This window comes from Chiroxiphia lanceolata, chromosome 10 (genome assembly GCF_009829145.1).
Source record: "Chiroxiphia lanceolata isolate bChiLan1 chromosome 10, bChiLan1.pri, whole genome shotgun sequence".
NCBI lineage: Eukaryota > Metazoa > Chordata > Aves > Passeriformes > Pipridae > Chiroxiphia > Chiroxiphia lanceolata.
The window spans coordinates 15955003-16099181 of NC_045646.1; the positions used below are offsets into that span (position 1 = coordinate 15955003).

At 41.5% G+C, this 144179-nt stretch overlaps 1 protein-coding gene across 3 annotated transcripts; it reads left to right on the forward strand.

Annotated features, from left to right (window-relative positions):
- The first annotated feature begins 13098 nt into the window (after positions 1–13098).
- Positions 13099–97825, forward strand: PID1 (phosphotyrosine interaction domain containing 1). Of its 3 annotated transcripts, none has more exons than XM_032698456.1 (3): positions 13099–13173; positions 46129–46275; positions 95851–97825. In XM_032698456.1, the coding sequence occupies exons 1-3, from the start codon at positions 13144–13146 to the stop codon at positions 96325–96327; spliced, it is 654 nt and encodes a 217-aa protein (XP_032554347.1). In that variant the 5' UTR covers positions 13099–13143; the 3' UTR covers positions 96328–97825. The 3 variants fall into 3 exon arrangements, with proteins under 3 accessions (XP_032554347.1, XP_032554348.1, XP_032554349.1); XM_032698457.1 differs by lacking the exon at positions 13099–13173 and adding an exon at positions 23926–24012; XM_032698458.1 differs by lacking the exon at positions 13099–13173 and adding an exon at positions 41048–41198.
- Positions 97826–144179: the final 46354 nt, after the last annotated feature.

Genomic DNA, 144179 nt, shown 5'->3' on the forward strand with positions numbered 1-144179 from the left:
TTTACAAGAGAGATGTTGCAATGAGCAGCAGCCTTTCTGCATACATATCACACCTTGGTAGTGATTCTTGACCAGGCTATATTTCTCTCCATTGACTGACCTGAAAGATAAGTGAGGAGCTATTTTCCTGTCTGCTTGAAGCCTCTAGCTTCTGTAAATCATCCTGTGCTTCCTATGAATTGTACTTTGAAAATTACTTTGGTTCCTTCCAATTTATTTTATTGAACCCTGATGGCATGTTATGCGTGCACTATGCCTGAATCCATGCGCTCCTGAGATATTTGTGAAGCACTGCACTGCCTGCCAGATGGATCAGCCCTCAGACCAGGAGGCAACAAACCCATCCTCTCTTTTTATCCCAACTCTGAAGCTGCAAGAACAGGTTGGTTACTGTCTCCATAAGCCAGATCATGTCCTTCTGAGGATATACATGAATGCAGAAAAAGGACACTGGTAATTTCATACCCTTTTTCCAAACCATATGAGGTTTGTTCTATATAGGAAGCAAATATAGATGTATAGCATATACCACTTGCTGTTAATATACTACACATGGGATGTTCTAGTGGTTTTTTGTTGTTGTTGTTGCTTTTTTTTTTTTGGTGTTTTTTTGGTGTTGTTTTTTTTTTTTTTGTAAATCATCCAGATGCAGAAAGGGGTGATTGTTAGCCCCCAGCAATGGGCTAACAGCCTCCAGCTCCTCCTGCAGATGGGAACAAGTCTCTGAGCTTGTCATTAACCTCCAGTACTTTCCAAGTTTGGTTATTTTTTCATCCTCTTCCATCTGCAAATAGGAGAACATCCCTGAGCATGGCTAGACATGACATTCCTGAAGATGTATATTTTCTCCTTTGATAGCAGTAGACACCTGATGAGGAATAAACTCAACACTTCTGAATATTATCCTTTGTGGGGATGGCTGAGGGGAATTGAAGAGTCCCTCCCCACGTGTTGCCAGAGGGAACTTCTTTTCCCCTTCATGTGGCTAAATCCTTCTGTGTCCAAAATTTCTCTGAGATTCCCTTCTCATGTTGCCCACAACCACCCAGCTTTCACAGAGCAAACAGGCACATTGCATTGGATAGAGCTGCGACCCTTCCTTACAGCTGAGCAAATCCAGCCCGTCCTCCCTTTGGGTGCCTCCAATCTGGCTTCTGTGTGAGGTGTTTGCTGAGTGAGCAGCTTTGGGAACCCTTTTTTCTTTCCCTACTGCCACATTTCTGCAGTTCATGTGCTGCTCAGTATTGGCTGGGCTGAAATTGCTATTTGTGTGTTACTCTGCTCTTATTCCTGACCTTAGAGGGGATGCAGAAGTAAGAACTTCTGCTTCCTCCTTGATCATGGAGGGTAGATGAAAGCCAGATTAATTCAGCAAAGGGTTTAGTCTCCCATGCCGTTTCCTGCTATGAATAATCAAAAAAATTAGTATATTATCAAGAGCTAATGAGTTCATGTTCCAAACATAAGAAATGGGAGTGTCAGGGCAGTTCAGTGTATGTCCAAACCTCTTCAAACCTACTGAGAGAAATGTGCACTGGGTTGTGATTGTCAGGCACCTTTTATTTTATAAGAAAATATAAACAAAATTTTTGTTTAAAATATGTTTTCTCTCAGCATCCATCAGCCTTGTGGAATGCTCTCACGAGCAGTGGAGTAGTGAGAGAGGGGTGAGGCACACAGCTAATGCCAGATGAGAGACAGGGAGCTGATCTGCTGTATCTCCTCCTTGCGTGTTTGTCTTCCGTTCCCTGAGAGTTTGGCTGAGCATCTGCCAAAACATTGTAGTTGTGTGGGGTCAGGAGGGTTGGCATAAGGCAAATTTGACTCTGAGACACTTTTATGTGTACATTTTAAACATCTCATCAGGGAGATGGGACCAGCCAGAGTCTAACACCTAAGCAATCAGAAAACTGCTGCTCCCTGAAAATGCCGGAGACAGTTCCAAAGATGGGCAGACTGTGATGTGGTCTCAGCTCCCACCAGCTCTTTCTCAGGCTGATGTGCTGGTCACTGCAGAGGTGTCACTCAGAAGTTGTCTTTGTACTTCTTGACTCTTTCTGCTGTTTTCATTAGAGGTGATCCCTCTTATGTAACTTCTGTGTTGCAGAGTCCCTTTAGTGGACCCAGCATCTGAATCCTTTATATCCTTTTTCCCCCCTCATATTTTGGAAGAGCTCCAAATAGGTGAAGGTGATCCCTTCTGGAAGAACATGGGTCACCCGGTGCAAACAAACAAAACTTCAAAGGGGTTATGCCACAGCGTCATCTGGGCTCAGCTGGCTTCATTTCTTCTACAGTGCAAAATGTATAACAAATATGACCTCCATGGAAAAGTCAGATTTCTCTGTTATTATGAATTCCAGTTTCAAATCCTCCTTTTAAGAAGTTTATGATAAGATGCTTATTGTAAATAAGCTTCCCCTTTAGCAAAGAATAAATCATCAAATAGGCTTTGTTTGGTGAGATCTTTGGCAAAGGAATGTAAATAAATAAGCTAACTGAATAAACTTCTTTATCTGACGCTCAGAGCAGAAAAGGCAGCAAAGTTAATCATTTAGGAAAATAAGCTCATCTGCTGTGCTTTCTTCAATAACAGACCAGGAATAGTTTAAGGGAAAAAATCTGCTCTATATCATTGACCCTGGGCTCTTTGCTAGCATCCCACAGACCAGAAGAGATCATGTTTATTGCTCTGGAAGCAATGCTATCTTCTCAAGGAGTTGTCCTTCACTGTAAAATTTTGATTTATTTCTTTTCCTGTGGACTGGTCTACTTCCTGTCAGAGTAGCTCCTTGCAACAGAACAGAGGTCTCTTATGAAGCCAGCTGGGACTTCTCTTCCATCTCCTGGGAGTAGTATACACATGGACAATAATCTGAATCTGCAGTGTCTTAAACTTTGAATTCCATTCATGTTTCGATATGAGCAAGTTTGCATATGCCTATACATTGATGTCAGTCCAGCACCGCTCAAGGAAAGCAGAGTGTGACTGTTCTGATCTTCACTGCAGTTCTTTACTGGCTTATGTGGGTTTGAAGTAATGTGAAGTAAATCTGCCTGGAGTCTGAGCCTATAAACCAGATGCAGATTGCACAAGGTAACAAAAATACATGTAGCTTCTGTGGAAAGAGAAAATAGCCTAATGCAATTTATATTATTTTGGCATGTAGAAGCTGCAATAGCAATTAGTTTGTCAGCAGAATACTTTGTTCTCACCCTCAATAATAATGGTTGGTTATGTGATCATTGCTGTAATGTATCTCACCATCCTTTGCTTTATCCCTTTGCTCATGCAGTATCTTCTGCCTTGCCACTCTAGGACATCTTATGGAGAAACTTAACCATTGGCACCATAGCTGAAGACAAGCAGGAAAAACAGCTACAAATTGGTCAAGGGAGAGTTCCTGTGTGTGAAACTCTTTGGCCAGATAGAACAGGATGAACTTATGACACTCTCCTGACTCATCCATCTCTCTAAGTCTTTGATTAATTCAATCTCCTCCTCCCTTCTCATAAGTGCTTTGTTTGATGAAAGACTGCATCTGATATTGCACAGGACAGCAATATCACAGCATGGCATTGCTCCACCAGGACTGTAGTAAGATCATCAAGTCCACCTTTGACCGATCACCACCATATCAACTAGACATAATAGTCTTTTTGTGTCTTAAGCCATCAAGCCTATGAAACCAAGAAAGAGAACCTTTGTTCTTACTCCCTTTCACCTGCACACTTGACCACTGTAAGCTTCAAGAAAACACTTTGTTAATGAGTATGAGGACCATGAGGGCAATTTCATGCATGATAAATCTTCATTTACCCCAGCCACCTGCCGGAAGGTTGACTTTAACTTCTGGTTTGGAAAAAATAATGGCTCAAGTGTACAGTTTCTGTGCTGTCCTAGAAGCCAGCTTGTTTTCTCTACTGCATTGAGACAGAGAGAAAATGAAGGTTCCAATTATTATTCTTTCTCCCTGAGAACAGTGCAACACATGGATAGGTTACAGAGAGCAGAAATCAGTATTAGCTTGCTGAATACTGTGTTTGCAGATCCCAGGGTATGGCACTGATATTTGTTCTACAGAGCAGTCTGTGGTTGTTTGAGTTGTTATATTGCATCTGTCATGTGAAGAAGGCAACCAGGCAATAAGTGTCGTGATGCGAAATAGTTTATTTCAAGGATTTTGTACCTAAAATGTGCTGTCCATATTGTCTTATTTGTGGTCTGTACCTGACACCAGTTCCTCCTACTAATTAATTTAATTTGAACATTTATTTTAGTTGTTTTCACTTTGTATGGCATTTGCTAGAAAGGTCTGTCAAAATGAAACTGGCAAAATGTCATGTAAATAAGGATGGATCTGCTTTTGCATGTGCCTGTAATGCCATTCCACTTTCATCTTGCTGTGAATTTGAGCTTGAGATTGTTCTCCATATGATGACCAGTTATTTTTATCTCCAGTACTCAGCACACTGCCTTCCCTTTCCCTGTGCCCTGTGTTGTCTGTGTGTGATAAGGACAAAGATGGGATGAGATTTTTAGAGCACTGAGTTACATACAAAATTTATCAGTTTTTCTCTGCCTTTCACTTGTTTCATTTACATGGGGAGAATATTTTACAATTCCATGGAGATGCTTTAATCCCTGGTAGCTTTGAAAGGTTATTATATTTTAATACATGTGAGATTTATAATAAGGTAGTAAGCTAGCAATATTGACTGATGCGTCAGGTTTAAATCAAAAGTGTCTCACAGCTGTGAATTACTTAGTGATATATGTTGCTGAATTTTGGAAGATTTCATTTGGAATAGATTATTGAATGGCAAATATGGTGATGCTTTGATGACATTTTAAAGTTTCATGCAATAAACCAAAAAATTGCTGTAAAAAATAGTTAATACCATCTAATTTTCCTTCACTGTAGTGGACTACTGTCTGTAGAGAAAACCAAAATTCCCAACAAAACCATTGCCCTACCCTGGCATTAGGGCTGGCATGTTTTCTCAATTGTTTTTCGAGAAGCCCTGATTTTGCATAAGCAATATAGTCATCTTCTCTTTTCCCATCTGGCAGTACCTTTCAAGAAGGGCAGAAACTGTGGGCAGAGAAATAATATCAGACTTCAAATCAACAGTTAAATGTGCTCTTTATTCAAAAGCAAGTCAGCTTTGAGATTTCTGAGAATTCATTATCTCTCTCTTTTTCGTTTATGTGTTGTCTCTGATTTACACCCCTCTTCTTCAAACTTCAGTGTCAAGGGTGATTTATGAGTGCAATTTTCTGTGTAATATTCTGCAGCAATAGTTGGCAAATCCCTTCCCCAGTATAGGGATGTATTCTTTGTTACACACCAGAGGAGCACAACCCTTAAATTTCTTTAAAAACACAATGCTTTTTGAAAGAACAAATGCAAATCCTATCTCATAATAATTAATTTCATAATTACTCATAAATATGTTGCTTGCACAAAAACTGCTCTATGTGGCATTGGCATTTTATGTGAGAGACCCATCGAGGGTCCCTCTGACTGCCACAGGTCCAGCTATTTAACCATCTCTTGCTTGTGGCTTGAAATAAGCTCCTGCAGGGCTCTGAGCAAAGCATGTGAGTCCAGCTGCATTGCCGTGCTGGGGACTGCTCCGGGTTAAATTTAAGCATGAGCTTAATGAAGAACTTTTGAGCTTTGTTAACTTTCTGTTATGTATTTTTGCCTCTTCTAGGGTTGAAGACATTTTACATGTTTATAGAGTTGTAAGACTTCATAAAATCTTAGGTAAAATGTTGATGGCGTCAGCCTTATACCTTCAGTGAGGGCTCTCTGCATTCACTCTGGTTCCCAAAAACTTAGAAAAGACTCAGGTCCCACTAAATTATTGTACACAAGAGGGTGATTCTTGTGCATTTCTGGATGATTTGTAAATCTCTATTTACAACCTGCATAGGTATTTGGCAGAAAATCAGTTCACACCCACCCCACAGCAGATGTGTTAAAAATCTTGATAATTGGTGCAGGGCCCAGGTTGGGGACCAAGAAGGTGGCCCTTCCCAGCTGCCTGTCTGCCTTTTCTTAACTGGGACTCTGGTGAATTGGAGCATGTTTTCATCCCTGAACTCTGCTCTATTTTTTGTCTCACATTTTACAGTCAAGAACCACCGGAGAACAGAGAATATGTGTCTCTTGTCCTACAGTGGTTTTGGTTTTCTGCACCTTTATGTGCCTGGATGTACTCAACCATTATGATTTTATTGGTAGTAGTTGTTGGTTGTGAGGGGCAGTGACTACATTAAGCAAATGACACTGGTGCTGTTACACACTCTGCCAGGAACATCTCAGCAGTGTAATCCGAAAATTATCTGGTTTTAGCCCTCAAACAATGTTTGAATGCACAGCTGCTTCCAGGAGAATTTGGGTTGCTGTAGCAGTGGCTCTTTACCTTCCTGTGTGCAAGTGGGGGAAGGAGAAATATCTCCCAGATTGCCACATAGCTGACCATCCTCCTTAAGCTTATGAATAACTACTGGGTACGTGTCACTGAAATAGGAAGTGTGGCTTCTAGTAAACTTCCTATTTTAGTGGATCAACTTGAGTAGCTGAAAATTGTGAAATCTAGATGACAGATTGCCAAACCTCCTTCTTGCTGTAGTGATGCTCTGCAAACAAAAATTTTGATTGGAGACTGTAAAAAGTCTCTTTTCTTGGTAAATTTTCTTAATCTGCAGGAATACCCAGTGCATATAAAATTGCCCAAAGTGTTATTTTTCACTCAGCATTCTTCATTCCTTTTTATAATTTCATTCTCCTCAATGCTTACTCTAAAACCAGCTTCTCTGTATAGACATAATTCTTCTCTCGCTTATGTTGTTAAAAATCAGATGTAATTTAAATTAAATTCATTGAATCCCATCTGTGCGACTCAGAAAAGTGTCATGGGCAGGAGCTATGGAGATGCCATGGATTTAGCTTAGTGTAAAGCTGGTGTAAAGATTGTTGCAATCTCTGTACAAATTTGTGGAGGTACATATTTCTGTTTATCACAGACAAGTATTTAATAATCATCAGGAGTAATTGACAAATAAAGACAATACAGTCAAAGGTGTACAGGGCTGACAGGGGTCTTAACAGGTCTTGCTTCAAGTATTTCTGGGCCTAGGAGAGAAAGGTGTAAGCATCTGGCACATGTCAAAACGAGAATTTTATGCCAGCCTTCTTCTGCTGCTTACAAGATTAATTGGTGCATTAAGAGCTGGACTTGAGCTTCTTTGGTTATGTTAATGCAAGATTTGCTGTTAGAGGCTGCCTGGGAAATATCACTGTTCCTGCAAGGAGGTGTCTGGCCAGCAGCCGTGTCACTGGTGACACAGTGGGAGCACTCCCTGAACCTCGGGTTTTCCCTGTTCCTCATCCGTGCTGCCTCTCTACTCAAAATCCCGTTTCCTCCCTGTACCCTGGATTGCTCACCCTCACCTGGCACCACAACGGGAGACTGGTGACACTCAACATTTCTCCCCGTGCCCGCCCTGCCCTGTCCCTCCCCATGCCTCGTGCCCCTGTCTCTCCCGGGGGCTGGAGACCGGCTGCATCCCCTCCTCCTGCTCTTTCCAGGCTCTTTTTTCCTGCTTCTGTGGCCCAGATTCAGATGGCCTGAATTCCCCGCAGCCCAGTTCTTCCTGCCGGCTGGCGAGAGGCCGCCGGGGCGTGGAGCCAAGGGGCCGCCTTCGCCCGGGGAGCCGGTGCCGCCGCAGCCCCCGCAGCACGGCCGCTGCCAAAATCCACACATCCGTCCGTCCTTTCCTGGTGCTGGTTAGGAAAAAAGGGGCATGGTCGTTACTGCTCTGAGGGGGTTGGCATCTCCAAAAGACCGACTTTGTGTTTGCTGGGAGGCTGACGTGCCCGCTCCCCTCGCTCACCCGGGCTCCTGCCAGAGCGATGGAGGGGCTGCCTAGCAGAGGTGACGGGAATACTAAGAGTAAAACTTGCTTGCCCTTTTAGCATCATATATTTTGTCCTTCACAGAAGTGTTGCACCCCTTTAAATCCATGCAAGACCTCTGCAGTAACCTCCCTTCTGCTTTTACTGACCTAACGTGGCTTTAGTGCTTTATTTTTACTGTTGCTGTGAGCAGGACCAGTACAGTGCCATCACAAAGGAAGGAGAAGTGAGACCCAATATTTGCCTTTCTAAAGGTGAGGCCACCAGGTGACAAGAAAAAAGGGATATCACATAAATATGGCCAAAGAGGTTGCTACTTGTGCATTGCATGCTTTTATTTAGGCCAGCCACCTTCAAAATCCAAGTTACTTTTGGAAGAGGAAGAGAAGTAGCTGTCCTGGTACTCGGGGAAAGCGGTGGAGTAGTTATAGCTGAGGAGGGAATCAGAAACACAACCTCTTCTGGTGTTAAAGGTCATTAAAGAGACCTGGTCACTATGGGAACCTCAGCAAGAGCTTCTCAAGCAAATTGGAAATCAGGACTTCATTATCTCTGGCAAGCCCAGCCTGGATAAATGGGAAAATATGGTATATCTGAACCTGAATTATCCCGCTTGCCTGGGATACTTACTGCTGCCTCAATTTCACAAATCATTAACACCACATTGCTTCAGGTTATAGCATCTCCTGATGCCATTTTAAAACACCTGTGAAGGGGATGATGAGCCAGATGCACTGTGAGCAGAAGTGGCCTCAGCTGAACCACCTTTGGTGGAGCTGCACTCCTGTGTCTGCACAACAATCTCAATGCACCTACACAGTCAGAATGAAAATGATTACTTAAATAACATTAGGGATTATACGCTAAGCAAGTATGTAAATAAATTTCCCTTTCAAATTACCAAAACACAATACCGAAAAGAAATCAAGAACCTTTGGAGACAACATGGTCTGCATTTTGCCAGTATTTTAATGAAATCCCTACTGTTGAATTGCTGCTGCTTTGACAGTGACCATGCAGCTCCCAGGTGAAGAGCCAGATCTTTAGATGCTGCTGTACCTATCAAAGGGAGTATATCTGCCAGCAGCTGTAAATTTAAATTGCTTCTCAGCAGTCTCTGAACCCTGCAAATGACTGAGTCCCCTCAAAACCTAGGTTTCTGCTGTCAGCATTTGTAAACTGCCAATGCTCTGATGCTGTCCCTACCTACCCTTGCCTGCATCCCATGGCTGGATGTGGTACTGGAGACCCAGCCTGACTGTGTCCTTCCCAAGTAATGCCCACTCTGTGGCTCCCTGATACCAAGACTCCAAAGTGCACACCCTGCCATGGGAACTGGAAATCTCTAACTTGGGTATTGCCTCTGACATATTTATATGGCATAAATTTGAGATCATGCCATCCTATCCAGCTTTGTCATCTTCATGAGATGAAGTTCTGCATAAAAATATTGTTAACTTCAATTGTAAAAAATGTGATAGTTGTCAAAGAAAACAGCTTGAATTACTTGGATAGTATCTTTTGGGTTGTTTAGGCACTAAACATTTTTTCAGAAAGATATTGGAAAGCTCACACCTTGTGTCTGGTGTCCTTCATCTGTGCAAGGAAGATGCACTTGCTTTGGGTGATATGACAAAATGTTTAAGAATGACAAGAGTATTTAGAGTTTGGAAGTATGCTATTAATTACAGCACTTTACAGAACTAAATTTGTTAATTAGGCAAACTCTTACTCTACAAAAGCAAATCCAAGGTAAACTGAATTAATAATAATAACAATAAAAATGTGGTTAATGACTTCTGTATGCTTTTTAAACTTGCATAACCAAAAAGAGGATCTTGGAAACAGGACTTGTGAAGTCTGCAAAATATTTGGGGAAGCAGCATTTAAATAACTGACTGACTCTTCTAATCATGTTTCAGTGAGAAATAATAGTGCTCCTAAAGTTAGATGTAGCTTCTGAAGTGAAATAATTCATTGGGATCAGCAATTGGATAAGTTTAGTTAATTAAAAGGCAATGTTAGAGTTAAAAAAAAAGTTTATTTTTGTTTTCAAATGAAGAGCAGCTATGTTGCTATAAAGACCTTACATTAGGGGATGAGATAGTACAAAAGGAAGACAAATTCAACAGCTAAAAGTCATTAAAAGAGGCAAAATATCCTGGAGTCACTGGAAATGCTTCAAATTTACTATGTGAATGGAAGTGAAATTGGTCCTATTGCATCAAATATTCCCTTTTGAAATGCAAGATCTCCCCTGGCTCCACTATTTCTGTCCTATGAGCACTGGAGTGAAGGAGAGTGAGAGAAGTGGGACCAACCTGCATAATGTATTGCAGTCTTTGGAAAGAATTGTCTTATTATTAACTCATTCCGAGAAGAGAAACTCCACAATTTGGCCCAATAAAAGGAAAACTGGTAGGAAAAAACCCTCCGTATCTTCTTACAGGCACATTCTGGAACACAGTACATCCTGGAAATAGGATTTCACACTATTTATTTAAGCGAAAGCTAAAGATCTCTGACTGGCTTGCAGCAGGACTTACCTAATGCAGAACAGCTTAAATACCAAATAAAAAATGATGCTTGGATTAAAATATTAGAAAGTCTAGGTAAAAATTACCTCATCTTAGTGAGATTGTGACATGAAGTCACCCAAGTTTAATGGATCATTTCCTGTGCCGGGCTCTGGCTGGTGCCTGGCCACCCCAGCAGCACCCGGCATGGCTGGAAACTGAGTTTCCTGCTGAGGGCTCGTGGGGCATGTCCAAAATGGCAAAAGCAGCTGGATTTACTGAGGCAGCCCAAGTGATGCTCAAGTACACCTGGAGGCTAAACAAACACGAGCAGAATGACTCTGTAGCTTTCTTGTCCCCACAGTGCCACTCGCTGCCTTGGTGAAGGGTAAGGCTTGGGGAAGATGCTGGTGGGGCTCAGGGACTCACAGATTGCTTTTTAATCAGCCAGTTTGATTTCAGAAATTTGCAATTGAGCTGCTCCTCCCCATGTGTGAGCATATTCCTACCTTCCTCTCATACAACTGCAGCCTACAGCATTCATATTCTCTTGTTTTCATATCCTTTTGGAAATTGACTGGTTCTGCTTTTTTGTTCTCATAACATGCCACCCATTTTGCAGCAAATGCAGATTTCCGTCTTCAATTGTTTTAGTTAAAAGTCGTGTAAACTAAGAGAGAGGCAGCCTCCAGCCACAGGGTTGGTCTCCTCCTGCTAATTGCAGATCCTGAACTTCCTTTGTGTGCCCTGCTGCTGACAGCCTAGGTTGTGCCAGCTCCCAGCTGATTCAGGCAATGATGGCGAGTGGATTTACCCATAAGGGAAGGATCAATGAAACTGCTCCAGAGCTCCCTTGAGGAAGATCAAGACTTTTAGAAAATGCCCTCATGCAGGAGTGTAAGCCCCAGTTGGAAGAAATCAGAGGGTGACAGGGACACAGGGTGTGGAGGATTGGCTGGCAGGATGGGGACATATGGATGTAGCTGGAGCTATGGATGAACTGTTGGAGTATAGAACACAGCCTGACTAGGCAGTGAGAAAATCTGAGATAGCAAAGCTACAGCGTCTTTGTGCCTGCTACTTGGCTGGTAAACAGGAACAAAACAAAAGCAACTGAGAGCCACCTGTGTCAACATGGGAAGGGAGCGAGAGGTGGAATCAACATTTGAGCCAGAGCCAATGGTGAGCTCGGCTTTTGCAATATGCATGAGCTAATTATGGGGCATATATTAAGCTGTTAGCACTTATCAATAAACGAAGTTTGCTGATTCTCATATTGCGCGTCCCTCACTTCCCTCGTCGCAAAAACAGTGTTGGAAGAGCTCTGGTGAGCATCTCGGCCAAGAGCTGGTGTGGGGTTAGTGCTTGCCTTCCTGGAGAGAAGAGGGTGATGCATCAGTAAACGGAGCTGCAAGACTTGAATTGCTTTAATCAGGCCATCACTGCCAAGGGATGTGGAGTCTTTTCAGAAACAGTTTAAAAGTTCGTGTTCATTGGGGCCTCTCTGATCACATGCAGCCTCACCTGGATCCTGCAAAGTCTCTCAAGGGGTTGGTCCTTGAGAGAGACTCTGTGGCAGAGCTGCTCTGCCAAAGGTCATGGTTTCTCTGCAGGTGAACCTGATGTCTGTTTTTTTGAGAAGATTCCCTTTAGTATTGTTTTGCTTTGCTGTCTAAAACGCTGACAGTCAAAGGATACCACGTGTACCCGTGGGGCTTGTGCACCTACAGCAGGTTGAAGTCTGGCTTGCAGGCTGTGGGGTGTGGTGGTCAATGCTCGGGACAAGCAGGACACAGGCTCCTCTGGGTTTTTAACTAATCCTCCCTCATCCAAGCATGAGGTGCTGCCCAGGCAGCCCCAGGTCAGCAGGGAGGGCCAGGGACAGCTTTTGTGCCTGGGAAAAGTGTTCTTTGGTGCGGCTCAGGAACCTGCAGAGACTTTCACTTTGCTGTGGCATTTTCGTCTCCACAGGGAAGAGCAATGCCTGCACACCTCTGCACAGCGTTTGCGTGTCCTTGTAAGTGCCGGGGCACAGCTGGTTGTCCTGCTGGGGCTGTCGGTGCCCAACACTGCGAAACAGCTGAGTATGGCCTTGATGCTGCTGCGGGCCCCCCCGGAGGACCACCCCAGCACTGACAGGGCAGGGGGGTTCCTCACCCGGTCGGTGGCTCCCTGCACTCCACGCCCCTCCACTGCCACCAGCAGCCCGGCCATAGGCACGGGCACGGGCAGGACCTTACAGAGCCGGGCAGTGTCCTGTGTGCAGAACAGGAGGAGAAAGTTTTAGCTGTGATGAGAAAAGCTCGCCAGGGGAAGGTTCCCATCGGAGGGGGCCCCCGATCCTCCCAGGCGGCGCACAGCGAGTGCCCGCGGGGACGCCGGCGATGAGGCGGTGCGGGCAGCCGGGGGTAGGCGCCGTCGCCGTACCCGTCGCCGTCCCCGCAAGTGCCCCGGGATGCGGTGTCTCCCCGTCCCCGCAGGTCCCCCGAGATGCGGTGTCTCCCCGTCCCCGCAGGTCCCCCGGGATGCGGTGTCTCCCCGTTCCCGGGATGCCGTTCCCGGTCCCGGCGGGTCGGCGCGTGGCCCCCGCGCGCGGGCGGGGCGGGGCCGCGGGCGGGGCCGGGCGGGCGCGGGGGGCGCGCGCCCGCAGAGCCGCGCGCGGTGCCCGCTCGGCAGCGCCTCCCGCCGCCGGCACCATGTGGCAGCCGGCCACGGAGCGGCTGCAGGTACGCGCGGGGCCGCGGGCTCACCGGGGGCCGGGGGGGCATCGCCGCCGCGCCGGGAGTTTGTTGCAACTTCTTCCCCCGCCTGCTCGGAGGGCGGCTGTGCGGGGGACGCGGGACACACGCACACACATACAGGGTGCGGAGGGGACGCTGCTCCGGCGGCATCCCGGGTCCCGCTTGCCGCTGCCCGGCGGGGCTCCGGCGCTCCCGGCGGGGCTCCGGTGGCGGCTGCGGGCAGCGCGGCCCCGGCTGCGGGGGGCGGCGCGGCTCGGCGGGGCTTCGGCGGGGGACGCGCCGTTCGGGAGCTTCGCCCCTCGCCCCGCTCAGGTGAGCGGCGCCCCCGGCCCCGCTGTGCGGGAGGGTCCCTCGGAGCGGGGCGCGGGGCACAAAAAATCCCGCGGGAGTCCTTTGCCACCTCCACATCCACAGGTCCGGGTGTCTCGGGGTCACGGGCGTACCCCCGCGCCGCACCCTCCGGCAGCGGGTCGGGCTCCGCGGTGCCGGTGTTCGTGTGCGCTTCTGTGCATATTGCATAGTCCGGGGGAAATCCGAGAGAGGCAGGGAGCGAGGTGAAATAAAACTCACTTTGTGGTTCCACTGCGTCGGTTTCATGTAGTTTTCCAGAGCAAGTGTCCAGTGAGAGAGAACTGGACATTTTAATAAGAATCAATGGGCTTAGCAGATGACAAGAAAAGGTTATTACTACTTTTGCAATTCAAATTGAGAATTTTCTTTGATGTCATCAAGCCGAAAATTCAGGGGTTTGATTGGAGTTGATAGTAGAGCCAAGCTGAGAGATTCGTGAGCTTTAATCTGCACCAGCCAGTAATAGGAATAATTCCTGTTCTTACGAAGCCATACTTTTCTCTACAATAAGAAACTTGATTTTTAGTGGATAGAAATTATGTACCACGTCCGTAGTTGATGGATTCAAGGGTAAAACCATGTGAGCGTATTATTATTTACTTGTTTCCATGTGTTAGTTAGAAAGCTCTCTGTGCTAGACACAAGTGGCAAGATCACCTGTCTGAGGGAGTTAATCGTCTTGGGCAGGTTGTGGAGGTGGGAGTGTTCCCTGGGGAGATGCTGCTGCAGGGGGCAGACCTCAGGTGAGTGAAGGGAAGGAGAAAGGAAAAGCTGAGGTTAGTAGTGTTGTGTTGGTCTGGATTGTATTGTCCCCTTTGTAGAATTGGGAGGTGTTGAAATAACAAGAGACTATTATCACAGATATCTGATACTGCCTACAAGAGCATGCAAGGCTAAAGACAGCTAAATGCATGTGTTTTGCAGAGTAAGATTTTGAGTGTGACCTTGTTTAGCCTTGTCTGGCTGTATCCCATGCACCATTAGGGGTCTTGCCTTAGGGAGCGTGTAGGAATGGCTGTCTGCTGTGGGGAACCAGGCTGCCTGGAGAGGGGGTGCTCTCTGAGCCTCTCACCTGTTGCAGAACAACACAGGCCTGTACTAAGGGGAGCCTGTGCTCCTCCCTATTGCTGAAGAAGAGCCACAAACACCAAAGCTTTCAGCAGTGGCCACTAACTTTGTGCAACCTACTGTTGGTTTCCTCTAGCTGGAGGCTCCGGGCATCCTTAACCTCCCGAAATGCTGAGTGCCTGTAAATGCAGTTCTTGCCAACAGGAGTTTCTTGGGAAGTACATGAATTGCTGTAAGTGCTCTAAAAAAACAAACCGGGAGGGTCCAAAATTGCAGAATTAAATGATCCTTTGAACTTGTACCAACTCTGGAGAGATAGGGAAAGCCTTGGAGAAGTTGCAAGAATCCCATAACGGTTCCGTGTTCATGCAAAGGGTTAAATAACAACATAGTGAACGGTAGACAAAATGAGTGCAGTGAGAGGAAGGATTTCCTAGCTGTGAATAACTAGGATGAGATCCTGTATTCGAAAGCTGGATCCTAATCTATACGTGTGTGAGCCAGAGTTACATGGGCAATATCCCCAACCCCTCTGAATTTTTTATCTCCAAAAAAATGTTGAAGCCTGTTCCTTTCAAGTAGCCTGATCTTCCCTTTACATGTTGTGAGTCACCAGCCTGGCCAGAGCTGCTGGCAGTGCTCCTTGGCCCCCCAAGGAGATCTTGTACAAGGCATAAATGCATTTTTTTTCCCTTCTTTCTCCCCCTCAACATCTTAATTCAGTTTCAGGTGTCCCATATTTCTCTCTTGTCCCAGGCTCTCTGTCCTGGCACCTAGCTGCTATGAAACAAATGTTGGTGCCATGGGGGTGTTGAAGGGGGCCCTCTACTTGCCCCTGGCATTACAAGTGCTCACCCTGCCTGACAAGCAAGTGTTGGGAGAATGCCGGGCATGGGATTTTGGTTGCAGCAGGGTGGTGTTTGGTCACTGGGTAGAGTAGATGACGTCTTCTGGTCTCTATTAATATATTCTGGGATTATGGGTTATGCCAAGTCACTGCTGTAGGATATTTGGGGATGTATGATGGCAGATGCAGCCCTGTCTTTTATGTCAGGCTGATGTATGGATACAGAAAGTGTGGAGCTGGCGCTGCTTTGTTGATAGTCTAATGTGTGCGTGGTATGTGGCTTAATTTGGACCCACATGTATCTTGCGTTGATATCCAGCTGTGACGAAGTGCAGGTCTGTTGTTAGTCCGTGGTGTAGCTCTGTACTAAGTAAATGGCAAAGAAAATATTTTCATCTTTCAGAATATTTCTTTTGGCCTGGTTTAGTAAGGGAAAGTATGAACTGACTTTGGAAGTGGATGCCTGTTGGTACGGGTCAGTCCTGCACTCATTGCTGAGACAAGCTCTGTATGTTTAACTTAAATGGCAGCGAGCATCGCGGTGTGAAGGCTCCTGTTATGTTCTGACAAAGAGTGCAAGGGTCATCTATTCTCATGGGTCTCCTTTCCCAGTTCCACACAGTGTATGGCAAGACTGCACATTCCTGGTCTGTGGCCATTCATTAAAATCTGCTTTTGTTCCAAATGTGCTCAGTCCTGTCAAGTTTCATAGTTTGTGCTGAAATTTTTGGCGTTGACCAGATGGATACAATTCCAGTAGTGAGGTCAGCAGCAAAGCTCACGCATACACAATAGGAATGAAGTGTCATCAGCAGCTGGGCTGCAAAATGCAGTGAGCTGGGGCACGAGCTGGACTTGCCCCCACTGCTGTCATGGCCACTTGCTGCTGAAAGCTTCATAGGCTACTAAAATATGCCCCCCTTCCCAGGGCCTTGCTTTTTGGCTTTGCTGGAATAAGCTGTGATCACTTGTTTTTTAGTTTTTTGTTGTTGTTGTTGGTTGGTTGGTTAGTTTTTTTGGGTTTTGTTGTTGTTTTTGTTTTTTTTTCTCTCAGCGTGTTCTGTACTTCCCTCTTATCCCTCTGATGGAAGGTTTTCCTGTTATTCTGCTGCTTAATGAAGAAGCCCTGCTGTTTCTGGAAGATACGTTGAATTGAATTAAATGGATTAGAAGAGTAAGCTAGAAAAATGTAAATATCTGAGTTTCTGGAATTTTCTTGAAAATATAATACAGTGAAGCCTGCTTTTCACTTATAGCAACATTGAAATTTCGTCCATTTTCTCCAAAGTTAGTGGGACAGTCAGTTACAAGGGAAACCACACAGCTGGGATGTTACAGGAATAGACCAGAGGGATCAGCGAGTCTCTGGTGTGGTAAGAAGATTGTGATTTTGCAGGTAATACAGGATTAGCGTTATTCACACTTAATGTATGAGGTGATTTGGGACTGGTTTTGGGAGACTTTTTCCCTTGTAATTTCTGTGGTGGCATTCCTGTTTTGTGTTCGGTTAGACATGGGTGAATATACCAAACATGTGTGTGCCTTCTAGTCTTTAATTCAGGTATTTAAGGGTTGTTCTCCCTGCAGGGAATGCTGGGACTCCAGCCCGGGGCTCACAGTACCTTCCTGGTATGGTTTTCATTGCCGTGTTTGCAGCAGACCTTATCGATGGTTATAAGCAGCGTGCGCTGATTTGTGGCTTGATGCTTGCAGCAGCGGCACTTGTTGAAATGATGCTGAAAATATTCTGAAATCCTTCTTTAAAATGATTTCCAAATGTACCCTCTGTGCCTGGTTCAGCAGCCCTCGGCAGTGCAGCTGGGATTTTGGAGCTGTTGGCCTCATTGATGCTCCCGTGAGGACTCTGAAGTGATTTTTGAAACCAAACAAGGTCTTCACACAGTTTCGTGTACCTGCCTGAGAGATGGCTGCTATTGGCTTTGAAATCTACATTTTCCTGGAAGCTTGGTGCCAGACATTGTTTCTAGATAATAAATCCCAGTGGGTGCATAGTTTCTGAGGTCATGCTGTTTATAAGCCCTGTTTATAAGTTTCTCTGCTTCTCTTAACACATGTGGGTAATAGGGATTGCCATGTTCAAATACATTTTGCCCTGGAGCAGAGGTGCTGCCCAGCCTTGTGCTGCATTGCCAGGTGTCCCTGAGCTGAGCCAGGCCCACGAGCCCTCTTTTTAGAGAAGCTCCCACTTTTCTTCTGCAGGTGGTACAGGTGGTGGGCTCACGTGGGCGGGAGGTGAGCTAGAGAGGAACAGACAAGCGTGCTGTGTCACAGACCTTTGGGGCCGGATATGGTTTGGTGAACTGACTCCATACGGATGTGCAAATAGCCAAGTGTTCACAGTAGGACTTCAGTGGTTCTCTGTCTGCTCATCTGGAAATTGAATATTCTTATTGAAACCCACAGTTTTGGGCAAGGATTTAAAAATAGATGACTGTAGTGTATTCTCTAAATTTATTTCTTTTGTAAAGTAGAGTTCCACATCTCTTCTAATGTGCTGTGAAATACTATGCAGGAGAGCTGCGGGTGGGCAAGAGGAGATGGAGTGGGTGATGGAGGGCAGGAGACTTCAGGGCCTTTACTGGGGCAAGTTTGATTTCCTGAACCCTGAGGCTTACTTCTGCCATTGTGTAACTTGTGCAGCTCCTCTGAAGTCCATGAGAAATAAGTTTGTGTAAGGTTGCTTTACATAGTCTTTGAGTTGCTGATGTAATATACCTCCACATCATTAAGATATAGCAGTAAACACACGGTGTAGCTATTAATGGAAGTGAAAAAAGCGAGAGCACCAGTACTGGGGTGTTGCTCTCCTTCCAACTGACCTGTGGGCACTGCTCTCCAAGGCTTCATAAGCATATTGCTTGTTTTGCTGGGATTTGTTACTGTACCCTCTAACCTTGTGTCTTCGATCTACTGATACTTTTGGATTTTGGGATCATTGACTCTGTTGCTAAATTCATGTATATTACATGCATCTGCTACCACTAGTATACTCATCAGATGTCTTTCCCATATCAGGAATATTGGAAAGTTCTTTCACTAAAGAAAAGTCAGCTCAGACTTACGTATGTGTGATGGCTTTGAGGTGATCACAGCCACAGTAGTTTTATGACGTTTGCATGTGTTCAGATGTAGTGTGGCTTTAGGTGCTATTGGTGCTTTCAAAATCAGATCCTCATCCTTCTCGTTGTTCAGATGCATATGTGTGTTAAAAATGCAGCATACGGTCAGTTGAAACAATAGTTTTTCAATTTTTAAAAGCATATGGAAAACCTTTTTAAGCCAAACACAAGCAAGTTGTAAGCACTCAAACAGCTGTCTAGGCAGAAACCACTTCAAGACATGTATAGCAGCACTGATACTGCTACTGCACTCTGGTTTCATTAAATATTATGTCAGAAGGAAAAAGTGAAAAGTATTTGAAATTTGAGCCTGAGTCATGTGGGTGCAAATGTCTGAAGTCTTACAGCCCAGTGTTTTGGCACTATATAGCTTCAGGATATCTTTCAAGGCATCAGAGTTTTTGCACTAGTTTTCTGCTATGACTTTACAGCAGTCAGGAATCTTTAAAACAAAGCCCCATGATTCCAGCAGGCTCATCTGGCACCACTTAGCTTGGGCAGTTCCTTTTTTCTACGTTATTTATTCTTTGTAGAAAATGAATGGCTCTGCAAAAATGTTAATTTTGGGAAGCATTCTGTGACCAAAAGAAAATCAAAATCAGTGAGTGCCTTGTGGAAAGCCCCCTGGGAAATGATCTTCAGGGTTCGTTTATAGTGTACTACTAGTTTGTGTTTATGAGACTGCCAGCCCGTTTGATGACCAAGACAAAAAAATAAAGCAGTGATTTCCTTGAAGGAAGGCAAACTAAAGCATTCTGTCTAAGTAGTTCAGCATTTTAACTGCCTGTTTCATATTTTCTGCATCCCTGGTGTCAGCCAGCAGGACAGTCAGCAGTGGTGTGCCCTGAGCGTTACCGTTTCCTTCCGAGCATGGCTGTGTTCCCAGCAGACAGACCTCCGGCTGGGGATGGGAGGTGTGCTCTGTGCCGAGGTGTTGGGCTGGAATCCTCACCCAGACAGGAGCATGGTGGTGACTTTGTTCGTGACTAGCTCTCTGTGTAGGCAAGGTGAGAGTCTGGCCCAGAGACATGTAAATATGTAGCTGAAAGGTCCCTTTAAGCAATATTTAGTACTTACAATTTTTTTCCCCCACGCAGTGCTTTCATGTATGATAATTGAACTTATTGACACTTCAAATAGTAGCTGGAAAAGTTACAGGTGATAGTGTTAGTCTTCTGAGATGTTTTTCAATAAGTGCATCAGAACTCTTGAGACCAAAGATTTTAAATGTGGGTGATTGTAAAAGTGTCCTGACGAGACCTAATATTGGTGATTGGTTTTTCCTGCTGAAATACTGAAAATATGGCGTGGTAAGTATAAATCTTAGATGCATATTATCTTAAGGAAAAATAAAAAGTTTTGTATTGCTGCTATTTAATATTCTTTTAATGATGGTGCTTCAACAAAATTAGACACAGCCATAGCATGATTAAGTTAATCTCATTGCACTGACACTTACCTTAGCAGTTTGGGGATGACTTCTGGAGTGTTGATCTTTCTGAAGAACCTCCATACACGTTTTCATTGGGAACATTTAAATAAATGTTCCTCTCACAGCTTAATGGCTGATTTTGCTTCCATGCAATGTGAACTGCTACATTTCTAACCTGAGTTGCTGATGATGAGTTTTACTGACTGAGCCATGCTGGGAGCACAGTGCTGTTGGGTTTGGGATCTCTGTGCTGTAGCACCAGTGCAGTCAGTGTTCTTGCACCATACTCCTTTGTGGCACTGGGCCTGTGTTATGCCAAACAGTTTTCAAATGTCTCCTCATGTGAAAACATTTTCTCCAGATATATTTGATGGGAACTGCCAAGAACACTGAGAGCAGATAGAAAGTTAATTAAGTGTCCTGAAGCTCAGATTTGTGGCCACCTCTTTCTTCTCATTCCAGGTTCCCCTCTGTATTTCAGAGGTGGTTATTCCATATGTCTCATGGGAAGCTTTCAGAACGACCCTGGAATAAGTTTACAAGTGTTCAGAGTCTCCATTTAGGGCCAGGCTGTTCCAGAGAGTGTTTTACCTGGTAGACTGTGCTCTTCTGAAATCTCACCCACTCACTGAGTGCCTGTAGAGGAGAACTGATATTCAGTCTGGTCCCACTGGTGAAGTAGCTGCTCTGAAAATCTTGCAGTGGAGTCTGGTCCAAACTCCACTGGGATCAGTACCAACCTTGAGCCCGATGATTGTAGGGCAGGGCAGCAATCCCATCCTGGGCTGCTACAGGAGATCCACAGTGTTCGTATAGTCTCATTTAAAATGAGCAATTCTCCCTGCTATGGAGCTTCTTCTGGAGACTGACTGCTGGGTAGGAGGCAGGATAAGAGTTTAAGGTTTGCGGGGGATCAAGAGCATGGGACCTCCATGGTGATGGTGGCAACATCAAATACATCATCTGAGCCTGCAAGTTTCTAGCTCTCCATTCCTTCCCTGAGCCCAGGTGTTGGGAGACAGGAGGGATGGTTGGATGCAGCATTTCCTCTCTGAGTTGGCTGCAGGGGGAGGCTCTCCAGAGCAGGGACCAGCTTTTCCTGCTGTCAGGATTAATCTGTGCTTTCTGAGCTGATCACAGTGATACTGACCTGAAAATGGTATAGTTTGTTGGAGAGAGAAGTCACCCTGGCCTCCAGTCATTCTGGTTAAAAAACAGGCAAACAAAATTTCTGTTATTATTCATCAAAACTGTCCCATCCAAATTAACATGCTGCACTCGGTTTCTAGTGTCATGTTAAAGAATTTTGTCCTTTGTTTTCTATATTTCCTTCTGCTGGGGAGAGGAACATGAGAAGAGTTCTGTTATGGTGTACTGGTACTTCTGCTTTCAGCTTTGAACTGGAGAGCATAAAGACGAGCAGTAAAATTGTTAGGAAAAAAAATATGGGAGACTTCAAAAACAGGGAAAATCCTTTTTCCCCTTATTTGAGGCTATTTATTTAACAGAGTCTTTTACCCAATTTTAGCTTTTCCATATGGAATTTATTATATTTTTTCCATTTTTTGACCAGAAAAATACTTTTTGGAACTTCAGCAAACACCAAGCTGCAGCTCCCTGAGCTGCCTGGGTGTTGGGGCATAACGTGGACCTCTGCCCTGACTCACTGCACAGTGTGTCACCAGAAGACGGCAGTGAATTTCTTCCATATTTGAGAAAATTGTCAGCTTAAGCATTTTTCTCTTTTCCCTAGTCCATGGGAATTTTCTGTGCCTGACTATAAATTTGAATCAGAAAATGTAGAAGCTTGAATCCTGTCCCAGTGCTTTTAAGAAGGAGCCTGTGCAGTGCAGATCTGCACAGGCTTCAGTTTTCACAGCTGTGCTCTGTTGTTTGGATTAGAATTAGAAGGAAGGATATTTTGAAAATTTTACGTCGGTCCTCTTGATAGTGTGGCTGAAAGGGCCTATTGAGCCTGGTACTGCGTGTTTGAGAAAATCCTGATAGTAAAGACAACTTTGGTGCCTCCTGCTAAAATGAGCTGCTGGAGAGATGTGCAGTGCTGTTAAAGAGTGCTGGGTGCTTGTTTTTCTGGTAGGCAACGAAGAGCAAACCCGTCAGTGATTTCTGAGACGCTCAATGCTCAGTGATCCTCCAGTCAAGGACAAGGCACAGAGGCTGACTACACTCTGAGCTGGGGCCAGGTTCACCCTTCGTGAGCTGGGCTGCCCCTGGGAACTGTGGATTTGGGGCCCTGGCTTTTTTTTTGCCACCAGCAAACCTGCCTGTTGGAAGATGTAGTTGAGGTGATGGGGGAAGCAGAATCCTCTCTGCCCATTTATGTTCATGGAGCACCAGTGCTGAAGTCTGCAGAAGGGCTGTTACTTTCTATCAGGTTGGATAGTTCACTTTGATAAATGTGTGTTAAATCACTCAGGTTTAGGCATGCAGCCTTATCTCCATGCATAGGGATATGCCTTTGAATTCATTAACTTTTATCTTGCCGTTTGAGATGGCAATGTAACTTTTCTGTGGTGTATAAGGAATGTTAGGAAGCATTTGTTTGTGAGTGACTTTTGTTTTGATCTGGTGTTTAGACGCTCTGTAAATAGCCTAAAGCTTGTTATTGGGACATGTAACATTTTCAAAGGGCAATGTTTTAAGCTTGTAGCTCTAAAATACAGAGTTGGTATGGAAGGACAAGTTGCACAGTTTGAAAGGTTACAGGAGCAAACGTAGGTTCTCATGTTGCCTCTTCCCACAGATTACTATTGCAATATTCAGTTCTTTCTCTTTCTTGTAGCTTTGAGGTCGTGTGTGACTCCTTGTACCTGCCCTGCACAGTCCTGCAGCTACTGGCTCGGTAACAGGACACTGTGTTCCCAGGACTTACCCCACTGTGACAACTTGGGATTTCGTTTTCTCAACAGCTATCACACACAAAGTTCAGATCATTTCCTTGGGGCTGTCCAGTGAGAACTGGGACTGCCTGGTGTAGGAAATAGCCCTGTCAGAAATACCAGACTTGCTGCAGAGTCTGGTGAGGCAAAGAGCAGCCTTTCTGGGCATCGTGGACATCCTGGGACCAGTCTCTAAATGAATGAGACCACTGCCTTTCATAATCAAGGGTGATGATAAACCCTGGCACTTCAGAACAGTGTAAAATATTCACTGAAATTCTACCTAGTCACTGCTTAATTGTTCCTTTTGTGAAACCACTCTCCCCCATCCTGCTGACGTGTAAAATGCTGACAAGTTTCAGGCTGCAGAACTGATGGAGCTCATCTGCCCTAACTTTTGAAGAGATGTTGAACTGCAAGTGTGAGCTGAAATGAGGGATGGCCAGATCTTCACCTGTAAAGAGACAGCTGCAGCTTAGGGATTTCACCCTTGTGGCCAGACAAGCTCCCACTGGTTTTCTGAGCCTGGGACTGAACTCCAGCAGGTCAGAGCAGGGTCCAGCTCTGTGAGGCAGTGAGGTCTGTACAGGTGAAGGTATCTACAGGTGTTTACCAGAAAGACAGAATCTAAGGAGGCTTTGGACTAAGTTAAGTGTTTTGTAGTGGTGTAGAGCTTTTGGGGGTAGGAGGAGCAGGTCATCAGCTGGGGACCCGAGAGGTCCATGAGTAGTCAGGCATGTGGGTCTTGTTTTTGGTCCAAATTCAGATCTTGGGAACGTTGCTGTAAATCTAAGTGCCAATTCTAATGCTAGTGGAGTTACCATGTGTTTCTTTTACTCTGATTGAGTAAAGAAACTTCATGTGTTTTTAAGAGTCCAAATTTTACCTAATTTTTTTTCTTCTTTCTCCTTTTTTTCAATGGTAGATACATGAGACAGGATTTAATGTCTAAGAAAGCTGAACTAAACTTTTCTGTATGACTCTTTTTGGAAAGCGTGTGTTATTGAAGTCATTCTGGACTGGACTCTAATGCTGTTTGGATAAGGGGCTGCTCTGTATCCGACAGAGGAACGTCTGTGTCACGCAGTGAGTGCGCCGCCCGCTTGCTTTGGGGTGGGGGGAAAACCGCTTTACAGAGTATTTATGGAAGTGTTAATAAGCCTCCCAGTTGCTAGATTCCTCCCCTCCTTAAGGTGAAAAAGAGAGTATGGGTCCCTCACAGGAGGGTCGGTGTGGGGCCGTGGTGGCTGCCTGGCAATGTGCTCAGAGCATCACCAGCCCCGGTGCCCCACGGTGGCCGCAGCCGCCTCCTGGCGCAGCGTGCAGCCACCACACACCCTCAGGGCTTCAACAAATATTTTCAGTTTTCAGCTGAAAACCTTACTTCTTATGTGTGAATCCAGTCAGTTTCTGAGTCCTTTTCTTATTTTCATATTTTTTTGTGAATGCTTCATGTATTTGTTTCTTCAAAGGGTTTAAAATGCCCACTCTGCTTTTTGGTTTTTTTTTTCAGCATTTCTCAGGAACAGACAAGTGTTTCTTATCCAGCAGTCATCGTCACAGAGCTGAAGTTAGAAAGCAGTCTCTCTCATCCTGGGGAAAAAACCCCATTATTCCTAACATTTTGTTATTCTCAAATCCATACGTGTATGACAGGAAAGTGCAGTCATATTCTTCCTCATTTCCCCAAAATCCATCTGATGATTTTTAACTTTTAATTTTTATTTTTATTATTTTTACGCAGTTTTCTGGGAGGTTTTTAAATCTTGCCTGCACTGAGCTTTACGACTCGGTATAAATCTGCATAAAATCAGACTGGAACATTTGCTTTAAAATGACCTAGTCCTTACACTGCCATACCAGTGCCATATGTGACTTCCCATATTGATAGTAAGGAAATGTTGTATATTTGAGGAGTTCTAGTTAAGAAAGTCACTTTCAATAATTGCACTTGTGCTGCAGAGCCGTCAGGGCAGGGCCACTTTGGCTGTGCTACACAGTTTCCAGAAAAGTTAGTCTTTGTAGCATCCCAGTTAGTAGCTCTCCTCAGGCAGCAGTAGTTTTTTTTAAGACAGAGTTTTATTAAAGCCCTTTTATTGGGACTCTCTGCCTAAAGCAGCAGGTAAGGGCTCCCTTTACAATGCCAGCAGGCTTGACTGGCCAGGGAGGGATCACGGCTGTTGGGAGTGCTCTGAGGGAATTGGTGACTATTTTGCAACAGGGACAAACTGGCACAGCACAATTTGTCCATCTATTGGAGGTATGGAGGAGTGACTTTTAAGCATATCATCATGTCCTTAATGTGATTGGTTTTTCCACTCAGAAGAAGGTGATTGCAGTACTAGCAATACCAAGGTGACTGGATCCTGTACATTGACATTATCCTGGAGAACAGTGTGTGATGCTGCCTGCACCAGGGTAACACCACTTGCTTTGCCTGGGTGATTCACAATACTTGATGTTGTTGTTACACTCTTTGACCCTTCTAATCCTTCCTGACTATGGGTACAAACAGGGTACAGAGATGCTAAAGCCCAGATCTCCAGTGGAGCAGGGAGCTGAGCTGTCAGTGCACACCATCATGGAGAAATGGGATGTGATTTTGTGCTCTGTAAAATTCTTGTGTATGTGGTAGTTTGTACAGGTCCAGCCTTTGAACAAGGCTTTGGAAGAGAGTTTGGAGACAGGTGTCTGCCTGAGACTGCCATGACACTCAGTACCTGCCTTGGTCAATCTGACTGGGAGCTGGCAGGCTCCACAGTGAGAGTTTGTGCTGTAAATGCTGTGCAGTGACTTGCTGCTGGGGCTGCTTATCCCACGTGGTGTTTTCTGCACCGTGCGTACAGATCCAGAGCTTGCTTTAGGAAATACTTAATGCTGTTCTGCTTTGTACACCTGGAGGTCAAGAGGGAATGTGGTTTTTCTAACTAATCATCGTCTCTTGCCAGCTAATTGTAAGTAAAATAAAGCAAAGGGAAAGCATGTGGAGTCTGGCCAGCGCTTAGTAACGTCTGAACCAACTAGTCTAATGTGGTGTTATTTTTCTGACTTGATCTAACTGACCTTCTGTGGGAATTTGAAGTTTTATCCTGAAAATCTCAACTTTTACTGTGTAGTTCTTGTTCTTTATGCTTTCTTTAGATTTTTTGTTTGTTTGTTTTTCTTTTTCCTAGTGGGTCAATATAAGGAATTACTTTGAACAGTGGGTGTGAGATGGCTAAAAGAAAAACAGAAAGGTATTTGCTACCGGCACTTACGTTATAGATGCTCCATGGAAGTTAACAGTGAAGGGTCTAATGGGTAGGATGCTCACTTACAGGGGTCATATTCACAAAGATCTGGAATATATATCTTCATTCCTGGGCAGTATTTGGTGCTGGAGGGTTGTGTCCTTCTCCTTTGGACCTAAGACAGGATCAGCAGGACACTTTGGATGGTGGGGAGGCTGCCCACTCCCTGCTCTGCGAGTGAGCTGTTTCTTGGTTTTCTCCCTTGACTGCTTTGCCCTCTTCTCCCAGATCAGCCAGACCTAGGATGCTGTGTGTCTGTTTGCTGAGACACTGTATGGACAAAGGCTGAGCCCTCACCTGAGGAGCCGAAGAATTACAATGGGGAGCAAGATGATTTTGGTTTCAAATGTTTATGATTCAGTTAATATCTTGTTAATCCTGTGTTAACGCTTAACAGCATGTGGTTACTAGTATAAATATTTGTCCTTAGTATGTAGCTACAGATATGTGGTAGGATTAATGCTAAATTGTTAACAGTTTGTACCCAGTTTAAGTAAAATCAGTTTTTCAGACTGCTTTCCTTTTTTTTCTTTTTTTCTTTTTTAAATTTGGCAAGAGTATTCACAGATAGGGTTCAGATGGCCAGAGCCTCCAGAATCTCATTATCTTAATTGAAAAATGTCACCCCTTGACATATAATAAATGATTTAGTTAGTACATGATTTAGTCATCGGGGAGAAATGGAATTGACTGTTACAACCATCCTTCACTTCTAGATGCTAATGATAAACTACAGCCCACAGTTTTAAAAATTAATAGCTCTGGGTTTAGAACAATATTTTTGTATATTAGAACATCTCAATTCCATTATATTTGATAACATTTTATTCTGGAATACTTTCACTTATAAAAAACTGGAAGGTGCTCAAAGGACATCCTCTAATGTTTCTCTTCAACTTTTTACAGCCTCCAGATGTGTTACCAGTGCTCTGCCTCTTCTTTTTTAAGAAAATCACATTGTTTTGTTTCATTTGACCATTCCTTACTGGAGGAAATAAGTTGTTTAGACAATGTGTGGGGATTTAGCTGTGTAATGAACTACCACAGTAAACAAGTAATTAATTCTCATTGAAATGTAGACTGTGCTCTGTGCGTGGATTTTATGGCGTCTTCTGGAAAGGAAAATATTTTTCTGTCTAAAAAGCATTTCCTACCCAGTGACTAGCTGTAAAAGAAACAGCTTGAAAATGTTTCCTGGCCGAAGGAAAGGATCGGTACATCCCTTCAGTTTGCCTTTGTGGTTAACATCACTGTGTTTTTCTAGCCCTTCTTTTTCTCAGTTTTATGTACCTGGTGTTAATAAATATAGGTACAGAAATAACAGCCTATCTGAGCCAACTGATTTGATCTTTTCATTTGCTAATGCTGATGCTGGGGTTTTGCAAAGGATAATCTCAGGATTCAGGCTTGGCTTTGCTCCTGTTTGAAATCACTGTTAAAATACAACTTTGCTGCTGGATCAGGGGCCTGTGGATTGTGCCTTGTTTTTTTTTCCTTTTTCTTTTTAAAGAACTAGATCAGGGGGCAAAATACAGCATTACTGTATTGAAGGAGACAAGTGGTAGGTCAATGTGGCTGCTGGAGCCCCGTGCGTGGGGTGTGCTCTGCACGTGGTTGTGCAAATGCAAGCTGGAATTTACCGTGAGACGTGTTTCGGAGCACGGCCAGTGACAGATGGGTTTTGATAACCAGCTTTTGCCTTTAGAAACAAAAGTGTAGTGTTTATTTCGGCTTTTAAACCAGGTTAGTGAAGAGCTGTTAGCAGTACCAGGTGCTGTGCAGCTGTTGGTTTGCTGAGCTTGATGTTTTTGATGCTGTTACTGGTCGGCAAAGGAAAGTTGGGGTTGGAGATATTGGTATTTCCAGAAAATAGGCAAAGGTGGCAAATGTATGTCATCAGGATTTCTGCTCAGCCTCCCTGTTAATTCAGGTTTTTTGGTGCTGGCTTCTGGCTTTGCCTGTTGCAGTTCTCCATGGGTCAGCATAGTGGATTTGACACTGCGTGGGCAGAATTTCATTGGCATCAATCCCTCTTAGCAATCTGCCCTGCAAGCTTTCTGAGCTACCGTAACTCAGGAGGATGAAATTGTTCCAGATTGTGAGGACCCTGTTCCCTCTGAGTTTTTTAGTATTACTTAGCTGTTTCCATTCCTGCCATTTCCTGGCACCACTCAGCAAAGTTGTGTGGTGTGTGTTTCCGAACCAGGGGTGGTAGCTCTGCAGCATGGACGTTTCCTCGGGTGACCTGACACTAAGGTTTCAGTGTAATTTATTTGGCTGTTGTATCATACTGCAAATGACTGCTTAACTTGTCTGGTTTCCTTGCTGATTCCCAGCAGAGCTGTTTACCTTCTTGCAAATCACGCATCACTTTAGCCTGACCCCCGTAGTCTGGGATTTCTGCAGTGCCTCATTTTCTATAGACATGTTATTACATGTGATTTTCTGTCTTAAATTGTTGTTGTTACTTTTTTAAATTTGGCTTTTATCTGTTACTGTTGCAGACAACGTCTAAAAGTGTGATTGAGATGCTCAGAAAACCTGGAGTCAAATGAGAAGATTTCTAAATTTATTCATCCCTTGAACTCTTTCACCCGTGATGGTTTCCATCGCTAATGGATATGTTACAACTTCAGGAGACCAGGGGTGAAAGCAAGAGCTGTTAGGGATCGTGAGCTCTGTGATAGCAAAAGCCAGGTTAGAATACTCCAGTGTTTTTTTGGTAGCTGTGTTCTCTGGCAAAAATAGGTTTGAAATGTTTTCAAAGGCTTGGTACAGAGTAAGACCCATAAATAGATCCTGTAAACATGCTCTCCTGAGTTGCAGAACAGCCCTCAGTAGTCGAACCTAAAGACCACAAGCTATTCATGCTTGTATATGTTCATACATGAGTGTACTGCCATGAAATTGTCACAAAACTGGAACTAAGGCAGGCTAAAATGGAAAAGCCATGCCAATGGAAATAATAAAAAGAGGAGGCACGCTCCTCAAAAGTGCTGCAGTGTAATTGCTATGAAAGTCTACCTTTATTTACAATAACAAAGGTCTAATTTCTGCAAAACTTCAACCATATGCATATTTTTATGTCCTGTGAGCAGCCCCCGGTGCTCACAGGCCTTTGCTCTGTAAGTAAGGGACTGAGGCCTTGCTGAGTATTCAGCATTTCAATGCTCATGTATCTTTTCCGGAATTGAAAACATCTTTTATTCCCCAGGCTGAGCTGGCAGCCTGCACAGAAGGCAGTCTGCTTTATGTTTATCAATCCAGGGAGAAGTCCAGGCCTTGTGAGCGTATTTCTCATCTGCCAAGAGCATCAACAGAAACTTAACTATCTTCCACTCTCTTTTTTTTTTTTTTTAATTACTTAAATATGGCCATTCAGGGAGGCGTTTAATTCTTTAAATATGGCAAGCAAGGCATCAGTGAATTAAGGGTAGAGGTTTAATCTCACAAGATTTCCACAGCTCTGCTGGTGGCTGGCCATTGGTGATGGCTGGGTGCTGTGTGATGATGTGTGATCTGTCCTGGGAGGTGCTGTGGGAGCACCATCCCTTCTGTGGACCAGCCCTGAGCAGGGAATCCCATCTTGCCATGTCCTCCATGCCCCTCAGTACAGGGGGATGCTATCTTCATGACAGACCCTTTTGAGGATTTACGTGTGGACTGTGGTTTTTTTGGGACAGCCTGATTTAAACTATTGCCCTGTGTTGAATATATGGAGTATATTCAAAGGGAACAAGAAACCTGATCCTATTGTATTCATTAAGCTATTCCATTCATTTTAATTACTCTAATTTAAGTTGTGATATAGATATTTTGGGGCTTGGCTGAAATCCTCTGATCCAAGGCTGTAAATAAACCGCTGGCAGTGAAAGAAAGCTGAAGGGCTTTAGAAGGGTCTTTTCAGTGATTCTAGTGCCCTTGTGTGGAGGAATGGGGATGTGTAAAAGGTTTCCCAAGTAGCTGAGGAAATTATAAAAGCCTGTAATGGTGTGTTTTACCATCAGAGTTTCTTAGTTATTAGAGTTTTTTAGTTATTAGAGTTCTAGCAAGAAAATTTCTTGCATAAATTGTGGCAGCTCATTTCACTAACTGAACAACAGGTTTGTTACTGTATGAACTTGATAATTAGTTTGTAATCCGTGCATAGGCATTTCATCCTGGTGGTTTTCTTGCAGAGAATAATTTGCCTTTTATTTGTTCAGAGTGGTTTTTTTAGTGAAAACAGAACTCCCATTCATGATGGGCACAGCAAATGTAGTAAAACACTATCATAGCTGGGATTTGTTGTACGCTATGGATTTATGTCAAGAATGTTAATGATTTGTTTATGAATAAGTGAGCCTGTAGTATTGTGAAACAGTATCTGGCAGGGTTGCTGAATGGACATTTTGAGAGCAGAGGATTCTTGAATTGAGTAAGCTGTAAATATTTGTGTGTCTCAAACTAGTCATAAGTAAGCTTATGTATCTTAAACAGAAGTGTTTATTTAATGCCTTATCAACATCTACAGTGCTCATCTGGCATATATGTATGGGACACTTGATAACAAGCAAAGAGGTTGTTAAGTATTTTTTAAGGGCAATTAATCTCCTTCCAGTGGGCTTCAGTTTAAAAATAAGGTTTTCTTCCGGAAAACAACACAAATCCTTAAGCAGAGCAGTGAGATGTTTGCAGAGTCAGTGTGGATCAGGAAGGTACAGGTTTTGCAGTTTCTCACTTGGGTGTAGCACCTAGTTTAGCAAAGCCACTTGAGTTTCCTGATAAAGTTATCACGTGGCTGCCAATATGTTGTATGGTCCCAAACACACATCTTCCTAATTAGGGCTTGGGAAGGGTTTATGGCTTTATTCTGATCCCTATTTTCTTGGAAGAATACCTTCCAGTGGGTATGGGAGGTAATTCATTCCCATCTTACATGAGACCAAAGACCGATAGACATTCCTATATGTTGAGGAGTACTTGTGAGAATCAAAACACAGTCCCTCAAAAGAGTAATTTGGGGGCTAAATTGAACCTCATCCTAGGTAATTCCTTGCATTGCCTGTTGAAATTTGCATTGTGAAGGTGTCAGATCTAATCATTGGTCTGTCAAATCAACTAACCAACAACCGATGTCCAATAGCATAAACTGAGAGTTCTGTCACTGTCCTTAGTCAAAGTAATGTGTGACTTTTCATGCTAAAGTTTAAAAAAATTGATTGCAATATTTATCTTCTCTCCAATCATCCCTCCTGTACTGAGCTTTGTAGCTGGTTATATGGGTGCAAATGCTTAACCTGAAGAATGAGTTGTCTCTTGAGCAGGATTTGTGCATTTTTAAATGTCACTAAACTTCTTGAAAAACTGCAGGTAGAAGATGACACTGTAGCAAGAAGCTTTGCTCTGTGACTTCATGCACCATGGGCAGCTGAGCACAAAGAGGAGGGACTTCAGAGCTGGATTCAGAAGTGTCAAAGGCGGTTTGTGTTGTGCATCCAGGGTGCTGTGTGGAGCGTGACTAAACTCTGCCTGATAAATTATGGCATTTCTTGAAATAGTGCCTTGTACTTTTTAATGAGCTGGGCTATCAGCTCTGCATCAGTGGATGGTTAAAATGAAGCAAGAATTGCTTTAGCATTAAAACTGTGCCTGGAGGACTTTCCTGAGAAATTGCTTATGATTATTAAGTGAATATAATACAGTAAGACAACCTTGCTTTTTTTGCTGTGCTTTTTTTTCATCCTGAGTGCAGTTTTGGAAGTTAAAACATGTACAGATGGAAAGTAATGTTTAAATGGGAATGGCTTTGGAAGGTGTGCCGTGCTCTCTCCCTTTGAACGTGGATAGGGAAGAGAGGTAAGTCACAATTTATTGAGATACAACTTTTATAGAAGAGTTGAATTTCCTCTAAATATGGTTTGATTGTGTGCCAAACAGAAAAGAGGCTGAAGCCAGAGCACTTCATATGCTGAACTGGAGAAGAATATCTTCCAAACCGAATGGGCTAGGCCAAAATGAGCTCGTTCCTTCTGCTGTGCACGCACACTTGGAGCTAAATAAATAGAAAGATCCCCACCCTCTGTGACAACTGATGATGAAACAGCTGTGGGAGACAGTTGGGCCGGCTACTGCCCAACCCACTACAGGGCAGCAACACTCTGGGAGCGTTTTATGCAGCCTGGGGCAGGTGGCATAGGTTGCCATAGGTAGCTCTGCCAAGTTAACACTGAGAGTTACCCCTGTGTCCTGCGTACCTTATTTCTTCAATGGTGTGCATGTTCCTGCCACTGTTTTCACAATTACCTCCCGTTTCTTTCCCAGAATTGTCTCTGAGATGGTATTTCAGCAAATAAATAGCCCACAAGCTGCATGTTACTCCAACACAGCAGCACACGTTCTGGGAGGAAGGTAAAGAGGGAAACTCAGCAGAAGCTGATGAACTAATTTGTTCTCTAGATAGATGCTTGCACCCTTTTTCCACTCAGACACATACTGCACCATTAAACACTATTAAATATTGGCAGCTTCACACTAAACTGCATTTGTGATTTGTCTACTGCGTAATCAGAAAAGGCAATCCCAAATCTGCCTCAGGAATGGCTTTACTCTGCCAGGTTAGGAACATCAGTGATAACCACCAGAGCCTTTTAATTTCTGACTATAATGGTGATAAAACATGAAAGTGGAATTGCTCATGTCATAGAGCATGAGTTGGAACTAATCACCTTCCTACAGATGCTACAGGGAAAATGGATCATAGCACATAACCTTGTTTTGTGTGCTGGCTGAAGCTGTTTCCCTTTTAATCTATACCTTTATATATCTTTATATTGCAGTAATGGAGTACTGTGTGGAATATCATGGTTTTCAAATTATTTCTAACCTGTATTTCTACAAATTAATTCTTTTAAAAATTCTATGTTTAAGCAGATGCCCTTGTCATACATTTTTTCATCGTGTCAAAGTCAAAACCAGTGGTCATCCTGTGTGGATAACTACTGAATACACTCCCTTGGCTTGAATGAGAGAAAGTGTTGGTAGTTTGTGTTCCTGTTTCTGCAGGGAGTCACTGTAGCTCTTCAACCTCTGATTTTCTCTGCTGTGCTGTGGATGACACTGAGATGTACATGATACCCAACAGTGAAAGCAGAACTGAGAACACTTCAGTTATGGGGTTGTTGGATTGTACCCAGGAGGGAACTGGCTTTGTTGCATGATCAAAGGTCCCCTTTGCTCATCAGCTGCTGGGAATGGAGCAGACAGATGTTTATCTAGCCGATTGTCTTGTAAAACTGTAGAATTGGCTTGTGCAAATAGCTGTCCATGCAAAACTTGACTGTTGTTGTTTCAGAGGGTTTTCTAGTGTCATCTGAAAATCTGGTCCAGCCAGAGAACCTGGAATCCAAAACTGAAAAAAAAAAAAGTCAAACAAGGATACCTTCTACTCCTAAAGCCATCTAACACTAAAAATAGTATAGCTGGATTAAAGTTTGGTCTGTTGGAGGGGAGCTAGTAGTGATTAATTGATGTGGAGTTAGTCTCTTCTGAAAATCTGTGACTTCAGTTAACAACTTGCCCAAAACTTTCCACTTTTGAGGTTTTCTGTTTCAAGCTTCGCAACTGGACTGAAATGACATACTTTTTTTAAAATAAAAATATTTTTGTTGTGGTGGTCTCCCAAGTAACTTACCAACGGTACAAACATTTTTATAGGCTTTACTTTAAATAATGGTAATGCTTGGAAAGCAGGAAAACGGCCCTCTGTCATCTAGCTCAGAATTACCACTCAGCAAGAGAAATGCTCATTTTGAGTGTTCCTCTCTGACCACTCTCTGACTTCTCAAGTGGAGACCTAGAGGCACAACATTATTTTGTGCCCACGTGGAACATTTTGTGCTGAACATTCATGATTAGGGTGTAGGCAGAGCAGCGCAGGGGGCAGTTTTCAGGATCTCAGCAGCTGAAATGGAAGCTCTGGTGGAAGTGAGTGCTGGTGAAACAGAAGTCTGGTGAAGCTGTCATCCTGTTGTACCCTGTTTGCTGTGTTGCTTCACTGATGGATGCACTCCACTGTGGTTTCCTTCTGATGATGGTGCTCTTGCCAGGGTAGTTGCTCTTGATGATCTCAGCCATGGGTTGGTGTTCACTTTAATTGCTTTCTAAATCATCCTTGCTTTCCAAAGGTAAACAATAAATATCTGGAGCTAGAGAGTTACTGTTCCTAAAAGGATTTGTGGAAGAGACCAGGAAACTTGACAGATTCCCTTGAAAAGTCTTCTGTGGATTCGTCTTTGATTGCACAATTGGGGCTGACCCATACAGAAGTGGCATTGGAGACTCATATTGAATCCCTGTATGTATGCACCCATCAGCCTCATATTTACAGTTTGGTTACTACTATATCAGAAAATGTTCAGAATTGGGCTTTTTTTCTTTTGGCCAGATTACTGTCCTTGACATCACTTAGTATGGCTTGGAGATATTTTGAAAGAACTGTATGGCCATTATATATGCAAATACCTTAGATAAGCAGAGGTGAGAAACCATTGGCAGAGCTGCAGCATGAAGAATTTAGAGTATAAAAAAAAATGAATTATAAGATTGATGGCCTTTGTGCTTAGTGATCAGAATGCAAATAACAAGAGCTGCAAATCTGGGCAGGAAGGCATGCTATAAAAAGCATTATTGCAAGATTAAGCTGTGGAAGACACATTTTTTCATGGTAATCTACTGAATTTATTTTGACAATTATTTATTGGTGGTGGCGGTTATGAAAGTGGAATTTTTAGCAGTCTTGGTATAATTATAGAGGACTGAATTTGTAAAGCTGCTCAAACATTTTGTATCAGGGTTGAGTATTTTTTTCAGCCAAATACGTGCCTTTTTTTTATAAATGAAATATTTGTCTTGATACTTTTTTTCCCCCAGTGGAATGACTAATATGTATTCACAGGATTCAATACTTTAATATTTTATCAGAGGCCCCTGAATTCTTTCACTCCCTTCTCTTTCAGGGTAAATAATTTAGATTTCAGATGCATTAAGTTTGATAAAAGCCACCTTGTTAATGTCTCCTGTAGAATTACAGCTCTGTGTGCTTAGAGGGTTTCTGGAATAACTGCATCAGTAATGCTTCTAAGTTAAATTGAATGGGGCAAACGAAGAAGACAGTGGGGGAATGCTGGGCAGGCAGTTAATTTATTTTAATTTTGTTGGTTCTTTCACATCTGTTTAACTGGCTGCCTGACACAGGTACACAGGAGACCATAAATGTAATGGGTATTCAGAACACTTCCATCATGTTGTATTACAGGAATATATATTAGATCTGCAACTAGAGAAGCTCAGGGCTTTAACAGCCCATGTCCTTTTCCCTGGATCTTGATGTTCTGTATTATTTTTTTCTGCTAAGTCTGAAACATGTTAAAATATTACTTGCAATAATTGACAGGGTTTACATGAACAAACATTTATTAATAATAACCCCCCCAAACAACCCTCTCATCTACATTCCTTTTTCTTTTGCAACTTCATTTCTTGAAGCTGAGCCAAAACTTGAAGATACAGAATTGATTAGTTTTTTTTTTCAATGTAAAATTATTTGAGTTCTAAATTGGCTGAGAATAGATGGTGTTTGTGGTGGTCAGCAATCAATGGAGGAGGGAAGAAATTTGAGACTACTGAGAGTAAGGGTGTTCCTCTTTGTTGCTGTGTGGAATTCTTTATTCTCTAGCTTTTTTATGTGTGGAAACTTGTAATTGATTGCTGTGTTGAACAGTATTTGGAGCAGATTGGACAAAAGCAAGAGTATAATTACTGGAAACAGAGAAAGTAGCTTTCACAATGTAAAGATATTGAACAATGTTCCTTGTACAGGTGAGGTCTTCCTATTCTGCTGATCTTGCTGGAACAGAAAATTTGGATAGTTTTGAACTCCTTTGTTTCCTTTAGTTAAACAATTTAATATTTCCATGGACTTAATTTCATTGGCAATGTTGAATTATAAGACTGAGATAGTACTGTAAGAAGTAGTAGCAAGTCTTCACATAGGTGCATGTAGTAGCACATGTAAAACAGCAGTAAAGATGAGGATAGTTCTGTTCCTGTTGAACTTCAGATTGCATTGCCAGACATTTCTGTGGAAGCAGGGTTGTTTTGTTCATGGCATATGAGATTCCTAAAGACTGGGATTTGGTTATGAATGAGCATGTGTTTCCAGAATGGAATTACTTGGAATGAGTTTGTTTAATCGATTGTGGATTCCTCCAGAGTGACGCTGCAGCGCCTGTGTGAGGAGTTAGCTCTTTTTAATTGGTCCCATATGTACTGGCAGATAGTATATTAACCATGCCTTGGGGGGATGAGGGCATCTGGTTGAATATCATAGTGCATATTTTATTTCTTTTCTGGAGGGATTTGCTTTTTTTCCTAGGGTTTTTTCCCCCTCTTTGTTCTAAGAACTGTGGATATGTATGTATATGTATAATCACCAGCATTTTGGAACTTAATACTCAGCTGAGGGATTAGTTAAGCTTCTGAAAAATTATCTGAACTTTACTGACAAGTAAAGAAGAAGAAACTGAGGTTTTATAGAGAAGCTGGAGTTTCTGAGTATCTCTGGGTTTGAGCGCTTAAATTGCAAGAACTCAGAAGCTTAATCTCCCTCCTGTCAACCGCTAAGGACTTGTCCTTTGAAAACCAAAAAAATGGAAGCATCGCAGAAGATTAGTTACTTTTGGAAAAACCTTGAAAACACCATGCAGATTTAACCTTTATATCTGGAGGATGTGGATATTGGAGGGCTGTCCTACCTGTGGATGCTTTATGTTGTCCCCAGCAAAGGGGAACCCCACCCTCAGCCATTTTACTTGAGTCCCTCTGAACTGGAAAAACCAGAGTAATTTTGCATCTGGCTGTTTTGGCTCGCCTTAACCAGTAAGGTAGCTGCAGCAGAAAAAGGAATGTAAATGAGTTGGTTTGATTTTCTTTTGTAAAGGTTTCTTGGTGCAAATCCTGTCAATTATCCAAATCTAAAGCTCTGCTGAATTAATGAGACACTTTGTAGAAAGGTATTTTTGATCACTTTCTGTAGACTCCCTTATTTCTGATGTAGGCTCTCTAGTGTGCTACTTCTATTCATGGCTTGAAGAATTGGGAGGACCTACTGTGTGAAGTTGCCCTGGGGATAGTGGTTATGCATTTGCACTACAGTGGGACCCAATTTTGGTCTATATTCTGCATTATCTGCTGAAAGGTTTGTATAGCTACAAATCCTGGCAGAGTTTCCCCATGATGAATAATTTGCTAGTGGAGGCAGAAACGGAGTAGTATTACAGGAGATGAAATGCCTGTGAGTGGGGAAGTGTCCTTAGGAAGGTGTATGGGACAGAACCAGACATGGTTCACCTGGCAATGCTGTGGGGCATGTACTGATAGTGCTTATGGACATGTATGGAGGGAGGGACCACTAAAGCCACCAGGCTTCTTTCTTCCCACCCTGCAAGGTTTGAGAGGATACACCTTCATGAAGGCTTTCTGAAAAGGCTGACCTGCTGAAGACGTAGGTCAATTCATTTGGAAATGGCTTTTGTCCATGGGAGATAGGAGGACCCCCTCTCAGAGACCCTCAGGAGTGCCAGGCTTAAATCTTGGGGGTGGTTCCGACCTGGAAAAGACAGTGATGTAAATTAGCATCAGAGGACTCAGTGATAAAATGGACAGCTTTAGAGGAAGGAGTGGATTCTCATCATATTATAGCTGTAAATACAATAATTCATTAGACCAGAAGTTTATTTGGTTTATGTTTAAGCAACACATATCACTCTTTTGTTAAGAATTTGTACCCTTTTTTCTCCATAGCATTAGACACACTGTTACCTCTAGCAAATTATTAGGGCAGATTCCCTGTTTGCAGCAGGTGCCTTTGTCATTAAGTTCCTTTCCCTGTCTCAGAAAATGAGTCTTAGAAAGGCAAGAAAGAGGTCACTGAACTACTGCTTACGAAGTTATTGATTTATTGCAGAAAATTAAGAAGAAGAGTGACAGAGTGAAATGCTGGTTTTGAAAAGGCTGTATTGGGGAATGCAGTGGCTGTCTGGCAGGTATTGTCTGAGATGGGCTTGCTCTGCCGGGCACAGAGTGAGGAGAAAGAACTTTTTAAAGCATCCTCTGACACAGAAATTATTGGAAAGCCTCCAAGAGCAAATTGAAAAAGCAACAGCCGCCTTCATGCTGCAGGATTCCATTGTTTTAATATTGGGCCAACTATACCAAATAATACATCTACTGGAAACTCATGTTAGGAGAAAAATATGTTGGAAAGCAGCTAAGGGGTCAGCTCAAAATCAAAGTGAATGAACTTGACATATCTATGCTGCTGCGTGTTCTATTTTGTTCTTTTTCTTCTTGTCATCTCCTATTTCTTAATTTATTTCCACTCTTCCTCTTTTTTTAAAACCATTTGTCTTGTCTTGGACTTGCACTGAGAAATTCTGGCATACCGGTATCTTTGAAATTGTAATGTAGTTTAAAATTCCAGTCTTGCACACAGATATGGTGCTTTTGGGGAGGTACTTCTGCTCTGGTGATGAAATGATGAACAGCAGATAATGGGAATGGCTTTACTTTCCCTCAGTGCCATGTAATGGAGATGTGCTTCCCAGACTGGTTTTGTTTGCTGGACTTCTGTGCACATGTTGAAATCCACATCATCAGGAATGGGATGGAAAGAAAATGCAGACTTGTTACTGCAAGTGTAAATGTTATTTACAATTATTGCATTTAATAAAATATGTAATAAAGTTATGTTAATTGGGTTTGTTTGTTACAAGAATTAGTTCAGTTGTGACAAAATTGTTAAAATTTGAAAATTAACAATGATTTCTATGGCCAAAATAGTGGTAGCTGATGTCTTAGGAATGTCTTATTTTATTTTCATGATTATGAGTGTCTTTGACTCCTTCCTCTGCTGTGAATCTCTATAGTGGGACTTCAGGTTTTGAGCAATTCTGACTAAACTAGAAACTTAGTCTTGGAATATCCTCTATATTTAGATATGTTTAGGTCAGGATTTAGTTTGACTAAGTATAGAGAGATGTTAGAGGATCAATCATGAAATTCTCATCTGGCTCTGAAGTTCCCTGCAGTTTGGAGGGTGTTTGTATCTGGGATTGTGTTTTGTTTGGGCAGCAATCCTGCTGATTGGAATCGCATAAGCTTGGCAACAGAATGAAGGCATCCAGCCAGAGCAAACTCAAAGTACACAGGGTCTGAGAACAAAACGTTTCACATGAATTAAATTGTGAGGAAACAGACATTCTTTAAACTTGTAGGAAAACAAGGCAGTGTGAGCACCGTCACACAGGCAGCTGTGTGATCAAGGCTATTGATAGGGAGTGCAGGTTTTATTTATGAAATCTTGATAGTTGTGCACTTATGTCTTATCACTGTAGGAAGAAGAATATTTCCTAACAAACTGGTATTAGAGTAAGATGGAATAACTCTCGGTGCTTGCACGCAAAGATTCAGTAACATCTTTGCTGAAAGGCCTTTTGACACTCAGCTGATCTTGTATTTCTCTTGTACCTTGTCATGTTTTTCCATCTGCAGTATTGTGTTCCCCTTCCCTTCCATCTATCCATAGTTTCTGTATATTATAGGTTTTTCCATCACAGCTTTGTGCTTGGCTGCCTTGTTACATTCAGTAACAGCAGGAGAAGTCCAGGAGGGTCTCTGCCTGGCAGCAACCAGCATTGCCTACAAGCCTCTCCTGGTGCTTTCCTTTCCCCAGTCTCATGTCCTGCTTGCTTTGATGCCATCTTCTGCTTGCTGTCCTGTCATACAAATTAGAGCTTACCCTGACAAATGCAGATCACTCTTTTCTATGCCCAAACTATCCCTGCTGCCTCTGTCTCTCTTCTATGCTGTCTGCTGAGGGGGTTGGTGGGAGCAGAGGGACATGAGGGGGGAAGTGATGGCAGGCACTGGTTCGGTTTCTAAAGCAGAACCATGCAGGGTGTGTGGAGGGGTGACAAAAATTTGTTTGTTGCTGGAGATTTTGTTTGGTGTGGTGTTATAGTGGGGTTTTTTTTGGTTTGGTTTGGTTTGGTTTTGGTTTTTTTTATGTGTGTGGAGCAACATTTCCCAGGTGCTTTGTCCCAAGACCCTTGGCGCGCCATGCCCTCAGCCCACTGAGTTGCATGGGCCTGTCCAAGCTCCTCTTCTTCCAGATTGTGTCACAGGGTGCCCAAAGGCAAGTCTGTCTTACCACTTGTGCATGTTGCCATTTCTTTGTGATTGAGAGATATAAAGTCAGAGATAATTATCTGCTTTTTCCCATAAGTACCATCTGTTACCTGAAAGAGATTGAATGGATTTGCTTTGATAGGGTGGCAAAATATAGGTCTTGAGATGCTAGATGAGAGATGCTTTTGATAACCAGATTTCTGGAGCTGGATTGCTTTCAAGAAGATTACTTGAGCTGGATCTGCTTGAGTATAAAAAGTCGTGACATGGTCTTGGGTTTGTGCATACCAGTCAGTTTTGTGTTACAAAGCAGGTTGCTGATGAAATGATTTCTAACTTTATCATAACAAAGTGCTTCCATCCCCTCTGGGTTTTATTGTAGTGCTCAGTACAAAGTTTATATGAACTGCTAGTGAAGAATAAATAAATAAAGCAGTGTATAATTTAATATCGGGGAGGAAAAGCATTTAAACTGTATTAACAGTATTTGTTTAACAAGAAATGGATCAGATGTGACATTTATCTCTACTGGACAGCATTTGCTTTAAACAAAACAAAGCCTTGAAATGGATCAGTTTTCTTATGTATCAGAATTCTTCTTTTCTGAGAAGCTGGAGGCTTGGGGTTGGGTGGTCCTCTGGTCACAGCTGTGCTCATGTCACTGAGGGGGTAACCATATTGCTAAAGGTCTACTGTGTTGTCATCCCCTCTGACCGTGAGTAAGAGTGAGGCCTCATATCTACAGACTGGAAATAGGTGAAAAGGAACATTTGCATTTTCTAAAATTCTCTTGCAATTCAGTGCACTTGGTTGTGTCTTTCCCCTCCTAGGCTGCTTTGTCTTGCTGTAGGATGCTGTTGAAAAATGTTGGTTTCGTTCCAGAACTAAATGTGTTTCAAAGGTAGAGAAGTACTTGCACTGAGGCAGTAAATTATAGAGGTTATTTTTGAATTTCCCTGGGACTGATCTTTTGCTGATGCACTAATGTGGATTTCATCTGGGAATTCCTTTGTAGGTGCTGTAGAAGGATTGCCCAGAGGACTGCTTCTCATTCTGGCAAATCGGTCGTTCAGAGTCTTTGAACTTTTAGAATAATTCTTTTTGAAGTTAACATCCTGTCATTTTCAGGTTTGAACTCAATGTGCGTCTTTGGCAAAATCGGCCAAATACAGGTCATCTGGAAATGTGATGCCAGGTTATCGTGTATTTATTGTAATGCTGTCATTAAGGGAGAATGGGGGATGAGGGCTAAGGTGCTGAAGGCTTTCTTACATTCACCATGTTGCAACCCAATTAGCCTGTAAAATGTGTTTATTTTTCTTATCTCCTGTTGCTGGATTACAGATTACAATGAATTACAGTCCCTTCTTTCTTGACAGTTATTTTTATATTAACATCCAATATATAACCCTTTCTTAGATTTTTGAATTTGGGTCCTTGTTTCATTTCCATCATGACAATTAAAAGATCCACTAAGCCCAGGCTTGCTCAGTATTGTGAACAGCAGTGACTGTTTTGTTAAGACCTGAAGATAAAGGGCATTAGTATCACAAATTTCAGTGCATACTTTTCTCCTCCAAGTCACGTTTCCTTGTATGTAATCACAGTTGTTTTCTCCAAGACATTTGGCGTGAATTGTGGAAGTGACTGTATTTTTGCTGACAAACTAAACCAAAACCCAAATGCTGTTAATTTTTAGTTTTAACAGCAACAGAAATTGTGCCTGAACTAAATATATAGCACCTAAAATTTGCAAATTGAATGTTCTGAAATAGTTGGTCTAGAGCTGATGTGTGACCGTTGATCTGATAACAAAATATATGTTGAAAACAATTTAGAAGTTCTTGATTCTTATGTTTAATTAGCTGGTAGCTTAGAGAGTTGGTGGTGGCAGGGGTTTCATTGAAATAGGGAGCACTTTGAAGGTCACCATGGAGGCAAGAGGCAAGTACCTCTGCAGTGACAGTCTTAGCCTGCTATGGGTTTGGGCTACCAGTTATACCCCCTTCAGTTTTCTTCTGCGGGGGGAAAGGATGCCATTAAGATTGGTAAACTAAGCAAAATAAACTGATAAAACTTAAATTCTTGAATAAGCAAAAGTAGGGTTTTGAATTAAGATAATTGCCCAATGTTATAGGGGGCTTTAATTAAATTTTGCTCTGAATGATTTAATGTTCAGCAATGCTAATTGCAGCTCTAATCCTTTCTGTGGCATTTAAGTATTTTTGTTTGCTCAAGGCATTTTAAAACTTTCTGCTAATTTCTTACTTTGATGTTGCTTGTTGGATTTCTTTCAAACATAAAGTCATATCAGTAACATCATTTAAATGGATAAAGAATGAATGATGTGTAGTTTTGAACTATTGTTATAGTCATGCCAGTTAAAAATATCTTCTTCTGATGGTTTTCAGTATAAGAGCCACCACATGAACCTAGGGGTTCTGGCACATGAAATGTGAATGGTGTAAGGTTCCCTGAACCTTTATTCCCTGAATTGCCAAAGTCATGCTTTTCAAGAATTTTTTGAACTTAAAGCACTTTAAAGAAATATTCTGAGTTCACATCACAGAGAGCGAATACCTCTTCTCAAAAAATATATTGGCTACTGTTATAGGTCAGCTTTTGCCAACAGTTTCCGCAGGAGATGCCAGTTTGGAGTGGAAACCTAAGAAATCGGTTCAGCAAAGCACTTTATCCTGTTCTTGGCTTAAAGCACATGAATAATCCCATTGACTACCCACGTGTGCTTTACTGGGACTGCTCACATAGTGAAAGTTAGGCATGTGTTTCAATAATGTGCTTATTTGGGGGCTCACTGCGTGGTGTCTCCTGGCAGAGATTTGATTTTCTTATGGCAGCCATCATATGACCTGTGTGCAGGGAGCACAGCGATGTCTGCATTAGCCATGAGCTCCAAAGCAAGAGGCTATTTCTGTGTCCACCCCCAATCCATTCTGCACTTCTCTGGCAATTAATCATCTGCTTGCTGCCAATTGTGCTCTAGTGTTTTTGGCACCCAACCACTCCAACTTGCTGCTCATACAAGTATTGAATTGCCTTTGTAAGGCAGAGAGTAGTCTTTTCCTTGTTTAAGATTGTATATGGGGTTGTTACAACATGAAAAAAAAATTAGATAATTATAATAGTTTTCTTCATTTTGGTCAAATTCTGCTCTTTCTGTCAGTAGTCCCACTGAAGTTTACAGAGATGCCAGCAAAGGAGGACAACCATTTTGAAAGTCCAAGGGAAACTCAGAGAGGCTAGATGGAGTTTTTTCCTCTCTTATCTAATAGAAGCAACCTTCTTTATTTGAAAAGCTCTGTAAACAGATCATCTGTGGAAACAGAGCTCTTTCAGCATTGAAGAGAGGGAGGAGTTAAATGCTAGGAGAGATTCTTCTTCAATCTGATATTTTGCAACTATTGTCTCTGGTTTGATTCAAAATTCGAGTAAAGGATACATTTCATAAGTTTTTCATCTTTGCCTTCCTCTCCCATCCCCTGCACCTGCAAGAAAGAGATAGCTTTGGATGCAGCATTTCCCAGTGCTTGCAAAGGGGTTGGTCACAGGTGGGGAATCACTGTGACCTGCGCATGGCTGGGCCTGACCTCCAGCACCCTCTCCCTTCTGCGTAATTTTTTCTCCAGAAACACCACCTCAGCAATAGGTTAACAAACCTAGAGCCTATATACAAAATCAAGTCAAGCTGATAGAGCTGCAGTCATAGTAGACAGCAGTTAGTTAATGGGACCAGCAAACCCAACACTGCAGTTGGTAACTGATGGTGCTCCTTCAACCTCAGCGTCTCAGACCTTCCGCTTGCTTTATGCTTGTCATGGTTGTTTATCTGCTGTTTAGCCTTTGCTAACAACTTCACTGCAGAAGCCTAGGAAACTCCAAAAAAAAAAGGCTGTTAATCACAACTTAAAGGTAAAATGAAGTAGATTTTCTCAGTAAGCTTAGTAATCCTGGCTGTCAAAGAGCTCTGTTATCTTCGGAAACACGTCAAAGAATATTCTTTAGTGTATAATCATCTTAAATGGAGTACTTTTTTGCTGGAGCTGTGTTAGAGAGAGTGAATAGGAGAACGTGTAATATGAGCCAGATGAAAAATAATATGAGTGGATTTCTTTGCTGGGATGAAAATGCTTGCACAAACACCGCAGAGGCCCTGAAGTATTGCTGTTAACAGGCTGTAAGTTCATGTGTGAGACAGGTAAACAAGTACTATTTTCACAGATTGTTAGGGTATATGCCTTGAACGTGCTTCTAAGAGTGTTTGAGGTGCTGTAGTTCCAGTATCATAACAATTATTAGATTTAAACATTGATGAACTAAGGAGTAAACTGTTTTAAAAGTGTATTAACAGGCTTTCAGTTAGCTGATGGTAAAGTATTTATGAATAAAGTAGGGAGTTTATTTTCAATGGAGTATTCATATATGCAAAAATCCATAGAAAACCATCGTAGTATCTAAATAGTTGATTTATCCCCTGTGTACAAATAAAATGTTTAATAGGCACTCTCTTCACCTGAAGCACAGGACTGAACAGAAAGTATCTGTGTTGATTTTCTAGCTCTGGTAGAGACTTCTTGCATGGTTCTGGGAAATCACTTAGCATCTCTTTGCTGCAAGACAGACCCTGTAATGCTTGTCTGCCTTGCAGAGGGGAAGGGGAGGCTGAGAAAATGGGTGACTGCAAAACAAGTTAAGAATCCCCTATCTGAAGTCAGAACAAATGGTTTAATTTTGATGAAAGTAATCTGGAGTCATTGCACATATGTCTAATAACTGCTGATTGATAAGAGTTGAGTTATGAAGCTTTGATAAATTCATATTTCATTAGATGGTGCTGCAGTATGTTACTAGGTGGGAGTACTTCATTGATTTGGTTCATATCTGTGTGTTACCCCCCTGAGATATGTAGTACCAAGTGAAAATGTTCAGTTTTTCAAATGAAGGTCAGTACAAAGAAACGTCTAAATGTTGAAAAATTTCTCTGACTCCCCTGATTCCACAAAATTGATTTGGAAATCTTAATTTGATGACTTTACTATGCACTTGGATAGTTCTTCACCTAAGCCCAGGGAGTCTGTTATAGAAAGTGAAACATTTTGAGTGACATCTATTCGTTAGTACTGTAGTGACATTTTCTTTGGAGACTACAGGAACTATTGCTTACAAAGCAAGAGAATATAAAATTCATATGATAAAGGCAAACCAATGAGGCATTTACTGCAGTTGGAATGGTAATGTCTACAAAGGTCAGTGGGATGAGATTTAAGTATAGAGGAAAGAGAACAAGAATGGATAAATCCATAGTTCTTTGAATGCTCTTTGATCCCCTGTTATTCCCTCCCTGTGGACATTAGTAGAGGAAGTGGGTCCATGAACAATTTTGTAATATGCCAGTGAGTGATCAGAGATTGAATTTAGACCCTTTTTGGAACACACGTGGATTGTAATAAATCCTCTCATTTTGTGTGTGTATGTCTTTTTTAGTAAAAAGCAGTATCCGCATTGTTGACAGTAATAGTGAATGCTCTGAAGTTATAAAACTTGCTAACTCTCCCCATGAAAACTTCCAAGGCATTGAACAGCAAATGAAACTGCAGGCACGTCCAACTATTAACTCTCATTTTTCTGCACTATAACTGGAGATAATTTCTTTTCTTTTTCTGTTTAGCACTTTCAGACCATGTTAAAGACTAAGTTGAATGTCCTAACTCTTCGTAAAGAGCCTCTCCCAACAGTGATCTTCCACGAACCAGAAGCCATTGAGCTGTGCACCACAACTCCCCTCATGAAGACCCGGACTCACACTGGATGCAAGGTACTCAGAAGTATAAACTTAAGGAATGAGAACACTGTGGAAGTGTCCCATGTATTTGTGAAAGCTCCAAAGAGCCCAAAGTAACCAACATGGTCATTGTTGTTGTTCTGGAAACCCCATTAGGTGCTACTATTACTATAAAGCTTCTGAATCAAAAAAGTAATTTAGAATTTCTGACCAGAAATTTTGGGTTTCAGGAGGAAAAGATTTGGGTTATGTGCCATGATGCAAATTATGGAGGATTTCTAACAACCTGTAGTGCACATTACTTGTTTTAAACACAGGTGTTATTTCTGCAAGAGGTAAAAAGTTGAGGTTAGTTTTTTTTGGGTGTGTGAGCCTGGTTTTGTTTGTTTGTTTGTTTTTGGTTGGTTTTTTTTTTGTTTGTTTTGTTTTTTAAAGTAATATAAAAAAAGAAAAAAAAAGAAGTTGGAGACTTAGGTCTTGATTTGGTTAAGCAACAAGATGAATTTGCCCAGTTACATCAAAGCACAGCTTCTGAAAAAGCTATTCCTCTTTTTAAAAGTTTAATGGCTTAAGAGCTTTGAGTGTGTTCTTTTGTGGTAAGAAACCATGTAAAAATAGCAAACAAATCTGCTCTGTTTGCATCTTCTGTTGGAGCCATTTTCCTTGATTGCAGAGCTCGCCCAGCCTTGCAGAGCCCTGGGCGGCCTTGTAGACTGAGCTGGGTACCAGTTTGGCCTGTGCTACCCTCCAGGGCTTGGCAACTGATTGCCCTTCATCCAGCCTGGCTGTCAGTTGTAGGGAGTATCCACCCTACTGGAATATATGCCCTTGAGGGTCTTAGTAAAAATGGAGAGAACTGGGCTTCAGCCTCCACTGCTCTATAAAGTGTGAACTCTAGAAGAGCCATTGCCTGCTGCTACATATACTGGATAAGGTCCACAGTGCAATTACATGTTCTAAACCCCTGCCCTGGCAGTGTGTATGTACAAATGTGTGCACACATGCTCTTCCTTGCTGGGGGACCTGATGTGAGATGAGGTTGGAAGAAATTGCTTTATGGTGTGTTCCCCTGCTTCTCTTGGCATACGGTACCTGGCTACTTCCAGGTTTGGCACTTCCTCAGCAAAGTTTCTTCTTGGGAAGTGTCATTTTTGTTTGACTTTTTGCCTATCACAATAGCCAAGAACAAGACTGCTGCTGGGTGTTGGAGCAGTGCTTCCCTGTGCTGATGCAGAGAAATGCAGGGGAAGTGACCCTAATATGCTTTGTATGGTAGCTCGTAGCATCTGCTCTTCCATGATGATGTCTTTTGTCCTTTATGTTGACATCTAATGAATTTTTAGAGAATATTAGCTATGATCAAAATGATTCACAAAGTATCTGGCTTTCACCCCTAGTGAGAGAGTTCAGACATAATAATGCTTTCTGAAATCAGTTTATCTTTGTGAATGTGTGTAGAATTTAAATGAACCTTTTTACTTAACCTACAGTCCTTCGATTCAAAAAGATGAATTGCAGAGAGATGTTGAATGCCTCAGTGAAGAGAATCTCATTCTATATTTAGATCTCTTTTATTTATTCATTTATTTTTCCTGCAGTGTAACATACTAGTTGTGACTAGGGAACATCTGCTACCACAACACTCCCATTTTCCTTCTTGCACTGTTTTGCCTCCTCCTCTTCCTCTGTAGCTTATGTCAATGCTGGAGTCTCATGATGATGTTTTTGGGGTAGTGGCCAGCCCCTCTTCAGGTGATTCAGCAGTTGTGATTTTCAGTACCCTCCTTAGGAAGGTGACTGCACATATATGTTGTTGCTGTGGCTAAGAAATCCTCTCCTGTTCTAACCGAAAAGCTTTGATTTTACCCAGCCTCTGTAGTCACAACCTCTTTCTTTCTTCCCTTTCCACCCTTTTCCTCACTAAATGTGTTCTTCTCTTATGGGGCTTGTATCTGCCAGCTGTTTATAGGTAATTAGCCTTCCTCACCTCTTTCTCCTCTGATTATTAGTTTCTTACTGAGTGATACAATAATAGTGTTGCTGTAACAAAACTAGGATTTTGTAATATGAGATTTTTCTCCATAGGATCTGATCTACTCCTGTTATTCCAGATGTAAGGGAGTAGATGCTGTGGTGTCACTGGTACCACCAAGCCTCTTTGGTTCTGAGACATGAGCTTCTCAGGCAAGAGTGCAGCATCCAGTTTTTACTTGCTTTCGTGAGTCACATTCTTTTGATCCTTAATCGTTTTATTCCTCTTGACTGAAATCCCTCCAATTTTTCTATGTAATCCCATTAATGAGATAGCATCATTCTTCTGACAGAGGCTCCAGACATCTAATTTTATTGCACAGTTTTAACATAAGCCTCAGCTGGCACCATCTTGTTATGGGAACTTGACACAAGCAATTGCTTTGCTCTTCAGATGTCTGGGCACTGGTTTCCTTCTGTGATTGCTCTTTTCCTTGTCCTTTCATCAGACTTCTCTTTTTGCTTTCATTTTGAGTTAACTGTTGAATCCTGAAGAAACAAAACTTTCTTGCTGACATGTAATTTCATTCTCTAATTGAATGGGATAGTTTTAAAAATAGCAGAGAAATGTCTTGCTTGAAGTAATCTAGAGGGAACCCCCACCAAATCTGGAAAGTTAAATAGTTGAACAAATTCAGAGAGCTTCTCTTTCCTACTCAATTTCAGATCTAACACAACTTTTTTGCCATCATGTTTCCTAAAATATATTTTTTACTTACAGCAGAAGGCTTAAGACTCATTCCTCCTGGAACTGCATGTCTGGATCTGCCTGCTTGGGTTGTCTGTGCTGTCGCCGTTCCCACCCTTCTAGACGTGTGGGCATGATTTCCCCAAGCATGAGAAATGGATAGCATTAGCATAGGTTTGCAGCACGGAGCTTTAGGCAAAAATATTTTGGAGTTTGCTCAGTCAGACAGGTTGACTCGATGCTGTATTTCCCAAAGGACACCTTCTTGCTTCCCTTTCCCTCCTTTCCCTACCAGTTCTGCTTGCAAATGGGGAGAGACAGCTGTGCACCCTGGGGTTGAACTGTTGCAGCCCCACTCAGCCTAAACCAGAGCAGGATTTCTAGGTACAATAAAGCAATCAGACTCTGTTTTTTCTTGGGGTTCATTTGCTTTTCTTTGAACCATGGTGAATGTCAGATGAGAGGCAGGTCTCTGGCCCCAGAGGAACTGCAGCTTCCTGTCCTCCTTCAGCTGAGCCTGCTGGGGCAGGGCAGTGGGATGCAGTGCCCAGAGGGTTGTCATCTCTCTAGGAGTCATGGTTGATACTCTTGTACATCCTGCCTTTTCCCTGCAAGAGACATGGCATTTGTGAATACTGGGGCACCAAGTGTTAAGTTTGGCAACTCCTCTGAAGAATGAAAAAAACAAACTGGTTTATTGTATATCTGTAAATGGCAAGTCTAAGCTTAAGCTAAACCACCCATTGCTGGGGAAACACTAAGAAAAGTGAGAATAAATCTTTTGTTCTCACTATCTGGAATACACTTTCAATCCCAGATTCCTAATTTGATTTTATTTTAATAGAGCATGTTTTCTATATGGGTATGAGTATGATTTAGATGTCTGTATATAAAAATGTGTCCATTATTGTTCAGATCCTAAGGATTTTGATTAGTCTGTGGCTGTCCTGCTTGTAGGTCTTTCATATCAAATGTGTACTCTTGTGTTTCAGCTGATAACCTCCTTATCCCTTATCACAATAAGTTCTGCCAGATGGAAACCCAAAATCTGGATTATCTCCAGAAAATAAGTTACTCTCTACACAGAAATGTGTGCTTTCTCCATGCCTTTTAACAGATTTTGTTTAAGTTCTGCATGTTTTATTCTTCCTTAATGTCCTAATTGGCTTACACTGATTCTAATGTTTCTTGATTTCTGTCCCTTTGAGCCATGGTGGTGGCACGAAGGGAGCTGCCTAAATGGCTCTCTCTCCCTTGCTTTAGCTTTTCCAGGCACTGCTGCAGTAATGTAAAAGGACAGAGGTTAAAAATGCTGTCTGTGATTTTTGAAGTGGTGTAGTAGGTTTAATTTTTTTTTCCCTTTCTATTGGAAGGCTCCTCAAAATGAAGTCAGTGCTGAATAGTCAGTAGCTTCCCTGGATCAGGCAATGTCATTCCTCCAGTTCCCACCAGTGTACAAGCTTTTCTCAGCAGCCTGGGAGGCTGAGATGAGAGGAGCATAAACGGTGCAAATAATTGCATTTTTAAGAGTAGCTTTTATTAAGGGTGAAAATATATTTTAATGATATGGTGTTTGCAGGAATGATACTTGTTACTTGCTTGTTGTATTGGATTGACTTGGTGAAATTATTAATTCAGGCTTTGTGGAAGGTATGATGTTGAAACTTCTCTCATGGTGTGTCTTAGGTAAAGATTGATGAAAGTCTTGTTTAAAAATTTGTATCAATGGCATTAGAGTGGTGATGGTGTTTTAAAATCAAGTCTTGCACATGCTGATACAGATTTAAAAATAGCCAAGAAGTAATGTAAATAAATGGAGTTTGGTCTTTCAGAAAAGCTTAATAGCTTCACTCCTGAGGCAAAAAGAAGGTGGTTCCTGTACTAGGCTGGCTGAGGGCTGGTGAGCACAGTGGGACTGTGCTGCAGCTGGGCTTCCCTGGCACCGTGTAGTGTCAGCAGTTGGGCACCCAGCTTTGACCATTGCACCTCTGGGGTACATCTGGTGCTGTTACACTTATGTCAATCTATGAACTGGATTTGAGGTGTTTTCTGGGAGAACTGGGAACCATTTGAGGGGCCCTTCCTTACCTGTGTCTGCCCTTGCTCTCCTGCAGCTGCAGCTCTGGCCCCTTCAGGAAAGCCACTGGAGCAGCCTGTTGCCCTTGTTGCTGCTCTTCTCCTGGCCTTGCTTGCTGCTGCCAAGAATTTTCATTTTCCCTTTGTCTCTTTTTCTCCCATTTTTCTTCTTTTCTCAAAACTCACTTCCACCATTAGAGACAATTCCATCACCTGAGGGCCCCACTAATCATTCTCCCTGCATGTGAAACTGTCCCAACATGCTTTGAGCAATGGGATGTACCCCAGCATAGCAGAGCCTGGAAGTTAGTCTGCAAGGGAAAGGCTTGCAATAAGCTTATAGGGTGAATAGGGAGTAATCTTGATTGTGATTCTGTTAGGATCTATAGAAATACAATGTTTCTCATTGGGATACATATTAAAGAAATAAAACATTGTCTTAAAATTGCCCTGCTAAGCCTGATTCTAATTCCTTGTGTAAGAGAGTCATTTAGGAATAATGTCTGCTTGGATATTACTACCTATTTTTTGTTTTCTGCCTTGTTAATTTTGATTGCAAAGGCCTTGCAGCAGGACTCTCTTACTTGCAAAATACCCCATTTCTACTCTACCCTAGATGTCTCTACAGCAAATTTAGTAATGCTATGTTGTTGCTTTTATTGGTCATTGCAGTTTTAAAACCTAGTGTGTTGTTCTTTGACTTTTTTTCCCCTCTAGATCAGACTTTCCCAAGATGTTTTGCCCAGCATGTCTGGCCTATGCAACCTCTGCCACCCTAGTGCCCCACCCTAATCAGCACAGCCATGGCAGTGACCAAATATGTTGTCACTTTAGCTTTCAGGGGACAGCATGCTCCCCATCTACTGTGTCTGGGAGCCCTTCAACATTCAGAAAATGTCCAAATTGAGGAGCCATCTTTCCAGCTTCATGCAGCCCAGCAGCCTATGCAGCACGGTTTTGGTGGTGACAGCACCAGCCTCATTTCTCTGTCCCTTTGTTGCTCCCCAGCCCCTAAATTCTTGTTCTGGCCAGTTGACCTGTAGACAAATGGCTCCCCTCTGCTGCACTGCTACTGTGTTACTGTTATGGGTTGGTTTTGTGTGTCTTGATACTGAATCAGACAAAATTAATGCAATAAGAAGGCTGTCTCTCATTTCAATACCCAGAGACTGAGGTGTTCTTTCCTGTTTTTGCTGTCCTGTTGACTCTAAAGGGCTGAAAATGCGTCCATAGACTTTCTGGGATGGTAAAATTCAGATGACAGAAATGGGTAGTTAACAATCTACTGTTTTACTTAAATTTCCATAAGTAATTTAAAAAGCCTACTTCTGTTGAACATTTATTACTCTTTTGGCTACTGAAGCCACAGCTGATTGGAAGCTGCACATATTCTTAAGACCACCTCACTTTATCTTTATAAAGCTTATTAAAAATGTTCTCTTTGCGTCTACAGAAGGGTCAAGAATGATTGTTTTGAGTGCAGATTTATGCAGCTGTAAATACAACTCCCACTGGCTGCCTGGTGTTCATTATCATTTTGTAGGCCTGTAACATTAAGATGGCCATTAACATCAATAAAGAAACAATTTAAACAAGTGAGACAAGCTAAACTGTACCATCACTCCGGAGCCTACTGTTTTCTGCCTTCTTTAATGTGAGTGGGAAGCACAGAGCTTATTCTTGCTTCATTAAAGGCCTTCTATTGTTATCCTTAAGCATTACATATTTTGTACTGTGAACTGAGAGATTGTTTTCTTCTTCTTTTTCCCCTTATGAAATGAAGCAAAAGGATGCATGTGAACTCTTGCATTGGGTAAATCTTAGTAGCTTCAGTATATTTAAATATAGTTCTAATTGGTGAGAGATACAGACGCTCAAATGACACGATTTCCAAAGGTGAAACTAATGCCCCAACGAGTATGCTATGAAGATGAAGTATGTTCTTTAATTTTTCTTTGTGTAGTGTTACAGAAATGAAAAAAAAAATAAATCCTGAAGTTGTGGAAGAGTAAAATGCTTGCAGAAATCTTGCACGTGACTGTATCGGTCGAATGTTGTTCCGATGTTGAAAATGGAGTGTTGCATGTGCTCATTCGTTTCCAAACATGACTGTATGGATGGTGAGGTGCTGCCTTGCACCTCTGAAGCTAATGAGAGCTTTACCATGGGCTCCACTGTGAGCACGGTGGGATGAGCCATGCTGACAGCAGAGCCCTCAGGCAGCACGCACTGCACAGGGCTTAGCACTGGCTGCTCTCAGCTTCAGAGAGAGTCTCTCTTGCATATGATTTTTTTAATTTCATGCATGGAAAACCCATTTATATCAGTGAGAATTTATACCTTAAATGTGCGCAGAGGAGCTAATAGAAACATGAAGGGCAGATGCAAGTGCAGAATATTGTTAAAAGCATCGTAATGCTTCATTTCCTGAAGTCCAGGAGTCTTAGGTGGAGAATATAAATTGACTAAAGCAATTGAATTAATATTTAACTGAGCCTGCTTTAAATAGGATCTTTTGCAGTGTTCAGTTTTGCTGTATTGGATGTATTTTGGCATAATTTTATTTACTTACTGGTCAAGTGGCATTGTAAGAATAATGTATGCTGAGAGCATTGGAAGTTATGTCCTGTGTTCTGTCAGATATGTTGATGGTATTTGTTTTTTTCTTAGCATTTGCACTGGTGACATTTTTCAAGCCATGGTTCAAGTAAAGGGCATTTTGTTATTCAGGAAGTTCTTACATCCCATCTAAAAATGATCACGTATTGTAGTCAGCTTCATGTTTCTGCTTTAACTACCTTTTATAGGAGAAAGTATATGTCTGTTTTCTGCATGTGGTGAAGTAACTTTGCTCTGAATATTTGTATATTAATTAAAGGAAAACAGTTTTGCCTATTTCTGTTTACTTTTTGATTTTCTTTATGAAAATGTGTCTGAAACCATTTTAAAGAGTTCTATAAAAAGAATAAGACCATCACCTTGTGAGGAGAGCACTGGTGACAGGGAGGACAGAGGGATTTCTGGGAGCTGCCCTGTGTCTTTGTGGCCAACATGCAGGAACTACCCTGGGTGCAAGGTCTTCTCCCTGTGGTTCCTTTTGGGATTACCTCAAGAGGGAGGGAGCTGGACATTTTGTCAGGAAAATTAGGGAATGAGTTGGGTTTCATAGAGATGTGTGCAATGAAAATAGCTCTGTGTGTGTGTGTGTGTGTGTGTGTGTGTGTGTGTGTGTGTGTGCGCACCATCTCAGGACTAGAGGATTCTGTCTCCTGATCCTTGGGCTGAATGGGAAGATTTCCAGTTATTGTGACCCCTGCAGACCTGTCCCCTGGGAAGAGACATCTCCTGCCAGGTCCTGACAATTAGTGTTAAGCAATTCTCCTCAGTTGTTCCTCAGAGCAAGGCTTGGAGTCCCAGACTTTGTGTGTGGAGTTCCCAGCACTGCTTTGTCTCACTTGAAGAAATAGTTGCGCCAGGTAAGCCAGACTTTGCTCAGATATATGTGTGTCCAAGCCCGTTTTCCTTGGCAGTAAACTGCAGAAAATAACCCCTAAACAACACAACTCCCTTGAAAATGTAAAGATATGAAAAATCATAGTATCAATTAGCATGTTGTGCTTTACTCCCCTTGGTGCATTTATAGTATTGCCTGCAGAACCATTGTGTACCTTACATTTCTTCTTATTTCTGTAGTTATGTCCATGTAGTGGATGCAGCATGTCCCAGTGAAAAAAATGGGTGTCAATGCATGATATGGAGCCTGGGAAAAAGTTTTTAACCTAAACAGAAATCCCTTTGGTTGGAATCTAGCACTTCCTTTAGCTTCAGAGCTTTGACATTATTAGTTGTCTTTGATTCAACAAAAGCTTGAATTGGAAATCATCAGCCCTTAATTTTGTTAGCAAATTATGTTTATCAGTAGAGGTAACCTAAATCAAACCTCTTAATGTAAAAAAAGACATTAAACCATTTGTGTTTTGTTTAGTTATGGAGGAGAGAGTGACTGACATTCAAGGAGCACAATGTAAAATTCCACCATATAGGAATTAAAAATGCTCCCTGTGGCTAGGTGGAGAATGAGCACTGTCTGTTTCCGAATTTCTGCCCTTGCTTGTCAAAGCAACTGGGAAACTTGAGAGGTACTGGGGAACCAGGCACTGTGTGCTGGTGAATGCTCAGTTGCTCTTTACTGTGTATCATTTTTACTTCTGTAGTATTTCTCAACCAGAAAGATCCCTGAACACCTTCTAAACAGCTCTGTTGTCCCCTGCTGTTCAGCTGCTGTTCTGTGCCAGCAGCCCTGTTTGCAGAGGTCAGATCAGCTCACCAAAGCTCAGGGGAAGGCTTTGGTGTGGGCACACTGTGCTGAGGATAGAATACACTATAGGGGAAAACTGAAAAAGATGCTGAGAATTAAAATACTTCTATTAAGTAGTAATGCATTGAATGAAGGTGCTAAAAAGCAATATATATTAATGAAATTCCTTTGATGCATTAAACTCCACGGAATACTTCGGTATCTTGAAACACAAATGGAAGGTTTTTTGTCAGTTCTAGAAATACCACTTTTCAGGGTACTTGGAGCTGTTGTTTAATTATAGCTGTCTTTGTAGGAGATAACATACCAAAATAGTTTTCTCTGAAAGAATATTTAAATATTCAAAACCATTTTAATCTCTTTACAGCAGGAAATATTTAAAGTTTGAAATTCTAAATTTACAGAATACATTAGGAAATAATCTTCAATTACACAAATATACAATGTCATATAATGTATGCCAATAAGTTCTAGCTTTTGTAGTCTGGCACAAAGCCAGGATACCAGTATGAAGCACAGTGGCAATTGTAAGGTCCTAGATAGTTACAGATGTGTCAGGGTATTTATTATTTATGCTGTAGAAAATATTGTGCTCATCACAATTGCTGAGGCAAAGCCTTCTGGTCATAGGAGCTAATTGCTTCCATAATAAGGTTCAAATATCTAAGGCCTAATAGCTTTAGACACATAAAAATTAAAATTAGATTGAAATTTATTATGTTGGTTACGCCGAGCAGATGCTGCAGTCACTGTCAATTGTTTTGTTCTAGGGTGTCCTTGAGAAATATTTCCATCTTGGTGCAGCTGTTGCAGTGTAGGGATGGAGCTGTGATTTGTGTTGCTGGAGAGCACAGGGAAGCTGGTGCTTGTCCCTGGCCCTTGGGGAATAAAGACCCTGCTGTGAGCTGACTCCCAGGAGGAGGAGGCACCCTTCCTTCATAGCACATGAAGTTATTCCTCAACAAAATCAAAGAACTTCGTGGCTGTTGCTCCCTCGTATTTTTGCACATGAAATGTGCTGGGAGAGGTGTTGGCAGATCTTTTTTCTTGTGCTTTTTCACAACAAAGATGTGTGTGCTTATTCTGTGAAGGTATTCTGTGTGGCTCTTCCCCTGAAGCCATGGATATTGTTTCTTTGATTTCCATTAGAATACTGCAAAATTTGCATTTGGCACTGGGTACCCACTGCTCAGGCTAGTCTGAGCCAACATGAACCTTCTTGGGAATTTGTAATCTCTGCTTACAGCTGTACTGTGCCCAAACCCTGCAGTTCTTATTTTGGGGCCAATCCTGTGTGCTGAAAGCTTCCCACTGGAGCAAATGACGTTGGCAAAGAAGGAGGCTGAAATTGGATTACACATCCATTCTTCTGTAGATGAGGTACCATTGGCTATGTTCATATGTGCACAGGCTGCTGGAATGTAGATTAATGTTGCAGTCAAAAATACATTATTTCATCAGAGAAAAGAAGGTTCTGTGTACCACCTCTGTTTCAGCTGGTCCCAGAAGTAATCCTTGTACTGTTGCAGTATAGTCTGCAATGTGATGCATAAATACATTAGCTCAGAAGAGGAAAGAAATTTTTCCATTCGGGGGGTTGAATGTCAGCATCTCAGACTAATAACATCTTTTTTATTTCATTAAAGGATATTCTTTTTGGATAGTTAATTAAAAGTTCATAACAATAACCATTACAGTGCTTCTGGGCAACTTTAAGGGTTGGTGTATGTTGTCTATTGCTGATTTATTGTAAACTATTGGGAATATTTGACTTCAGGCTTGTGGAAATTCAGTAAGCTTTCTTCTCTGTGATTCTAGGTTACATAGGGATAACAACTGCAACAAAAGTATGAGGGTGGTTTTTTGTTTGTTTGTTTTCTTTAAGAAAGGAGACAGATCAATTTTAAAGTTTACAGTCTGGTTTGGAAAATGAGTAAGTACTCCTCAGTTAAGAACTTCCCTTGTACTACTAACCCAAGAATCTCTGGTACTCACTTATAGTAATTTCACAGCAAGATCCTATTAAATGATACATATTGCCACAGAAGTAAGAAACTGAATTTTGCAGCAATGTAAATTTGGAATTAAGTTTATCATGTTTTATCAGTAAATGAAAAAATAATGTTGAATTGGTAGTGTCCTGTTAACTTTGATGGCACAGAATACTGTTTGATACCCTCCGAGGGTATGGTCTATCTCTTTTTGAAAGCTGGTGTTCATTTGCCTGTTAGATATAGGGATGCTTTCTGATTGCTAGAGCATAGCACACTGAGGAAAAATAATTACTGAGTTAATCAGCTAAGAGATGGTCTTAATTCATTATGCTCCTCAGGTCTTTTTCACCTCTAAAGCCATGATGACATGATCTTCTGATTAAAGTGCTCTCAAGATTTAAATGGCATGGCAGTGACCTGCACTTTATAATCCCAAACTTGGGATGTAGATGATCTTACATTTAATAGATGCCCATACACAAACATTTAAAGTAGAAGGAAGCTACTTTAACTTACATGAGAAAATTTTGGAAGAGGAGCAAGTTGAAAATATCTTTTTATAACTTCACTTTAGAAAGTTCACTGAAGATTTGTTGAACTGTTTGCTGAGAAAGATTTGTGAATGAGTCATTATTCAGTGGGATTTTTTTCATCCTCAGGAACTTGTTTTATTTCAGTATTTGTTGTGTGTTTCCCCCATCCCCCAATTTATTTTTCATTAGCAGAGAGAAAATAGGAGGGGGAAAAGAAAACTTCAAGCCAGAAACAAAATTAAATTAATATCTCCAAGATTAGAGAAGGATCTTTGTAAAGCTTGGTATAGTTGAGTAGTAAATTGAGAGAGATGATAAGGAAAATACAAAATGAAATAAGGTAAGATAATGCATGTGTGTTGTGATTATTTTGAGAATGTCATTGAAGTTGATTCTGAGTATCTTCTGGGATAGGATGGGCAGAAAACAGATTGGTTCCAGTTCTTTATAGAAGCCCCTTTTTTGACTGAGTTATTTGTAGGCTGGGAGTAATTGCCTTGTGCTGATGTCTGACTCATTCTTACAAATTGTGCAGTAATGCACTTCAGCTTTGTCAGCTATTTGTAACCACAGTGGTCAGAATCCCTATGGGAATCATCCTTAATGGGATGCAGTTCTTGGGTTGGCTTTGCAATGGTATAAATTGGCATACTTCCTTTGACTGAACTGCCATGTTAAGTTATATCATCTAAGAAATTGGCCTTCTAGTTTGGCATGTGGCTTGGAATTCCTAATGATTGAAAGCAGTCTGTTAATGAAATCAAAGTAATTGAGTACAACATATGGGAACTCGTGCTGTTTGTCATTAGGCAGAAATACTAAAAATATTAAGTAATTCTTGAAATTATTTTTATGAAACAGCTTATAATGATTTAAAGAAAGGTGTGTTTTCACTCTAGAGCTTTGCCTCGAGTTGCATTTGAAGGTCTTCATACAATGCCAAATAAATGGTGCCACTCTGCCTTTGCAAGTGGGAAATATATCTAAGATAGATATACATCTAAGAAATATATTGTATATATAATTTAAGTTTGGAACAGTTTACAGCACTTTCTTATACTTAGCATAAACTGAATAACTTTAATTGCCAGTGACTTAGTGATAAGCCACTCTAAGGTTTTTGTTCTGCAAGACTTTCCTAATCTGTGTATATAGATTTTTGTTCAATGTTATCAATTTTATGCAGACAGTGTGTGTCTTCAGGGTGGAATTTGTCCCCAAACAAAGGACTGGTGTATGACTATTGCTGTAGCTGTGCTCTGAAGGGGGGTTTGACATGGGGCATTGGGTGAGTGTTGGCTGGAGTGGGAGGCACATCTCTAGTGACGGCTCCGTGCCGCTCCACCGCTGTGGCTGTGCACGTCTCTGCATCCCAGCTCCTGGCCCGGCTGCCACTGGGGGCGAGGGGCCTGAATGGCACCACAGCAGCTGCTGAGCATTACTTGGCTGGGTGGTGCTGTGTGGCCTCTTGTGGAGTTTCTCTGAGTAGTTACAGCCCCCAAGGAACTCGCTGATGTGACTGCCTGCCCAGCCCTGACTGCCTTGGGTACGGCTGCGGCTGCCTGACACTGCTGTGTTGCACCACAGAATGCTCTTGTACATGTTTACCTAAGGTCCAAATGTGGTCCTTTTGTATGGTTTTGTTCGTGGGGCACTAAATAAGAGCTGGCCAGGAAAACATGTGGTGGGATTTCTCTGTCCTGGTCCTGCTCAGCAGCTGCAGTTGTGTCAACTTCTCAGGTTCTGTACGTGGTACGGTCACAGACAAGTGAACCTGGATTAAATAAGTAAATAAATTAAATAGGAATTGAACAGACCACAGATTTGGGATGTCTGTGTGCCTCCCTGGGATGCTCACCCCAGGCCCAGCATGGCTGTCACCTCCCTGCACCCGAGGCCATTCCCTGGGCTCTGCCTCTGGGCTGTGGTGGGGCTATGATGGGTCTGCTGTTCTTTGGTGGTTCCTGGTCCTGTCGAGTGGAGTGGGAATGTTTTTTGTGTGTTCTCCACCTCCAGGATCCTTTGGGGCTGGGTGGTTCTTGCTGCCATCTGGGTTTGGAGGAGAGTGAGGACATGTCCACATTGTCCTGACCTCAAGGGCCCTTGCTGGCCTCTGCTCTCTGATTCAGGGTTCTGCCCCTGGCCCTGGCAGTGCCCACAGCAAGGGGCCGGAGCCAGTACGGGACAAGTCCCGAGGCTCCCGTGTGTGCTCCCAAATGTCTCACCATCTCCAAAATGGGCAGCTGGCTGTGCCCGAGGGCTGTGGTGTGAGCACCCACAGCTTTTCTGAGCCTTTGTCATCTTGATAACTTAGCCAATGGCAGTAAGCCCTTCCTGCCTCCAAAAAGAAACAAAAGAAAGCAAAAGCCCCAAAATGGCTTTGGCCAGAGCAGCCATCCTGTTTCTTAAATCCTCCCTGCTGGCCCTCTCAAGGACACTCAAATGTCACCATAGGTCTGAAATCAGACACTGGTGACTTGTGGTCATTTAAAATACTCTCATCAAGAGTTTATGCAGTGGAAATTAAATTCCTATAATTTTAGGCAAAAGGATTTCAATTAAAGTCCTCCACTGTGACACTAGAGGACTCTCTAAGAGTCTAGTGTGCAACCACAGAAGTTTAGATAATTTATCACCTGGACTTGGTAGAGTGAGCCTTGTGAACCATCATGAGGCACTCTTGCTGTCTCTTTGCATTTGTTAGCCTGCCCTCATTTTGCAGTCAAATTGTCATCTTCTGCCTGTGGCTCTGTATGGGATGACTGGCTGACAGGGGCCTTGCTGGGGACAGGGGAAGAGCAGGGAGGCAGGAGCAGGGTTGGGATGGTTAAGAGCCCCACTTGACATTTGCAGTGCGAGGGAAATGGCCAAAGGAGGGGCATCTTTCAATTAAATATTATAATACTACTTTGCAACACATTTTATGGTATTATTTTTTTCCAATTAACTCCTCAGTAAGATGGTGAGTTTTATTTTGAAGCGAGACATAGAGCTGATGATTACAGAGATACTTCTGTAATTTTTCCCCACTCCTTGAATTAGCTTGCATGTTTGTTCTCTGTTAGCAATTACCTTCATGTCCATATAAGTACAAGAGGTTAGAGAAGTTCATGATGTTTCTCACATTGTAGCAGCTTTCTGCATACCAACCCCTTTGCCCTTTTGACTACATGAAAAACTATAAATGTGTCATGCAGTAAGATTTAAATGAGTGCTGTAAGGTCCCAGACACTCATTCCAGAGCTTCAATTTCTTAAGAGCTGTCTGAGCTTTACCTTACATGCAGCCATCACAGTCATGCCGACTAAAATCCTGCTAATTATTTTGGAGACATTTTTGTATGATGTGTCTTGAGAAAAGAGTCTGAGCATCTGTAAAGCAGATGAAGTGAAAATTCCTCTGGCGTCTATCAGCAAACATAAGCAGGTGGAGCACATCCAGATTTCTGCAGCTGAGGGAGGGGCTCCAGAAAACATGGTTGCTTGCAGCACAGAGGGAAAATCAAATGAAAAATAATTACTTATATATCTTTATTTCACGCTGCCTTGTCATATAGGGCCAGTCCAGGAACAGCAGCTTTCTGCTTCATTTCAAGGGCCATTGTAAATCGATTGTCAGGTTTGTATAGGAAATGAACAGGACACTGCAGACTCTCTAAGATGTAAATTGCTGAATCTAGAGCTGTGCACTGCAAATAGGGCTCATTTCTCAGTTTGAAGGGTGTTACAATGTTTACACTTATTGCCTGTGCAGGGTTAATCAAGGTAATCACTGAAATACGTTATTGCATCAATCTCATAATGCAGTATTCCTGAAAATCAAATGGTTTGTGTGTTTTAAGGCAAACCCCAGGAATTTAGAAAGGAAAAAATATGCTGCTGGTGCCCACTAAAGGAAATGTGTGTGGTAGGAAGCTGGTTTTGCTGCCCAGGATGAAAGGCCAGCTGGCATCAATTAGCACTTTATGCATATGCACTTTTATAGAAATAATTTTCACTGAGCAGGTCTCAAAGCCTTTCAGTGTCACTTAGTTAATCCTCCTAACAATCCTGGGTAGAGCTGCACCATTATACACATGGGCAGACTGGAAATCGGGGAGGTTTAAGTGACTAATCTGTAGCTGCAGAGTGAATCAGTTCTGTCCCATCCTATCTGTCTTTGCAAGGCAGCACTACCTTCTCTCAGAAGGGAACCTAAAATAAAACATAAAAATTACAGCTATGGTTATAGCTGTAACATTTTAGAACATCCTTTAAACAGTGTAGAGGATAGACATAAGATTTGTTTATTACATGAAGGTCAACTACAAAGGATTAAGTAATTTGTATATTAATTGACTTCTCTACTTCAAGTGAATTGTTGGTATTCTTGTATAAGTGCATAGACAAAGAGTGACATTTCATAGTACATGAGAGAAAGCCTTGTTGCCTTCTAAAGGAAAAAGAGAGACTGGATTATTTTGTTTGTTTGTTTGTTTTAATAAATGCCTTCTTCTTCTAAGAGCATGACTGTGCAAAAATGCAGGCGTGCCAAATTCGACCCAGTGTGTAAAATGAGCAAATGTCCTTCACTACTTTCTCTAAAGTGTGCACCCACTTAAAACAAGCTGCTGTCTGTTTTCCATCGTAGTCTTTAAAGGCCAAGAAAGTGCAATTAAAACATGCAAATATGTGGCTAACCCAGTAGTTTCTCAGTGGTGTGATCTGACCCTTGGATGAGAGCTTGGTGTCTTGCTCAGTCCATGTCACATGTGGGGTGGGAAGGAAGTGTGAGAGAGTGCAGGCTGTAGTTGAGAGGGAGGTGTCAGAAATGTCATCCCTAAAGTACAGAGCCTTTCTCTATAAGATTCCAGGGTGATGAGGACTTGTACAAATTTTTTTCCTACTCAGGAAGGTTGTTGAAAGGGGAACGGGGAATTAATAGGAAAAAACTGCCTAGTTGCCTAGTATCTCATTGCTGCTGTTGAAATCAGACAGTATATAGACAAATTATTCTGTAGTCATGCCTGACTGTAGCCTCAAGGTATAAAGAGTATTTCTTTATTTGCAGCTGACAGGAGGTATAAATGAGGATCATCATTGTGAATGAGCTGGAGATGCCCTGTGGTTTAACCCTCGCGTTTGGTTAAGCTGGTGTGTTGGTTCACGTCTCAGGGCTATCTTTTCAATTAATTCTCCCACAACTGACAAGCTGAATAACATGAAAAGTATTAGGGTGCATGTGTCAGGTGATGGTGAAAGTGCTGCCTGATTATACCGATATTAAAAGATATTTTTAATAGAGCGCTGTATATGCATAAGCAAATTCTCTATCCATTTTATAGCAGTATAACTCCACAGCAACTGCACTAAACATGTAGAATTGCTGATATCCCACCACTGCAATATAAAGCATGGTTATAAGTTCCTCCAAGATGAGAGGAGTGTTACATATAAAGCCAGCTGCATTTCGTGTAATATAGGAAACATATTGTTCATATTCTACCAAGTGCAATCTGTTTTGAATTTCTTTCGCTGAGGGTCCAGATCATATAAATGATTGTGGCCATTGCTGTATAGCACAAAGCAAGCTATATGGTCTTTTCATGTCTGGAACAGTTTGACATAATCAACATGTATATAAGATATTTAAGATGCTTGTTCAGCATATAAAAAAAGATATGGCTCAGGCTGCTATTCCCAATTGTCAGATTGGATCTTAGTAGAAAATGAAACTCCCCAAAACGCCATGTGTTCCTCACAGATAATATATATTAACTTTATCCAGTGTTTCATTCTCTCCCTTCGAAACCTAAAAGAAGGGTAAGATAGTATTGGGCACTGTTGTTCTGATGCCCTTATAAAGTGAATAATGCCTATATGCCTGATTTTTCCTTGTGTCCAGTTATCTTGCACACCCATCAATGATTTGGGCAGGATGTGAGGATGGTTGCAGGTTTTGAAGTGTTAAAAGTGTGTCCCTACAAATCTTCTGTTCCAACCACTTCTTGAGACTTTGCATTGAGGATACAGACCCTGGCCATCTTTGCATTATTTTGTAAAGACTGTACAGAAAAACTAGGAGAGTGATTATGCTTTTTTATACTGAATATATAGCAGTACTCTGGTACTGATACCATGAGTAAATCCTCATGGTTTCCTTGTGGAGAGAAATGAAGTTATTTCATTTTACCAAAGTTAAGATGAATCAGAATAATTGATTTACCAGCTTCACTTCAACATGGAGGGATGACAGAAGTGGACATTGCCCCCTTCTCCCCCTCTTTTCGTTTTTTTGATAACACAGATGATGTTATATTTACCTTTGCCTACATTTAAGCACGAAGTTTAATCAGGTTTCATATAGTTCCTGGGGGCTTGATATAGACATGAAAGATTGTATCCACACAAGAACAATTTCAGTTTACTAGGTGATATTATTCGCATCCTTCAAGACAACTAAAATGGGCACCTGCCTCAAAACAGATCAAGACATTTTTTGCAGGACTATGAGCAATATAGATTTGTCATGGACAAGTAGCATTGGCTGGAGATGTTACTTTCATATTTATGAATGGTCCTTTAACATGTTCTCCAAAAGTTTGGCTTAAACAAACAATTTTCCAATTTATTTTGTTTTAAAAAACCAAAATAAACTCCAAACATTATAAGGATCATTTTCCTTTTTTCTTTTGAAGCCTGCGGAAATAATACTATCTTGGGGACCTTTTGTTCCCCTTTGCAGAGTAGCATGAAGAAAATTGGTTATTGCATTTATTTCACTGTCATTTTCTTTAGATGGAATAGAGATTGATTGCTCTTCTGGGATGAGAAAAACCAGTCTATATCATTCTGTGATATTCTGCACTAGCAGCAGCAGAGAGTATGGAGCAAGCATTTTAATGGTGATCTTGGTTATCAATGAATGTAGATTCAATTAAGTTAATTTACTTACATTTTTTCCTATTCATACAGTCAGTTCCCCTGCTCTATCATTGTTTAGAAGCTGCTTTTTTTAACCATAGTTTTAGATACAGTTTTTATTCCTAATTGAAGTTCATGATGAATATTCCTTTGATATTGGTAGTAGTTGGATTTGGCTGAAGGGTACTACTACATTTTATGACTCTTGTTTGTTTTTTCCTTTTTTATCCCTTAAATAGCTTACCTTTGACAAGCAGATTGCTGACCTTGGCTGGGGTTTTTTTGCTATTAAAAGAAACAAAGGTAAATTGCTTATTAAAGGTGTCAAAAGAAGAAGCTGCAAAGCTGAGAAAGGCAGTTTAAAAATTCATGGTGATCAGATACTTCTCGAGGTATTTGTTTATTTTTTGATATTTGTGTGTGCAAAGAGGCCAACCAGGCACAGTAGTGGTTGTTTGCTGGTAGAAATACTCCCTTGCACCTACAGCTGGGGTAACTGCACATACAGCATAGCCCATTGTTGTTCTCTGGGTTGCAAATCCTGAGTAGTCTGTAGAACAGAAGTTATAAAAATGGCCTCTTAGGAGTTTGTTTCCAAAGACTTTTCTCACTCACAGGAAATGTTTTTATTCTTTTGCTATATATCTTTATACTTATTTACTTCTTGGCATTCAGTTCCTCATAAAATCAACATCTATGTTTAAAAATATGTTTTTCAAGAGAGGTTGTCATAAAATGCTTATGGATGTGATGGTATTAATTTAAAATTACATGTTCCAAAAAATCCCACAGAGGTGAACTCATTTGAGAAACAATCTATCTCCATACAATGGAACATATGTTTACCTCAAGAATGTTACTAACTATCTCTAGGGATATTACCAGTGAGAGAGGGAACAAAAGTGAAGGATCATTCACATGTTTGGAGGAGTGCTTTTTGTTTCATGTAAGCCTATGGTATGTGTTTGAGATATATTGAGAAGTACAAGCATTTTGGCTAGTCCAGGCTTGTCTCCCCATTGTCTCTGCGTGCTGAGATATTTGTATCTCATCCACACCTCGCTTAAATGGGGTAAAACAAATGGACCTGGGTCATCATCTTGTTCTGTGTTTGACCTCCAGCAATGGATGCCTTGAAGAAGGAGAAGCTGAAAAGTAAACAAAGACAGGGCCTTCACCTGGCCAATTGCTTGGTGTCTAAAGGGGTGTAGGATAAAGTAGCTTGTGCCTGATCTCAGCTGGTGATCATCTTATGAATCCTCTTATCCTTCAAGCATGAGATTTGATTACCTCAGGTCTTTCTGTTCATGCTCACATTGCTGTAAATATAACACCTGCTGTGTTATCTAACTTCGTAAAATTACCTAATTTTATAACCCTTTGACTGAGGAAGTGCGCTTGGTTGAAAGAGGGAGCCTCTTTGTCTCAGCTAGTAATGTCAGGCCAGACAAAGCAAAAGAGATTTTTCCAGCTGTGACCTCTGCAAAAACTCACAGACTGTTGTCTGCTGTGCACTCTTCCTCAGGTAGTGGTGTCCTGCTCTGCTTGTGCTGTTCCCAGTATAGTGTATGATGCATACACGGCAATACAAATATATTCAAAGTTAAACAGACCAAAATGATTGCAGCTGCTGGTGGTCTTGTAAATAGTTCAGTCATGCAATCTGGAGGGTGAGTGTGAATGAGAGGTGCATTTCAGATCAGGACTGATATATTTGAAATACCTCTGAATCCTCCATGACTTACAGAACATGTAGAAGGATACTGTCAACCATAGGAAATATCTCTGTGTTCATACTGAGTGCTTAGATGATGTGTTACAAAATAAACGTTAAACCCCACGCATTTAAAACCTGATTCTCTGTATCTCTCCTTGGATTTAATACATATAGAAAATGCCATTAGAAATGCAAGGCAATTACAAAGTTTTGCTTGCAGAAGGGAATATTGTAAATTATTGATAACGGACTGGTCTATAGGCATAGCAATCCTTACTTCCAGTGCCAGTCCTGAAATGCAGCAGCACAGTTCTATTGTATTGTGCTGTAAATTTATGCAAATTAATTGTCTTTCATACTGGTGAAAGCTGTTTTCACTCTGGGCAGGATGAACTGACTGATGTTTCATCCTGTTTTTTCCTCCCCTTTTCCCTCCACCCTGATCTCTGGGCACGCACGCTCATTGTTTTTTCTTTTTTTCCCCTGAAGTTCCTCTCTGTATTCCAGACAAAGGACCTGTTTTTAATTTTCATGTGTCATGTCTGTCTCATAAAGCACACACACTGGATCATATGACTGTTGTGCAATATTAGAGGGCTGTTGAAATTAATATCACATAGAAGGCCTTGTAAAGTCATCTTGAAATAAAATGTACTAAATTTCAAATTTTAAAGGGACAATAATTCCATGCAGATGAGAGAAGTTAAGATACGCTGACTGTGAATAACAAGCACACTTAAAAATAATCCTTGTGGCTTTAACTCCAGTCACTGTCACAACCCTTGCCTCACATGGGCAAGTGGGTTAGGGGTGTGCTGTCTCAGCCCCTCAAGGGGAACACGGTGGGACAGTCCTCCTGCTCTGCCATGGAGCTCTATTCAGCATGGTGGAGGCCCCTGTGCTGTGCATGGAAGAAGCTGGCTATCTAGCATTGACCCAAAGCATCACCTTTTGATGACAGGCAGTGTCCAATTATGAAACAACTACACGTAACTTAGTTATGTTGTTCTGCCATGTCCTAAGACTCTGTGTGACTAATGATTTAATAAGGTTTTATTTTCACATGCAGGCATACCTTTTTTAAACAATGTATGAGTTCAGTAATGCAGTTTCAAGAAGTCTGTGGGAATTAGACTAGGGAAGAAGATCCTTCATAGATGTCAGCTGGTTTCTCTCTAAGGCCTGTGAATAAGGGTCACCACTGTGTGTTTCATTCACTTTTGCAGTCAATGCTGCTGGAATAATTATAGGAGTTTAAACAAGTAACCCAGATGAAAACCTGTTTTTGCCCCCTGTCATTCACACAATAATACACTTTGTAACATGAGACACCAGAGGCAGACATATCTCTACTGATTATGTGGAAGGATGTGGGGATTTTAATGATGCATATTGCTGCTAAGTTGCCAAGCTGATCTGGAAAGAACATTTTTTTTCTGGGACTCCTGCAGTGTCAATTCCACAGCACCTACTGCAGCAGGACCCAAACTGTTTTCAGGCTCTTTTCTCTGGAAAGGGTGAATTGGAGCCAAACCCAGACCTTCTTCTTCCACCCTCTTCCCCCTCCTTAGTTCAGACAGCACAACAAAGAGTCAAGCTGATGATGAAGGGTAAATGAACAAAGGATCATACAAAACATGTAGGATTTTATAGAAGCAAAAGCAATTTTTTCCACAGAATTATAAGCCTCTTATGCATGTGCTTTAGACATGATACAGAACAGGAGAGAAGCTGTTGAGTGCTAACAGAGGGAAAGGGCTGTGCAGCTACATGATGACTGACAGGACATCATCATTTTGAGATGACTGTTTCCTTCAGGTTAATTTTGTACTCCTGTCTTACAGACGTATGAATAGTGGCAGGAAGGAGTTCACAGAGAAGTCTGTTAACCTGGAGCACATATACACAGTCTCCTCTTGTTACTGCTGTTATTAGGCACATCTGTCTCATTTGAGAAAGTGTCCTTTGCTTTTCTCTTGTGCTGTGTTTCTTGATTTGCTGTTAGCTGGGCATGTTGAATTATAGATAACTCTCATCAACGGACTAACAAGGGATGGACAGCAAGGGCACCCACACTGTCATGTTACTTCATTTTTTTCGTGAGTTGGCTTTCATGGGTGTGGGTTGGGAGAGGGCCTGAAGGAACTGGAGCTGAGCAGAATATGCCCTTCAAGTCTGACATGTCTACTGACTTTTAGTTGGCTCCTGTACTCTTACAAATTGCTTGCTTGCTTAAAATGGCTGTTAGGCCATTCTTTGCCCCTCTCCTTTGGAGCTTGTCCATTCTCCATTCATGTTGCTTTCAGACTGAGAGCAGAGCTGAGAAAGTGCCCTTTTCTTCTTCTGGACATGCAAACCAGTAAGCAAGAGAAACATCGTGACCTTCCAAGTTTGTATAAGAGATCACTCATTTACTGCAGAATTGCAGTCCTGAGGTACCAGGGCTGAGAGCATCATGCAGTGACACATCTTGGAGAGGCTGGGGCTGCCTGTCCTCAGTGCGCTGCTGAGGGCAGCTGCTGCTGTGGGCTTTACAGAGAATTTGAGGTATTTCTTCCTGGCTCGCACCAGCTGGGAGGGCTGAGCTGTTTGTCTCCATGTCTGTCCCTGCCGAACACTGTTGTTGCTAAGGTTGGCACCCAAACAGACTGCAAAGCCAGAGGCAGAAGGTTTATAAGGTCATATCTCATGGTCCTGAAAACCTGTTTTTAAGCCACTAAATTTTTGGTAGTTCTTCCTGGGCAGATTTTCAGGGGAGAACAGTGCTCAGTGAAAAATATTGTCTGGGCAGAAAATGCTAATTAAAATACAGCTTGCTTTTTGGAGCTACCTTAGTAAGGAGGAGGCAGTCCTTCTTCCACTCCCTGTGCCACAGGGTGGAACCAATCATTTGTCAAGAATAGGAGTTTTCGGTTCTTGACATGCAGCTTTTTCTTTTCTTTTTTTTTTCCCCAGAAAGACTGCAGTTGATGTACTGTGATCTGAAAAGCCAAAAGCAAACAGAAGGGTCATGACTCTATCTTCTCTCTCCTCTCCAGGTTCAGGAGAGGAGGAGGGAATGCAGCACACAGGTTTCTATCTGACCAGAACAGGGTATGGCAGCTGCAAATGCTTTGCTTTTGGTGGAGAGGTAATTTCAGCACTTCTGTGTGCTGATGTTTCACAAACTGCAGTTGTTTCAGAGGCACTTTTTCCACATGTGCATGCTTGGACAAAGCAAAATATTTTTGCTTAGGATTCTTTGAGCCTCTCTTGCTGTCCAAAGATTCTTGGAGTTCTTCAGGCTTTTTGTAGAGTTTCTTTGCACTGACTCAGAGGAATATTTCATATATACGGTGGCAAATTGTGGTCTGACAGGATGGTGTAAACCTGGAGTTGTTCCATGGCAGTAACTGAATCAAAATCTGGAATGGAATTACACTGCTATTTCTAGATCCTGAACTTTCCATGATTTTGTTCTAATTTCCTTTATCTTGCACTGCATTATGTTTTAACAATGCTCAGAATAAAACAGATTTGTTTTTACAGTGAATATTTTTAGAAAAAATATGACTTTGACTAACTATTTTTACTTATGGATTTTTGTTGCATATGGAATACTTTCTCCATTTTATTCCTACATATAACCAAGGACAGGAGTATGGATATGGCACTGTGCACATGGCTAGAGCTGCCCATGGATAGAGCATCCGTGCCTATTCTTGGGCCTTTTCTTCATTTTTACTTTGTAGGATAAATGGCCATCATATACCCAGAAGAGGTGATGTTTGCAGGCTACATGAATGTATGCTAATGCAAATGTGCATTCTTTTTGGGTGCCCCATATTATTCCTATTTCAACACGTTCTGGCTGCTGGAAAATGCAGGTTGCAAACATGAGCTGTCAGTCCTCTGTGTTCTTTGGCATGCAGTTTTGGACCAGGGTAACCAATTGCAACCACATTTAGAACTCTCAATTTTTAGTATTTTTTTTTCCTTTCCTTTTATTTCCTTTCTTCTTGTTTCATTTCCCCAAGCTATGGCTTAAGTGTGGCCATAGATCACAATTGGAATTGCTTCATCCCAAAGCACCAGGATGATGTTATTGAGTTATCTGAATGAATAAACCCTGGTTGGCTTGACTGTAATTTTCCCTTATTTAAGGAGCAGTTCCTAAACAAAATACTGATAGTAATTAAATATTTAATTTTAACATTCTCAGTAGTCTCAGAAAGTATCAAAACCCTTCCACAGATTCAAAACTACCATAACTGGAATGCCACAAATCTCTTCACTCTCAGTGTGGACTGAGATGAACCCTTGTTTCTGGGATCTTTGCAGACAGGTCCTTTTGGATCATTCTTTTGCTCGGGTGACAAGTAGAAAAAAATGTGCTCAGCCCCACTGGCTGCTGCCAGCACTGCTGGATGAGAGCCTCTTGGGTCTGAAGAGGTGTCCTGCTGTGCACAGTAAGGGTATGGCAATGTATTATTTTAATGTTGTATTTCAAAATGAAGAGGAATATGGTTTCTGATATCAGAGTAGGTGTTGCTGCATATGGCCAGATGGCTTTCTGGCTCACTGGGTTAGAAAGGAGGTAGGCTATCTTTCTTTCTAACAGATTCAGGAAAAAGAAAAGTGGTAGAAATGGGACTATTTAGCAGATTAGCTGAATTCTGGAAGAAATTTTGAAGTACATTAAAAAATATATATTTACTTGTTTTTTATTTCTAGAAAATTAATTTCTATTTTGATAATGATTTAGGGAAAATTTGTTATAATGGCTGATTTTGAAGATTTTTAAAAAAATATACATGTATTTGTGTTTATGTCTGTATGTAAATATAAACACTTTAAACCTGTTTCAATGGCATGAAATAATCATTTAGCTAGTGATTCTTCCAAACAAAAGTCTCCTGCTGAAGACAATAGAAATTCTGTGCACAGACCCACTGGGGGCCCGGGCAGCAGCCTCAAGGAAAAATCCTAAATTCTTTCATGATTACGTGTTTTGACTATAATGTTTCACTGTTGTCTTTGTAATTTAGCCATTCTTAGATCAAGTTAACAGTGGTTTTTCTGCCTGGATCTCTATAATGATTTCTGCAAAGCTCAGTGAGTTTGCTTTCCTGTGTGGTTGTGTCCCATGTGGGGTTTTTAATTTTGCCCCAAGCTCAGCCTAAACTGCTTCATTTAAATGCATTTCACATCAAAGTCATGGCAAACACAAATGTTTTCCTTGGTTTTTAATGACATTATAAAGTTGGTAAAACATTATTTAACCCTGGGCCTGGGTTCCCCCACCTAAGGAGAGTTCCTACCAGTTACCTGAATTTGCAAAACTTAGTGGATAAAGTAATGTTGTTTATGTAGATGGAAATAAGAAAAACAGGGATTTGGGAGAAGAAATTCATCAGGAAAAAGCTTTGAGGCCTTCTTGAGGTAACTCCTGGTTTTCTAATCCCTTCTACCGACAGAGGTCCTTTTGATGCACAGTAAATGATGCTTATCAATTGAAATGGAAATCCATTATTTCCGTTAGGGACTGATGGTTATCCAATAGGCATCTGTGATGAAAGACCTACACTTCAAGGAGCTCATCTCCAACAGCTTAGCTTCCAAGCATTGGTGGTTTTCTCCCTAGTGCCAGAGAGGACTGAGGGTGTTCCTGAGGGCACCCTGTCTCTACTGTATTCGCGCCAGTGTAACATATCCCTGAATTTTCCACCTTTGCTAGTGTGGAGTCAATTTTCCTGTCTATGCAAATCTGGTGCTGTTTGAAGGGCTCTTGGAAGATTTGTGAGGCATTCTGATAATTGCAAGGATAAATTGCTTTCCTGCTTAGCTGGGAAATCCTTTAATTATGCTGTTGGAAGCTTAGCAGGGGTAGAGCTTCAGCTGGCTGCTTGGGACAGACAGCATCAGCTGGTGCTTGGAGGAGGAAGGGATACACTCTATTCTCTGTCCACATCCAGCTCTGTCAAGTCAATGCTCCGGGAGTCACAACAGGCAGTGGTGAAGTAGATAACCACAGTCAGACCAAGCTAGACTTTAAAATTTTGAGTAGTAGGCTGTAGGGAAAATCTTAATCCCAGCAGATTTCTGTTCTGCCTTCACTACTGTGTAGGGAGTATGTTGTGACTGGAGCATCAGGACTGCAGTGCATGTGGTCTGGCTGTGGTCCTTGCACAGTGACTTGTCTCAGCAGAAGAGGGAAGCCTGGGGCTCACCTCTGCAGTGCATTCCCTATAGCAATTCCTCAAGCCTGAAAATGAACAGGCTTCTGCCTCTGTAGCCACAGCCCATGGGAGAATGTATTCGTATTTCTGTGTCATTCTTTCTAAAGGCATTATCTACTGAGTTAGTTTCTCTCAGTAGGAGCCAGAGGTTTTTGTGTGTAACTTCTACAGTCTCATGAGGAAGATAGAAAACATGGAAAATATTTCCTACTTTCTGCAGAGTTTCTTTCGGCCTGCAATTGCTGGTAGGCAGCTCTGCTGCCAGTTTACCTGCAGGTTGCTGTCTGGGAAATGCCCCTCTGCCCTGTGGCACATAGCAGGGGGAGCACAGAGGATGTGACCCCCCAGTGAGTGCCTTGCAGCTAGACTGTGGGGATCCAGCCAGGGCAGGTGGGTGCTGTGCTGCTGAGCACGTGTCGAAGGGCAGCAGGGAGGCACTTGGGCAAGGCTGGTGGGCAGGAGAGGCTGATGTGACCTGGTCATACCAGTTTTCTTGGCTGGGTGTCAAAAGCTGTGCAGAGCTTGTCAAAGAGCATGAGCCAGGCTTATTTAAAAAAGACTTTTTCTACTTTTACTTAGTCGTAATGCATGTTTTACTAAGTCATAGCAATGCTATAAATTAAGTCATCTGCCCACTTGAAAAATGCCCTAGTATTGATTTTACAATATCCTCAGTTTTCTTAGCCATGATTCTCCAGAGAAATCCCTGAGGAATCTCTGCAAGCCTAGGGGGTTTTATTGATTTCCACAGGATAGATCTCTGATTCCTCATTATGTGCTGTATAAAACATCTTCACCTACCTGTGCTGTCAGAGATGTTGGCCAGCAATGAGATTATACACACTTGTGGGAACAGATTTATTACTTAAAGCTTTGAGAGCAGGAGGCAACTATATTAGTTGCTGTGATATAAAACAGCCCATATCAAAATGTTTAGGACTGCTGTGCATTCTTTAAGGAATGTATGGAAGTGATGAGCTGGGCTTAACAACTTTGTTCAATAATTATAGTATTGTTCATATTTAACCAAGGTGAATCAAATCACCTGTAATGATGAAATAGGAATGGGACCATTTGTGACAGTTGCAGCTTTAATTTAGCAGGTTATTGTGCATGAAATTAGTTAGTAACTAATGGGTCTCTATGCTGTGATATGCTACGGTAACATCTGGTTCTGTTTTTTCTGCTTGCAGTTCTTGGCTTTGTCCCAAAAGAAGATGCACCTTCTCTGTGACAATCAGTTGGATTTTCCAGCTGCCAAGTCACAGAGCAAGTTCATTTCAGACTTTAGATTTCTGTCTGTGGATTGAAAGTAACTCAGCTGATTTCAGATAAGCTATTTCAGATAAGCTATTTCATATATGTTTGCATATATATCTGATGGAAAGGTTCATCCTTTCATCCCATGTAAAGAGATCTGTCTGTCTCCCCATATATTGTACTGTATGAACTAATCTTGGCAATGGAAGTTTTATCTGTTTCAATGCAGACTTAGGAAATGATGACTCCCATGATTTTTTTGCAGTTATCTTTCTCTCTGACTTTCCCTCAGGCATTTAAGTACTATCTCTCTAGAGGAGACTTTAGCAGCAGACATTAGGAATGAGAAAAGAGTCGCATGATATGAGTCATTAAATAGCAATAAAGAAAAAAAATGATAAACTAGAGCTGTCTCAGAAGAGGAACCACCTATTGTGAATTTTTAGGATTTTTCTTTGCTTATGCTAAGTGTCTACTTCTCTCTCTAAATGCAAAGCTGAAAAATGGCTTGGTAAATGGACATTGCACACTTTCATAATTAGTAAAAGCTTTGGTCATGTCACGGAAGTGACTCAAATGTTCCTATTTCATTCCTTCCACATTTTCATTTGATTCATCTTAGGTTTCTTGCTTACCAAGATAAGAATTGCATTTGGGAGGGAAGGAAGGGCTGTACTAGCAGCTTCTTTTGGCAGCCAGCTTCAGTTGCTAGAGGAAAAAACCAACCCCCTCCCCCCTTAAGATCTATCTGTTGCAGTGCATTATTTCTGCTGATTCCAGAAGGCTGTGATGTGGAGGGCAGAGTTGCATTCGGTCTCTGTTTGGGGCTGCTCAGAGGCATTTGAGGTGATGGCTGAGCTGTGTCCTGAGAGGAAAAAATACAGGTGGCTTATTTGCAAATGAATTTGAGGGGTAGATTAGGCAGAAGTTGGTCTGTGGGGACCTGTTTTCCAAAGCTGAGCTGCTGCTGTGACAGGTGTGGTACAGCCATGTGCTGTGAGCAAGCTCTCCATCTATCACAGTCGCAGTGAACAAGCCTTACTGCACAACAGCCCTCAGAATGTAAACATTTAAGGGGTTCTATTGGAGAGTAAAGCTCTTTCAAGAGCCTTCTGTTTATAATCATTCACAAAAGTAAATGTTTTCTATTATACAGAGAGCATGTGGTGAGTTCCTGTGCTTAAGCACTTTGGTGAATTCCTATGAAAAGTGTAAAGAACTGGTGTGCTCAGTTTGCTGCTACTCATTGGGCATTTGACCAGTTCAGAGCAGCTTTTTGTTCCCATGGCAGTGAGCTCTGTGGGCTTGTCCCAGCCTACTGCTGTCATCCTCCACTTTGAAATGGATTGGACTTCAGCCTTCTGAAATGTGGTTGTGGCACATGTCATATCTCAGGTGAGTAGCTCATCTACTCTCAGCAAATCACGTCCCTTTTTTCATTTTTAAATGCTGAATAACACAAAGTTCAGCTGCCTGCAGATGTTCACTGTCAAACCACATTTTTTATTAGAACACAGGGATTTAAAGGTATTTGGAATATACTGCTTTTGGTAACATTGAGGGCAAAACAAGATGAAGGCTTTGTAGCTGATTCAGTGGAAATGTTGGCATCTTTTATGACCGTGCTAGTAGCTCCTCTGTGCAAGGATGATGTAGTTTCAGCATCCTGTTGCTGTTTCTAAACTTCTGGTTTAAGAAAATGGTGCTACAAAAAGCCTTCTTCGTGCCAGAGCTGCTTCTCATGGCCCCTCATGCAATGAAATCATAGGGAACACTGAGCTCCCAGATTTCTTTCAAAAATTGTGCAGGTTTCTTTTTGGTTTTATCCCCTGATGACTTCACCTTGTTTGTTTGGTGGGGTTTTTTTTGTTTGTTTGGTGGTTCTTTTTTTGTTTGTTTGTTTTTTTAAAGAAAGATGTTTGTGCTGCCACAGAACAGGCACAGTTGTAGTGACCTTACTTTGTATCACTGTAAATATTTCTAGGCTTAGCTGAAGTGAGCAGTGTAAACACACCTTCCAACAAGCTCTGAGGTCTCCTCACACGGGTACAAATCTCCCATGGAGCAACTTCTGGCTTTACAGGCAGTTTCTTGTTCCCATAGACTGATGCCCACATATGAGTCAGGGCAGGAGCCTTGCCCAGTGGTGTGGATTGATGCAGGATGAGTTAATGTCTTGTTGAATTAAGAATGCATTGTCTTTTCCTGCCTGGTGTTATATTTGACAGTTGTTTATGGTCTGATGTCAAGTTATAATAAGATAGTATTTTTTCATCTGTTTAAACCAGTATGGATGGGTTATTGAGGAATGCAGAATACTTAGCTAATTTGATCTAATTGGAATTTATTCAAATAGCAATATAAAAGTGGACTCTGATTAAATTTCTTAAATGTACCATGAGACATTTACCCTTGAGAGAAAACAAGAAGTAAAAAAGCTCTGGGAGGCTGGCTAGCAGTTTGGAAAACTTACAGTAAAAATAATAATGGACGTTTTACATTTTTTAATATAATGAAATCACATTTTTATAGTTAAGATTCTTCATCCAAGATATTCACTTCTGCTCTCCATTTCTATATATTGTATTATCCAAAAGGAAAAGAAACAGTGCAACTAACCCAGGTGATTGTAAGGAAGTTCTTTAATTTTGGAGTGAATTTTTTTCTTATCCTCTGAAGGATGAAAGATGTCGGTCATGCATAAATTAATTTTCTCCATCTTTTCTTTACCACCTTCCAACTGTGTAGTGCTTATGCTGAATGTGAATGCTGCTGCTGTAAAAAAAAAAAAAGCAGGAACACAAAAATCCCTATTTCATCTCAGTGTCTGGGAGGCAGCTGAGTAAGAGGAAGTGAAAGTTTTCTGATGGTACAGGGAGTACTTTGCCCTTGAGACTGGCCAGATCAGAGTGATGCAAGTTCAACACTGGCTTGGAGTGATGAGGTACTGAAAATAAATAAATACTAATTTATTCTCCTGTGATGGCAATGTACAAGTGGTACCCTAACAAGATGCTCTTAGTTTTACAAGCTGCTATTTTCCTGCCCCACCCTAGTTTCTGATTCCTTCTCTGTTTAAAATATGTGTATCGGTTTATGTAAAAAAACTTGATTCTTTAGGTTAAAAAAAAATAAATACAAGCTTCCCAGTGCTAAAGATTCAAAGTTACCCACTGGTGAGGATGGGTTGCAGGTGCTTGATGCACAGAGGACATGTTTGTTACAGCCTGGCTCTGAAGCTGCACTTTTTGTGAAGTGAGATGTGAGAGGATGAGCTTGTAGAGTTGGAGGTTCTTTAGTTCACTGAGGATGTGTTGACTAAAACCAGAGACTCATGACCACAGTTTATATGAGGAATAAATACTTTTTTTATTGTGTTAGGCTGTCATGAGTAATGACAGAGTGACTGTTTCCAAATCCAGTATATCCCAAACTCTATGAGATGGCTTGACTGGTGTTAGGTAGGTACCTGCTCAATGAGAGTGTCTGTATTTGGCCACCGAGTGGCACTCCAGATGCAGCAACCTTAGAGGGAAAGGGTTTATTTCTGCCATCAGGTTTCAGGGATGTAAAATAAAATTATTTGCAAGTGTGCAGACACCACTGAATCAAGTTGAATTGCTGAAGGTTAAATTACTATCTTCAGAAATGTTTTTATAATATCTGTCTTGACATTTCATTATCCCAGTACAATATAAATATCAAATTTGATTAGCTGTCTAGCAGCAACAAAAATAAACCAACATATTTCCATCATTTTTACTCCAGAAAACTAGTAGGAGGAATCATAAAAAATAGCAGGTTGCCAAAGGTAGATTAAAGCTTAAAAATATCCATTGAAAATGGTATTTGGTTGGGTTGCTAGAATATTTTTTTCCCTAGAAGGTGCAGGATGTTGGTGTTGGAGGCAGGTGTTCAAGCTGCTGCATCCATTGCTGGATATAACCTACTGCAGTTTGGGCAGTGCTAGCTTCTTCATCCAGCTTTAGTGATGCTTCCAAGATTCATTTTGACACACTGAGGTTGCACTTTGTTTATAGGTCTAAAACCTCTCAGTAGCTCCCAAGATTTGTTTTTACTCATTCAGAATTCAAATCATCCATCGTACTCTGTGGATCTAGAATTGTTTGTAACAATTTTTATTACTATGAACAATTTCTAGTTCTTACTATAATTACTATTCAAACTATGTGACATCAACCTAGTTGTCTTTTGTGAGATTAATTGGTAACTCCAGCCTACTGTTTTGCATATGTAACTCTGAAGGCAGCTGTTGGAAGAAGAACTTTAGCAATATTTCTGAATAAATGCACTTGATAGAGCTGCAGTTCCCAATGAAGATGAGATATCTCTGCAGCTAAGGAAGAATTACGGTTCCCTCTGGAGCCGTGTCTGTCACAGAGCATTGTTAAGTTTAACGACTGTTTTTGAAAAAGTGGGAAAAGTCGGCCCCATCCACATCAGATCGTTTCCTTGTTTCAGATGGTGTCTGGTAGTGATCACACAACCCCAGGCAGGACAAATGATTGCGGCTTCACCGACATCTGTGTGGCTTCAGATTGGCTTTGGGCACAGACATCACCCTGCTTTCTCTAAACAGTCTTTTAAATGTCAGCTTCCCGTGATGGGAGGCCACATCAGACCAGGACTGAAATTTCGGAGTTTCAAAATTCTTTTTTACTTCTTTTTTTCCTTGCCTGCAAATGTCAATGGTATTTTCTGTCAACTTGATATTTTCAGGAATCTTTGATTCTTTTTAAGTTATGTAGGTTCATTTCACAGTCGCTGTGTCTGTACATGGATACCCATGGGGTGACATTAAGTACTCGAGGGATTAGTATGCAAACACTTTAAAACCAAAATGTTTTTATACTTTTGGTTTGTACTCAAGTGCAAAGTAGGCCATTACTTTCTAGGCTGTTGCTTAGTTGGGATAAAATGAAACATAATCTGAAGTCATAAAATTTAGAAGGGATTTGTACTACATTATAAACTGCATCCTTAATGGCTGATAATTGCAATAATTTTGTAAGTGTGATGTTCCTTTTTCCCGGTAGTGGAACTATAAAACAGATTTAACAGTCTATCCTCTAAAGGCTTAAGATGAGAAACCATTCTTCATTTTTATCTTAACAAATGCTGATGACCAAGTGCAGAGCAGATCAAAGTCCAAACAACCTTCCTCTTAGGCAATGGCTTAGAAATAACTTGGGGCAGTATGAAATACTTCAGACTGATATCTGTATGACTACTTGGTATTCAAATAATGAACAAGAGCCTGGGCTTTGCAGTTGCTTCAAGTCTTTTAACTGGCTAGTTTGTCTTGGTTAGATAGATCAAACAAGACCATATGATAGGACTCAAAGTTTTTGAAAGGTATTACTATTGCTGTTCCTGAGGGGAGGACCTTTTTCCCTCTGTGGCATTTGGTAGCAGGAGTGTGTGTCTTACCTCATGTGTGTTACCAGGGCCCCCAGCTCTGTTCTTGGTTTTCTTCCTGCCCAGCTTTTACACCTTCTCTTGTTCAAGGGTATCAAAATTCCCTTTTCCTTTCAGCTGTTGCTGTTTTACGTGAAGTCACTCTGAGGGGAGTGGAGAAGACCACTGCTGTGCTCTGCTGCCAAAGCACACAGTAAATTCACATGGGCTGACATGGAGCACTGGGGACCCCAAGGGCAGTTTTGCTCTGTGACCTTGCTGAGTTCCTGCTCTCCATTGCTTTGCTATTAAAGAGTTGGACACCCGTCTATCTTTTTAGGTTTTAACTAAAAAAAAAAAACAAACCAAAAAATGAAAACATCACAAACCCCAGTATTTTCTTAGTAACTTCAAACTGATCATCTGTTGGAAAAGAAAAGAGCTATAGCTCCTTTCAAACAGGAATTCAGTGGGACTTGAGAATAGGAGGTATTTGGTTCTTTTGGCAGTGCTGTGCATGTGATAATGTCCTTCTGGGGTGATCAGGGCTTTGTTCATCTGAGAATCATCTGCTGAGAAGTGCATAAGTGAGTGGAAGAAATTGATATTACGAGAGTTTGCATTCTCTATCAGGTCACGGAGTGATCAAGGAGAATGACTGTACACGTACTTAAGGCACGGTCTTTAAGTTATGAAAACCACTCTGTGTGTCTTTAGCCATCTACGTGGAAGGATTTGTGTTAGTCCATTGTTGATTCTTTCAGAATTTTTCCAACCCGAAGAGGATTGTGCCATTTGGCAAAGCCTAGAGCTTTATCTCCTTTTCCACGCTTGCTGGACACCCTTGGATACAAATTTCTGTTTTTACAGTGCGTGTGTTTTCTTAATTTTCCTTTCAAAAACAAAGTACCAGCTTAGTTGCTGGAATTGGAGAAAAACGTAAGGAAGATGAAGCCTGTTCTTGCTGTTACATCCTTGATTTAATTAGATTTTGGTATATTTGACATTCTGTTGTGTAAGAGTTTTAAGTATTAGCTTGAAGGTGTGAAGGACATTATATGTCCTTTGCCTAAAGCCTAAAGAGCATTTTCCTTTTAACAAGAAACTCCAGAGCAGTTTGGACTCTACATCAAAGAGAAATGTTTGGTTTCCTGTTCTCTTCCAGACAGTTTTTAATACAAGTCCAAACCCAATCTATATGTAGTAGCCAAAGTGATTTTTGCCTTCTCTAAACTTAATCATGCTGGTCATGTGTTTTTCCAAAGGGCAACAGCCTCATATAATGGAGAGTAGATTTTGCTTTGGCATGTGGTACTGTGCTGTCATCCTCTTGGACCACCTCCAGGAGAGCACAGGTGGCAGTTCTGCTGGGATCTCACAGCTTCTCTGTTTTTATTAGCCTTTCTGGCTGGTATCCTCTGCTGTATGACCCACCCTTGAGATGCACTGTTTTTTTGGACCACTCCATGGAATTTCTTCTGTTCACCTTCTAAAATTTCATCCCAATATCCTAAATTAAAAGTGTCTGGGTGAACCTTACAGTGTTCCTTCTAGTCATTGGTTCATGATCACATTAACTAAATATGAGGGACTGTAAGGAGCACAGGAGTAACCTTATGGATCACCCAGGGACATCCACGCACCCCTATGACGGGTGTGCTCTGGTTTGCAATCCACCCTGGAAACAGCTGCTTATCCCTCAAGAGCTTTCTCTGGGTCATGTTGTGGCTTGTTCTCTGTTCCACACATTTCCAGTCTTCCCTATATAAACTTCCCACTTGCTGTAATTTTCGTAGTTCCACACTCTACCTGGGCTCTGTCCCAAGCTGATCACACCTATTTCCATCACCTGGCTGGCGCAGGCAGTGCTGGTGGGGCACTTGTCCGTTGCCAGGATTGTACTTTCCTGGGAGCAAAAGAAGGAAGCAGAGCAAATGGCAGGCAGGAAAGAAGGCAGATGCAAAAAAATAATGAAGTTATCTTGCTTCATGTATGCCTGCCCTTTGTATTTGCTGATTCTCAGGTGGTTATGTAACAGAACCTGCTCTGCACTGTGCTGTGAATGAGGCAGTGCCCCAAGTTCTGCAGTCATTGGAAAGCTGTGTCTTTTAGCAAGAGTAGCACTCTGACTGTGGCTGCTAGAGCCCAATTTCTGTTTCCATTAATTGCACTGCTTGCTCAAAAATTGCCCTTGCAGTTTCTCCCAGTAATACCATTCATCACTTCTTCTTCTAAACTCCAAATTTGGGGTATACAGGGGCATGTAGGTAGCTGCTGGTTATATTTTAATGATACAGCTTGTAAATGCTTCTTTAAGAAGAAAGGTGTTATAAATAATTCAGTGAAACTATTTTGTAGTACATATGTGTGTATAACATAGCCCGTTAAAATGACACAGTGTCACTTTAAGGATGCAGATGGGAGTCTGTTTGCACTGCTGACCAATTTGGGCTCTTAGGAACCTAAGGCAGGGACAGGCATTGTGATGCATTAGTGCCATTTCTGGGTGTCAGCCAGTTTATCCCCAGAAGGGCTGTGCTGCAGTTCACCAGTGGATATTGCATGATCTTGCTGCCATGAGAGGGACTGCCTTGTTTTTGCTGCAGTTAGTTTAAATGTGGAGATTTTTATAATCTCTTTGGTGCTTTTGCGAGAAGGGGAGATGCAGTTGTTCTGTATCTACTTTTGAAAATTAAATTAAAAAGCTTACCTTGCTAATGACAAAATATGAGGACAGATTATGATCTATATTGTCTACCATAGTACTTGGGTTTTCAGATGGGGACTAACCTTTAATTCAGCTTTTTATCCTTGGAAAAGAAAAGGTAAATAAGATCCTCCGAAGAAATGTCATGTGCTGTCTGCCCTTGCCTGGAGTAAGAAACACTGCAGAGTTTTTTGTGTTGTTTCTCCACCGCCCCCCTGCCCCCATTGTGACTTTGGTTTAGATGCAGTATGTCTTCTTGTAAATAAGATTCCCTCCCAGGAATAGCTAAGTTGGTCTGTTCAGATTTGATTTTTGCGTACATGTCTTGAACTTCAATGCTCTTTGTGGGTTTGCAGTGTAATTAAAGAATCTTCTACTTGGTTTTGGCCCCAAAAGAGGTACCAATTTGTTTTGATGAGGAGACAGCAGAGGAAAAGTGTGGAAGGCTAAAGGCAGATAATAGGGCACAAATAGCACAGTGTGTGCTTGCACTGTAAATACCTATATTTTTAGCATAAAGTAAATTCTTTGTTACCCAAGATGCCGTTTTCTTTCTGTTGTGCTGTCATACTTCAATTATGCTCATGCATAAATAAACCTAAAATGTATGTTATTTTCTATTTAAAACTATTTAGCCAAAATAATAACAGCTTTGGTAAGAAATGAGACTGTTAACAGAAACTTAGCAAGGGCTGTAATCCTTGAGTAAAAGCACAACTGTGTGTTGTATCAGGCTCCCTGGGAACAGGAGCACTTTGCCTTTGCTTGCTTCAGGCTACATGGAGAAAGCTACAGAATTTTAAAAGACGAGTAATTCCTTATTTGTTAATGCACACAACAATTTCTCTTGCCAAATTTCTGCCTGCATTTTTAGATACTGAAAGAGCGGTCAGCTTTGCTTAGAATGCTTGACACATGTTGCTGTCTGTGCTCTTTTGAAAGTCTCTCTGTCAAATCTCAAAGCAAAGGCAGAGAGCACTCTAAACCCATGGGTTTTCTTGAAATGCCTGGAAATATTTGGTTCCTGCTCTTTGGGGAAGAGAAACCTTCCCCTGTGGGCAGTTTATTCCAGTCTTGGCCATGTGCTTTGTCACTTCAAACTCTGCTTCTTTGTTCTTCCTGTCTATCTGATCCTGGAAAGTGCTGGAGAAAGTATTACACACTGGTTGGACTCTTAGTTTGATACGATCAAGAAACTATTAAGCTCTTGCAAGATCTGCTTATTCTATTAAATAATTTTATTAACTCTATGAAAAATTGTAACTCTAGGACGGTAATGAATGAGACTGAATATTTACTTGTTTCAGAGCTGTGAAACTCCTTGTTGGTGGAAAATGTTAATTATTTATATAGAAAACAATCATACAACTTCTGAGACTTCTGAGATTTTTAGCAGATATGTATTGCAGTCATAGTTAGCAATATGTTGATTTTTGGATGGGGAGACCTTGCTGAGCTTATTATGCAAAACAGGAAGGCAGAAAATAGGAATGAGTGGAGCTGCTGTTGTGTTTCTTTTACCCTGACTTCTCCTAAAGCAACGTCAGCTATGGAGAGTAAATGAATTTGATGCTCTGCATGTTCAGTTGTTGCTCTGAATCAGTATTGATCCCACCACTGTGTTTTTCTGCTCTGTCTTTATAATCCTTTCTTTCTAACTATTCAGACAAATAAATAAATCCTTTGCAAACATAAATTGGAGCAATTTTTTAAATCCAGATGGCAGTTTTGTTTGGCTAAGAACTGCAAGACTGGGACCTTTTTATAATGTTATTGATTATTATATTTTAACTGCAGGTATTCATTGTTGCACAAAGACAGTAAATGTCAAGAAAAACAGTGAAGAGTTTATTTATTTTCATCATAAGTAGTTTCTTTTTTCCTTAGATCCCTAAAATTTGTGCTGGTTTGGTCTTTGTCAAACAGATCAACATCAGGGCTATTCAGTATAGATTTTGTCTTTGCTAAGTCAAATTCAGGGCCAGTGGAAACCATGAAAATTAATTTTCTGCCCTTTGTAAAAGCCATGACCTCTGTAATACAGAGATGTCAACTGTGGATATGAAGGGAGCTTCTAGGAGCTTGCTGTACCACTGGTGTGAACAGTGATTTGTCTGACCTGCAGCCATCTGAATTGTACTGGGGGCAAGCTGCTGTAATAGATGACATAAATTGCAGCACTGGTAAGTAGAGCTGTCCCCAGAGAAGAGGACCTTTGCCCCCATCCCGTTCTTTCTTCCAGATGATCCTCCACTTTAGAGTGCTGCTTTCCAGGCTCTCCCATCCTGGGCTTGGTCTTTCATCTTGGCTGAAATTAGCACCACGGAAATCTCCACATCTCAGTTTTTGCTTCAGGTGGTAAAGGACTGTATTTCCGGCTGCTTTGCAGGTTTCTCACCCTAGAGCTGAAACATATGCCAAGAGAATGGGTTGGAGGCAATGTGGCATTTCTGGGTGAGGTGCTTAGGTAATGCTGTGATTAAATTAACCAGGAAAGGAAGGGGGCTCCCTCTGTAACACTGTAAAAAACCTCCTGGTGCTTAGAGAGAAATCCCAGGAGATAACCATCTCTAGAGCCCAGATAGCCTGATGAAGGCTAAGGATCACTTTCAGGTCTTTCTGTGCTGGCTGGAAAAACATTATCCAAACAGAAAGTGACTGTATTGAAGACAGAGGCAAGCACTAAATCCGTTGTGAAAACAGGACCTTGGAGGCACTGTGAACCATGTCTTTGGAAGTGAATTAAAAACTGTATGGCCCTATTGTCTTCCATCATTATACTCTTTGGGACATATTTGTTCTTTAAAAATCTTTTGTTTAGCATGCTAACATACTGTTGCTGAGTGAGAAATTTCTGGTTAAATTGTAATATATAGTGTCATAAACCATAGAAGCAGTGAGGTTGTATTCTTTCTTGTCTGTGGAGAAGCCTGTGTTGCTATGCCCTTGATACAGAGTTTGATAACACAAACAAATAATAAATCAGGCATATTTACATAAGGGCTCATTTAGCAATAAAAAGAGTTGTTTAACTGTATTCTCTTCTTAATAATGTATTTAGTGCTTTTTATTAATTTGAAGTATGCAAAGTCTGTATTTCATTGCTGCAGTGAAAGAGCCCAACCCAGGGTAGGCACTGTATTTCTTCTTCTCCAAACTTCAAGTAAGACTTTTCCTGGAGATGCTAAAACTCGTGAGAGCTGGAAAAATCTCAAAGGGTTTTGCTAAGTCATGGAACTCATTTCCCATAGTGATTCATTAAGGAGATGCAAAAGTAATGACAGGGTATTTTCATCAGAGACTTTGTGGATGTGGGTACGGTTACATTTGTATGGGAGTGATTTTTCTCTGTTTCCTCATGCTCTTCAGGGAATGTGTTTCATTTGCAGTGTGTGGAGAATAGCAGAAGGAGCAAGTGCTGCCATTTCTGAGAATCTCTTGTGTTTGTGCTTTGTTTTGTAATTTTTTCTTTTTTTGAGTGTTACTGATCTTACAGCACTCAGGGGAGGAAGAACTGAAATAGTTTTATTATCATTGCTTTTCTTCTGTTCTTTCTGCGATGTAGGCCTGACACTTCCATTGAAATACAAACCAAATCTGTAGTCATCTTCAGTGGCTCCTGAAGCTGGATCCCTTCCCTTTTGCTCTTAATTTCAGGTGTTGTCAAGTTGTGCCAGGAAGTGAGTGTAGTTGAGATGTTTGGTCTCCTTAACTGAATGTCTTAGTAACAGAGGCTTTGTTCAGTTTTATTACTTGGCGTCTTCTTTTGAAAGGAAGAACTAAAGGGGAAATACAAAGATCTCATGGGGAATGTGCAAGGAAAGGGAACCTTGAGGACAGATCTCTTACTCATAAAAGATGGTGAAAAACATGCACTCTGTGTGGCTTTCTGGGAGTACTTCAGTGTCCAAAGTCTTGGGGAGTATGTAAAATGCACATGCCTTGGTGGAAAACGTGGCCGAAGGATACAGCCATTCCCATACTGGCTGTTTGTGTGCTCCATTAGGCACAATCAAAGTTTTTGTAGGACTGGTGCCAAAGTGAACTTTCTGTGGGTTGGAAAGGAAGGGGAACAAAGTAAAAGCAAACAATCTGCTCCCCTCTCCACCCGTGGGCTCTTTCCCTCTGCTACGAGACAACAGCTGTGAGGAACCCAGTACTAAAAAGCTTTCTGAAACATGATGAGGTGCTTAATCAGATTTCCATGTTCGGTTTCAACCTCATGTAAATAAAGAGTGTGTAGTGAAAAGTCTTGTGTGTAATTTGAATATGAACGTGAAGGTTGGTGTCTGCTTGCAGGGAGATCATGATCATACAAATTTACGCCACTTTCTGCTGGCAGAAGGGATGTTCTCAGTGTGAGGCTTTTGAGGTATTAGAGGAAAGGTTTTGGAAGGACTTTGTGTGAAGGAAACTTCAAGTAATTGCAATAGTTACTACAGAGTGGATTGGGTTTTTTTCTCGCTTCACTGGCTTCATCCACATCTCTCCTTGCTCTGTGAAGACTCCTGAAAGAAAATGGGAAATGAACTGGCTTATCCAAGAATTAATTTCAACACAGTGGTAACTGGATACAGAGAAAGGAAGTTATGTGAGGCAATGAAAGGAGACAAAGGAGAAAAGTGATCTAAATAGCAACATAAAGAAAATATTTGGGAATAAAAATAATCATCGACTTGTACAATAGTGTGTCCAGCAGCCCTGCTGAGGTTGTGTGTGATGGATGTATTTGTTCATTCAGTTATGTCTTGCACTACAACGTTTTTAAATCACTGCTAGAATGAAATTGATTTCTTGAGTTTTAAATAGTGCAGTGTAAATCTTCCACTCACACCAGGACTTGAGTCTCTGACTGCAGGCTCACTGCAGTTTGCCAGTTCCATTTGATTTCATTTCAGATTCATCCCCGCAAGCCAAACCACAAAAAGAGCTTCCTGTCCAGTGGAGAATAAAATGCAAGATGCGATCCTTTTGTTGCTAACGGGAGGCTGCAGAGAGCAGAGCTGGCTCTTGCTGAGGTTGTGTTTGGGCTTGGTTAACCATTTTGGCAATGAGGCAGAGACTCCTGGTCACTGGATATAAGTTAGATACTCTTAGGTCTAACTGAGGGCAGTTTATAAAAAGGCTTACTAAGCAGCAGCCTGATGTGATGAAAGGTGAAAAGCCTGGATTGTTGTGTTTCTCAGGGTTGTCTTTCTAAAGGAGAGGTTTGCTTGCTGCCTTACTGGCTATTTGGCTTGTGGACTCAGTGGGCTTTTTCTTGTTGGCTTTTGTTCCTCTCAGAGCTTATAAATTAAGCTGTCAGGGGTAACTTTTTGTCTTTCGATACATTTATTTACTAAATCTTAAACTTGCCAAATGTAGATGGGTTTTCCCCTCTCCTTTGCGGGCAGTGGGATTGTTGTTGGTAATGGGGCTGATCACATATAGTAAGGTGGACTCCACTCCTGTGGGCATGGCAGAGGTTTTTGTCTTCTGTTCCCCTCCCTAAGTGGCCTCAGTGGGAGGCCTGGCAGAGCTCTGCTCTGGAAGGATGAGAGGTTTATTTGGCCATGAAGAGGGGCTCTGGGATTTCTGTGTGATTGTGGGTGTCTCACTCAGAACTGGGACAGGATCTCAGAGATGTGCCCTGTGCTTTGATGTCCATTGTCTGCAGTCCCTGGGGTGTTTGTCCTACATGGTGTCTGAGGAGTGAGAGGTTCTTCATGGGTGAGCTCTGCCCTCAGAAAAACCCCAGTGCCTGAGATGCTGCCCTGGCAGATGTGGAACTGGGCATTGGGACACCCACCCTGGGCCACAGTAACTCTCCTGCTGCCATGTTAAAGGGCTTTCCTAGGCTGTCTCAGAAGCAGCAGCAGTGAAACTGGTAATGTGTCTTTCTTTTACTGGGAATGAGCATTTTTCAAGGAAAAGTATTTTCACAGTGCCCCAACTCTTCCTTCTCCTTCACTTGTTACAGCTACCTGGAAGCATGGAGGCTGTAAAACCTGAAAGGACAATGATGGGCTAAAAATAACCGGAGCTCTTGCGTCCTTCAAAGGCATTTAGTTGGAGAATTATATCCAAAGTGATTACTCTATCACTTTACACCTTACTTGTGTGGTGAACCCTTCCAGAGAAGGAGCTAAGGCAGGGTCTGCTGCACAGTCACAGCTGAGAACACATGGGAAAGTAAAGGCACCTGTGAAGGGCTGCTGTGAGTGTGGCGTGGGGACAGATGGACGGAACAGCTGCTGCCCAGTGGTTGTTTTTCCTTAGGAGTTCTGAAGATGTAAAGAGTTGAATGCATTTCTTGCTGAGCTTGTTTATTGTTTTTGTTTTTGAGGGGGAATTTTAGCATTGTTTTAAGACTTGGGTTCAGCTTTGTTCCCACTAAAGGAGTCAGATGCTGGCGGCTGACTTAACTGCTGAAGAGGTGCTAACGCTTCCAGCTTTTTCTGGAGCTACTCTTTGATTCCTTGGAATAAATCAGACCTGAACTACTGATCTTTTTTTCTCTCCCTCCTAATCCAGTGGGCAGCTGTCAGAGTTGATGGTTATTTTCCATTAAACATTCACCCAGCTCAGTCTGTTCTCTCTCTGAATTTTGTCTCAAAAATAAAACACTTTTTCACATATTTCTGTAAGCCACATTACTACATTTACTGAGTATTTCTGTGTGCTGAGGAGCTCTGCTGTTCCCACAAAGACCCTCGTGTTTGTGCTGTGAAGGCTTTGGCTGGACATGGGCAGTGTGGGTGAGGAAACAGTGACAGGCAAAGGGAACTGTGCAGCCTTTTTACTTAACTGAGTTATTTTTTTGGATCTTAAGCAAATGTTTCTTGAATGCAGTTCACGGTATTTACTCAGTGATCCAATGGAATGTCTGGGACATTTTTGTTGTTTTTTTTTTTTTTTTTTTTCTCCAGGGCCAAAAAGCAGGTTTTGGCACTAAATCCCAAAGTTACCAGTCTGGGGCTGAGTCACTGCACTTTAGGGTGAGGGGAGCTAAGCTGGTGCAGTGGCGTGGTAAGACAGGCACCCTGGGCAGCACAGAGAGCTCCCACTGTGCCTAGAGCTGGATGTGTTAATTAATGATGTTGAAAATGACTCTACAGCTAGATCTGGGTTTACTGAAATGAAAGCTGTGCCAGGACTTACTGAGCTGCTGGGCAGCATGCTGCAGGCCTGTCCCACTCGTATCCCAACTGCACTGTGGATAAAAAAATCCAGTTTCAGCACTCAAATCTATGTGACCCTCTGGTGAGCCCTGCTTCACCCCAACTACCCAGCACAGGAGGCACTGTGGGCTTTGGGCACTCTGTCATTGCAGTGAGGCCTGAGCACAGGTTTCCTGAGTAGCAGCTTCTTGCAGTGTTTTCCAGACCTCATGATGCTGAGGAGATGAAGCTTGCTGTGTTCTGACCTCAACAATACAGCGTGGAGTCTGGGTGAAGCTTGGACTTTCTCGTCCTGCATCTGCTTTTGTATTGCAAACCCAGAGAGTGTCTGCGTGTTTGTGTTCCAGCTGCAATCTATAATAAGACATGCACACGTCCTCCCAAACTTGCTTTTGGCCACTCTTCTTCAAATCTCTTCTGCATTCCTCTTAAATACTTCTGTGAGTTTACTTAATCTTTAGACTGGTGGTTCTTGCTTGACTGGGACAAACTGACAAACTTGAGGCTTTGGAATAGGTTGCCCAGGGAGGTGGTGGAATCACCATCCCTGGAGGTGTTTGAGGCTCTTGGATCTGGTGCTGGGTGATGTGATTTAGTGGTTTAGGTAGTGCTGAGTGGAAAGTTGGACTGGATGATCTTAAAGGTCTCTTTCAACCTTGATGATTCCATGATTCTGTGACGGTTTACTTGTTAACTGTGCATCCTGACACAGACCCTTCCAGTCACTTCTTCATTACCGCATATGCTGAAGTTACCACAGAAGAAATTCTGTTTTCAGAAAGAAAATATGTTGTTAGCTCTGCTTACCTCATCACCTCTGCTTGCCTCACCTTTAAGTGAGAAATATCTTACTGTCTCTATCAAATAACCAGTTGCACCTACACCAAATTTGGGGCTAAAGGGATGTTTACTTTAAAACACCGATGGACAAAAGAGACAATGATCTATTACTAAGATTTGCACAAGATTCAAGATCCTCCAGGGCATCCTCTGGTGACTGCAAGTATGCAGAGTAAATACCTGCTGGCTCAAGTTCAGTGCTCTATTTGTTTTATTTTTTTCATTTTCTTTGTTAATTTTGTTGACAAAGAGCCGCCCTATTTGGTGTGGAAGAAATAATTATATTAAAGAAATAACTAAGGAGTTAATTTTGCATATGGTCTTTTGATCATAGTCTTGAATAGTGTGAGAGCCCGGAGTCCTGTGTGTGTACATGTTCCCATGCCAAGTTGCTGTGCCAAGAGAGCATCTGTCCTCGTGTAATACAGTAATTATGGATCTTTACAACTTGGATCTGCTTTCTTGGAGCAATGATAGTCTATGGACTGGGAATAGGGAACAGAAGGAGGAAAGGTCATTCAGCTGCCTAACTTTAGTGAGGCTTGTGAGGTAGGAGCAGTATGGACATGTGGTCCATTGAGGAGTTGGATCTGAAGTCAGATCGACACAGGCAGGAGCTGTGACTTCTGACAAATCATGCTGTGCTACAAGTGTAAATGTCTATGGCAGCTGCTCTACTGGTCTTTCTGAAGCTGGTAAGTTCTTGACCATAGTTATTAAAAGATATTTTAACTATACATTATTGGACTGAAGGGGCTAAAAACAACAATGTCAAAGTACTCAGATGCTTTTGTTTTCAGGACAGTGCATGAAATTATTCATCAGTTACTCTTCATGCTCTTTGACATGAGGCATCTCTACATGTCAGATGGGTGTAGCTGTGTTAAAAAAAGGGCAAAGGCACAGCATTTTTCTGTTGAGGACTGTTTTGTCAGATACTGACACTGGTGTTGGCAAGTCTCTAGGGTGAAATAAGGAGCTCTTCAGAACATCTTGGCTTTTACTAAAGGTTTGAATGCTTGCAAGCATACAAGTGCTGAAACCTCAAGTGCATTTTATGTCATGGTTGTTGACAGTGGCTTGTCAGTGAGTGAAATTTGCCACAGGAAGGCTGGAAAGAATGTGGATAATTTTTAACATGCACAGGAAATTGTTGTGAGGTATATCTTCCAGAAATTTGTGGGACAGAAGATATGACAGGAAATGCCTTTACTTCTTAAGGTTAACACAGTGGCATTGAGCTGGCTTTTGCATTACTTTGCTCCCTTATAATACAGTGTCTAAGGCAAGTAAAGGCTGCAACAACTTGATCATAATTTACTTGTTACAACCAACGCGTAGCTATTCTGCCTTGAACTGATGCTACAATCATAGAATCATTAAGGTTGGGAAAGACCTCCAGGATCACTGAGTCCAACCTTTGAACACTACTTGTCAATTAAACCATGGCATTAAGTGCCGTGGCCAGTTGTTTCTTGAACACTTCCAGGGATGGAGATTCCACCACTTCCCTGGGCAGCCTGGTCCAATACTTAACAACCCTAGAGGGGAGGGCCCACAGCTACTGGCCTTACTGTGTATAGGATGACACTTGCTATAGGATATGCCATGCTTTCACAAATAAGTAATTTTCCTGAACCAGTGTTTGCTACCAAGTGACTTCCAGTGTTTCAGAGGAAGGAAAGGCATTATTCAGTCTTGGTGAACTTTGGCTGGTGGTCAGAGCTGTATTATCACAGATGCAGGTTTCAGCCTTCCCTGTGGCTTTGGCCTGTCTTTGACAATGATTACTCTCTACTTAGTAAGGCTGTACAGTTGATTCTGCTTAGGCACTTTTCCAGTGTGTGTTTGCATGTGCAATAATAGCTGTGACAATAACAACAACAACAATAATAAGACTACTGCTACTACTAATGTCTTTTTGTGCCCTTCACGTGTGGTTTCTATGAGTATTAAAGATGAAATTCTGTTTTGGATTTTTTTTTTTGTACTTCCCTGCTGGCTTCACACTGATAAGAGATCAAAAATTTTGATGGAAAAGACCACCACTGGGAGTTTTTACCTCAAAATAGTTTTCTTCTCCATCTGATAATGGGAAGAATCATCTGTTCTTTGACCTTTGATTGGCAGACTTGGAAATTGAAAAGCAAGATGGTTGTACTGTAATAGCTTTACTCTAATGATGTGTGTGGTCAGTGGTTTCTGGGCATTTAAACAAAGGTGGGAACACTGTGAAATGTGTTGAGGTAAGAGCTGAAATGCAGGGAGGGAGCACTGCTTGTGGAATAACCTTGTAACTGAGAGCTCAGGGAAAAGTAACCTAAAAATCCAATTTTTGCTGGTTTTAGTTCATACTGTCCCTGCAATTATGCAAATGTTAATGTCTAAGTTAATAAATTGGACAGTTTCAGTAGGATTAATATTTAGTGGATAACATGTAGATGATACTTAATCATGGAGAAAACTTTCTTCTGAACAGGTTACTGCCATTTTAGGGTCAAATACCTTTTTATGGGTCAAATACCTTTTTATGGGTCAAATATTTGAGGTCTTTTGCCAGCCCCTGTATCCCTGTTCTGTTTTTATCAGGGGACCATGATGCAATGAAATGTTAGACATCTGTCTTCACTAAGAGCTTCAGTGATGCTGCTCTTGTCAAATGCTTGTATCTCAACTAGGAAAAAAATAATTATTCGTTTAAAAAGAAACAAAAAATAACAGCACTAGTAGGTGTAGATGTTTCTATGTAAGACAGTACAGAAGAGACTCTAAAGCAGAGGCTTTGTTTGTTCTCTCTCCTGTGAACTGCTTGTTGTAATGGCTAAGCACCTTATAAATATTTATGGAATGTCCTCAAAGGAAAATCAAATTTATATAATGAAAATGCAAAGTGGTGTTAAAAGAAGTAACTTTCCAAAGGTTCCTACACAGTTATACTGTGACAAAACTGGAACAGTAAATCAGACTAGTATATCCCATTTTTGTAAATGAGCCATCATCCCATCCTCCTTATTAGTTACTTTTGCATTGGCTGCTTTCAGAGTAATTCAGTGCTTTTCTTCTTAAAATAAAAACACTTTACTTTAAGGAAGTACATTATTTTTTGCAACTTCACCCTTAAGCAGGCCACACATGGATTGATGGCCAACAGGGGTTTGCAGTTAGTGTCTGCAAAGGAACAGAGAAGAACATAAAATTCAGTTTATGCTGCTGTGTGACAACTTGCTCTGATCTTGCTCCTCAGCTGCTGGAGGTGTCACGAGCATCTCTTGGGAGTTGCCTGTGCTCAGAAGCTGATGCTGTGTGCTGGGGTGGATTAGAGCATGTTGCTCAGCAGTGCCGACTGCCTGGGGAGGCCTGTAGTAATGCTGCCTAATTGGGATGGGGCTGCCTTAGCTTTCCTCTCCTCTTCCAGCCCTCATGCTGCTGCTCAGGGCAGCTCACATGCTGTCAGCAGCTTCCTCTTTAGGGCAAACCAATAATGGAACAATTCCCTGCATGGACTGCTGTGCACTCATGAGAGGTGCTTATTTCTGTGGACCCAGCTGACACTGGTCTTCTACGAACAGTGACTGGGGGACAAAATGCTACAGTGGTGGCAGCTCACTCCTGCAGCCAGGGATTCACGGCTGTCTTTGGGCAGTGACAAAGTGTATGAGCAAGAGGATATTTTTCTGTTTCTCAGAGTTTAAAGCCTTTGTGCAAATCTCTTTGAAGTCAGTGAAGGACTTGTGATGTTGCAATGGGCTTTGAATTTGACCCCAAATGTCAATTTACAGTATGTGTTTGTTTTTTGTTAGTTGACTTGTGAATATGAAACAATGCTGAATGAACCTTTGGAATATATTGAATTCACCATTCAAACACAATAAATTGGAGAATATACTGAATGTGCAAATTTGCCCAATGATCTTGATCTGTTCAAAGCAATATGACTGTGGATATATGTTGCAGACACATTCCTCTTTGGTCCTGCGTGTGCTGTTTGTATGTGTTTAGTTGGCACTGTGAGCTCTGAGGTTTTCTTTTAAGTTATTCTACAGTACTTGAGGGAACTCAACTCTCATCACTAATAAAATAAAAAAAGGTAAAACACTGGTAGGTCTTGCCTTGTTAACTGTTCTAGCTGTTGTGTTTCCCACTGTTCAAAAAAAAGAGCATAAAGCTTTATAAGATTTAGCATATTTCCTGTGCAAAGCATGAATATTTATAGGCAAAGAATAAAACTTCCCATTTTGAAATGTCAGTGCTATGAAATTGCTTTTTTGGCAGGCGTGATTAAGCTACACAGACTTCCAATACAGTTTGGTAAGCTTTTTCCTTAATTATAGCTTAATTTAGGTCTCTGAGTTTAACAAAACCTATGAAACTTGCAGCAAAATATTTTTCTTGTGGAAAATTTTGTTTGCATGGATTACAAATCCTGTATTTCTTGTGGTTATGATTTTTTAAATGTGCTTAAATGTGGAAATTCCATATTTTTTTCTCTACATTTCTTAATGCATTTACAACAATAAAATAACTGATACTGTGTGTTTAATACAGAATTTTGAAGAAATTAGTTTGGAAAGTGTATGTGATTAATTTTTCGCTCCAAACGCCTTGAGTAAAATGTACTGGAGGTTATAAGACATCAAGCAAGAGGCACAAGGTTTTGTCTCAGGCAGTTACTTCTGCAAGACACAAATAAGAAGCAATTTTGCTTTCATATAGTTGTTCTTAAATGCACCATTCTGACAAAGCGATAAATGGAATAATCTGCATAATTGTATTTGTGTGCCATTGACCTGTCTTTTCTAGAGAAAATCCTCTTTTCCCAGATCAAATAATCTCCCATTCAACTGTAAGGGAAAGGAATCCTTATTAGCAGCTGCACAGATTTAGGGGAATATTTCTGCACAGGCTTAACAGAGAATTTTGATATGGACCTCTCAGTGAATTTGATATTTGGTGAACAAAATACAGTAAGGGCACTAAAACCACCTTGCTTTCCTGTGCTGTTTGGGATTTGATTTTCTCAAAAGAGCTAGACAGAAAAGCAGAGAGATGATATGATTAAACTAAGGTAGATCTATTACTAGATTTTTTTTAACAGCGTATTTTTTAAATTGATGTAATAAATGTCTCAGCTCTCTTGAAAGATAGAGTTTTGAACAGCTTTGAGCTATTCCTGTCTTAATACTTAAGTAGAAACAGCAGAAGTGGTGGAAAACCAGGATCATTTTGAAAAAAACCCACACATTCAAACTGTTTAAATCCTCTGCTGCGATCATGCTTTTTCTGACCCCCTGCAGCCTTGCATTATCAAACTGAGAATGTCTCCATCTCCCTAATAGTAATGTTCAAAATATGATGCAAATAAATCATATGAATAAAGTAGGGAGGGAAAAAAAGCTACCTGGGCCCTACTCCACCAACACTTGCACTTGCAAACATGAACTTAGAGGCAGTCAGGGGCTCTAAAGGTGGGCTTTCTGGGGTAGCTGACAAAAGAGAAATCCCTTGAAACTCAGACACTGGCCATTTTTAACTTCTGTGTTTGAATGGTGAATTCAGCGTCTGAAAAGCAAATATTTGGAGAGCAGTTTGAAAACTGTTTTACTGAAAGTGAAGGGCACTCAGGGGAGTTTTCAAGGGGAGGGGGGATGTTTTTATTTTCCAGATAAAGAAAAGTTCCCTGGAATGGCAGAAAGTAACACCCGAGTCTGTCATCTGTGTTTTCACCTGTCTTTGCTCTTCTTTGCAGGTTACGTATTTGGGTAAGGTTTCCACAACAGGGATGCAATTTTTGTCAGGCTGCACAGAGAAACCAGTCATTGAATTATGGAAGAAGCACACGCTCACCAGGGAGGATGTTTACCCAGCTAATGCCCTTCTGGAAATTCGCCCTTTCCAAGTCTGGCTGCACCATCTGGACCTCAAAGGTGAGGCGACAGTCCACATGGATACCTTTCAGGTAGCACGTATAGCCTACTGCACTGCTGACCACAACATCAGCCCAAACATCTTTGCTTGGGTCTATCGGGAGATCAACGATGACTTGTCCTACCAGATGGACTGCCATGCTGTAGAGTGTGAGAGCAAGCTGGAGGCCAAGAAGCTGGCCCATGCCATGATGGAGGCCTTTAAGAAGACTTTTCACAGCATGAAAAGTGATGGCCGGATCCACAGGAACAGCTCGTCAGAGGAAGTGTCTCATGAGTTTGAATCTGACGATGGCTGACTGGACTCATTCACGGTTCAGCAGAGGCAGAAACGGCTTAGGGAATGAGAGCTGATAGAAGAATAAGCAAAAATTGAAACAGGGGAATGAAAGGACTGCCAAACACTTGTCTGACCAGCTTTTTAAATCAAAAGAGCAATTTGGTACCTACAGATTACGCATCATTAAAGTAATCATGTTACATTGAAATCTGCTGCTGTTGTAAAAGTGAGAAAAAATGTCTCTCCCCCGTCTCTCCCACCCACTCATCGCTGCCCCTTTCTCATCTCTGTAGTTCAGGTGCATACCATGAAGTACAGTCATTCCTGTTTTTCTTATAAGACTGGTCAGGTAATTTTATTAGTTGCTTCTTTGGCATTCCTAGCTGCGGGCTGATGCTGATGCACAAGAGCAAGTAGACCTGGAAAGCCCTAATGGTTCCCGAAGAATCTTTCTCCACAATGCATCACAAAAATCCTTTGACCGTACGTAGGCTGAGACAGCCATACATAGCCTTTTAGACTAATGGCCTGGCATTCTGCAGTTAATTCACATTTCACAGATAAAAATGAAAGATGCTTGTATGTACACATTATATCATATGCTATCCTTTATTTTATTCATTGTACCTATTTTCTTAATATACCTGCTGCCACATCTTTCACCCAACACCAGTAGTTGCAGTTTCAGACTGTGTACTGCAGGATACCAAAAAGGGGTGGGCAAAAATACTCCCCCGTGGCTGGGGGTACAGCAAGTCAGCACTGCTATCTGTGCATTTTCCTCCCCTGATGTGCTCCACAGGAGGGGGGCCCACTGGGAGTAGTTGAGGGACACTTGGGTCTGTCAGTGTTTGAACTGTGACTTCTCATCAACCTCAGGTCTGAAGTGCCACAAGCACGGGAGCCACGAGTCCGTGTTACCGGACATTGCTGGTCAAGTGGCCCTGCTGGGATGGAGCTGGCAGTGTCTCATCACACAGCCAGGGCTGTGTTACTGTAAAGATCAAAGGAAATGGTCCCTTAGGAGCCAGGTTTGAACATCTGTTCTGGTTGAGAACCTCATGTTAAGATTCCCATATCTTTCCTTGTTCGCAGATATGCAGTCATGCCTTTCTTAAATGCAGATGTTTAATAAAACTCAAATAAAAGGAAAAACTTGTTTCACTTGATATTTTTTAAGGCTGAGAGCAGATCAATAGTTTGCAAGTAACTCTGCTCCTTTGTACGACTTTGTTTGTAATTATGGTAATGTTAGGGGCACTAGGGCACCTTACAGAAGCCTTAAAAGAAAGCTAATCCAAGCAGATAGCTCTGTGTCTGTGTTTTGTGCATCTACGTGTTTGTATGTGAGAGTGTTTGTGCGAGTCCAGTGGTAAAGCATGTACATTGTGCATGGAGATATATTGAGGAGGGCCCACACCTCTTGAAAATATGCTTGTTGCTTTATAATGTATGTAAACTGTTCTCCAGCATAAATGCATTCATACTTTAATAAAAAAAAAAAGGTTTGATTTAAACCCTTTTAGATTTAAGCTGTCTTTTCAGTGTAATCTCTGTGGTTTTATGTGTGTGGGTTTTGTATTCATTTTGTTTAGTGGAATGAAAATGTTAATTTATTTCCATTTAAGTATTACATCAGTTTTCGTGAGTATTACCATTAGCACTCTAAAATTATTTTCTTTTAAATATTTAGGTTAATTATTGCTGTGAGGTTTTGTTTTGTTTTGGGGTTTGAGTGTTTTTGTTTGGCTTTTTTTTGTGGGTTTTTTTTTTTTTTTTTTTACTTTGTTGAGGGTGGACATGATCTATAATTTTTGTTTATTAGGATGATGCAGTGATACCACCCCCTCCCACCACCTGACTAGTTGAAATGAGCTCTGCTGAGTGGGAGCAGTCACCTGCTGGGGTGGGTTAAGCAAGGAATACCTTTGTTGACAGCTTTGGTTTTGTCTTTTCTTGTACAGGACAGTCTACATTTCTGTTTTACAGATGTACTGATTTACAGTGGGTTGGGGAGTGCTCAGAAAGGATATTTGGTATTGTGGTGTCTGCAATAATTCCTCATCAATTGGAGGCTATGGGTTACATGAGAATTTTGTATGATAAAAATAAAATATGAAGGAGAACATTCTAGTCCTTTTTATTGGAAAGTCAGACCCTTTGAAACATGAACCAGCTATTTTCTAAGGGTTCGAACATGCAAGGGAATATGAGGGAATGTGAACTGCAGTTTGTCTTAGAAAACATGAGATTTGAAAAATAATCAGTATCATGAGTTTGGATCCTTAGATAATATGGAATTCTTGCCAAATCTCTCTGCATTATCAATACCAAATGTGTGATGCCATTTGCATGAAGGAGAAAAGCTTTCAGTCCTGAATTGCAAGCATAGCAGTTATCACTGATTATCGGTTGCCAGTAGATACTGGAATGAAACATCAAGTTAAACTTTTCCTTCAATTAATCTGTTGGAAAAGAAAAATCATGAAGTTTCCATCAGAAGTCACTTCCAGTTGGCTAAAGGCTTTTCTGTTCAACTACAAAGAGCCCAGTTTTGGATCTCACTGCATCCCGCTGTGGGTTGATGAGTTCCTTCAGTGTCAGCCAGGAAAACATGTAAAGGATTTCTTTCCCTCTTCTGCTTGTAGGCAAGAGTGGAAAAGTTTTGAATATCTAAGTGTGTTATTAGAAGTGTGAAAAATGTAGAGAGTATTTTGATCTTTACACCTCGACATCCCTATGTAACGTCACTGGGGTTATGTCAAGGTGATTTTCATAATTTTTCTAACTACCTTAAGGAAGAGAAAGTAAGTGTTACTCCATATAGAGTAAGTTTGTTCAGTTTTCAAGCTCTAAAATCTGAATTTCTTCTGTACCTACCAAATTATCTCTGGAGCTGTGAGTGTATGATTGCTCAGGAGCAGTTTTGCTATGGGGAGAGCAACACTCTGCACTGGCAAGCACAGATTGCATGAGAATTGCTTAGATGTGCATGGGTTTTTAGCCCATGGGGATGGAGAAAGGCAGAGACTCATGTCTTTCATGTTTTAAACTCAAAAGCCCCTAAGAACAGCTGAATGTTTTGTTTAGAAAAAAAAAAAAAAAAGGAAAAGAAAAAGAAACAACCCAAAACACAACCAAACAAAAAAACCCCTCTGCAGCTGGTTTCACTCCCTAGCTTTCCAGTAGTGAGTGACTTCATTTTTACATGAAAAAGGATTTTGCCAATGAATTGCTTTTAATTTTCCTAAAACCTACAAATAAAGAGCATGTGATTGAGATACAGAGGCAATCCCATATCAATCTCTTAGAAAACTTTACATATATATGTTATTCTTGCAAGTTTTGAGACTTCAATATCAGTGAATTCACATTTAATTTTATTTGAATTGTAAGGTTCTCTGTTTGTCTGTATACACATATATATGTACACATGTACACACACACGGATCTTGAAACATGTTACTTGTTAAATATTTTCTGTCTGATGGACATATGTAACAGTAGGCGTATATGTGAAGGCAATCTTGCATGTTAGTCCTGAGATAAATGGTTTACTTATTAAAAATTTTTTTGTTAGTGGGAAGCAAATTAACTTGTCTATCTACATGCAAAATTTGATGTACTATATGCATTATTTACCATTTACCACCAGAGCTCTCCCTTCCATGCCCAATTAGCTGCTGTAAGAATGATATATGATTGGGCTCAGTTTTCCCTGTGGCAGTGAATTATTAATTTGTGTGTAATTGGGAAGTGATATCATAAATGTATGATTGTTATCCTGTAGACCAGAGTGTCCAATCTGCCAAGAATTTACAGTAAGGGAACATATCCTTTCCTGAAAATTGGGACACTCATTATACCTTTTTCCTAATGTAATTTTAAACAGATACAGGGGATTTTTAAAAGCTCCTTTTTTGTTTAATTCCATTGAAATGCTTCCTCTTGTTCATTGTACCACTGATCATCTTTGGCTGGGGAAAATGGGTGTTGTCCCTCTCCCTCCCAGGGCCCTCCCAGGGCCCAGACACTTGTGCCCCTGTGGCTGCACCCACAGGACATCTGTGTGCCTGTGCCAGGGGCATGGCATGATGCTTGCAGGATGCTGGGCTGGGATGGAGGAGTTGCTGGTACCTGTGGGAAAGTGTAAGACAGTTGGATTCAGCTGTTGGTTTGGATTTTTATAGCTGAGTTGCACAGGCTAATCTTGAAGTTTGGGAAGACTTCTCTTGTATGGCAGTAGTTCATTGTAAGTACCATGAGAATTTCTTCAGTTAGGATTGCGATTAATTTTGGTGAGGGCTGTTAAAGAAGATACAATAATTTGTTGAAAATAGTTGTGTATTTGGAGAGATGTTATCCTGTCTGCTGCAGTGCCTTCCCTGAAAAAGGGTTGTGAAATATGTTGGAAGCACAGATGTGATGCACATGCTGAGTCTGTGCTGCATATGGGTGAATGCTGTAGGCTGGTAGAGCTGTGGGGAGGGGTGGGAGGACACAGCAAGGCCCCAGCCAGCAGGGACATGGGGGATAATGGAGACGGCCAGGCTGAGATTTTCGGTATCTGAGCATGAACTGGAGACGTGAAAAATGGGGAGTAGTTCATCTTTCTCTGAAGGGCTTCCCCAAACTGAACAGTTCAGGGAAGATTGAGGAGTGAGGATAAGCTGTTGGAGAGCTTTTACAGTTTAGTTCAGCAGAGCTCCCCGGCACAGTTATGTTCTAAGAAAGTCTCCTCTGGAATGTGATGTGCTCAGCTCCCACAGTAGTGACGGGGTAAGGGATGCTCTGGTGTGGCCAGTGCCCGGAGGTGGTTGGGTTTGTGTGGGTTGGACCCTGCTCACTGCTGGGACTTCACAGGGTGGTGCAGCAGCAGAGGGTTGCTGCCTTCATGTGGGACGTGCCAGCAGCAGGGTGCTTGATGGGCTCCTCGGGTGGCACCAACTCTGTCCGTTCTCCTTTTCCATCAGATGGTTGATTTCCTTTGCTGAAAGAGAAGCTTCAAATCCTGCATCTCAGCAAGAAATTAGCATTGCTGCAAGTTCTTTTCAGAAAAACTGGAAGCAGAAGATCAGGTTTCTAATGCACAATTGAGGAAGTGTTAAAAATACTCAAAGTAACAATCTCTATCTACTGAGCAGCCTTTAGGAGTGCATTTGAAGATAATCCTCACACTGTGCTAACAGCATGGGAGCATTTTAGAAATAGGTCCTGTAGGCAGTGGGCATGATTTCCAGTTATTGCTAGAAAGATGGGAGCGGGGTGTTTGTTTTGGTTTCTTTAATGTCTCTGGTGGAAGGTGTATGTGAAAAGGCTGTTAATGTTTTCTCATGAGGAGAAAACTGCTCACAGTGACTTGTGCTTACATTGGCAAGGTGAAAACACCTATTGAAAATATGCCGTTAGAGGTAGCTCAGCTTTGATGGCAAAGGAGTGACTCTTAGTTACTGTACATGTTACATGGTGCAGAGTCAGTGTGTCCCTTTACTAGGGGGCTGTTACTGTGCAGACTGCAGTATCTCTCCTGATTTCTCAATCAGAATGGGAAGATAGTGCTAGGTGATAACTTTTATCTATTGTGTTTGATTTGCATGGTGCTTTACATTCTCTGTTATTTTCCTGTAAATTGTATTGCTCTTGGAAAGAGAGGAAACATTATTATCCTATGAATAATGCATCATGTCACTGGTATGTTTTTTGATGGGAAGTATAGATTTTCTGAGAACCATGGGCAGGAGTGGATTTCATTCTTAGAAAGTAAATTGTAATTTTATACAGTTGATATGGGTCATGTACATGTGAAAAATGAGTTATTTCTATTTCAAGTTAGTTATCTCAAATTAGTTACCTCTCATTTAGAGAGTAGAAATAGTTTTAGGCATAATTACTGAGGATATAATTAATCAAGGTTTTCTTGCACAGTTGGGTTAAATTGTTGTGGCTGAGTGCTTAGTACCATGCCGGTGCTCCCTGGCTCGGTCTCATCTTTAATGGATTCCAGATCTGGTGGTTTCAAGTAACAACAGCTTTTCCAGATCCCAAGACAATAATGAAATACGCAGAGGAACTTCAAAGGAAACTCCTCTAGGAAGGAAAAATGAGGTTAAATGATGATAGTCAACTGTGGGATATTTTTGTATTCGTAAAATATGTCAGACTTATTCCAGTGCAGAAACAGGTGAAATCTGAAACTGTACTTGACTAATAGCCCATGCTTCACATCTACCCAGGCTCCTCTAAATGGTTTAGGACCTGATTCTCTCTGGGGTTTTCAGGTATATTTCTTTGTGTCTTTTTCAGTCAGCTCTGGCCACACAAAGAAAAGGCATTTGTGCCTCCCTTCCCTGTTTCTAATAGTCTTTGCTATTCAGTAGCGAAGGAGTAGCCTGAGATGAGCTGGACACAGGTCTACTTTGAGAGGAGCTGTGGAACCCCTACACCCACTCCTCTGACCCAACTCGGCCATCCTGCTCTGCCTGTCCCTGGTGTCCCTGTGAAGAGGTCACTGTCACTTCCAATGAACTCTGCTCTTCTCCCTGGGCCATTGCAGTGTCTTCTGCAGGTAGTGTGCTCTGATTAATTTTGTGTGACCTGTCAGAAAAATACATTATTCCCTACCAGTGCTGCGGAAGTGTATATATGGTAATGCATTGGGCTGTGCTGAGTAGAGAGGGAAAGGCTCCTTCCTGCAGTTTGCAGAAGTTTAACCAACAGTAATTTCTCAGTGTTTACTAATTGACTCATTACAGGTCTCTGCTGGTGTGCCTCTAGTCTTTACTGCCTCAGGTCATTGATGTCTTGATGTCAGGATGGTGAGACTGGTGGACGTGGGACAGGACTGGTGGTCCTAGTTGGCTCATGTGTCTCTGGGGCATCAGCCACCAGTGGGCACATAGGAAGACACATGGGGCCAGGGCAGCCCTGTTCTCACTGGCTGTGGGGTGCTCTCAGCTCAGCCAAGCCATGGGCTGGCGTGCCTGGCAGGCTGACAGCACCTCATCTGTTTGCAGGACGAAGTGATGCCGAGTTGTACTGAACTTTCCTAAGGCAGCACAGTCTCGTGCAGCAGGTCACAGCATTCCCTGTGCCTTACTTACAGAAATCCTAATTTATGCCATTAGAAAGGTTAAGAAAGAAGAGTTTCAGCACAGTTTGCCTTTTGCCTGCACACTGCAGTGGGTCTCAGCTAATTCAGCAGCAGTGGTTTGTTCTGCTTGAAATCCTGGAGAATGGCTCCTCTCCCGAGGTATTTCTTCTGACTTAATTGCCAAGTTATAGTGAAATATGAGGTTCGTTGTTGTCTGCTGGAGCACTGGGGATTCTGTTTTGTTGGCACATTTTTCATGACCTCGTGTCAGCAGCATAACTAGGCTATGAGATAATTTGTATGCTTTAGATGAGCAGCTGTGTGCATCTTAGCTGGAGAGAGAAATAAGTGTGGTCAATTCAGTGGAGTTAATCAGGTAAAACAGAGAATTAACTCTAATCTTGCAGATTAAGTGATGTCAGACCGTGCAAGATGTACGTGAATTTCATGCAGGTGGAAATCAAAATGGTCTGAAGTGGTATATACCCTGATTTAATAGAAAGGAGAGAAACAATAGCTGCAAGCATGGAAAAAAAGAATCTACAACCATTCAGTAGCTGAAAAGGGTGGTGCTGGACCCTTTTTTGCCAGTGATGCTTTGGTTCAGCAATAGCTTTCCACTCATTTCCAATTTAAATTTTGTGATCGTAAGGAAGGAGGATGCTCGTCCCTGTGCTGTTGCAGGTGCCACAAAGTTACCACAGGGTTTTGGAAGCTATTGAATTTACTGACATTTTATTGGCAACAGGGCTGAGGATTAGGAAAACCAGAAGCAGCAGACTTGCCATGCTGTCTGGTAATCCTTAAACTGCATCTCCTGTGGCAAATGTGTGAATTGCTTCAAGGAACAATGGAGGACAGATTCTGCACTGGCTTTTGCCCTGCAGAAGCCTCTCTGCATGGCAAGTTAACTGATGCTTTGGCATTAGACCTGGTCTCTGAAATATTACCCTCAAGAGAGAATTGTTAGACATTAGCTCTGTCCCAGTAATCACAGCGTTTTTCTTATGTATTTCTGATAAAACTAAATGGTTGTGTTTTCAGTGTGTAATATTTAGGTAGAGAAGTCTGGTCTTATCTGTTTTCTGGAAAACTGGGAATTACCTTGAGAAAAAAAAGATTTAGGGCTATTTATCATTTGTAATTAGGAAGAGCAGCAAAAGCGTGCTATTAAACCTGCTTTTATTGAGTTTTATTGAGTTACAGCACGTCATCCTGGGCATCCATGACAGCTCACATGGTTTGGGTACTTCTGTGGAGGAGAGTGAAAAATACAAGCAAAAAAGCTGCTGTAGTTTATTATAACAATGTAATTATTGTAGCTAATAGCGTATGATGAGCTGTTACCTCACCAGGTCTTTCTGCCTTGTGCTCCCAGAGGAGAGAAACATAGTGGGGGAGGCCAGCTCCCTGTCATCCTGGGGTGATGAAATAGGAGATGGCTCCACTGTCAAATCTAAGCCATGGATGCCACCCACTAGACCAGGTTGCTCAGGGCCCCATCCAACCTGACCTTGAACACTTGCAAGGATGGTGCATCCACAGCTTCTCTGGGCAACCTGTGCCAGGGCCTCCACCACCCTCACAGTAAAGAATTTCTTTCTAACATCTAATCTAAGTCTCTCCTCTTTTAGATAAAACTATTCCCCCTTGTCCTATTGCTATCTACATGTGTAAAAAGTTTCTCTCCTTGTTTTTCATCTGCTCCCTTTAAGTACTGGGAGGCTGCAGTGAGGTCTTCCAAGAGCCTTCCCCAGGCTCATTACCTTGAGGAAATGGAGAGTGGTCATTGCATTAGCATGTTGGTATGTACTTGAAAATTTACATGGGATTGTCACATCATGAACGTTTTTAAACCAAGTAGAGATTGCAAGATTGTGTCCAACGGAGTAATAAATGAACATGTGGTAATAGAGAGGACATCTCAGGGGAAAAACAGCAGAAATTAAAGGCTCCATTCCTCAAAAATATCACTACCCAGTTCTTGTTTATTGGTACCTGTTTCTAAATTCAAGGAGGCCCACTGTGAAGTGTTCAGATAGAAAATCTCATGATGCAAGCAAAAGAAAAGGAGTTTAATGAGTGCTGCATGTTCTACATTCCATAATTTTATCGGTAGGCTCTCAGACTTCCAGAAATTGCTCTGAAATTGGCAGCCCAGACTTAATATCTTCTTCCATTTTGCCATCACATGCAATTTTAGTTCTCAAGTGACTCCAATTTTAAACTCCCGGTGATTTAAACAGCTGCATTGTGCAAAGGCTACATTGAGGACATGCTTTTGTAATCAAGCAGCCGAACTCTAAATTTTATGGTGTGATGGTTACCGTGCCCCATTCAAGCTATGCCCCATTACACAGAAGTGCATTCCTTTGATTTTACCAAAGAGACCATAAATATGACAAAAAGCATAGCTGGAAAACATGATTTCATGCCTGGATTTTTCAGCTACTGCAAAGAATAAATGAAGTGGTCTCTGAAAGAGGCATATCTTTGCAGTGAATTATGCTTGTATCATTTAAATGGCTAGCAGAGCTCATCAGTGAGATTTCCAGAAAATACATGCCTGCTACAACATTTAGAGAAACAGGGAACTCAAATTTCAAATTGAAATAATAAGAATATAACTTATTTCAGTAGTTTGTAGAGTACAGTAGAGACTCAAGGTGTTGGAGGAAGAGATATATTCTCTTGATATAAGAATGTAAAAGATGTTCCATAAATGCATAAATAAAATTAATTGTCAGCAATCACATACTTGGCAAACTATAAGGCTCATTTGCCTTAAAATTTCTTGTTGTATCCTTTCCCTTTGCCCCCAAAGTGATGTAATGTTTTCATCCTTGAAAACCTGGTTTTGAGAAAGATTTGGCTCCAAAATGGAAATCTGCTTTTGATTCAACATTAGAACCTAGTAGACAGCCCCATTTATTTGATCACTGCAGCCTTTCTTCAAAAAAAGTCCCAGGATGTGTTGCCAACTGTGACTGGCAGTATATAGCCTATGTGGTTTCTGTCAGTAATACTAAAGCTTAACCAAGTTCTACCATTAGTTCACCACCATCTTGAAATACCTGAATAAATGCAGTCAAAATTTCAAAATAAGATTGAATAGCTATACTATCTGGCATTACTGAAGCGAAAAATAAAACAGCATGCACAGGTACAATAATTGAGAATTTAATTTGGGTAATTAAGTTTAATACATAATAAAATTTTATAGTAAACATTTTAAATGCTCCTAAAAATATGGAGGCTTATTTGTTCAATGTTTTATAGAAAGGTAGTTATTACAAACAGTTCTATTGGGTAATTTTGTGCTGTGAGTTTTTTATGTAAAGTACTGACTTATGTGAAAGTACAAGTGCAAGTGATTTCAGCTGGCATTGGATTAGATCCTGTGGGACAAAGGGCAGGCTTCATGCCAGCTTTAAAAATATAATTACTCGCTTGCAAACCTCAAATCAAGTATTTTTCTCTGCCGACATATTTGCTTTTAATGTCCAAAAATAGATATTACTTTCCCTTTCCTCTCTCCCCTTCCCACCTTCATCTTACCTGGTGCTTCCTTGATTGGTGGACTTGGTGGCCAGGCATGTTCCAACAGCATTTGCTACAGCCAAAGGCAGAACAGTACTGAGCTGGCTCCTGCCCATGTCCCACCAGCCTGCTGTCCTTGGGCATGCCAGCAGTCACCAATCCTCCCCATGCCACTGCACTGTCTTGCTCAGGGCAGGGTGGATGCCTTCGGTGACAGAGAGACAAGAGATGGAGAGATGAGCCTTGTCTGAGGTTGCAGTCAGATGGACTGGTGGGTCTGCAGAGCAACAGGGTTAAAGGCTCCTTGCAGCTCTCTGTCCCTGCTTCCTTCTCACAACATGTTTGGATGGGCTGGTGGCCATGCAGGTATCAAGGGACATTTGCAAAGGAGATCAGAAGAAAGGTTTGATTTCGTTAGTCCCACCTCTGATTTTCAGGGCTCAGGTTGATAACCCACGGACCCTAGTGAAAGCCTGTGAAAAAATGGGCTTCAAGGCACTGGATTTTGGACGTTTCCAGAGATGAGGTAATGACAATAATGCTGAGCTGAAGATTAATGCCATTCAAAATGTTGAAATAGTAATAGCAATTTCATGAGTTGTTTCTATGTTAACCACAGCTTCAAGGCTCAGTGTGTTGTGCTTCACCATCAGCTCACTCCAGTGAATCAGAAATACTTGTCTGGAAGCAGCTTAGTGGTGCCAGGCATGGGCAGAATGATACCAGGAGAAAACCCAAGGCAAATTGTGCAATTCTACATTTATGTGAGTATACAGCCAGAAATTCTTGTGTTCACTTCAAGGATAGGAAATACTTTTTTTTTCTCAGATGTAAATGTAAGAAGACACAGTAAAATGTAATATGAGTCTCTTCAGTAACTGGGTATTACCCAGGCAGAGCGATGCTCCATTTTGTGCATTGTTGGATCTTTGGAAGTGACTTGTGCTCCAAGGAAATCTGAATGTTTACATCTTTTTAAATCTACCTACCTCATTAGGGCCATCTGATGTTCTTATTTTCCTATGTCTAATTTATATGTGAACCCTATTAAACTATTGAATGCTAAGATAACATGTGGCAAAGAGTTAATAGGTTATGCACATGCTGTGCAACTTTTTTTAAAATCAGTAGTAAATCTTTAAGGCTGTTAAAATCTGTTTGCTCGCCCATGAAGGATTCTTCACTCTAATACAGTGATAATGGGTAAAATCACCCGATTCTTTCTTGTTCTGACAGTATTTATGCAGCTGAATATATCTCCCTGTGCTTGTGTCTACCCCAAATGGAAAACTTAGCATATCATGGCTGATTTTTATTTCCTTCCTGTTGGTCTCCAAGTTCTGCTATGTACTGTCTGTAATAGGGAACAGTCACTCAATGAGTTGAAATAAAACTGTCAATACTTCTCTTAGAATGGTGCTTGAATTTTGGGCAGATCCTCTACCTTGGTACCAGAGAGACTACAGACTTGCACCGGTAAAACATTGAAAATCATCCAGAGCATTTGAAAACCTGGTGGTTTGTTAGCAGTTTCTCATCTCAGAGAACATCAATACAAGAAATATGGCCTCAAGCACCTGGAGACTGATGGGCAACATGTTTTGGGGCAAGACTGGGAAATGATTCCTCATTCCACTGTCCCTGTCATCTCCTCAGGGAAAGAAACAGTCCTGCTCACCTTTTTTTGACCATCTTTCCACAGGTATTGGGTCTAGGCCTTCTACTTCCTACTGAATCAACAACCCAAGACCATACGAGAACAGGAAAGTCTGGCAGGGCTTTGCTGTACAAGGATCATTGTTTGGAGGTATATCAATACAGGGCAATCAGCTCTCACAGGTGTAAGTATATACAGCTGGGAATTGGGGCTGAAGGAAAGAATATGGTGCCAAGAGAAGAGGAACCTTTTCTCTCAAGGTGGGCACAACCTTTCCTAGCACTTTATCTGCACCTCGTAACTTAAAAGGTGAGTGTCAGCAATGGTCTAAATAAATCTGTGTAACACACACCATAGAAACATGCCAGCATGCTCCACCAGAAAGAGTTCTTGTATTTAAACTGTTTGAAACTTCCCTGGGGGTGTCATTTAATGGTGACAACACATCTGTAGTACCTGTGTACTGTTCAGGGGAGTGCTGCATATAGTGCTGTTCTTATGAATATTTAAAAAAACCCCAAAACACAAAAATTTCAACATAGTATCCCAAACAGTTTACAAGCCTCTGACTTTAGCAGAACACAGGAATCAATCCTGAAAACTGTAAAATAGTAACACCAAAAGCTGCTTGACACAAGTCTATTTAGAGAGGGAAATGAAAGCACTCTAATTTTTAGAACAGTGAAGAATATGGGGTGAAAAAATTAGGGCCATTGAAAGCTGTGGGAGATTAGCACTTCTGAGAAGCAGCTGGTTTATTACAGTTAGGGTTATTACATTAATATTCAGCCCTAAGGCCTACATTTTGTCAGCCTGTAAATAAATCATGTCTGTTGAAAATGCTTTCCCCCAGCAATGGGAGGGTGTCTGGGCACTGAGCTGGTGAACAGCACCCAGCACAGCCACTGAGGGGCAATGGCCTTACACTCACACCAGAAACCCACCATGGGGTTTTCAAATAGCTCTTCATCACAGACATAAATAAAATCTACTGTCAGGCAGGTAGAAGGTTGCAGTGCCGTCAAGGCCAATGGCCCACCTCAGAGAGGCACAGGCACGTGCTGGGGTCTGCTCAGCCAGAGCTCTGTGTTCCAAATCAGCCAGGGCTGTGGCCTTGCTGGCACCACCACTCCCTTTGCCCATGTTTCCAGAAGTGTCAATAACAATATGATCAAACAAAAGCAGCCAAATCTTGCCACTCAAGGAAGTGGCAGGTAGGAGCAATATAGCAACATGCTGCCTGCTCTAGGATAAATTATGTCACTCCAGCTTTTCTGAAAGTTTAAAGGTTTAATAACGTAGCATTCTGCCTTTGTTTCTCCTATTTGCTTTATGTTTCATTGTGTAACCGTTGTAAACCGTACAATTGCCTTACAAGATGTTGATTAGTATGTGATAAAATATTCATCAAAGAAGAGCAGTAAAACAGCAGATCTTCAGAAATATATTGCTTGAAAAGACTTGAAAACAAAGAAAGGCAAATGAGAATAATTAATTAACATTAGTAGAATTCTCAAGATAATAGAAACCAGACTTTTGTTCTAAAATCCTATTTGTTCTGTGTCCTACAAACTCAGATTTTAAGAGGTATGTTTTCACAGTAAACTTAAAGTGCACTGCGGTTTACATTTATGAGGCACAAAACTCAACAGACTTTTTTATGGGTGCCTTTGCATTTTCAGTCACGAGAATTGTTATATCGTCTTGTAGTGAAATGGAAAGAATTAAGTGATTGTGATGGTGCTACATCCATACACTTACCGTGTCTCACTGAGGAGAGGGCTGTGGCTAGAGAACTCCCCATGGATCTGACTTGGATCCCTATGATCAGCACCCGGAGCCAGGCATGGCTTTTACTAAAGGTAAAGGTGGCTTTACCTGCCCGCGGTGACAACTAATGCAGCAGCTCCATAAGCTGGAGCAAGGAGCTGTTTAAGAAACTACCTCAGTTTTCCAAGGGTAGGATCTGAGTCTGCAGCATTAATGGTGTTGTTAAGAAAGTGCAGAGAAAGGACAGGGGAAAAAACCAAAATTGGCAAGATCTGCTGCACTGTTTGGGATGAAAGGTAACAACAAAGAGGGCAGGACACAACCTCTAATTAAATAAACCCTAATAATTGACTCTTTAGGTACCCACGAGGCTCTAAACTATTCCTATTACTAATATTATTATACCCAAGAGACAAAGAATAAAATGATAGAGGTTAAACAACTCACTTGAATTGAAGAGAGGAGGCTAGGAGATCTGTGTTTTAAACAGCACAAGGAACTAGTCACATAGTGCTGAGCATCTGCAGTCTTCAGTAAGACTGAAACCTGAAGATCAACCCCATTTCTTATCATTCTTTCCTACAGCAGCACCAGTCCTGTAACGAGAAACCAACATCGGTTTATTTGGTTTTGGTTTTACTTTGGGTGGGTTTTTTGTTGGTTTTGTAAGTCTATTGATACTGTATAAAGGTATAGCAGATCTTACCTAGAAGCAGTCCAAAATCATCTGCTGCAATCGCCAACCATGTTGCTTCATCATTAACTTGAATAATGCCATTCTTGTTTTTAAGAGCTGTGAGCTTTGATGAATTGTATTTACCGCAGTTGAAATCTAAAGTACCCATTTTCAGAATAACATGCTAATATTCCATTACAGTAAGTGTTCCTTGCCATTGTTTGGGTGGTTTTGTTTTGTTTTTTTTTTAATGGATGTTTATAAAATAGCTGTGCTTTTTGATTATCTAATACTCCAAAATGAAAAATATCATCATTTTGAGCTATGATGGACAAGGAGAAACAGGAAAGGTGTAAAGTCAAAGGAAAGATCTTCCCATAAATGTGTTAGTATTATGCAATTTAATGTGAGTCCTGATGAAAATCTAATCAATGGCAGCTTTATAGAGGTGAAGTAAAATCAACGTACATATGTGTAAAACGAAGTCACCACTTCTTTTAATCATAACAGTCCACAACCTTTCCTGACATTGCTTGAAGGAATGACGTTTATAAATTGGTCTCATTCTCTCTCTGTAGGAAATGGGGAGAAGGACAGACATGTTCTGATGTGCCTGTTACCTCTGCTGGTTTGGAAATAGGGGAATAGCAAGGTAACAGACATTTCAGTATTTTTTTTTCCCTTTTGCAACAAAAAATAACAATTTTTAGCATTTCACCTCTGCTGTTCTGAGGAATGATTTTTAAAGCTCACAATTTTTCTACTGATTTGGAAACATTGCCTGTGCTTCACAGAAACAGTGGTAGCACTCCAGTCATCAGTCTCTATTTACAGAAGCACCCCTGAACCCTTTCAATGTGTTTATTTTCTTCCCAAATAGAATATAATTTTGTTTTTATCATTAATTATCCAGCCTGGGTATTGTTTTCCTCTTTCTGCCCTGCATCACGATTTTTCATAATTTGCTATCTTCCTAATAGTCTTTCGAATAATCCCAGGAGAGGTCCCTCATTAATTGCTTTCAGTGTATGCACTTTGATACCCTTCCTGTAAACTCATTTGAATTAAGCCTGTTCCTGCATCCTCTTGTTAAGCAATAAAAATCAAATACATTCCAATTATCCCAAGTATAATTTGCCCAGTTTTAGGACTGGTTATAGACACGAGCCATCTGAATTCCTTTTGACACTAACCCAGATGCAACCACAGCAAGAAGAGTCTTTGACCAGGGGCAGAATGAAAAGCAGACAGGATCAGCATTTTTTCAAGATTTGTTTCACTGGACAAAAAAAAAAAAAACAAACCAAACAAAACCCCAAACGTAAACCCCAACAAAGTAAAAATCAAAATCAAAAAATTACAGATAAAACCAAGTTCACTTAAAGGCAGCTGTGCTGTTGCTGAGCCAAGGGACACTGCTGGTACCTCTGCTCAGCACAGCCAGTGCCCTGCTGGCTGTGGCTGGGGAGTGAGCAGGGAAGCTCTGAGCATCAAGGGAGGGTGACATGGGGCCACCAAAGGGGAGTGAGGAGCCCAACCCTTGATGAGTGTCCTGCCCCAACACGGAGGACGGTTCCTTGCTTTGAGATCCACAACTCAGGAAGGCAATGAACTCCACGAGAAAAATGATTCATGACAGAATTATTGCCTGGTGTCCCTTTATCAACGTGGGCAGGTGCACTCACGTGGAGCAGGCACAGGAGAACACTTGGATTGATTCAATCCTCCCTCCAGCCACGGCTCGACACAAACCCCAGCGAGGACGGACAACCACTGCCGCCAGCAGGGACCCTCCAACCTCACTGCAGCTCTTCCAGACGCTTCCCGGCTGGGGCAGGCAGAGTGTACGTGTCCAGCCACTGCTGGTATCTGTTCCAGGACTGCAAAAGGTACAAATCTGCTTCAGTAACAGTGATCTTGGCAGACAGCAAAGGCAGCTCCAGCACGCTTTTTTATACATACATATTTTGGACTCCCACTGAGAGTTATTAGTTATTAAAAAGCAATCAAATGAGGCTGGTTTTGGAATACATTTGTTAGCCATATGATATCAATTAAGCCCCAGTCTCCTGACTGCAAGGAATTGACATTACCTCATACACAAGCAGAATTAAATTCCTTCTCTCCCTCTCCCCCTCTTTGAAGTTGGTAATGTCAAATATCTCCCACATTCCTGGGGAAAATGTTGCAGCTATCCTGAATATGTGGATGCCTTCAATTTGTAGTTAATAGAGCTGCATAGCAAATGCTTGTGCTGGAGTAGGCAGCAGCAGGGAAGGAGTCACTGGGCTGTACAGTGCTACCTCCCATGGCTGTCAGTCCCCTGAACGCTGAGGGGGGGCCTGAGCAGCTGCCCCCAGAGCCCCAGGTGGCTCAGGTGAGATGTTGTGCCCCTTGCTAATTACCAGAGAAAGGGAGGGTTTTCTTCACTCACAAGTAGTGGGCTGTCACTGATGGCAAACCTGCCTTGTCTCAATGATTTCCAAAGCCCAAGGCAGATCTAAGAAAGGAGTGGAAAGTTTCCACCCTCTCCCACTGGAGTGGAGTTCATATCCCACTTGGCATAACAGGAAACCCCAACAGAAGGGTTAAGGCCTGTATTGACAATATGATACTATTTTGTCAGATATCTAAATCCCCCTGAATTAGCCTCGTTTAGATTTCACTACAAATTTATTTGTTTGTTTAAGATACATGGCCTGCCAGTACTTCTGTGATAGTGAGTATCAGGACATTTCCTTCTGTACCTCTCTGGTTGTCAAACTGTGCTGTACACACCCAGCAACCCAATCTGGCCAAGCAACACAAGAGTCTACATAGAGTATTTCAGAGACAAAGGAATTGCTTAAGTGAATGCCGTATTTCCTTTTCAAGGCAGTTTTATCCCTTCATGACTTGTTTTTATCCGGCTTACCTACTTTAATGCAAATGCTGCAATTTAAAACAGGGAGAATACTTTTGTCAGCCAAGTTGACAGAGGTTTTGTATTTATAGTGCTATGCAAAATACATATTTCTGTCAGAGTGCAAACTCACAAACAATTGCCAAACCAATTAAATTAATATATTCCAGATTAACAGCTCTTGCCAATTAGTGAAAAAATACCCATTCTTGACTGTAATTGAAGAAAATATTTTTTCTTAGATATGTCAAACAAACAAATAGTTTTATAAGTGAGAAAACTACCATATAAAAAACCTTCTATAAACATTCTAGTTAAAAATGTGGATATTCAAGGTTATGAACTGTGTTTTTAAGAACAAACTTGTTAAAAGAAGCAAACCACTATGCAACATTTTTTTAGTTGTGTAGCATTTGTACTCTACACATAAACCTGTGTGCCTGGCATACTCTGTAATGCAATTTTATACAAATATATATTTTATATGTATTTTTTATGTGCATTATGCATATATATTTAGATGAAATTAATATTTTTTTGAAACTAATTTCTTCTCTACAGTTCAGTTACAGCATCTTCGTTGCTTTGTCTTGTTTCTATGACTTGAAATAATTTATTGCCAAGATATTTCACTGTATGGGGACTCCTGAAAAATTTTAGGCAGATTTCCTGCACAACAGACAAGATTTACCAGTACGTCACATATTCATTATTTCCATCAGTTAGGACCAGGACTCAAGTATTGCCTTTGGGATGAGTTTCTTAGGTACCTGTGTTTGTTGTTGGTAATAGGGAGTCACAGGCCTGACTCCAAGCTCCCATGGTGTGCAGGACCTCTCATCAGAAAGGAAACATCAGCTGAGAAATATAATTTCCCTCTTTCTTTCTTCTTTAATGAATGCAATAACGCCAGCACAGTTATGATAAAAGGTTCCCTCTGCCAACAGAAGCATAAAATAAGAATATGATAGGCCCTCTGTCTGCTCAGAGCTGTATATTGGCTCTGGCATTTTTATTTTTAAAAAATTCCACTCCAAACTACATAAACTTGGACCAAAACTTATGGAAGTTAATTTATTGATCTTGAGTGGGATTTGCTTCAGTGAAACATTTGTTGCAACTCCTCCTACTTTGAGTTGTAGAAATAGATGTGAAAATAGCCATAGAATAACATAGATGTTGGGGATTCTTCCCAAAAAACCTCCCCTTGGTGACAAATATTCTTGTCCTTCAAGTTTTTTTTTATGTTGGCTTTGAAAAATTGAGCACTCCAAAGTTCAGAAATGTCAAACCTAAGGCTATTTGGACAACTTTAGCTCAATTTATTTTGCCAGTGAATGGCAGACACATTGATTACAGATGTGTTTGGTGAATTCATGGTATTATAGCACTCAAGGAATGTTGGAGGGCTTTGTGTGAAGGCTCCTGCTGTCTCTGTAAGCCCTGCTCCTATTTGTAAGAGCCAAAGGCAGGTAACAAATGAAGCAGTCAAGATGTGGCTGGCAAAGAGACCACATTGATGGTGGAGGTGTTTGAATACCAGCCAAAAATATAATGTAAAAGTAGACCTGGCTTGAATAGGTTTATATCAGGGGCAGGAAGCACTAAAACTTTAAAAAATGTTTAGATACCTATTTCTATCTAAGAACAGTATTTGTTAATTAGCACATGTATTTAGCTTGACACACATGCACATAACTTACATATTACTGATGCCCTGCACAAATATATGCCTCAGTCTGCAGACATTGTTTAGAAAGATACATTACAGGAGTTGAGAAAGTAACAAATGGCACATCAGTTGTTGTTCTAGATCCAGATACAAATGGGCTTCTCCAGGTGGAGGTTTGACCCTGCTGTAAGGTGAGTAGGTGACCTGTCTGCCTTTACCCTCTTCAAATTTAATCTTTACAGGGTTGAAGATATGTTTATGAGATAGGGGAGCTTGAGAGTACTTTTTTCACTCGAATTTGTTGTGGCATGTAAGGGGAAATGGTAGCAGAAAGATAAGGAGAACAATTGTCCTTTCAAATGTCTACACACCCCTGGGTATTTCTAGGGGCAGAGGCAATCAGCCCCCCATCATGTGACTTCTCCCTTTTAATGCCGAGAAGAGAAGGGGCTGGAGTCCTCCCTCTCCCCAACTGAACAGAGGTGACCTGGGTGTACTTAAACATTAACGTGTAAAGCCTTCAATTATGTGCTAGATTGAAATACAAAACCTGAAAGCAGCTCGTGACTGCTCATAGTAATGCAGAATGGAAAGAATGCAGAATTAGAAAACACCAAAACATGTCACTCGCTTCAAAACATGATCCTGAGAGACCCTGGGGAGGGGGTTGGAGGCAGGGGCAGCTGGTTCCCTGTGCCTGTGGTGGTATGGCAGGAGGTCATAGCTAGATTTGCTTTTTTGGATGGTCACATCCCCACGTGCCAGAGGGCTGAGCTGCCTGTCCTCGCTGGGTGGGCATCAAACCATAACCCAGCATGAAACTGCTGGAGCTCCTTATTTTGGATTTAGGTGAAAAACCCTTTTTCCCTTCCATGTTTGCCAGATCTTGGCTCTGGTTTCCCACCTTCAGCTGGTATGTCCTTCTCAGAAGGCCATGGGGTAACTCTGGGTGCTGCTTCTTGGAGCTTTGCTTTCCGACTGGAGTACTTAATTTTGGAATAAAATGAGGACAGATGAGATGTTAGGAGGGTGTGGGATGGCATATGATTCTCCCTGCTCTTAGCTGGGCAGTAATATTCATTTCCTTAATGCAGCTTTGTTGACAAAGTACATAGCATGCATATCATGCCTATATTAGCGATGTTTATAATCATGCCTATATTAGCAATGTTTATAATTTTTTTCTCTTTTTTTTTTTTTCAGTGTTGCTATACTGCAGCTGATCTTTTTTTCAAGAAATACTGAAGAGCCCTCAGCCCTTAGTGAATGGAACTGAGACCCAGGGAAAGGAAACCAACCTGGAACATCTGTGTGTGGTCGTGCTAACAACAGGCAGTGTGTTGGTAAGGTTTGGTCTTCCCATCAGGCACTTTACACTATGAATTTAGGACGTTTATGAAGGAGATTAATTCTTTATGTATTAGCAGTGGCAGCAGGGCTTGTCAGAAGGCTTTGGCCACTGACCAGGCGCCTGCTCCTGTCTGCAGAACCTGTGCCTTTGGCTAATGCTGATCTCCTCTGTACCTGTGCGTGTATATATGTATAAAAATCCTGGTGCAGTGGATTTCTGAGCGATATATATTTGAATTAATTATGATGAAATGGTCTCATTGAATTTTCTTGCAATTTGACGAGAGATAATAGATTAATGATTTGATTTTTTTAGTCTGTCTACGGTAAAAATCTGAGTTTTTCATATGTTCTTTCAAAGCAAGTAGACGTAAGTGCAATTGACAGTGCAATTTTCTACTGCGTTTTCTGTTCCATCTTCAATAAGGAAAACAGTGAGGATGCTGTTTGTAAGCAGTCCTTGCATGAGGATGCTGTCCCTGATGGTTGTGGTTTTGTACAGTTTCTACACCTCTTTCTTGTAAAAAAAAAGCAAAAACTTAAGATGAAGCTGATGCAAACAGAGTCTTCAAAAACATGCATTTTAGTGTTGTATAGAGACTAGAAAGAAAGATCTGAGCTTTTGTCCTTCTTTTCTTTGTTGCACATTTCAAATCGAATCCAGCACTGGGCTAATTTTTGGAAGTTCCTAGGGCTTTTAAATCTGGGATTTCAACATATTTCTAGCAAGGTAAGCTGCTTTTTATGTACTAGGAAAAGGGATGGATGATGAAAACAGACAGATTTTCTCCTTTCATTTAAAGCAATGTAGATTAAGTGTGACGACTCTGAAGCTGGTGCAGGACCTGCATCAGAGGATAGAGGTAGATGTAAGATAGGGCTGATTCCCCTTCCATGGGTTACATCTGAGCAACCAGTTTGTACTCAGAGAGAAGAACTGGGGAGTGTGGGGTTTTGGAAAGGGGAACAAAGGAGACAATTGTGTCTCAGCTGTTAGGGAGCGGGGGGATGCTCAGAATCTGCATGCTGGGCACTTTGGCTGATCCACTGTTCAACTTTCCCTGAACCACTGAGGTTTTGTGTGTTGCTCATGTCCACAGCTGAGGAGGCTGTGTTTGCCAGCTGACCCCCTACAAAGCAGTGGGGATTGACCGTGGCTGATGGGAGCTCTTAGGTTTCCTTGCTAGGCTAGAACCTTTTTCTGTTGCTTGGCAGCAACCACCAGCACTGGTGATGGATGGCTTGGCCCAAAAGCAAAGCAAGGACCATGCTGGATTGCCCACGTGATCCAGAGTTACTGCACAGGGATGGAGTGACCATTCACTGTGATTTCTTTTCTGCTGACATTGTGCTCTGCAAACTATGAGGTGCAAAAAAAAAAAAAGTGAGGAAGTTTCAGCATCAATTAAATGACACTATGATTGTATTAAATCCATAGACCCATTTCCCAAAAACAGCAGGAATATAGGACAGAAGGGTTGGGTCCTTGGTTTATTTCCATCAAAGGCAGCCATTTGTCATTTTAAGCTTGTGCAGGTTTTTACCCTAAAGATCCTGTAAAAAAGATCTCTTTTTAGAGTGATTTTTGGGTTTTTTTCTTCTGTTGAAAGTTGGACTGCTCCTAAAGATGGTTATGCTTGTGGCAGCTGGGAAGAATTTGGGGTAATTGCCAACCCTTACTGATTTTGTGGACAAAGCATAAAACAGAGCAGTGATGAGGGGCACAACTTGGGTCTCTGTTCCAGAAAAGCTGTGTTCACTGTTGGGGTACACTCCCAGAAGGAAATGCACAGGTATGCAGAAATGCATGAAAGGCCATAAAAACAGAGTTCCCTCACCAGCCTCCCAGATCACAGCCCTGCAAGGGGGCACCCTGAGAGCTCACTGTGCTTCAGCCTTGTGCTAAAGTGCAGCTGGTCTCATCCTAAAGCCAACCCAATAGACAAAAGCTTTGTCAATAATACTTTGAAGGGCTGGCATCTAGCTGAGGCCATGCCAGGCCATGAGCCAGGGCTGGGGTGTGTACTTTGTGGGAGGCAGAGCTGACTGCCAGCACCTTCATGACTGGCATCAAGAGAGGAGGTTGCTCTCACAGTCAGGTCTTGCATTGTTATGAGGTGTTAAATAGCCATCATACATGTCACTGGGGAACAACAGGAAAGCACTGGGTCTTCTAATCAAATTTTCTAAAACCAAATTTTCTAACAAGGATGCTTCCACTTCACACTGGATAATCATCTTCTTGTACAGGAGCCTCTTTCCTCTTTAGTTTCAGAGCAGGAGATGGCCAGTGGCAGGAAGGACCATACTATAAAAAAAAAGGCAGATGGTAGGTCTGTGATTTCAGTGCTACAAATACCACTTATCATCAAGGTGGGTGTTTGGAGTCAGAGAGCAGTGCAAGGAACAAGGTGCCAGCCAGCCTGCTTGAACTTCAGTTCCTCTGAGCCAAGAAAAACTCTAATTATTTTATGCAACATGTGGCCCTTTGATTCTGGCAAGCAGAGGCAGAGAGAAAGTTGCTATGCAACCAAACAAGCAGCTGTCAAGCCAAGGAGTCCAGGAACTGGGAACTTTTACAAACAGGAATTGTCTTGAAAATACGAACGGGCAGAATTTTATGGTTACTTCCAATTTTCATGGAAGTAACCATTTCCATCATTTTGCTTCTGAATTTCTTTAACCAGTATTGGTGAAGGGTCATAGAAATGTTGCCCCAGGTGCAGTCTGGCAGCCTGTTTTGGGAGCTGTAAAACTATGGGAATTTGGCTTTGGTGACAGTGACATTCTTTGCATGCAGTTGACAAGGGACTTTAATTATTTTAGTCTAGACTTGCCCTGAGTCCAGAGTGCTCCCCCTGTGACTGCTGTGCTGGCAGTGGTGCCTGTTCTCCCAGAGGTTGCACCCAAGGCCAGGGCTGGCAGGGATGACCTGTTCCTAAACCAAAATGAGATATAGGGTCCCTGCAGGGACCATCACCCTGGGGTGAACATTTGTTAAGATGAATGGCTGAGTTTTGCTTGTGGTTTCTGCGAAAATAAATTTGGCTATCTTCTCAAAGACAGGGCAAACAGCAAACTGGTGCTACTCCTCTGCTTAGAAATAGTTCTGATACATGTGCTGGCAGGGAAGCCTGTCTGGCATTAGCCTTTTATTAAATAAATATTTGAATAAATGGTAGTGAAAAACAAGGTCCCTTTTCTTCCCTCAGATACAGACTGTGAACTAGCAAAGGTCGCTGACAATATTTTTAGTGGAGTTACAACTGAATTAGAACAGGACATAAAACACAAACTCTGACTAGCATTTGTGCTATTTACCTACTTAATAAATTCCAAGAGAAGAGGGCATTCAGGGCTGTAAACAAGTCCTTTATGACCATCCCTTCCCATAGAGGCTATAGACACTGTTTAGACACTCTGACTTAAAAGCAATGAATTGTAATAATCACTTCTTCCTCTGCATCAACATGTAATTCATTGGAGTGGCAGAGGGGGCTATTAGGCAAAGGACCTGCATAGGCAGATCGGTGGTTAAAGAACTGGCAAGTAGAATCACAAATCGTTCATCAAGTTACAGCCAGGGTGTTCAGAGTGCCTCCTCCAGCTCTTATTGATAATATCTAGACAGCAAATTATCATATCAAAGTATAAGTTCAAAGCAACAAAGTGATAATCATCTCCAATTCCTGGTGTATAAGCAACTAATGAGAGATTCAATATACTGCAAATGCAGGAGATAACATAATAATTACAAAATGATAAACTGTTGAAGACTTTGAGGAAGAATAATAAGGAGAAATTTTTTAAGTAGTGCTTGTTATAAGGAAAACATGTATCAATGGCCCATCTTTGACCAGATACATTAGGGAAATTACACTCAGAGATGTTGGGAAGTCTTCAAGGCCAGGTTGGATGGAGCTCTGAGCAACCTGGTCTAGTGACAGGTATCCCTGCCCATAGCAGGGATTTGGAACTAGATAATCTTTAAGATCCCTTCCAACCCAAACCGTTCTATGATTCTATGATTCTATGTCCCCTTGGTATGTTTCCTCGTTCTGCATTTTTCTTAAATTGTGTTCCAACAAGACACCATCATCATTTTTTTAATAATAAAGCTCATTTTCCTGTTGTGGTAATTAAGAGTCTAATTTTTCTGTGATGGTTTGACATCTTCAGAATAAATACAGTGAATGGGTAATGGTGCAGGCCCTCAGGAAGCCTTTCAGACCAAAAGGCTCTTAAAAATATCTATTATAAGATGTTAAATCAACAAAGGAGGCAAAGGGGAAAAATCAGATATTTCTGCCTGTGAAGCTGCAATGTGTCTGCCCGGAGCTGGGAACTGGTGAGTGACGAGGCAGTGGGTGTGGCTGGCTTTGCTAGTGGCAGGTAAATGTCATGCAGCAGTCCACTAAAGGTTTCTGAAAGGGGATGAGCTACAAGATTGGGTTTTTGAGGCAAGATTGTATCAGATGGATGTACTTCTGGTGAAGTTTTTTAATGGCTGATTACATAAGAAAATTGCATCTTACAGATATCATACAGCAGGAATATGCAAAATGGAGCCATACCCTGAATCTGGAGAGGGGAGATGGAGACTGTGCTCGGGTCCTGGGTCTGTCTCTGCGAGGGGATCGTGCTGGTTTCGGTGGAGGCTGAGGCAGCTAAGGGAGGTTTGGAAAGGGGCTGGAAGGCAGACTTGGGCTCTACATGGCAGGCCAGTGAGGAGAAGGCAGCAGGAACTGCCAAGGCAGCTGAGAGTTTAATTTATGCAGAAGCCCAACAACTGAGGAACAGCAGAAAAGCAGGTAGGAGCTGAGTTGTGCTGTAGGAATGAATCCCTTATTCACTTTGGTGACCTTACACTGGGTGACAGCTTGAGAACAACAAACCACTCCCTGGGGAGAAGAAAGCGCTGTTTCATGTGTCTGTGAAGCCATCATTTGCCTCCTGGTGAGTGCATGGGTGGAGGCTGATCTCCGGCCTGTTTTCAGACTGTAAATAGTTGGAAATCCTTCTTCCAATGAACTTACAGTCAGAATCAAAAGAAGACAGGGGCTAGTTCAAAAGAAACAAGGACAAGAGAAATTTAAGTGTACAATATTCAAGATGTCACTAATTGTAAATAATGATTTGCCTGACCTTGGCACTGCTCCCAGGAAGTCACATCAGGCTCAAGAATGCAATGCAATGACGCACGACTTGAAAATAGTGTCAAGCCCCACCTGGTTCCTGTTAACTGAATGCCTTGTTGACATTGCTCATTTGTTCTTCACTGAGCTGAAGACTCATGGACTCATTGACAGATGGAGCTTGATGGAATTGCTTGGCAAACCGTAATGGTTTTAAAATGTTTAATAAATTACTAATTAAAGGAGGAGAAAAAACAGAGCTCAGAAAGGTCTACAAACATGTGCATTGGTTTTCTTCCCAACATCTTGTAAATTTTTTTAATCTGCCTTAGGGATGTTTATGGAAACTACTTTGATAGATATACCCAAATCCTGACAATGATCCTTGACACTTCATCAAGGACCTTGTCATACTATGTGAGGATATGATTTCTCTGAAGCCTGCAAGTGAATCACATCAATTTGTTTTTTGAACCAGAGTCTCACAGGGGTGCCCTCTAAAAGCCCAGCTGATAGCAGATACGATGGTCATGAAGTAATAAATATCCATAATGGGTTTTTTGGAGGAGTATGCATTGAATGTCCTTTCATACCTCTAACACAAATACAGACAAGAATGTTAACCACTGTCATCCCTTTTAGCCTCCTGCAGACTGTCCGACCCATCTGCTTTTCTTGCTATTGCTGCAAAACTGGATTTTAACTTTGTGAATGAACTTTGAGGTAACCATAGGGAAATACCCAAGAGGAAGGCATCATCTCACAGATTCATGTGCCTTTCTGTCCCCTTTGAAAAACAGCGTAAATTTCTTAATAGTGGAATGATGTTTGCTTTTATTTCCTTTCTCTTTGGGGAGACATTTTTGACTTCCATAACACTGTGTGTGTTATGTGTGTGTATGGTGCATGTGCTTATGCAAGTTATGCACATGTGGATATTTATGTCTACATATCTGCCTTTCTGTCCCAGATTGCTATATTCTTGATGGAGAAAGCAGGGCTGAAATGCAACTTGAAAGGAAACCGGAAGCTGGAGAGCCTGATGGCAATAATTAACATCTCTTGAGGAGTGACTCCAGTTCCTGAGCTCACCCTCACAGTAAATGGCACACGCTTTGCTAGAAATCCTCTGAGCCAAGCTTGTCTCCTCCTGTTGTGCAAATGAACTTTGATAATGAAACAGTTGCAATTTTTAAGATTGATGCATCTAATGCTTATTCAAATTTGTACTGAACAGCTTCTCCATGTGACAAGTGAGTAAGAGGAATATAGTTCACCTATCTTCCCCCTCATCTTATTTCTTGATAATATAAATAAATATTGCCAAGTTACTTTTTTGAGAGAAAATCCAGTGCGCTCTGGCTTTCAATGAACAATTGTGAAACCAACTGTTTCCTCCATTCTTCAAAAATATTAATTGTAGCTAATTATTCAAATCAGAAATATGACGAGGACCATATAGTTCCTTCTGAGGCCTGAAGAGATCTTGCTGTGACTTCAAAAACCCAGTAAAATCAAACCCAAAACAATCCCAAATGATGACAGCTGAATGGAATGGTAGGGATTCTTCTTCTGAAAGTCTGAAGTTCTGCAGGTATCTATGTTTCTTAGTCATATAAGATCTCCCACTGGTAAGCAAAATAACAAAATGGAGAAAATGTTTGGAGTACCATCCATAAGAAAACAACCAAATCATTGGGAACTTCGCCAAGATGTAACTCAGACAGGCAATTAAACAGAGAAAGCATTCCTGCCTTAATCTTACTGTGTGTTTGTTGGTCTTAAACTAGGATTAGAACTTGTAGATTTATGAACTGTATACAAGATAAATAAAAAATCCCTGCTGGAAGAGAGATTCTTTTTGCATAAAAAGTGATATTTGACAGAGATGATTCTGCACCAGAAGATTTGACTTTTAAATATTCTCACAAATCAAAGCAATTTCTTGATGAACCAGTTTAACTCTTCTGAACACTGAAGAAAAGCATCCATGGTGATATAAGCTGAAGCCCTAACCTGAACAGCTGCAGTCAGAGTTGTGTTTCTGTTCACAGCTGGAATCCCTCGAGCCAGGCCAAGCATGGCAATGGGAACAAGGCAAAGGAATATAAATACCTTAACACCTCACAACCAAGCCAACCCTTCCCTCCTGCTGCCCTTGGTAGATCCTTCCCTCTAAATTAGTTTCCCTCCTTTAGGCTCAAAACTCTTAACTACCTGTAGAATGTCTCCTGAACCAGCTCCTACCCCTTTTTTTTTAATATTTTTTAGGCTTGATTCACCTTTTGCTACTGAAACTCTACTGTTCTCTCAGGGTGAGTGACAACGCCTGGGTCGGAAAGAGTTTGTAAAATTTTCACAGGTGAGTGTAGCTCGATTTGCTGAATGAGCAAGAACCTGCCCATGAAAGAAAGGGCCGGGTGAAGAAGTAGAGGGGTGTTGCTGATGCTTTTGTGCAGCTCTTCCACCTTTAACTTTAGGAAGTTTCCCTGGCATTTGTTTCTGTACTGAGGGAGATGTGAGGAGTCAGCAGGGCAAGGGCTTTTCACAGTGTGACATAACAGCACTGTGTTGTAGATGACCCTTGTTCCAATTCTGTGTGGCCCAAACTGCTGTTAAACCAAAGATAATAGTGGTTCTGGGAGAGGTGGCTTCTCCAGCTTTGGTAGCCATAACTGTGTGCCATTAAGAGAGGGAGTCAGAGAACGTGAATATTACACCGAGTGCCTCTGCTGCCTCTGCTTGCCCTTAAACCATGGGGATTGTCAGGGCTTAGCAGAGACATGGGCTGAAGGAAATCTGGGCTAGTGAACAACCTTCTGCTTCCAAACTTCTACAACTTCATGTGAAAGTAGCAGAAAACAGTAGATGTGGGGTCATGCAAAGCTCTGTTTCTAAAGGCATTTTTGGAAGAATCTCATTTTAAGGAAGCACTGGACCTGGAAATAACTTATTACACTTATTTATAAGATGCTCATGAATAATTTATGCTACATTAACTTGTAAATGTGATAGCATTTGAAATCATTAAGCTCCAGTAGCTTGCTTTGTAAATCCATTGACTGGGTCTCATTATTAAAAGCTAATTAGCTCGTTCAACTGGAACACATTCTGTAAAATAGCTATACTAGTATTCTTCTTATTATTACAACAGATTATATTAATTTTAAAAATATTCCAGCAATGGCATAATGGAAATATTTAATAATAAGAATATAGCATTCTATACACGGAGATAATTTCATTACCACTTTAACAAGTTTTCCAAAACTGGGTAAGTGAGGTTTCAGGATTATGATTGTTTTTATGAGTGTATGATATTAGAAATATCTGATCTATACATTATTTATTTAAATATTAAGGATTATAGCTTATACATTGCAGGAATATTGTCAAACTGTTAATTTGGATGTGTGAGAAGCTTGGGTCTTTGTTTGAAAAGTTATACTCCTGAAGTTAGATTTCTAAACCATGTTTGGCTTTTTAGAATGCAGATTACAAGTAAGTGTGAGCAACATGTCCATAAGAGCAGGAGCAAGAGGAGGGGTAATGTGTGAGGCTGCTCTTGCCCCCACTCCCAGGGAAATACTGTGGTCATCAGTCAGTTACAAAGTCTTCGTTTTTTCCATGAATTGCGCTTTTTATTTACCATTGAATTTTCATATTGAGAAAACACTGCAGTTTTCTTCTGTGCTGTTCTTCCTATAGGTGTCATTCCTGCCACTGTGAAGAGAAATAAGAGGAGGAGATGAAAAATAGGCACCCACGGAGTATATGGCACCTCCAACACCAGACCAAGAGTCACAGCCAGCTCAGCTCCACAAGTGCCAAACCCAGCTGTCGGAAACACCCCAAGAACCTGCTGGGCAATACCATGGGGAAGTTTATCCTTGCACAAATGACTTGTTCCCAAGTCACCCCATCCCACTCTCTCTATGAAAGTAATCACAGTGTACCCATCCAACACAATATCAGAGGAGCTGTTTTATAGAATGTTGTTTTTTTCATCATAAAGTGTCATTTAGGCTCATTTGTGCTAAAACCCTGGCTGTGGGAGAAGAGCCTCTGTGGTTTGATAGTAATTATCCGTTGTTGTATTTAAAAAGTATTTGTTATGTAAATTATCCAAACATTTTTTTCCCCCAAATATTTTGGGTTTATATTTGTCTTTTCTTCAAATTTAAACATTTTTAAACTTCAGTACATTTTAATCCCTATTACCAGCCTTTAAAGGGATTAGGGTAAATGGCTTTTATTCTGCAGTCACAATACTATTGCTTTCAAATACATCTTCTTGGATTTCCTGTTCAGAAGAAAAAGAAAAAAAGAAGGAATTTAAATAATTCACAGCAAAGCTACAATGTCTGCTTCTACCCTGATGAATGTTTCCCTTTAGGAAAGTCAGTTTTCTTATTAATATAACATCTGGCTTTCATCTTGAATGAATACAACAACTCAGAAGCAGGGGAAAAAGAGTAGAAAAATGTGAATTTTCTGGCATATCAAGCAGCCAAAAGGCCTAATTAACAGAAATAATATCTAGCTGCTTGAGAAACAGCCATAAATGAATATTTTGGGACAAGATGTTAGAGAGGATCTGCTTGGACACTTGGAGAGCTAAGAGGAGTGGAATGGCAAGAACAGCAAACAGCACGGATCTGTGGCTCTGCACGTCACAACAGCCACTATCGGTGGGCCCTGCAGGGAGCCCTCCCTGTGTGAGCTGCAGCAGGGAAGATGTGCAGCCTCACTGACTGCTTTGTACCCCAGCCATGGCCCATTTGGCACATGCATCCACCCTTTGCTGCCCTTTGCCCTTGTCAGGCAAAGTGTCTCACTCCTGCAAGACCCATCTTGAGGTTCTTATGCCTTTTAAAGTGCAGATTTGGAGAATTAAATGGTGTTTAGAGAGAAAATAAAGAAGATATTTAGTAATTTTAGACTTTCATCAAGAATTTTTTTTTTAAAAACCAAACCAATAATAAACCCCACCAAAAATATCCTCCAGAAAACTAGGGAGGAGGGCAGAGGTTTGGCAAATGTCCCAGAAACATTTTGTTTCCCTGGCTGCAGAGTGGGGAAGTGAAGGTATGCACATGGTTCTGATGGAGGTAGGAGGCCAAATCAGCATCTGCCCATGAGCAAGGTCTTCCTGGATTGAACTGAGTTCATATTTCTTACCCCTCTCCTTTCTATTGGGAGTGCATTGATCTACCCTTGTCCAGCCTGGTGAGAACAATGCAGATGGTTATTTTTGTGCTGACAGTCACCAATTGTTATTCTTTCAGGATGTGAGTGGTCTGAAGATGCCACACATGGGGCAAGGACTGCTGCTCTGCTGGGATGGCAGTTGCAGTGTGGGGGTGATATCACAGGGACCTTCTCAGGTGCTGGGAAGTTCCTGAGTAGAGTTTATTGCAGCTTCAAAAATTGTGTTCATTGCAGCTGCTGACTGGAAGCTGAGCCCAGCCTGCAAAGCAGTGGTTGGCAGGAGAGCAGTTGGCTATAATTGCCTTTTTATTTCTGTTCTATTTGAGCTAGTGTGTAGCATTTTGATCTGAAAGCTCTCATAATTTAGAATTTTTAATTTAATGCTATGATTTTGAGAGGTAGCTAATGTCATGTTTAAATTTAAGAAGACCTTTTTTTTTATTTTTATTTTTTTAATTAAATCCCTTTGGCCTTGTTTATAAAATGCACTCTAAGGGCAAAGTCCTGGGAAATGCACCCAAGAGCTGCGTGTGCCTTGGGGATTTGTATCTTGTCCCTTTATTAGGTCTGCTCCTGTCAGCCTTAAAGCTCTGCAGCTTCACAGTATGCCCCTATAAGGTAAAATTCAATTCCCCCTTTCTGTAGAAGGAAAAACTGATGCACAGACCAGATAAATTACCTGCCCAAGGTCAGAGCATGACTGAGGGAGCAGTAGCACACTGATGAAACCACCTCTATCTCTTTTTGATAAGTCTGAAAGTGGTTCTTATTAGGAAGCACTAGAATGGAATATCTGTAGCAAACCTTTACACAAGTCTTGGTGGTAAGTTTTATGGTTGAGAGATGACTAGGCTACTAGTGCACAAGTGTGAGTTAGTAAAACTACATTTATGGGGAACAGGCAAAATGTTACAAATAAATTTGCAAGAATGCACTGTCTTCTGTCCTGCAAGACCATAGGGACCAAGTTTGGCCCCAGCCATCCTTACTAAATTCCCACTCACCCTGATTACTCTTTTTCAGCAATTTCTGAGGTGACTTAGACCAAGAGGGCACAGTCAAGTTCTCTTGTGATGCCTGTTTCCATTAACTGAAAGCAAAGACCTTACATGTCAAAACCTTATGTTTCAAGAAGCTATTATTTATTGACTTGACTTTTGCTTGACAAGTACAGTATTGTTAATGAAAACAGAGGAGTCACTTTGTCACTATGGTGAAAATATAGAGAAAGATTTCTGTTGTGGGTTAGACTTGTTTCTTCCTGAGAAAAAACAATCTTTTATCTGTTTTATGACTCCTCTGTTCCTAAACAGATAAACACCAGTTGCCTAGAAAAGTGACATCAAAATGAAAGAAGACGTTTGAGCCATCCATGTCCACACATGGATGCAGCTGAATTTGCAGTGTTTTCTTTTATTCCTCCACTCCTGACCCCTGAGAGCCAAGCAAGTCACTCACTCATCTGCATTTTCACAAGCACTTTCCTTCCCTGTCAGCTCTCAGAGCACCTTAGTGGGCTGGTTCTCACACTTCAGTGCATTTTGCTGATAATTTTCATCTGGTGATGTGTTTTAGTGCACTAGATTGCTACAAAGAACTCTTGGGGAAGTATCACGTGATTAAACCAGTGATAATTTGAAAACTCTGTAGAGAAGAAGTTAGCTTAACGGAGATTCACAACTCCTTTCAGAGCCTATCCCAGTTCCCACTGACATCTGGGGGGATGCTGTCACCAAACCAAAAGGGAACATGGTGACATGCTCAGTGTCCATGGATATTGAATGCTGCTGAATCCTTAGGTGGGACCAAGAAAACACGGACACTCTCCATAACTAATTGCAGCTCTGGAGGTCTGGTGAAATTAGGAGGAAAATGCATTCCTGGATTCAGACACAGATAATCTGAGATTTGTTTTTTCATCTCGAAAGGCATAAAGATCAGGACAGTGGTTTTAACTTAAGCACATACAAATTGTTTTTTCCCACTCTTCCTGTGTGTCTGCAGGAAATTACAACCTGAAAATAGCCAAGCTGTGATAACTCTATCACTGCAAGGGTTTGTCTCTTGCTGCCTTTAGCTCTCCATTCTGATGTGTTTGTCTTAACCTGCTCTTCTCTTTCCAATTACAGCACTGGCCCAGGAGCTGGGAGCATCAGCGCTGGCCCCTGCCACATTGGCCGCCCTGGGAGCCCCACTGTGACATCAAATAGCCCACATGATGATGCTGAAAGCAGCAGCAGGAGATGTGAGGAATTTTTCCCAGTCACAGGGCTTTCTCAGCAGCACGTATTGTTCCGTCTTTCCATTTGTAATCATCACAGAGTGAGTCTTTCCTTACAAGTAAGAGAGGCACAGTCCTGCTGACATTGAAAGCTCTGGCAAAGGGCTCTAGGCATCAGCAGGAAAAAGATCATGTTTTAATGGGTTTTGTATCTTAAGTAAAACCTCAAATTGAATTATTTTCTTGTTGTGTATAAACCTCTCAGTAATCTAAAAACATTTATTTCTGTCACCATCAGGATAATTCTTCCCTTTAACAAGAAGAGAAACGATGTTCATAGTCCATAGAGGTACCATTCCTTTTGGGAAAAGAAAGTCTCAAAAACATTTTTCTAAGAGGTTTTTGCAGTCTCTCCTGATGCTGAGTAACTCCTGGACAGCCCAACTGTCCTCAGGTGTCCCCTCTCTCAGGGGCTGCCCCATCACTGTGGTCATTATAAAACAGGTCAGCATTTACGTGAAGCTGAGTTAAAACTCATCTTCATGAAAGAGTGCATTATTAAAAATAACCCCACAACCCAGCAGCATTCCTGAAATTAGTTATGTAATGAGCTTTGTGATTTTTTAGTTATTATTATTTTTGACCATGTAATTTACTGTACATAAATAAAGAGAAGGTGATCTCTTTCGCTAGTCTTCTTTGCTGTAGTAGTGGAAACCAGTTTGTTTCGGGTATCTTTAAATGGGAGTGAAAATGATAAAGGTGAGATGCATCAATGCCATGAAACAGTTTTAGTGAACAGGCAGACACTGGACATTTAGTACTTTTCCCAGTCTACTTAATAACAATCCCTTGTATAACATGGTCTACTTCTGTCGTTTATTAAAATCTGTGATTTGGGGGGAAGAAAAAAAAAAAAGCAATATATTTAAGCCTCAAAGGGTTTCGGCAGGGTGCAGTTTGTTTAAGTTGTCATATGTTTATTATTTTCTTCAAGAAGAAAATCCTTATTCTTTGTTGCAGAAGGGTATTTTATTAAGTTTAGACAAACTGAATTGGCTTTCAGCAAATAGCATTTGGCTCTTGAACCAGGAGGAAATAGCTTGGTATGGTGTCATCATATTACAAAAGTGATATTGTGGTTAGAGGTCAGAAATTCTGGTGTTGGTTCATTTGTATTGAGTATATTGAATTTGTGATGCATTATTTGAGTCCCTGTCAGTGTTTTTCTCAATCAGAATTTCACCCTAGTCCAGAATGAAATGCAACCACCATGTCGTCTATGTTCCTAGAAACAAAGGACTTCTGAAAATGTCCATATCACCGTGGGTGATATGGGACACATGAGCTGCTCCAGGTGTGCTGAGCACGTGGCCAGCCCCATACCTGCCCCTGGGACTGTGGTTTGGGGTCTCATAAAAGCAGGTCGCTGCTGTTTGCCTCCAAATGGGTGAGAGACACGACTTGCAGGGATTACAGACGTATTCATCACTTTGGGAGAACCTTTTGCACAGCTGCCCAGAAAAGGCTGTTCTTCCCTGAGCTTAGAAGTTGTCTATAACAAACTAGACCCCCAGCCAGCTGCAGTGGTTAATATGCTGCTCAGCTTTTTCTTCTGTGGCTCTTGGGCTGCTGAATTTCTTTATGCCACCACTGCATGTCCCATCGAGGCCAGTTTGCTGCTGCTCACCTTAGATTATGGGTAGCCTGAGTGCTTGGCCCGGGTGTGTGTCACACAGAGGGAGGGCTGAGGCTGCTGCATGTGCAGTGGTCACTGGCTTTTCTATCAGTGACTTCTTCCAGGCCAAGGGCACCATGGCTTCCACTTGCTCCCTGTAAAATGGTGTCACTAGCTCATCCCTGGAAGTGTTCAAAGTCAGGTTGGATGGGGATCTGAGCAACCTGGTCTTGTGGAAGGTGACCTTGAACTAGATCGTCCTTAAGGTCTCTTCCGACCTAAACCACTCTATGATTCTGTGAAATTCAAATCACCTCCTCATCTTCATAAGTCACCCAAAATTTTTTCTCCTCATGTGGTGGAAAGGTCCTTGTGTCATGTCTTCCTGTGGATTTGCTGGCAGGGGTGAGAATATGCTTCTGCCTTCTGTTCCTGAACACCAGTGTATGATGAGGCAGGCTCAGCCAGTGGTGTTTCCATGCATTTATGCTTATCCCTTCATTAATGACAGAACAATCTCATGGGCAGGAACAAAGCAAGGGGAGGGAGGAGATAACTGAATAATTCTGGTTGGAAAGATTCTATTTTCTTATATAAATATTAATAATTTCACCAGGAACTGCAACTGAGTGCAAATACAGTTTAGTGGGTTTTATTTTTTTTTAAAACCATATTAGCAAAAGCACAAGTGAGGGTATCTCTGTGACAACTGTGACCAACAGAAAATTAATTAGGATTCTGAATCTCTAGTGCTGGTATCTTAGGGCTCTTTGCTTCTTTGGATTAAATTGCATTAAACTCTTTATTAAACAGAGCAGGGAGCTTGGCACTGGAATGAAGCCCACATCTGCACCTGGATTTTCCTATTAAAAGTGGATAGAGTAAAAAGAATGTTAAATCCTTTTATCCATGAATCAAGACATACTAGGCTGGACATAGAAAACGTTTTCTTTTTTAAGGTTTATAATTTTGGGTATTTACCTTCCATGGCTTTACAGTGGGGTTTTTTCCTGTTTGTTTTGGAGTGTTTTGTGTGTTTTTTTAATGCTTAGAACACATCCTTTAGTACCATTTGCCTGTCTGGGATCCCAGGATGAATGTTTTTCTTGTATTTTTAATGAGGCTGAAGTTAACATGGGCATGTTTGTTTAGCAACAACATACACAACTCTTTGCACGTCAAGGCGCCTTTGTTTGTGTACCACCATCATCAGCTCTTTCAGCAGGATCAGGGAATAAAGCTGGTAGTTAACTTCAGATGTGGATGGAAAATGAAGCATTGAACCTGAATCTCCTCTCATTTATGTTGCTATAAACTCTCTCTAAGTCAGCTGAATTATATTAAAAGAGGGAATTTGGCCAAAGTTATTCACAGTCTTGCACAAATAAGATATTTGAGTCTGGTCTAAGGATCAGTTCTTGATTACTGAGCATTTAGCAGTAAGTCTTCAAGGAGCAATAACAGGGTAATTTTAAAAAAAAGAAAAAAAATAAGGAAAATAAAAATAAAAAAGATAATGTTTTCAGGTTCCAGAAGGGAACATCATCCTTTCTGTCTATTCAATAGCTAATTTCTTCCTAGTAAATTCAGTTTTTGAAAATAAATGAAGTGTAGTATCAAACCAATTGGCAGCTCTGAACAACAAGCTCTGGTTTCTCTCCCTGTGTGCTCTTGGTGACAGTCAGACCTTGAGGCTCTCTGCTTCCATCTCAGGATGGAAATTTCAGAGGTGGGGGTGATGATTTTGATCTCTCACAGATTTCTCCCCTGTAAGCCTCAGTAACTCACTCTGCTTTGATTTTCCACGTAGGAAAATACAGTTTGTCATCACCATCTTCCTGTCATGGTTCCTTGCTGGTTGGTCAAGGACAGTGATGCTTTGACTTGAACTGACTGTTCCCACTGCTACCTAATCTGGCAATATTCAGGGTAGGAACTACCTACCCCTTGGGTTGTGTTATGTCTGGTCTGCTCACTCTTGATCTTGGGGTTTTGGGGCACTACCTCGAACCTGATGAGTTTAACATGTTATATGTATAACTCAGTGGAGACTGAGCATCCTCCAGCCGGGGCCAGCAGCAGCAGGGAGCTCCCCTGTGTGTTCTAGCACATGATGCTGTGATGCTGTGTGCACTTTTGAAAAATGCTGTTTCTATGACAGAAAGACCATCAGTTTTTCTTTTAAAACACTAATATCAAAATAATATTTCCCAGACCCATGCCTGAGTAGTGGTTGTTGCTAATATTTGGATGGTAAAGTGTTTGTCTGAAAACTGTCTTTATTCATCTGCAAAAGTAGCTGGATGAATGTCTTGCTTTCTCACTGCACAGCTATGTATCCCACCATAAAACAGAAAGGGGGAAGAGCCCTGGCAGCTCCCATGTTTGCTGACACTTTGCAGCTGCTGAAGGTTGTTCTTCCTGATCTGCTGCCGCTGCCACAGAACCAGCCTGGGAGACATGGGGTGTGAGAACAGAGGGTTAAAACTACTGCACTCCCATGGTGTTTAATAATGTCTCTTTTCTCTTTAGATTAATGCCTTCCAAGCATAGCCCATGGATTTGTGTTGCCATGTAGGGCAGTGTCAAAGACCTGCATGGTATTGAGCACACCAAGCAGCCTTCACAGTAGAGAGCAGGGACAGTGCCTCCAGCTGACTACTGCTAAATATTAAGGGGAATAAGATATGGATTTGCTGGATTTGAAGAAGTTTGTAGCCTGTTTTGTGGATAAGGGTTATGCAGAGGCTTCCAAACCTTGTAAAATCAACCCGAGCAGGGACAGATATGAGATGAAAGCATCCAAATGTGTCTATACAGCCGAGGAGCCTATTAGAGCCAGAGGAGGCAACTCTGTGGGTGCCAGTCCCTTGGCTGGCAGCAGCCCACACAGAGACAACATGTCATGTGCCAGTGCCGACACTATCCTCTGTAGGACTTCAGCTAATTCTAGAAAACATCAATTTTTTTTCATCTCGTTGGTGAGCTCTGCCTTCTCTTGGAGCTGGGCTTTTGTTCCCAATGCAGTGAAAAGACATGTGAAAAGACACGAGGCAAGATGAGTGTTCCCAGCTGTTTCTGGCCTCCTTCACATTTTATTTCCTGCTGCTACTCATTGTGCTCCACCACAGAGGAGTGTGCTGACTCCCACCTCTCCGGTTTGGAGAGCTGCACACTCAGCACCCACACACACCTCACGGTCCTGACCCCGTCCTGCACTTGCTGCCACAGCAGAGACGGTAATGGGAAACTGGTCTCTGGCTTATGCTCCCACCCAGCCCTCGTCAGCAGCATGGGGAAGGCCATGCATGTGCTGATCACATAGTGATAGAATAAGGCTATAAACTGAAAGACAGCAGGTTTAGATAAGATATTAGGAAGAAATTCTTCACTGTAAGAGTGGTAAGGCACTGGAACCAGTTGCCCATAGAAGCTGTGGCTGCCCCATCCCTGGAAGTGTTCAAGGCCAGGTTGGATGGAGCTCTGAGCAACCTGATCTTGTGGAAGGTGGCTCTGCCCATGGCAGGGTGCTTGGAGCTACTTAATCTTTGAGGTCTCTTCCAACCCAAACCATTCTGTGATTCTATGATTCTATGATCACATATTTGCACTCGTTAACAGAGAAGGTGAAGTAACAAAACCATCTGAATTTGAGGCCACTTTGCCGTCTCCCTGAAAGTACTTCTCAAAGGTGTGAGTGACTCTGTAAACACACAGCAGTGGAAAGCCTGCATTAAGATTTAAACCCCATGGATGTGAACATCACAAAGAGTTAAAGCCAAAAAAACATGTTGTGCATTTAATAAGACACGGACTTTATCAAGGAAATCTTTGATTTTTTCCTCTATAGCTTTTTCTGCATTTTGTTTAATTACACTTTGGCCATATTCTGCCTCTGACTGCTACAACGTCATGCACTCCTTGGAAAGACTTTGATGATTTTTGAAGAATTTATATGTTTCTACTTCTAATTATAAAATTTAATAAATATTTTAATTTCTGATTCCCTTAGGTCTGGCTCTAACCCAACCTGCATGTCTCTAGGCCTCAGGAATGACATCTAATTTTGAAAGCATTTTGCCAGGCTTGGCAAGGTAAGAAAAATGAAGTTCTCATTAAACATAGGAAGGCAACATTTTGTTTGGTTTGTAGTTTAATATTATTGTTTCTGAACAGCTTCTCAAGGAGTGGCTTTGGTCTTGAACAACAAAGGCATTCCTGCTTCTAAACATAGTAAAACTTTGCATGAATAAAGCAAGAAATGTAATTTACATCTGGAATTCTCTAGACCCTATAAAAAATATATGTGCATAATTTGCTAAAATAATGTGAATTTTTCAAGGTGGTCAAGGAACTTTATTCACTTTTCACACTCTCAACCATCCATTAAGACACAATGAAAATAAAATTTAAGAAGATAAAAAAAGAATGAAAGGCAACAAGAAAGGTATGTATGAAATAAGGTAGAAATGAAACACTACATTAATTATCTTGGAATGCCCTTTTCACTCTTGTGCCTGTTTTGTTGGGTTTCTGCCCCAGAATTACCTGCATTCATCATCAGTGGCATTTGGCCGTTCATGGCAATTCTTGCTTTTTCTCCTGCTGCTCGTTACCTGATTTGACAGTGTCATTTATGAACAGTTCTCTTTTTTGTCCTTTTTTTTTTTAATAGAATATAACGTTTGTCAATGCCGTTGCTAGAATAGCATGCACACAATTATGCCATTTTATGTCTTAAAGTAACGCAATTCTGTCCTGAGGAATGTGGCTGCATAACACAGCCAGTGTTACTTTCTTCTGTGATAGTTTAATGATTAAATGAACAATCTGCACAAGGATGTCACTGGGCTGTTCCTTCTCAGCCTGCAGAACTCATCCTTCTCCTTACTGGTGCTGCAACACATCAAGTTGGTGTAAATCATTTCCTCATTCTAAAAGCAAGGTAGTGACAGCTCTCTGATGGGATGTGGTGCACATTTTATGAGTGCGCACCGAAAATTAGTGGATGGAGAGTTTTCTTCCAGAATAGAAGAGGACAGACTGTTGAAATATTTTTAGGTGATTAAACAGACATATTTCTCAAGAGATTTTTTGAGTCCTTCCTGGAACCTGTGATAACATGGTCCAAACATGTTCAGACGTCTGGTTCTGTTGCTGTGTGCAGAAGGCCTCTGTGTGCTGGGCTGGAGAAGCCTGAGGTTGTTACACATGGAGAAGTTTGTGTCATTATTCAGTATGTCACTGACCACATAGACCCAGAATCATGATTTCATGGACTTTATTTCCCAAAGTAGCCAATGCAAATATTATCAAAGAAATGATACTGCCAAACTTGCAGGTGGGAGCCCGTGGGATTCCATGGGGTCCATATAGCAGAGAAATCCTGGCCCAAAATTCTGCCAGAGAGAGGGAAGTTCACTGCAGAGTGAACAACTCTTTTCCCTGTGCTTAGCCCTGTTTGCTGGCTACCATTGGTGCTAAATAGGGCTTTGAGAGTCACCTGGGCTGTTTTGCTAAAAGGGGCTGGAGACCACCATAAGAAACTACAGTGACGTCTGACCTTGCCTTGTGGCACAGTTTGCAGTCAGTGTCAGGTCCTGTTTCTGGCACCATTCCAGCTGCTTCTTCACTCACTGCTACCACAGTTTGTCCTGACAAGTCCTTGACTGGTGGTGCTTCAGCACTTGACAGTGAAATGGCATTTCATTAGCTCCACTCTGTTTTCCACACAGTCTTAGTGACACTGGCATACTGTAGAGCTGCCTCAAAACCATTTTACTTACATTCCTTTAGGTAATTTACACTGCTGATTGTCTTCAGGTACTTTCTATTATTTAAATGTATATGGTTTAATGAATGAAAGCAGGCAATAAATTCTGTCTTGCTGCTGGTACCAGAACAGCCATCTAAGAATTCAGCCTACCCTTCAGCTTCTGCTGCACTGCTGAATGCACACAGAGAAATCAGATCACTGCAACTCAGCCTGTTGTCATAAAGCACAGACTTTTCAATCCATTTCTCAGCAAATCACTGTTAATTACCTGAAACAGGCAATCTTTTGTGAACACTGCATAGAAAATATAGTAAGATATAGCAAATTCCAGATGTTTTATTTTCTGATGGAGAGTATTATTTATTGTAAATATAACCAACTTAATGACAGCAGATGGGTTTACTAATTTAGCTGCATAATCCCAATGCCATTAATCTCTCTTCTAGAAAATGGCGGATTGGTGCAGGGTGTTTTTTTCCAGTAGTTTCAGTATGGTGTCTTCAAATTTGATGGACCATGAAGAGAGAGAGTGAGCCTTTGTGTTAAAACAGATCAGTGACATAAGCTCAGGAGTGTTTGTGATGGGCAGGGATTTAAGCATTCCTACCTAGTGAGCAGGTTGAATGCTGTGAGATAAGGATCTATCCAGCTGTGTGTTTTATGACATGGCCAGTATTTCTGGAGTTCAACTATATGTGCAAATTATATTTCTGCTGCCTGAAATTTCTATTCAAATGGAATAACTTTTTTTTTTTTTTTAAAAAAAAGAAGTTAAGAACAAAGACATGCAAATAGGCAGGTCTGATATTACACATACATCCCTAGGTAGAACATCTTATTCTTTGGATGCCTCTTCATGAAAAAAAAAAGAGCTTTTAATTGGATTAACACCTGCAAGAGGAATATTTCTACATAAATGGGGGGGGAGCTGTTCTATTGAGTTTACATCTCTTGCCTAAGAATGGATTGTGATACAGACAGGAAACTGGTGCTGACATTATGAGTAGGATTATTTGTTCCTTGCTGATGGCCATTAACATTGTCAGCAATTTGCATACAGAAAAAACTCAGCTGCCTCTCCTGCAGAGATTACAACCTGAATCTATCATTGGCAGCACACCTCAGACATTATACAGTAAATTCAACACCACGGTAGATAAAAATCTGAAGAATTAAGGGGTTTAGTAAGGATTTTATCTGCAGCACATGTTAGCCTTTTTAACAAGATCAGGTGTCTTTTAGTGTAAACAATCAAACTTGAATACTGGATCATTAGAGGCAATGCCTCAGAAATAGCCTGCAAGTGGACTTGTTTCACTTGCTGCAGACAGCTCAAACCAGATAAAAGATTAAAAAAACTCAAAAGAAAACAGAAATCTGTCAGCAGAAGAAATTCGAGAAGGCTGCAGTCTCAGCTTGGGAATTCAAGTCAAGTCTTGTTTTCTCTTAATTAGTTGAACATTCGTGGCTGAAATTACCTAGAAGGGGATAAAAAATGCTGGGGGACAGGATGCAAACACACATTTTCCTCCTCTCTCCTGGGTTAGTGACTCCATGAAGGCTTTCCATGCCCTACTGGGAATGAGATGAGGATGTCAGCTGGGCCAGCAACCGTGTCTCTGCAACCTGGGCTGTGACTGGGGGCATCCAGCACTCACTCATCCATCCAATGGGGACGGGGGCATTCCCAGGAGAATGAGGGAGGGGGTGCAGCCCATGGGCACACACTATGCTACCCACCCTTGCACCCCACTTTCCTTCTCTGCTCTCTTAAGCTTCCTCCCAGTAATTATGGGTTTCACTCATACCACTTGTGTTCTGCAAGATAAATATGGATCATTTTGCCCCAGGTGTCTCTGCTGCTGTCAACAGTACACAGGGTGTTGATGGTCTGTTCTTACTGCTTTGCTACCCTCACTTATCCTATGGTATTTATACCCTCTACTGCCCTTTTTATTTCCTGTATATCTTCTTTGACTCTATTTCCATTTTTAATCCCGTTCAATGAATGGCCGACTTCACCCTGTATAGCATGTCTTTTGTACCATCATGGCACCCAGATATCTTTATGTCTACCTGACCCCAGTGCCTGTCTGTGTGAAACAACTTTTTTTGAGTGGGAAGATATTATTTAGGTTGTAATATATTTAAGTTTTTAAAAATTTTCCTTTATTAATAGCTCTTCATAAGGACAGGAAAATGTCTTTGGTACTCATGCATACCCTTTTCTAACATAGTTCTAACATGCCTTTTAATAATCATTTCAAAATAGGCTTGAGCTCTGGAAAACTGCTTTTTTTTCATCTCAGATCATCTTTTATTGTGGAAACCAGCTGGCCTTTGAAGCATCATATCGGTTGTACCTTCATAAAAGTCTGCAGCCACTCAGGTGAGTTTTGAATGTGTAATACATTTTTTTGTAGCACAACACAGATAAACAAAACAAATTAGGCACACAGATAATTTAAATTCTTATAGAAGATGTGATATTACTTCTTAAAAAAACCCAAAATAATCAGAATAAGATCTTCAGACTCAGTAGAAGCAAGATAACTAAGTCTGGGTATTCCCAAGAATTGCATGTCCCAGATGAATAGCAATTTCCTATCTTTAAGTTCAAGCACATAAATGCCTTCTGAAATCTCTCTTGGCTCTACTCCCTGCCCCAGAAATGTTGGGGCTTTTAAGTTCTTTGTTTAGCACCTAAATCTGAAATGCCTGGTTTCTGAGTGCAGCCATGCTGGTGCAATGGCCACTGCCAGCGCTCAGGAGAATAGTTGCCTTTGTAGTGCTTGGGCTTGGCTTTTCAGAGTTATCTTAGTGTGTTGCTTTGAGTGTTTATCCCACTGGACACTCCATGGTTTCGGCTGTTTCGTACCATGAGAAGGAGGAATTTCTGCAGAACACTCCAGCAGGCAGCCTTTGATCCCCAGAGAAGGGGCTGTCTTAGAAACATCTTGCATGTGCCAGAAGCTCACAGAGCTCTGGTGTCCCATGGGCAGCCCCAGTGAAGGCTGGTGCATGTCTGGGGTGTTGGGTCAGGCACAGGGGCTGTTCTCAGGGGTCACCACATCCTGTGGTTTCTTATGACGAGTTCTGGCAGTGTGAAGGAGTCCCTGCTGCTGCAAACAGCTGTTTGCTCTTGTTTAGTAACAATTTGGCTGCTGGCAGAAAGGTCTTGCAGAGTCATTTAGGAAGTGGAAGAGACACTGCCTTGGAGGTTGACCCTGCCCCTCTGCCCTCAGCACTGGCTCTGTGCCTACTTGCAGGAAGAGGAGACAATGCTAAATTCATTTCTATGGTGTGTGAAGGCTTTGGACAGAATACTGGAGCACTTCATGCTGCAAAATGGTGGTGGGCGTCGTGTTGAGGAGGGTGACTGGCAGCATTGGTGCAAGGTGCAGGAAATGTGCTGCAGCGTGAGATCTCCCATTTGCTGTACTTTGTTTTGCAAGATGGGGCAAAATGGGAGTGAGATTAAAGTAACCATTTCATGACTTCATTACTCTAGGTGGTATGAAGAAAAGAAAAAGAAAGTATTCAACTACTTTCTGCAAATGTTGCAGAATCTCATGTGATAACTCGGTATTTGTTGCCCCAATATCTGTTGAGGTAAAAGGCAGATGCAGAACTCTGCAACCACTGGGCAGTAATGGAGGTGAGAGGACTTTAACTAATGCATTCAGATGTGTAGCCAAAGTCTTATACCCACCCTACGGCTTTATTTCCAAAATCATGGTTGCAGCTTTGTATTCTGGAGGCCCTGTATCATGTGATGGAAGCAGTTGTACATCAAAAGGCAATCTCCACTGCTCTCCAAAAGCAAAGCTGAAGTGCTGTATGCTCCCAGCCCAGAGCCCTTTCTTTACAGCCTTTCAGAAACAAACCAGCTGGTGCTTCCGCTGTTGGCCCAAATTGTGACATTAACAAGTAAACTGCTGGTTAGTGCTTCAGAGGTTTTCAAAGCAACCGTGAAGTTATTTGAGAAGTAAAGTAGAAAACCGGCAGCAAATCCCTAAGGGGGACAGTAATTTTGCAGTTTGCATTCACTCTGCTCCTGGCTACACTGTATTTGGAGTCGCTTTCTTGTCAGCCCTATGTTGAAGAGCTGCATATGTGATTATTGCAGCCTGCCCACAGCAGCACAGCATATAAACGTATAGATGAGTGTGTGGCATTTTCCTCAGTTCTGCTCTGGTTTTGGATGGCTTTGGGTGGCAGTGTTGTTGCTACTTAAAGGAACTGGCATGTGCCCAGCAGCTGCTGCTCTCCTGTACACTAAACTAACAACTGCTTAGTATTGGCAAGCTCAGAAGCAGCACTGTTTTGGGAAATGCAATAAAAGAAATACTCTAATATGCACAGTCTGCCATTCTCTTGACTTCAAAAGGAGCTGGAAGCTCAGCTCAGCCATGCACAACTCTGCTATACTTCCACATCACTCCCAAAAAAGCAAGACAAGTATCATGCCAATGGGAGTGTATCTCTTTGGAGACAGCAACAAGAAGGAATGAAAGCCAGGACCTGATTATGAGAAAGTTGTACAGGGCTGGGAAGGCTATAACACTGTTTTCAGCTGTGACTTTTCCAGGTTCAAGTATCTCTGAGGGTTGATCAGCCTCGTGTGTGCAGGAAAAAAGTCTGTGATTCATCCACTGTTAGCTAATTTATTTCTGGAAACTAATTACAGAACATTTTTAAAGTATTCTGTAATATTATGATGGACTTCTATTTAAGTAGAAGGAGTTGAAGCAATCTGGTGAATGATGGAGTATAATTCTGCATTGCTTTCCTTTACCCTGCACAAAGCATGGCTGGCAGTTGCCCAAAAATCTATATTACTTCTAATGACATGACACTTTTCACACTGGGGAAAACTCATTCAAGTAGGTGTACACTAAAGAACACACTTTTATAAGTGTTTTAACCTCCTTTTTTTTTTCCTTTCCAATTTCACATGTTGAAACACAGCTCCTAGGTTTTGCTTTCAGTGGCTGCATGGACTGGCATTCTTACAACTCCGAGTGGTGTTACTCAGCATCTGCTGTACTTTCTAATAAATACTCACCTGATTCAACTTCTTATTTAATATACACTTCACACACTGTGGAGCTTAAATTCACTTTCCTTTCCAAGTCTGTTTCAGTGAGCAGAGAAATGAACAATAATATTGTGTTGAATTTAGCTCAGCATTTTTCCTCAGGCTGGCTGTCTCCCAGAATTCTTCCAGAAAGAGCTGTACTATGTATTACCTTGCTGTGGACGGCTGTACTGGTCTGCCTTAAGTCTGTGAAGGCTCAGTGAGCTGGAAGAAAATACTTAATATTCCTTGATATCAGCACATGCCAAGAGGGTTATTTTTTTTCAGCCAAACCCTGTCTTTTACATTCTCTGATGTAGCATAGAAATATGGCCATTAATATAAAGGGTTTTATCTCAGCTGAAGGCCTGTTAAAAATGACACTGTTTTCTGTTATCTATCAAAGAGTGTCAGAGGCCAGATCCAAAGTAAGCAGATTTCTAGAGTTTGCTTTCTTTCTGTCCAGAAGTGATCCAGGGCTTGAGGACATGCCAGACAGCACATTAGTTTTCAAAATTGTACTGGTTTTATATATGCATACAGACATATAAAATGCAAACATAATGTGTATATGTTACATAATTACTACATAAACAACTAGGGAAAACCTAGATATGTAAGCAATTTCTTTTTTCTTTTTCTGCTATAAAAAAATCCAGTCCTAAAATTCTTTTGAATAAGTACTTATTTTTATCAGTGTGCTGAAGAACCTTTTTTTTTTCCACTATATATTTCCTTCTCCCAATAGAAGAAGATTTTTTTGTATTTGTCCTGCCATTGTCCGGTACAGTAATATGACTCATCCCTCAAATCCTGGGATATGGAGTAAATCATCTGCAATCCACATTTACAGCCATTCATTCTCAATAACATAGTCCCAAAGAGACCTAATCCTTTATATTTTTTTTTCAGGAGAAAGTGAATGTTTTCCTTTGGAAATGTCTTCACTGGTCATTGAACGCCTTTCCTGTTCACTTTTGAAAGAACACAATTAAGTATCTGATTAGATCTGTCAGCACAGTCAAGGGAGCAGGAAGTAATGGCCAGGCAGAAATACCTTTCTACAGCAGCAAGTGACTCATTTACACCAGGAATCCATCAGCCACACGATGCTGCTATAACAATCAACCCAAACAAACGTTGAATGATATTTTAAATATTCTTTAATTGATGGTATTTTATTTTTTCCTCAAAAGGAAAAAAATAATATTTGCCAGCTGGGATAGTTGGGATGCCTTCCTCTGTGGGGTTGGCTTCGATTAGAACTGTTCAAGGAACAGAGTCTGCTGGCCTTGACAAATACTCGTTCCTGGCTTTTCTCTGCCTCCCGCCCAGCTGGGGGCCCTCAGTACACCCTTAAATGGTAGTAGTGGATATCCAAGGATCATGGCATGAGATCTTGTGTGCTCCATCACTCTCTTTAGCTCGGCATCACGTTTTAGGACTGAGCCAAAAGAAGCAGTTTGATTTTGGCCGACCTCCCTTGCCTTCTGTACCAGTCATTCTCCCATCCCTTCCTCCCCAGGCCAACGACAGCTACAAGTCAACCATATTAAACTGATTTCTACCTGTTTAAGTGAGTCCAGAGGAGGCCACCAAGTTGATTAGAGAGATGGAGCACCTCTCCTAAGAGGAAAGAATTTGTTCAACCTGGAGAAGGGAAGGCTTCGGGGTGACATAATTACAGCCTTCCAGTGTGTGATAGGAACCTATAAGAAAGATGGCAAAAGAGATTATTTACAAGAGCATGTGGTGACAGGACCAGGGAGAATGACTTCAAACTGACAGTAGGTTTAGATTAGATAATAGAAAAAAATTCTTTAATGTTAGGATGATGAGGCACCCTGTGGTGGCACAGGTTGCCCTGAGAAACTGTGGTTGTCCCATCCCTGGAAATGTTGAAAGCCAAGTTGGATGGAGCTCTGAGTAACCTGGTCTAGTGGAAGATGTCCCTGCCCATGGTAGAGAGGTTGGAACAAGATGATCCTTAAGATCCCTTCCAACACAGACCACTCTATGATTCCATGAGTCTGTACAAGCAGTGGCTTTCTCCAGGGAGCTCTGGAAGTATCAAAGGCCATGAGTATTGATTGGATAGTTACCAGCACTTCTT

Excerpts from the sequence above, each read along its gene's own strand:
- PID1 (XM_032698456.1), top strand. The coding sequence starts at position 13,144 with ATGTGGCAGCCGGCCACGGAGCGGCTGCAG. Across the intron at positions 13,174-46,128 it reads CGGCCACGGAGCGGCTGCAG|CACTTTCAGACCATGTTAAA; the intron begins GTACGCGCGGGG and ends TTTTCTGTTTAG. Across the intron at positions 46,276-95,850 it reads GGACTCACACTGGATGCAAG|GTTACGTATTTGGGTAAGGT; the intron begins GTACTCAGAAGT and ends TCTTCTTTGCAG.